Source organism: Leptonychotes weddellii, chromosome 13, assembly GCF_054177405.1.
Source record: "Leptonychotes weddellii isolate Sample4059 chromosome 13, ASM5417740v2, whole genome shotgun sequence".
Lineage (NCBI taxonomy): Eukaryota > Metazoa > Chordata > Mammalia > Carnivora > Phocidae > Leptonychotes > Leptonychotes weddellii.
The window spans coordinates 16,288,830-16,399,010 of NC_138381.1; the positions used below are offsets into that span (position 1 = coordinate 16,288,830).

Genomic DNA, 110,181 nt, shown 5'->3' on the forward strand with positions numbered 1-110,181 from the left:
CTGGGCTTCCAGAATAGCCCAGAGGATGTTGCGGCCCACTTAATAATATTTGCTGCTCAGTTATCACTTGGAAAGTGGTTTCAGTGGGTTGTAGTTCTCTATTTCTGAGAAGGAAACAATTTGTGGAAGCCCTGAGTGAAAGAATAGGGTTAAAGAAGCAGTGGTTTAGTCCGTTCTCCTGTGCCCACATAAGAGTGGCCAGAACCAGAAAAAGTGTGAGCAGATATGGTGCCGTCCAGGCACCCGGGCAGGGCCTGTGCGCGGCAGGCCGTTGGAAAGCAGGAGCGTGATTCGAACTTACAGATGAAGAAATTGAAGCTCAGGGCGGGCGGGGGTGGCCTGCCTGAGACCTTCCAACTGTAGGACCAGGCTTCTTCCTTTCTCGACTTCTTTCTGGTAACTCTCAATTCCATCTGACGTTGCTTTTGGGTTCCAGTGTTGGGGACACATTTTTATCCGACACAGTTGTGCCACTGTTAGATAGGGTCAACAATATATTCCCTCCTCCCAGCGAAATCACAATCCTACGCGAAGTTGAAAGAGGAGGAGCCTGGAGGAGACGGAGCAGAGAGAACTTCTTCCAGATGGAAGATCAGTGACGGGAGTCTGGATGCTCCCACACACTGCTTCAGCTTCACTGTAGAAGGGGACACACGTTTCATTTGCAAACCAAGTCTTCGTTTAAAAGGGTAAGGCACACCGTCTCTCCCCGTGGTCTAGTCTCTGAACACAGCTTCCGCTCATACTGACTCATTTGGCAAAGTTCTAAAGTCCTGTTTCCCAGTATCAGCATCCTCCCTGCCAAACTATATATACACACACACGTAGGTATTTATTTTTTGGAGAAGTAAAACTTTCATAGTCATGAAAAACAGGAGGCCGACCTGCTCAACAACCTAACTGTATGAGTAGAATTTCTCGCCAATTCCAAAATGAGTCTGACCTTTGTCCAGGGGCATGTGTGCCGGGGATTAAGGGCTGTTGAAGGACACTCCATGTAGTATGGGAGGTGACATCTGTTCTACAGAATGGGACAAGTCCTCATCTTTCTTATCGACTGCCTGCTTTACTGACTTTCAGCCTGTTTCTGAGGATGGTTCTGGTGGCCAAGGAGAAAGCACTTGGCCTTTGATGGGTCTCACTTATTTGTCCAGCTTAGCTCTGGGCAAACCTTCAGAAAAGAAAATGCTTGATTTTCAAATAGTGGCATGGTGTTGACCAGTGTGTGTGTGTGGTGTGTGTGTGTGGAGGCGGGGAGTGGGGGAAAAAGACAATCTATAAATCACATCTTGCAAATCCTTCCATTTTGAACCGGTTGTAAACTCATTTCTTTGCTTTTCTCAAGCTTTGATTTATGTATTGGGATCATGGGGCTTGTGTCCCTTCTTCTGACGATAAGTTTGAATTTATCAGGATGGTCCATAAAAATGTTGGGTGATTTGCATGCTCTGGGCTGATTGAGTTGCATTCTTTATATGACCATTTTTAGATGGATTGTCTCTGTGGGCCTCTGCCCTTTTGTTTTCTGGGGTTCAGAGGTTACATCAAAAACCTCCCTGCCTGCTGCCTGATGTGACCTTTGAACTCCAAAGGGCACAAGATCATGAGGCCATAAAATCCAGCACAAACAATAAAGGTGTCATTCTGATTGTCCTCTGAGGACAGGAGTTTAGGGCTCGGTCACATGATTTGGGGTAGCGGAAATACTGAGAGAGCAAATAGCGGGCAATGCCGACCATCCGAATGTCAACCCATAGCCGGGAAGGATGTAAAAAAGCCTCCGGGCAGAGCCACGGTGCAAATTGCTAAATATGTCAGCTGTGTGTTTCTCCAGGCATTTCTGGTAGGACAGCCCCGAGAATGTCAAGCATGCCAAATCTGCGGGCTGTTGGGGTAAGATGTCATTTTCCAACGGTGTCCCCACAATCTGGGGCGCTTCTCTGTAGGCTGCATGTCCTGGGCAGTGTGAAGACAGCAGGGAGTCACGGGGAGGAGGTCTGTGTGCTGTTCCAACTCTCAGGAAGGACGGGCTGAAATCTAAGAGCCGTGGCCTGCGTGGCCTGGAAGGAAGAGCTCTAGATTAGCTCTTGGTTTTTTAAAAGGGAAAGAGGCACTGGCTCAGTGTCAAACCTCCGAAGAGTATGTCATTAGAAAGGGGAAAAATCTATTTGGAATAATGATAAAGGTCTCCTTGTGGCTGGCTAGCATTTCAGGGCAAACCAAAACAAACATGCAAGGGAAATGCAGTGGAGCCCTGCAGGGCTTAGGCTCCTTGACACCAAATAAATTATCCAGAATATTCTAAAACCATAAATGAACTTCTACTGATTTATGCAGAGGTTTCCGAGGTCTTTCAAAATGCATGGGAGGAGCATTTCCGCTCCCCAGTGGCATGGGAAATGTTCCTCAGCAGCAGAAAGGAGCAGAGCTCAGCGTGGCTGAAAGCCTCCAGCGGCAAAGGAGCAGCCATCGTGGAGAAAAGCCCATAAACAGCATCAGGAGCAGGGGGAGGGGCCGTCCTTGGAGAGAGGTCAGGGTCCCCTCTGGATTGCACATGGGGGAAACCGAGCCCCATGACAAAGGTGGCCCAGAGACATCTGTCCCCAGATGTTATTCTCATGCCCAAACTGAGTGGAGGGAAGGTTTTTTTTTTTTTAAAGGGTGTGTAGAAATCTGAGCTCCCCCCGCCAAGGACAAGGAAAGGGGACACCCCTGATCTGAAACTCAGATGGAGGCTGTGGGTTTGAAGGCCTTAGAAATCCAGGCACAGATTTGAGAGTTTGGGGCTAAATTCTTGAGAATGGACTGCCACTAAGGAGTGAGGGGTCCAGGTAGGGGTGGGGAGAGGGAGGACGGAGGGCAGCCGGAGGGAACGAGAAGAGGCCGGAGGGAAGATGGTGCTCACTAGGATGGCTGGTTCTCAAGCTGGAGAGCAATTTGCAAACGTGCACATAGAATGGAGTACGGATGCTTTTTCCTCTGGAATGACTGGTTTTGTACTTACTCCAGGTCCCCCCACCCCTCGACCCCCGGCACTTAGGGATTCGTTCCTGGGAAGAGCTGAGCCACGGGAACAAAATTCTTGTCTGTTTCTGCCTCTCAGAGTAGCTATTTTGAAGGTGAGGACTCTGAGTTTCAAATGTTTGATGCACCTGTGCCTTTGAAAGGCGGCATGTGCCCAGGGGTGAGCCCCGGGTCTCCTGTCTTCTGGGACCACCTGCGTTGTCTCTTGACGCCTGCTCTCCCAGAGGTCAGAGGGCCCCGCCTGGGTCCATGTGCTTTCTTGGATTTGGACTAGTGGCAGTTTAAATCCCTGCGTTTTTCTGGTTTGCTCGATGGGAAAGGGGGGCAAACTGTGAGGCTGCAAGAGAGTGATAAACCTCGGACAGTTGGTTGACCAGAGCTCTGGGAGCCAGCTGGGGAGAGGCCAGAGAACACACCTTCTGGCGGGGCCGGCTTTTCACAGAGAGGTGGGGAAGATGCTCCCTCAAGCACCCACACGGCTGGCTACCCTGGCCCGTGGACTGGTTACCCTGGCCTGTGGGCTGCCCGCCTTTTCCACTCGTCTGAAACCTACCTTTCCTCAAAAGACCAGGTTAAATCCCCCACCTCCGGGCAGTCTTCCTGGACCAGCCAGGGCAGAGTGACCTTTCTTTTCTGATTGTGTGGAGTGCCATTTGTTAGTGTGTATTATGCTGGGTCTCCTACTCTCAACCAAACAGACTGCATACGTACGTGTGTATTTCCATGTGTGTGTATCTATCTGGCATCTAAACCTCTCCTGCAGCTCAGCAGTAGACCTCTCCAGAGCAGGAGCCTCCTCTTTCCTCTCCTTCATCCCCCTCTCTAAAAATATTTCTTGGTTAATTGACATATTGACTTCTTGGGTGCACCACACATCTTCCTTTGATGGACGTTCATTTTATTAGAAGCCTTAGTGGGAGAACGGTGATGGAGCATCCTCCATCCTTCCCCGAGGCAGTGTTCCGTGAGTCCCTGGATGTGGGGGATATCCACGCAAATGATAGCCCAGTCCCGTGTCACTCACACACAGTGGTGCTTTTGGGGGGCCAAGGGTGTCAGGGAGTTCAGTTTCGATGCGGCTGTGAAGTGAGTCAGCCTGGGAGCAGGGGCTCCGACCCTTGGGCCCCAGCCTCAGGGATTCTGATGTAAGTGGTTCGAGTTGAGACCCAGGTGTATGTATTTCTTCCAAACTCCCCAGATGGCTCTGGTGTACCTGCAGGGCTGGGGATCACTGGTCTGTATGGTGAAGTAAGACTATCTCCAGGTTCTTGGGTTTAGCTGTTACAATTCCCACCCACGCAAGCTCTGTAGTCTCTGTCAATTCCAAATTAGTGGGAGAGGACATCGGATTGGCTGGCTAGTTTGATCCAATTAACTATGGCTGGGGGGTGTGGGGAGGGTAAAGTCATGAATTACAAACCTGACGATTGCTACTTCTTTAAATTTGAGGTGTATTTCCTAAGAGTGGGAAGTTGTGAGCTGGGCACACATCCCCAAACCTGACTGGTACATCTCCTCGTGCCATTATGACAGCAAACTTTACTGCAATTGTTTGTTTTGAGGTCTGTGACCTCTTTAAGGGCAAAGGCTGTCATTTTTGGAGACCCCATGTATTAATCATATTTTTAATTTTCTATATTTTATGATGCTTTGATATCTTGGGGCCTTGCAGACCCAGGGAGGGACTACCCCTCCCAGGGTTGGCCTATTCCTAGATAGCAAACAACTGATCTGCAATCCCCAGTCCCAAATCCATATGCTCCAACCACTTCCCTTCATCAGAGTATTATTCTCCTGCCCTAAATCACCCACCCCAGAGCCAGCGATGGGACAACTGGGAACCCTAGAGCCGAGAGCCTGCTGAAAGTCTTGAAACTATCCATCCTCAAGCTTGCTCAGCTGCTTACCCTGCCTCACCCATTCCTTCCCACCAAAACCACAAGAAAGGCTTTTGCCCATGACTTTCTCCTTGCTCCTTCTGTCTCCTGACTGCTTCTCTGTGTGGCCCCACGTGATATGGCATGGTGTGCTCCCTCCTCTTAGCGACTGTAAACAAGGAACTATCTTTTCCTTTTTTTTTCTACGCTAGTATTCACTCATGTAACAACCACGTAGAGCACCTATTTAGAACCTATTTAGCACGCCCAGATGGTTCCCTTCTAAGTCAATACCCACCCACCCAGAGGTAACCACCATTCTGAATTCTGTAAGTTTTAGATGTTCTTTTTTCTTTTGTTTTTAAAGATTTTATGTATTATTTATTTGAGAGAGAGAGCAAGAGAGAGCGAGAGCAAGAGAGAGCACGACCAGGGGGGAGGAGTAGAGGGAGAAGCAGACTCCCCGCAGAGCAGGGAGCCCGATGTGGGACTCGATCCCAGGACCCCGGGATCATGAGCTGAGCCAAAGGCAGACGCTTAACCGACTGAGCCACCCAGGTGCCCCTAGATGTTCTTGAACTTCATATAAAGGGAACTCTTTTGCATCTGTCTTCTGACACTCATCATTGTTCTCAGATTCATCCCAGCTTCTGCATGTGTTTATAGCTTGTTCTTTTTTGTTGCTGTGTGGCGTTCCACCGCATCAGGCTGGGACCCATAAGGCTTGGGGGTGAGATATAGCGAGCTCTCTTTTTGGTGCTGGCCATTGCCTGGGCTCACCAAACCTGAATAAAACCAAGATCCCTGGTACGTTTTAGAATACCTCAGCACCTGGCACAGGGCCTGTCACATACAAGGCAAATGGTAACTATTTGCTGAATTGAAGAAATGGGTGGGTGGATGAGCAGAGCCTTGAGAATTCAAGTGGGGGCCTGGGTGTGACATTCTATGCCTGATCCGGCCCTAGGGACGGTTGCCTGGCTTACTTCTCTCATGCTCCTCCCTCTGTCAGAAGAAGAACCATGGGCAATTACCGTGGGATAACCAATTGCAGGGACCAGGTGACTCTCTGAAAAGGAGCCATCAGACTGAAGGCCCAGGGCAGAAGAAGAAGTGTGAGTCGAGCATCCCTGACCGTGTGGGAGCCCTTCACAGTGTTTGTAAATGGCAACGAGGAATTTGCATTTATGTCACTGTGCCAGGCCTTTCTCCCCACTTCCCCTCACATTCTCTCTCCAGGGTAACAGATGCTTGGCACCGAAGAACCTTTGTCCGTTCTACTCCGAACCGGAGGAAACTGACAATCTCCATTCTAGTTCATTAGACCCCTCGATAAATTATGGGAAATGGAGGGAATTCATGACTGGAGCACGGTTAATGAACCCAGGAACTCCAGTGATGGATGGATAGATGGAAATGAACATTAATCTACTCTCAGTCACTCTGATGATGTCATTTTTAACCACCGTGAACATCACCCAGAAGCCAACCTGGAGACAGAGCAGGGATGGGGGCAGGTGTAGCCGAGGGAGCACCGTTAACCAGATTTCAGAATCTTGACAGTGGGCCTGGCTATGAGTTCATTTAAATGCTACGCTTAGCTCTTGAATTAAAACAAGACAGGGCTAAAACTTTAATCAATCCGGTTCAGCCGCCACACTCAGGCATGAGCAGAGAATAAAATGAAGGTCACAGGAGAAGTCCGGGAGAGAGAATTTGACAGTCTGCGCAGATGAATGGGGCGATGCCAAATGGCCTTTGAGTTGAAAAGGAGGCCCAGGCCGGCAGTTCATTTAGAGCAGGAGTAGCAATCTGTCGATAGCCAGTGCCAGGTTTCCGAGCCCTGTTGTTCTAGGGGATGCAGGTGTGCGTGTGCATGTGCGTGCATGCGCGCACCTGCCCTAGTGGAAAAATAGGTAAGAAACCGCTAAAACAAACAAACAAAAACCCAAACCCCAAAACCCTCTCCTTCCATGTTCACTTAATCAGAGACTTATTTACGTTAGTTAGCAACTAATTTCCGTGGAGGTTATTCCATTTTGATGTACGTGGTATTTCTTCACATAATTAGATTGCTTTAGTCTGAATTCCTCAGGAATTCAGGGAAGGGGGTGGGGATGTTGAAACCCGGTGCAGAGATCTGGCAGGCCAGGCCTGCGGCAGTGTGGGCAGGAGCAGCTAACGAGGGTGCAGAGCAGGAGAGGAGGGCCGCAGGGTCCAAGGACCCGTTTCTCCTGCAGATCTGGCTTAGCCCCCTGCAAGCACCCATCCGCAAGGTACCAGGGAGGCCAGCTGTCTTCCACGTGCCGGCGAGAAACTGTGCATGGTGGGGGGGTGGGGGGGTGGGGGTGGGACAGGGCGCAGAGGCCTGGCAGTGAGGAGAAGGAGGATACCGTGCCCACCTTGGGGCCGTCGGTCACATCTGATGTGACTGCAGCCCAGACATTCCCTCTTGTGACACCCCACCCTCATTGCCTTGGCCCTTCATAGCTAGAAACGTAGATACTACTCTAGGAAAGGAGGAGAGAGGCCCCGTATTAAGTAAGGCTACCTCTGTCCTTTCTATCCAGAGAGGCTGATTGCACTCTGTTTCCCTGCTAGTTCTCTGACTCATCTTTCTCTCTCTCTCCCCCCGACCGTGGCCTCCTTGCAGATCTGTCTATGCCAAGACACACTCCTGCCTCAGGGCCTTTGCATTCGCTGTTCTCACTTTCTAGAATGCTCTATGCCCAAATATGCTCATGATTCCCTTCCCACTCCACTCGTTAAATGTCACATTTTCAGAGAGGCCTTCTGTGACACTTTATTTAAAATAACACCATCAACCATCGCTCTCTGTCCTGTTTTGTCTTCAGAGCACTTGTCACCACTGACATTATTTATATGGAAATGTGTATGTATATAAACCCTATATATGTGTGTGTGTGTATGTATATAAGCCATATATTTTTGTTTATTGTCTATTTCCCTCATTAGGATGTCAGTTCCATGAGAGCAAGGACTCAGTCTCTTAGTACCCGCAGTGCTCAGAACAGTGCGTGTGCACGGACACTTTGTGAATGGACGCCCCTTCCTCCCTCCCCCCCTCCGCCGCCCCCGACTGCGCGGGCACATGCAGAGCACTGGGGACTTGGCTGCAATCTGCCCCTCAGGGCTACTGTCACACATCTCTGCCTTTGGGACCCGCCATTTAAGCCCTCTCTTCCTCTCTACTTCGCCACTGCCTCAGCCCTGAGAAACTTTATCTAGCCTGGGGCAGAGCTGTCTGGCTCTGACTGATCACGTATTCTTCCAAATCTATTATTTATGCCTCAGCCGTATGCCCAGAGTCCTTCAGGCCTGAAGCTTCTTATACTCAAAAGCCACACTTTGAAACACGTAAAACTCCCCCCTCCCTTAAAACTATAGTCTCTGATGTGAGTTTCCAAAAGCCTATTTTGCAATGTAGAAGGAGAAAGCTGGATTCCTTTTATTGCATTTTGCTGTGTCATCACTTTCCTAATGCAGGACCTGTGAAGGTCCCCGCGAAGGCCTGTATCAGAGGGCAGGCCAAAGGGTAAGGAATAGGGTGGGGTTGGTAGAGCAAAATACTATCTGCCTCATACGGTGTAGAGAGGAACTCCCATAGGTATCGCAAGTGTAAATGACCTCAGTAAAATCTCTTGAAAAGCACTTTCTAATTGGTGCTAAGGAATTAACAAACATAAGTGAAAATAATAAAACCCACTGCAACCGCAGATGGGGAGAAGCACAATGCATTGCTGACATCACACTCATTTGCTCCTGGATTTCTAGAGAGCAGCCTGGCATAACAAGAGCTGTGAGATAGTTAATCGTGGTAATGCATTGGCATTGCCCCCTGGTAATCCCCTCTAGGGATTATGCTCGAGGAGTATGAGCCAGAAGGAGCAAATGAGAAACCAGAATTTGTTCAAAGATAATCATGGCGTTATTTAGCAACCATGGAAATGCCCAAGACAGAACAGTGGTTAAGCAGACTGATCTGTTATGAAAATAGCCAAGTAGCTAAGGATAGTAGCTAAGTCCGGGGTCAGGGTAGGGTAACTGTTTTAACGAACTACATCAAACCTGGGCAGCTTATCACAGCAAACGTTGATTTCTTGCCCACATCACAGCCCAGCATTCGTTAGTGGAGTCTACTCCACATGGTCACTCAGGGACCCGGGCTCCTGATATTTATGGGCCCCATCGCTTCCTCTCTCTATCTGGTAGGTGCATGAGGGAATGAAGGGATAACAGAGGACCACAAGGGAGATTTCACGAACCAGATTTGGAGTTCTGGGGGCAGCATTATGACAGCCTGCACTCTAGTGGGCAGAGTGCAGTCATCTGGTCACACATAACTGCAAGCGAGGCTGGGAAATATGCGCCCAGAGAGTAGGGGGGATGGGGTTTGGTGAACACATAGCGATGATTACCACATAATTAAAGTGATATGCATGGGGGCACCTGGTGGCTCAGTCCGTTGGGCATCTGCCTTTGTTCAGCTCCGGTCATGATCCTGGAGTCCCAGGATCGAGCCCAATGTTGGGCTCCCTGCTCATCCAGGAGTCTGCTTCTCCCTGTGCCCCTCTCCCTGCTTGTGCTCTCTCTCTCTCTCTCAAACAAATAAAAATCTTAAAAATAAAATAGTATGCATGTTGACTCTGCTGATACATGGGAACTTAAATATTAAGTGATATTAAACAGAAAGGGCAGAACACAGAAGCACTAATTAGGAATAATTAGGGCTAGTTACTAATTACTATGTAATTGCAACTATGTATATTCACCAACTTGGAAGTGATTTTAGAGTATGGTGGGCTTTGTGGTTATGCAGGGTCTTTTTTCTTCCGTGAAATGAGAAAGTGTGTTGAGCAGAGAGGACAGTGGATGTGGAATCATGTGACCAGGGTTGGATTCCATTATGCTGTTCACCTTTTCTAGACTTTTTAATGAAAAACACTGAGGCTTATCTCAATTATTTTTTTCTGGCTATGCAAGAAATGTCTTCTTTGCCACTGAAATTTTTCCAAAATGTTAATGTCTTTACAATATTCCATTCTGTGGATATGCCATCATTTCAACCACGCTCCTCTTGGGGGACATTGTTTCCATATTTTACCGTTACAAATTACTCTCTAGAGAATGTCTTTTACAGACATTTCAGCCCATATTTCTGATCACTTTTTAGGATTGAATCCTTAAAGAGGAGTTACCAGGGCAGAGAGTATGATTATTTTCAAGGTTCTGGAAACATGTTGCCAAACCACCTTCCAGAAAGGTCATATAATTTATATTTCTCTCACTTCACCTTTGTAGCATCGGGCGCTATCAATCTTCCTATTGTTTTTGCTAATTTGATAAGCAAGAAGCTGTATCTGGTGACTGTTTTTAATTTCTTTGATTACTTTTTTATGGCTGAATAGCTTTTCTTACGTGGATTTGGCAGACATTTGTATTTTCTCTTTTGTAGATTGTTTATTCATAACCTTTACCCATTTTTAAATTTTGTTTTCTTATTGATTTGTATGGATGTTTTATAAAGTAAGAATATTAACCTTTTGCCTGTTATGTGTAGGGCTCATATTTTTTCAGTTTATTGTTTGCTTTTATTTTATTTTTTATATCTGGATGTTTAAAATCTTTGTGTGATAGAATCTGTTAGTCTTTTTTTTTTTTTTTTAAAGATTTATTTATTTATTTGAGAGAGCGAGAATGAGAGAGAGTACATGAGAGGGGGGAGGGTCAGAGGGAGAAGCAGGCTCCTCGCTGAGCAGGGAGCCCGATGCGGGACTCGATCCCGGGACTCCAGGATCCTGACCCGAGCTGAAGGCAGTTGCTTAACCAACTGAGCCACCCAGGCGCCCCTGTTAGTCTTTTCCCTTATGACTCCCTGTGTCGTTTTGTGCTTGGAAAATGCTTTATCCGATCTCAATGCAGAGATCAGATAAATAAATATTTACCTACATTTTCTTAGAGTTTTAAAAGTAATTTCTGGGTATTGTAATTTTGACGTGCCTGGAATTTATTTTATTTCGTCATGTGAAATGAGGATTTAGATGTTTCCTGTCCCTGGAGAACCAGTTTTCTTAAAAATCACATTTGAACAATTTATTCCTTTTTTTCACTGACTTGTGACACCTCCATTATTAGCTATGAGGCTCTTATTAAAGTGCAGATTTAAGAAACTGTAAGATGGAAATAATAATCTGTTACTAAGCACCTAGATAGATCTATGTGAAGGGGGTTCGCAAATTCTGAAACATTCTACAAATGCTTTGATGGCTCACAAAAGTGAAGAAAGGGGAAGCAAAAGTAGATACCAAAGTGCTCACCATTTTTGTACAGAAAACACACATGATGATGTCCAGGCAACTATTGATTACCTAGGGTTGGAACAACCGTGAGGATTATAAGACCTTTTGTATTTTCCCGTTTCATAATTGTGTCTCTTTGCTCATATTCACGTTTTGCCAAAGCCAGGAGAAGAAAAGGCGGGCTGTTTTTTTCCTCAAGTCTTATAAAAATGGGGAGAGAATGGTCTGTGGGGGGGAAAGGGTGGGAGGTTACAGTACAAGAAAAAATGAACAGCAGAAATTAAATTCAGGTATGGTCTAGAGATTTCGTTGTCCTTGTGCCCCAGGCAACAATGGACTGAGGGTCGCCGTGAGCACTGCGCTAGGGCTTGGTGAGAGACACATGATGTAGGACAGATTGTCATGTGTTCAAGGAAGGCAGATTAGCCCATGAAAAAGTCAAGGGCACTAACGCGATACCTGGCCAAGGTCCAAATGGGGTCCCAGAAGAGCCAGTGGGAATTTTAAGTGTTTCTGGTGATGGGAAATAGGAAGAAAAAACAACAAATGAAGAGAAAGGGTATGAAGAAATGGCAGCAGTAGGTGGGTTCTGAGTGCAAACAAAGATGACCTGAGATCAGGTTTAGGTGCACCCCCCTGCCCCCCGAATGAGAACAGGTGGGCCTGTGGGGGAGAGGCAGATACGCTGGTGTGGACACTGAGCAATGGGCAGCTTTGTCAATTTCTAAAAAAGCTGTTCCCCAGGAGCAGAAACTTAGGGAAGTGGGTTTGTGGGGAGAAGTTTGGGCAGAAAAGAAGGTGTAATGGACAAATGGTTGGACATTTTCATGGCATTTTAGTTCATCATGCAGACTCTTAGTTGAAAGTGGTCTTCAAAAGATTACGCGCTCCAAGTGTTTAATCAGCTCAGGGCGGGCGCCTGGGTGGCTCAGTCGGTTAAGCGACTGCCTTCGGCTCAGGTCATGATCCTGGAGTCCCGGGATTGAGTCCCGCATCGGGCTCCCTGCTCAGTGGGGGGTCTGCTTCTCCCTCTGACCCTCCTCCCTCTCGTGCTCTCTGTCTCTCGTTCTCTCTCGCAAATAAATAAATAAAATCTTAAAAAAAAAAATCAGCTCAGGGCTGGAATACTGATGAACTTCATCTGTGATTTTTCTGGAATATGTATCTCACTTGCATTTGACAGTGCCCCAGGAATGGAAAATGACTGACACTCTTACTTCCTTATGGATTTGATCACATCCATCCCCACAGTGCATCCCCTTTTCTTCTTCCATTTTAATCCAAAACAGTCATAGTGCTCAATATTCAGAAAGTTGTGAGTCTAGATGGGGAATTATTAATTTTTTTTTTTTTTCACAGAGGACAACGGTGAAAGAGGTAATATCCACTCTGCATGGCCCTGGGTAATTTTTTTTTCTGTCATCTTTAAGGATGATGCACAATGTGTGAATATGGCCCACAACTGAGGCCTAATTATGATTCTCCAGTGAGAGTGTGCTGCATTTTGGAGGAAGTCTTAACCGAGCACTTAAGCAGTAATGTCTCTGAGCATGCCACTGTGGATTTGGAGGAGAGCTTTGATTCCTGCACCAGGAGCAGACGACTCCCACGCTGCTCCCACAAGCACTTTTATCACCAAGTTATTAGACCATTATGGTCTACGATTGTCTTTTACCGCCTTTGATTTTTTTCTGTTGTCAGACGTGAGGAAAGTGATGTGTAATACGATCCAAAATGCTCTTGTTTGTTTTAATCTACTGTTTTAATATATTATGGCTTCCTGCCATTACCCTTCTCCGGCAGGGCCCTAGGGCCCCTTGGAGATGCTGCAAGCCTGAAATATGCCAGGCACTTTGGGGCTTTGGCCCAAAGTGTGGACGTGAGCGCTCCCGCCAGTCGGGGACTCAGCCGAATGGATGCTGGAGGTCCCCAGGAAGGAGAATGGCCTGGGCACTGGACAAGTGGAACTGCCCCCCCCCCCAAAGAAATCTCTTATAAGCTCTGAGTCCCAGCAGGTGCTTGCATGAATTTGGGGTTCAAAGCCTTCTTGGGCTTGAGGTTTAGGTCAGTTTCCCAAAACCCAGCTTGGCATCATTGAAGAGAGTTGCTTGTCTCCAGGAAATGTTTCAAAATAGGATTTTCAGGGTTTAAGGCATAGTTTCAGGTGATATGTGACAATTGTATGAGAAACTCTAGTCTTGGCTCTGTCACTAACTGGGCAAGTCTCATTTCCATTCAGGGCCACTGGGTCCCTCATCTCTAAAGGGAGAGTGTGAGCCTTAATGGCCCAAGGCCCTTTCATAATGCCCAGCCCTTTCCCGTAGACCGCCCGTCACCTTGCCTGCCTTCCTGGTGGTGATGAATCCTTTATACATGGGAAGCTGTTGGCTTGTGAAGGCTGTGACCAGAGTCACCTGTGCCTCCTTTGCTTTTGTGGGGATCATCAGAGTCGTTCTGGAAAGTTCTCTGGGAGAGATGGCAGAGCCTGGTCCACTCTGCATGCCAGCCTGGATGCTGGCAGGGAGGTTGATCACCCCTGTTGGCTGTTAGCAGTCAGGCCCTTAAAATAAGACACCTGCCTTGAACCCTTCACTTAATCACCCAACAGAATTTCTTGAGGGCAGAATGTGTGTCAGTACTTCAGCTCTTTCCCTCCTTGTATCGGCCCCATGAGACATGCAGGAATGGTGTTTACACCCTCCTTCAGATGAGGCAGCTGAAGCTCACAAGTGTTAGGGATCCAGTGCAGAACCGAGAGGGACCCTGCCGAGACTAGAACCTATGTCTCTTCATCATGAGGCCAGTGTTCTTACACTATATTGTGGATGACAATACACAGACGAACCCTTGGTCCTCAGTTCCCCTAAAGCACCCCCAAAGCACTTGTTAGAGAAGGAGAGGGGGAAGGGTTGGCAGTGTCTCTACACACCCCATAAAAATGTTTCAACTTAAGAACTTTGGAGAGGAAATTGGAAGGCATGTGCCTGGGCTCTCTTTAGATTGCCATTGGGTCAGATGATCATTTGTCAGTGTAAATACCTATGCTTTGGCTAATAGGAGTTCCACCATGAAAATCAAATTCAAAAGTCAAACCTTTGCTCATTATCTTTTGGGCAACAACGGCTTTAGAAGAAGAGGGATATTTCCCTTAAAGATAATTGGTCTTTTGATTCAGGAAGGCAGATGTACACAACATCCCAGTGTAATGACAGTGAAGACCTCCACAAATGAATAAATCCCGTATCAGCAGCAAGAATGGAAGTGGGGAAGGCACCTGCAGCCCAGAGATTCTAATTTTTATAAGAGATTCAGTTAATAAAGAAAAAAAAGTTATATCCAAAACTGATCTGAGAGATGTCTGGAGAAGGCTAGGGCTCCTCACACGTATGCTGGTGCCTTATAATAAGACCCTTTAAAAACTTTGGCAGTGTGGGGTGCCTGGATGGCTCAGTGGGTTGAGTGTCAGGCTCTTGGTTTTGGCTCAGGTCATGATCTCGTGGGTTGTGGGATCGAGCCCTGTGTCGGGCTCCTTGCCCAGTGGGGTGTCTGCTTGAAGGATTCTCTCGCTCTGCCCCTCCCCCCCGTGCACTCTCTGTCTCTCTCTCAAAATAAATAAATAAATAAATAAACAAATCTTTAAAAAAACCCCAAAACTTCGGCAGTGAGTGGGGAAGGGGCATAGGGAGGTGCCAGCTCACAAGAATTGAATTCACCATCAACCACCACCATTGCCCTGATGCAGTTGAGAGGCCAGGTCATGTGTGGAAACACACACCTTCTTAGAGGGAACCCATCATGGCTTCCTGGGTTAGTCAGTTGAGTGTTTCATGCGTAAATATGAACGGGCAAGCCAAGACAGTGAAGGAAACAAGCAGCAGAGAAAACTGAAGTGAAAAATGAAACCCAATGGTAAAAAAAAAAACCTCAGGAATGAAAAGAATTTTTTTAACTGAAGTAAAATTGATGAAAGAAGTTTTAACAATCTGATGAGAGTCCTCAGAGTGATTCCAAGATCTTGTACCCATAAAGAAAGAACAGGCTGCTATGAAAAAAGCCTATAGAAAACAAAAAGAATTATTAAAAATGAAAAATATGACTGCCAGCATAAAAATTGAATAAAATGGCTGAAGATGAATTTCATGAACTCTCTCAGAGCAGAGCAAAGTGGTGAAAAGATGAAAAATATGGAAGGAAGGGGCACCCGGCTGCGTGGCTTAGTCAGTGCCTGACTCTTGGTATCGGCTCAGGTCATGATCTCAGGGTCACAGGATCAAGCCCCACACTGGGCTCCACACTCAATGCAGAGTCTGCTTGTCCCTCTCCCTCACCCTTCCTCACCCCCTCCTCTCTCTCTCAAATAAATAAATAAATAAATAAAATCTTTTTTTTTTTTTAAGATTTTATTTATTTATTTGAGAGAGAGAATGAGATAGAGTGAGCATGAGAGTGGGGAGGGTCAGAGGGAGAAGCAGACTCCCTGCTGAGCAGGGAGCCCGATGCGGGACTCGATCCCGGGACTCCAGGATTATGACCTGAGCTGAAGGCAGTCGCTTAACCAACTGAGCCACCCAGGCGCCCTAAATAAAATCTTTTAAAAAAAAAAGAAAAATACGAGAGGAAAATTAAGAGATAAAATAAGAGTTCCAGCATTCAAGTAATGAGAGGTCCAGAAAGAAAGAGGAGAGAAAATGATGACATAAATTATAGTATGAGCATCTAACAATGACAGAAAAACACAAGTTTTAAAATTTATAAGTCATACTAATTTCTAGGCAAGAAAGTGGAAAAAACACCCATATCTTTAGGTGAAGCAATACAGCATAAAGACAAAGAGAAAGTTCTAGACCTGCATTGTCCAATGGAGTAGCCAGATGCCACGTGTGGCTATTGAGTAGTTGAAATGTAGCTAGTCTAGATTGAGATGTGCCGTAACTATAAAATATACACTAGATTTCAGAGGCTTAGTATGAGAAAAATAATGTGAAATATCTAATAAATAACTTTTAACTTTTTTAATGTGGCTGCTAAAAAATTTTAAATTACATATGTATGAAGGTAAAATAAACACTTTTCCAGCCATTCTGGGTTCAGAACAAATCAGAATCTTTATCTACCAAGATATCTTTCTTTTTTTTTTTTTAAAAGATTTTATTTATTTATTTGAGAGAGAGAGAGTAAGAAACAGCATGAGAGGGGAGAGGGCCAGACGGAGAAGCAGGCTCCCTGATGAGCCGGGAGCCCAATGCGGGACTCGATCCCAGGACTCCGGGATCATGACCTGAGCTGAAGGCAGTCGCTTAACCAACTGAGCCACCCAGGCATCCCATACCAAGATATCTTTCTTTAATACACTTATTTGAGGGTGTCCTCTACCAGGAGTACAGGAGAGAGAGAGAAGCAGCTATGGGCCCAGGAAACAGTGGTACTATTCTAGATTTGAAATGGAAAGTTATCCTGGGTGATACCTCTACAGCATACCTAAAAACCTAGCTCAAATTTAAACATAAAGTAAGAGAACCCTAAAAATTGCTCTAAGACTAGAATGGGAATCATTTAATAGGTAGGGCGATTAAGAAGCTGGGAGCTCTTAACCCAATAAGGAAGAAGAATTAGGGTTTTTTTTTTCCCTCTCAGCAAGAAAAAAGAAACACAATTAGAAATGCCAAAAAAAAAAAAAAAACATTGAAAAACTAGAGAAGAAACTTTTTTAAAAAAGATTTTATTTATTTATTTTAGAGTGAGCATGAGCCTGGTGGGGGTGGGCAGTGCAGAGGGAGAGGGAGAAGCTGACTCCCCACTGAAGAGGGAGCCTGATGTGGGGCTTGATGGGATCATAACCTGAACTGAAGGCAAACACTTAACCTACTGAGCTACCCAGGCACCCCTAGATAAGAAACTTGTGGTTCAAACACAAACTAGCAAAATTGTGGCCTGATCTTGGCTCTAGATGGAATAGAAGGAAATCCATTTGACCTTAAACCTTGGGACATTCTCCTTTGAGAGAATCAGTGACAGATTTCTTTTTCCATGGATCTAATCACACAATTTCTTTCTTTCATCTTCCTTTCTTTCTTTCTTTGTTTCTTCCTTCCTTCCTTCTTTTCTTTTCTTTTCTTTCTTTCTTTCCTCCCTTCCTTCCTTCCTTCCTTCCTTCCTTCCTTCCTTCTTCCGAGAGAGAGTGTGCCAGGGTGGGGGAGGGGGGAGGAGGGACAGAGGGAGAAAGAGAATCCCAAGCAGGCTCCACGCCCAGGGCAGAGCCCAACATGGGGCTTGATCTCATGACACTGAGATCCTGACCCTAGCCGAAATCAAGAGTTGGATGCCCCACTGACTGAGCCCCCCAGGTGCCCCTAATCACACAATTTCTGCCGTGACTCATAGTCATATAATCACATTCACATAGTCATAATTAAATGGTTACTAGTTTCAATTTTTATAATCAGAACAGAAGGCTTAATTAATGTTATAGAAAAGCATGTCCATGCAGTAACTGACATGGTGAAGGTGATGCTTCAGGGGCAGAGTTCTAGTTGGCAGCAGGGGGCGGGAAGGCGAGGGTAGGGGTGCAGCTTTCCTCATTTGACTTCGGGATGAAGCAAGAGATACTGTGTAGGGCAGGTGGAACATGGAGGATGACGTATAAAAGAGTATGTTTAAAAGTGTGAAGGCAACTGATAGAGGAAGTAAATGTACCGGCGTAACTGACAAAACTCAGAAGAGGGAGAGACGAGTGGAATTGTAAGCTAAAGTCTTCCTTTCTCAAAGAGAACAGAAATGACTTGATGTTTCTATCACTGGCAAGTCCAGGAATTGAGATCTGGCCATATTGTTCAGAATTATGGTAGTAACTTGGAAGAATGAAAAACCAAAGGTTAACAGGGGTTTCCTCCAATCTGTGGGACTTGGGGAGGGGGTAGGGAGGGTGAGGCAGACAGCTGTACTTTCCATTTAATGCCATATTTTAAAAATATATGTATTTATAAAAAAATTGGTGTTAACAATCGGTGTAAAGAAAGCCCTAATTAAAGAATTGCTTTTCTCTGCTGGTGGCATTTGCTAGCTTGAGTCTTCAGCTAACGATGTATCTACTTGTCCTTTGGGGCGTCCCTACTCTGTGGCTGAATTCCTTTTCTTTCCGTGGACACTGTCCATCATTCTAAATCAATGCATGCACTTAACAGCGCTATTTAAGCCTTAATAAATATTGTATCAACCTTCACAGGGGATGGTATGGAGAGATGGGAGTTCATGAGAGAGAGACTCTCGTCATGGCCATTGTGTGTGTATTTGTCAAAGAGATGGGCACAGAGAGGAAACAAATTTTCACTGAGATTCTGGAAAATCTGCTGGAGAAACTCACAGGGTCCTTAAACATTTCCTCGGGAAGGGGAGTAAAGCCAAGGGCTCTCTAGGCTGCTCAGGGCTCATTCTCCTGGCCCCAGGTACATCTGCCGTAATGTCTCTTGCATTGGGCTCGTAGGCTCCGAATGTTCTCAGCAGCGTGGTCATCAGAGGCCACGGTACCTGGGTGCTTCTCAGAGCCTTCCCGTGGGAAGCTGAGCCCCCGCCCTTCTGCCCTACCAGTGCTGGCACTTGCCCGAGCCACAGGGCGATGTGTTCCCCCAGAAGCTAGCTCTTCGTGGCTCAAACCTGAGGCCCAGGCCCTGCTTCTCCACAGAGCCCTGCTCACACCTGCTCTCTACTTCAGTCAGTCCTCTGCCAACACTTGCTTAGTTCTTGACCTCACTTCTCTTGCTTGGTTGGTTGGCTCTTGGCTCCTTTCCCCCCGGCCCCCACCTCCCACCAGGGGCCTGACCCTTCCTATCCTTATCATTTCCCACTTGTCTCTAGATCTCATGTCCCGCCATGTACAAGATAAGATGCTGGTGATACAAAAAATGAATATGATTCAGCCCTTACTGCCAAGCACCTAAGGATAGGGGAGAGTTGCCAGAACCAATCTTGAATAGAGGGTTGGAACGTTCATTTCTACCCCCAGACCTCCTGGGAGGTAAGAACGGCTGGAGATTAAGTTCAACCACCAGTGGACAGTGATTTAGTCAATCGTGCTTGTGTAATGAAGGCTCCATAAAAACCCAAAAGGAGAGAGTTCAGAGAGTTTCCATGTTGCTGGACATGGGGAGAGTTGGGTAGCGTGTTATGCTTGGAGAAAACAGGGAAGCTCCACGCCCTTCCCCCAAACCTTGCCCTATGCACCTCTTCCACCAGGCTGTTCCTGAGTCCAGTGAGTAAAAAGTTTCTCTGAGTTCTGTGAGCCACTCTAGCAAATGAATGGAACCCAAGGAGGGGCTTGGAGGAACGTCCAATCTGTGGCTGGTGGGTCAGAAGCACAGTGGTAATTGGCATCTGAAGGGAGCGTAGTCGTATAGGACTGAGCCGTTCACCTGTGGGGTCTGATGCTGTCTCCGGGAAGACAGTGTCAGAATTGAGTTAAATTGTAGGATGCCCAGCTGGTGTCCAAGAATTGCTTGCTTTTGCTTCCTTCTGCATTGGAATTTGGGCATAGAACTCCATTAGTATGTCTTAGAGTATTTGTTAAAAACACATCGTCTTACTTTATAATGTTATTTAACCATATTATGCACATACCTTGACTCTCAATTGGATTATGAACTTCTGAAGGAAAGTGGACCATGTTACACTTCGCACGTGCTGTGGTTTCTAACATAGATGCTGGGCCCAAATGAAGAGTGCTCATAATTACCCGTGAAAGGAATAAGGAGACAATGTACTTGTTAGGAGAATAAATAGACAGTAAATGCTGTGTTGTCTGCACTTTTACCAATGGGAAATCTCCAGGAGTGGGCATTTTTTATATTCTCTCTTGCAAATCACTGAGCACAGTCATTGAAATTCAACTACAGGGCCAGCACATTTGAAAGCGGTCTGATCAAAATGCAAAGTCTATGTATGCTGTCTCCAGTGACTTCAGCTAAGTAAAAATAAGCCTAGAGGGGAAAATAAACCTTTTCCCGAAACGTCACACAGGGAGAAAGTAGAAAGTTTCCCAAGTTTCTGAGAAATGGCTAGTAGCTCCAAAGTGGAGTTTGATTAGGAATGCGAGAAGCCAAAGGTGGTTGTGAGCAATCATGGGCAATTGGGAAGCCCAGGTACCTGAAGCAGGCTTGGAGAGCGAGTGATAGAAATGCAAATCTGCAAATCTAATGCTGCTCCCGGATCCCCTGTGACATAGAAACACCTGGAGGCAGAATCAATTTCTCACCGCTAAATGATGCCTGCATTTTCTACAGGTTGAAAGCACAGAGGTAGGTAACTTTCAAAGTTCTCAAAAAATGACAGGTAAATGGCTTAAAAATCATTGCTTTTGCCAAACCATTCTTCCTGGCCGCTTTCCTCCCCTGGAGACAGTTTACTGTTTCCACCCACCCTTCCTGTCCAGGCTACAGTTTTGCAAGCCCAGCTACTAACTGGTTTGTGATGGAGTCCTGGCTCAGGAGGGAGGGGGCTGCCAAGAGATCTAGGGCCAGTGGGGGGCAGACCTGGGTGTGGCTCACAGCATGAGGACCCAGGGACCTCTGGGAGGAGCGTGAAAAAGCAGAGAAAGGGCATCAAGGATAAATTGCATCTGCTTCAGAATTTTGCTGAAGGCCTGCTCTGCATACACACTGTGTGTGTGAGGGTATGCATGCGTGCGTGCGTGTATTATTGATCCAATGGCTGTTTTCTGTTTACTTGTTTGTTTTTTTCCCTGCATTGGGGACTAAAGCATATTAAGGGAATGCTGTGCAAAACTGCTAAGACTGGAACTTTGCTGGGAACTCTGGGACGGCTGCCTCCAGGAGATGAATAGAGACAGGTAAACGATTCACAAAGACAGGGCTGCGCCTCTCAGGTCCAAGCTTGGAAAGCCTGGGGGTAGAAGGGCTCTCCAGCTCTCTGTCTCACTGCAGACGGCTGCCTCAGCCTAGATTTGCACTGAGCTGACAATTCTGTAAATCTGGGAAACTGGGAGTAGGGAGTGGATACAAAGAAAAAGGTACCCCACTCTTTCAGTGTGGCTGCATGTAGTGACTGCCTTCCAAAAAGGATGGCATGGGGTTGGGGGGAAGAAAGCAGCTTCCCAGTGGGGAAAACTGATAACACTGCCTATGGGAGGGGGGTAGTCGCGGTGACCAGCCAGGAGGACTCGCAGTGACCGTATAAACCCTCGATTTGATGTGAGGAGGATGGAGGATGGCACTTTACTTCTGTGATCTTCCTCCCCCAAACCATTAATCCTAGTCTAATCATAAAGGAAACATCAGACAAATCCCAGTAGAGGAACAGCATACGAAATGCGTATCCAGTATTCCTCAAAACTGTCAACAGCGTCAAAAATAAGGAAAGTCTGAGAAACTATCTCAGCTTAGAGGGACTTAAGGAGACATGATGCCTAAATGTAATGATATCCTGAAGCAAAGAAAAGTATATTAGGCAAAAACTAGGAAAATCTGAATAAAATATGGGCTTTAATTAAGAAAAATGTGCCATTATTGATCCATTAACTGTAGCAAACGTACCATACTAATATAAGCGGTTAATAATAGTGGAAACTGGGGCGCCTGGGTGGCTCAGTTGGTTAAGCGACTGCCTTCGGCTCAGGTCATGATCCTGGAGTCCCGGGATCGAGTCCCGCATCGGGCTCCCTGCTCGGCGGGGAGTCTGCTTCTCCCTCTGACCTTCCTCCCTCTCCTGCTCTCTGTCTCTCATTCTCTCTCTCAAATAAATAAATAAAATCTTAAAAAAAAAATAATAGTGGAAACTGGTTACAATGTATAGGGAAACTCTCAGGACAACCTTGGCAATTTTTCTGTGAATCTAAAACTGTTCTAAAAACATTAAGTTTATTTAAAAAATTAATGTCCACATGAGAAGATGCTCAACATTCTAGTCATTAAGGAAATGCAAATCAAAACCAGAATGAGATGTGACTTCATATCCAGTAGGATGGCTATGATCAAAGAGACAGACAATAACAAATGTTGTGAAGAGTATTGAGAAATTGGAAGCTACACATGTTGATGGTGAGAATATGAGCTAATGCAGCTACCGAGACAGTTTATGGGGAAAGAATATTCTTCTCAACAAATGGTGCTGGAAGAATATGTAAAAGAATAAATCTAGACCCTTAACCTCACTCCACATACAAAAATTAACTCAAAGTGGATCAAAGACCTGCACATAAGAGCTGAAATTATAAAACTTAGAAGACGAAAACATAGGTGTAAATCTCCATGACCTTGGTTTAGGGAATGGTTTCTTAGATATGACATCAAAACCACGATCAAAGAAGAGGATGTGTGAAGTGGGGGGAGCAAGAATGAACTGGAACCCATGGGGTGAGCTGGAATCCACATCTGTCCCTCACTGTCTCCAGACCAACTTCCATGATGAAGATGTGGGAAAAACGGATGCCCTTCACATGGAGCTTAGTCGCCTGCTGATTTAGAGCAGCCGAAGGAAGATGTGGAGCAGGAGTGACAGGATGGGCAGCTGCCCCTACAAGCAAGGAGAGTCAGCAGATCGGTGACCCCATGTTTGATCTGCAGCAGTGCTCTAGCCCTGTACCAACCTTCCTAGTGCTAGAAAAAAAGGTGCGGGGAGCACTGCTTTACTTCTGGCTTCCAGATCTTCTGCACAATATCTGTTATGGCTCAGGCTAACCCAGAATTAGGCAGGTAAGGAAATTCTGGGGAATAAGAATCTAAGTAGACACAGTTCTAATCTACCATAGGACTTTAGCATCCTCCCAAAGAGCTCTTCTCCACCACCGAACCCCAGTTTCAGGAGCCCGCAATATCTTATCTGTGCATCCTCTCTTTTGAAGCTCTGTTTCTGCCACTGCACTTACAGTTCTGCCTTGCAGTTATTACTCTACATGCTCATTGGCTTAGTGATTTATTAAATATCTCCCCACCACCTGTCCATCAGCTCTCTAGAAGCAAAGACTTTGTCTTACTTCTGGATCTTCAGGATCTAATATTTCATGGTGATGAAGATGTTGATGAACAGTCATAATGGTAATCATTTATATAGCTTATATCATGTGCTAGGACCACTGTAGTGGTTTATGGGTATGAGTTTTTGCTTATTGAACATGGAGCTCAGTACCTGGCAGAGAGCAGGTGCTCTGCCTCTGACCTGGACTCCAATGGGATGCCCATCGGGATCTCTCGGGCTCAGTTCGGTTGCCTAAAGGCACGTGGGAGTGGATGAAAAGGGATAGCCTAGTGGTTATCCCTTATTTTGAGGGGGAAAAACTCACTAGAAAGTGACTTGGAGTTTTTGCAAAACCCGTTTGCTGACCCAAAGGGGCTATTATTCTAAAGAAGATTTTGTCATTACCCACCTCTGAGAACATTTGGCCCTCAAAAGCACTGCTGTTGGGAGCATAATCCCCTCTTGGGGGCTCTCTGCTGTCTGGCGAGCCCCTCTGACCCCCCACCCCAGACGGCTTCTGGGCTGCTTAGTCTCATCTGCCTGGTGACCAGAGCCCATTGTCTACCACTCACTAACTCTGCAGGAATGCACTTCAGCTCCAGGACATTGGGGATGGCCATCTTCAGTGTGGAATGTTTTTGAATCTTTAAAAGTTGCCTACTTAGAGACTCGTTGCTCATATATCACTGATAGGCATCTATTATTTGTGGTTATATCACTTTATTGATCCCCACGTCCCATGGGCAAGCTGAGTGACTTAAGCAGGAGTACTGTCATAGAGGAACACCAACATCTTTCAGAAGAGTCTGGGGACTGATGTGCTTCTGTTTCTCTAGATTGTTCCTCTTGATTTATACTTGAAGCTGTTTTTGGAAAAAGGAAACACACTGCAAGTTGAAATTATCTTAAAAGTTAAGAAAACAGGGGCACTGCCTGGGTGGCTCAGTCGGTTAAGTGTCTGCCTTCGGCTCGGGTCATGATCTCGGGGTCCTGGGATCGAGCCCCGCATCAGGCTCTCCACTCAGCAGGGAGTCTGCTTCTCCCTCTCATTCTCCCTATGTAAGCGCTTTCTCTCTCTCTCTCAAATAAAGAAATAAAATCTTAAAAAAAAAAAGTTAAGAAAACAAGTTTAATAAAAGGAGACACCCCACAGCCCGCCAAAATGGATGGTAGCACGTTCATGAGTGAAGGAACTTCTCCTGGGGTGGAAGTCTAAGAAGACTCACATGCTGCTGGTGTGAGTGTAGACTGGGGTGGGCTTTCTGGAGAGCAGTCTATCCATACTTCTTCAAATGAACTCTACACCTACCTTACACCCAGCAGTTCTACTCCTGGTATTGACCCCACAGTCATTCTCCTATGGACAGTATGGGGCCATGCACAAGGATGTTCACTGCAGCAGTGTTTAAGGTGGCTGGGAGCGGAAGGCAATTTGAGGGCCAGCGAATGGGTAAAATGAGGTGATACCCTCTGTGGGTAACCATGTAGCACTTAGAGCAATGGATCAGAGTATACACAGCAACATAAATGGACCTTAAAAATCGGGTGATGAATGAAAATTATAAGAATCAGAATGAGAGCTCTAATACAATATCATTTCCATAAATTAAAAATGCATGCACCCAGCAATACACATTTTATATGAACAACAACAAAAAAGATAGTGTTGCCGTGGGAACAGAGCAAAGTGTCTCTCTCTTGACACCGCTGATGTTTGGGGCTGGAGGATTCTTCACTTTGCAAGGCTGCCTTGTACCTTGTAGGATGTGTAGCAGCTTCCCCAGCCTCCCCACTGGATGCCAGTAGCACCTTCTCCCCAGTTGTTTCTAGACATTTCCAAATGCCTCCTGGTGGGGGAAAGCGTCCTGGCTGAGAACCACTGGTACAGGAAGCAAGGATAAAAGGGAATGAATAAAAGTATATATGCTGGAGGTGGGCCTTGTGGGAAAAGTCAATAAACAAAAATGAAGAGGCAAAGAAGGCAATGTTTAACCCAAAAGGTGACGCTGTGCATGGCGGGTGTCAGAGTGGTTAGCCCCTGCCCTGTCACACACCATAGAGGCCGCTGTCCATCCCACTGTGCATGTAAGAGGGACAAACTTGATCTTTGCTTCTTAGACTCTAAGCATGGCTTCCTCCTGAGTGCTACAGGGCTAGGTTTGTTCTGGAAGATACAGCTACTTCTCTGAGGGGAGAGCAGCTGTGCCTTTGGAACAGTGGCCCATGAGCTGTACTTCCTCGGCTCACTGAGGGCAAGGCCTCTTGTCTTCTGCTCTGCTCTGCCCTGTGGGTGGAGTCGAAGCGCCCCAAGACCTACACTCTTGATCTCCTTTCCTCTCTGCTGGACTTGCTGTAGGATACTTCAAGCTGAGGTGCAGCCAGGAGAGAGGCAGCTGAGGGGTGGTGGCCAGTCATGAGTACTTTGGGCAGAAAATGGTTTTGGAAGCTGCCCATGGCTCTGGAATTGACCTCACAGCAGAACTTAGAGAACATTGGTATTTCACCTTGGGCAATTTTTCTAGGAAAGAAATGTCTCTAACTGTAGATAGGCCAGTGTGTGTGTGGGGGGGAGGGTGTGGGCGGGGGGGTGGGGAGGACTTTGATGCTCCTGTCCAGCCTTCCTTTGCCATAAAATCCACTGGAAGAGTACTTTAGTTCTTGTGAAATTTAAGGCTTACAAACATACGTCATAAAATTTAATCCATATGGGTGATCTTGATCTTGGGTTTTGTGGTTGGAGTAATGTTGAAGACACATTTGGGGACACAGCCACCCTTGATACACCTCTGGCAAAAGAGGCTACAGAACCCAAGCCCTTACTTGCCAATTCCAGGCCCTACAGCATTATAATAAGTGACATACCGTCCTTCTCCTTCACTCTCTTCTCTTTTTCCCTTCCTCCTTCTCCTTCCCCACCTCCTGTTTCTCCTCTTATCTTTCTCTTTATCCTCTTTCCACAAAATGTTAAGAGCAAATTATAAGAGTATCTAAAACGAAGCAGAAAAAGTATAAATGACTAATTAATTAACCATAGAACCAAGAGGTCTTGATCAAGGTTCAAGTGTTAAATGACCAGGAACACTTTCTCATACTGACTGTTACGGGTTGAGTTGTATCCTCCAAAAATTCATATGTTGAAGTTCTAAGTGCTGGTACCTCCGAATGTGACCTTATAGGGAAATAGGGTCATTGCAGATGCAATTAGTTAAGATCAGTTCATACAGGAATAAGGGAGGCCCCTAAGGCAATATGCCTGGTGTCCTTATAAAAAGGGGAATTTTGGACCCATACACACAGAGAGAACATCCTGTGAACATGTGAAGGTAGAGATTGGAGCCATGTGTGTCTACAAACCAAGGAAGGCAAAAGATTGCCAGCAAACCACCAGAAGCTAAGAGAGGAGCCTGGGACAGGTCCTTTCCTAGCACCTTCCAAGGGAGCATGGCCCTGCCAATACCTCTGGACTGCTGGCCTCGGGAACAGTGAGATAATAAATGATTGTTATTTTAAGCTGCTAAGTTTGCCCTAATTTGTTATGCAGCCATAGAATACTAATTCACATCCCAAATCTCCCCTCCCAGATGACCAGCCATATTCCAGCAGCAGGGTGGGGAGGGAGCTAGGCTAAGCAGGATGGGGTGGTCTGAGCCATTATAATTGGGGGCGTGAGCATATAAAACAGGGGGCTACTTTCTTTGATGGTGTTGTCTCTTGTTCCATCATTTGCTTTCACACTACTTTTAACATCTGTTCATTGTCATCATAACCATCATGTTAATGAAAAAATCCTTGGAAAAGATACTAGTTTTATAAGATATGCTTAAGAATAGCAATGATATCCCAACTTTCTCTCTATCTTCAGTCGGTTCATACACTGTTTCTATCCCCAACACAAGCTGAGGATGGCTGTGTTCTTCTCCTGGGGGATGTCCTGGCCTCCAGCACTGCCTCCCACACTCCTGGGTGGCCTCGAACACCCAGGGCCTTCAGCCTTTGTCCAGTTTGAATCCCCCTTCTTATGTCGCTGGGTCACAGTTTTAGTTCAGCTTACATCTTAGATATTTAAAGAGGATAGAGCCTCTTAATTTTCTATTTCTGATCTTCAAGAGCCCTATTCAGTTGTTTTGGGGAACAGGTCAGGAACTTAGTTTTATCATTTCATAATATCTCCTTCTCTTACTGTTCAAACAATCTGATTTGGGAAATAGTTGAGTCTTTTAGATTTCCTCCTCTTTCCTTCCTCCTCCCCATGTTAGTGTCTGGTTTTGTTAGGGGAGGGGAGAGTGGAGTGGAGGAAGGCATATAAGTAGGTGTGTTGGGTTAGGTTCTCTGGGAGGGAGACCCTGAGACCCCAAGGCCCACATGCAGGAGGTTTACTGGGAAGTACTCTTGGGAGCAGCCCCTGGGAGGAGCAAGGAAAGCAGGATGGAGAAGAGGGAAAAGTTGGCTGGCAGTTTGGGGGTAAAGTTCAACTCAGGAGGATTATATTAGGAAACCCTTTTGGTCACAAATCCGATGCATGTTCTCCAAGTCAGCTCTACCAATAAAACAGATTTAAAAAAAAAAAAAAGCTTTCATGTCTCATTTCTTAATTAGTTTTGAATTCAGGAGAAGACAGGAGGGTTTTTTTTTTTTTTTTAAAAAGATTTTATTTATTTATTTGAGAGAGAGAGAATGAGAGAGAGCACATGAGAGGGGGGAGGGTCAGAGGGAGAAGCAGACCCCCTGCCGAGCAGGGAGCCCGATGCGGGACTCGATCCCGGGACTCCAGGATCATGACCTGAGCCGAAGGCAGTCGCTTAACCAACTGAGCCACCCAGGCGCCCAGGAGGGTTTTTTATTCATCTGAAAATCCAGCCAGAGTGGTGAAGGTGAAGGTAATGATGACAGTAACAATGATGGCGATGGTGAGGGCCATTTAGAGCTCAGATGAGATTATTCAAAAATAGTTCTGTTAGGAGGTGTATTTGTAGCCACTGCTTCATACCAATACTGGCTGCTTTCTTTGTGGTTTCAGTTTTGCAGCTCTGTTAGTATCCTTTAAAGATTCACTCTTGGGGCGCCTGGGTGGCTCGGTTGAACATCTGACTCTTGATTTCAGCTCGGGTCATGATCTCAGGGCCATGAGATTGAGCCCCACATCAATCTTTGCGCTCAACGGGGAGTCTGCTTGAGATTCTCCCTCTCTCTCTGCCCCTCTCCCCACTCACATGCATGCGCTCTTTCTTTCTCTCTCTTGAATAAATCAATAAATCTTTAAAAAATAAAATTAAATTAAAAATCACTTTTGTGGGCACTTTGAGTACACACAACCAACAGTGAACTCTTACTCCCACTCTGTATGCTTCTCTGTGGTTGGGAGGTCCCAAATCGTAGGAGTCAGCTCCCTGGAGTTCCAAGCACATGTGCTGGATGGAGTTCCCCAAGAGAGAAATGAAGACTCAGAAAAGGGAGCAAGTTCCAAGCAGCCATAAACTATGGCATCAAGCTTGAACAGATTTTGTGGAGATGTTGGAAGGGCATTTGAACTGTTTACCTTCACTTCTACCCATGTCTGCTCCTTAGCAATCAGGATTTCCTATTGAAAGAACACAGGAGTAGGAGTCCCCAGCTGTGAGAACTAGTCTAAGTTCTGCTAGTAACTGAAGGAAACTACAGAAATAAGAGATGAGCCCTGGAGTCAGGCTGCCTGGTGGTGACCTGCAGTAAGTTACTTCATCTCTAAGCACCAGTTCCTTCATCTGTAATGTGGAGATAATTTATAGTACTTGCCTCATGGTAGTTGGGAGAACAAGATGAGATAGACTGTGTAAAGTGTTTAGCACGATGTCCAGCACCTAGTAAATATTCACCCACCTAAGCTGTTATTAGATGAGTATGAAGAAGATGATTTAAACTCTTAGTACTTAATTATTCAATGGGAATAATAAGACCTGCACTATAGGTTGTAGAGAAAAATGAGATGGATAAAAGAACAAATGCAATGTAAAATATTGTTATTTATATTGAAATTAACATATGCTATTCAATCTTTTCTAACATAGGATGTGGATAAAACATGAACTTTTACTCTAATGACTGTGACTTATTTTTTTTTTTAAGATTGCATTTATTTATTTATTTGGGAGAGAGAGAGAGATGGGGGGGTGGGGAGAAGCAGAGGGAGAGGGACAAGCAGACTCTGTGCTGAGCACAGAGTCCGACATGGGGCTCATCTCATGACCCTGAGATCATAACCTGGGCTGAAATCAAGAGTCAGACGCCCAGCTGACGGAGCCACCCAGGCGTCCCGTGAATGTGACTTATTTTAACAGACATTAGCACAGATAGTTTGGTGTAATTTGTGTCAGTTTGTTTGTGCTTCCATCTGGGGGCAGTAAATTGTCTTAACCAAGGGTGTGCAGCCTTGGGTGGTCAGTGAACATTGTTTCTGAAGGGTCTCACTCTGGGGCAGCCACTGCTCACACGAGTACTTCAGCCACCTGCCTCTCAGGCAACACCCAGCTCTGCTAATTAGCATACCGAATGCAAAAGTGAGTTGTAATGGTGAAAATAGTAGACTATCAATTATCATGAGAAATGTGACAAATGGACTTTGGTGTTAGGTAAGCTGAAAGGTATTTAAGATAGTGGGTTGGAGAGCCCCTCACACCCTCCCTTGCATGCATAGGGTGTAAGAATCCAGAGAAACCTTTAGCCTGCACAGCTACGGAATATTCAGTAGGTCTGATCCCTAAGAGATCCCGTGTTCCAACCTTGGTTTTGGAAGTTGCTTCTTGTCTGATGCTGCCCAAGGGCTAACAGAAGCCTGCCTCTGGAGTATTGCTGGGTCTCTCTAGGGTATGTAGGTCCCTATAGGACAGAGAACTTGGACTTCGTTGAGGTTATACAGCAGACAGTGTCTCATTTGCTCAATAGAATTTGTTAAATTTTAATACTGTATGTGGCAGGTTTGGTCTTAGACCCACTTTCTGTAAAATCTGACAGGGAGTTTTGGGGAAGTAGGTAAATTTTGCCCATGTCAAAGCCTTTCGGTTGCTATGGTAAGCCACCAGAAAGAACCTAAATGTTGTGCATGACCAAATTGGATTAGTCAATTCATGACAATTTTTACGAATAATTCTTGCAGGGTAGAACAAGTGAGTTTATTCTTCTGCTAGTTACACTTCTGATGGCAGGGCTAATTGTTAATTAATGCCTTGTGACATGGTATGCATTGCTACAAGACCATGGCGTGGCTCTCCTTTCACTTGGGGAATCCATGGTTCAGTAGGGACTTTCATGTGGGCTTTGAAACTGACGATCCTGGGCTCAAATCCTGGCTCCACTAGTGTTACCTAGGACAAATTACCTAACCTCTGTGAGCCTCAGACTTCTATTTTTTTGTGAAATGATAGCTATCTTTAATAGCTCACATCCATATATATTTCATTGCCTGATATTCCCAATAACCTTGTGAACTAGGCAGGGCAGTAACACACTGTTATATTCTTATTCCCCTTATATGGGAAAACTGAAGATCAGAGAATTTAAGTGACTTGCACATATTGGTAAGAGGTGGACCTAGGGCATGAGTTCAAGTCTTCTGACTCAAAACCCTGGTTTCCCTCCCAAATCAGAGCTAGAGGTAAAAATGGAAGCATGATTCAGAGATCTAAATATTAGTCCTCTGAAGAGCATACTATATATTTGAGGTTAGTTATGTGGGGGGAGGCATGTCATCTCTTCCCCCAAATCTAGATTACTTGGCCATACTTGAGCTGTGCTCAGTTGAGCTTGTTAATAAAATGTAGTACTTAGAAATCTACAGGAGGTGAGCGAAGCCTTTTTTTTTGACCAACCCAGTTTGGAGTGGTCCACATTTCTTCTGAATTCTTGGCATTTTTTTAAAGTGTCTGTGCCACTTATTTGGAATCTAGCAGAGATGACTCTATAGTAGTAGTGATTTCATGGTATATGATTTATCACCCCAACCAGAGAAAGCATCCCCATGCTAATCTCTTGGTCCTCGTGGTGCAACACTGAATGACTAGGTACAAGGAGATTAACTCTGACATCTGGGTCTGAATGCTGGTTTTACCGCTTACTCCTTACATTGTTACACGTCCCATTTTACTATTTGCAAGAGGCCACGACGAACCCTGCCCCAGCCTACTGCACAGGGCTGCTGTGCCGTGCAAGGGAGGATGGTTGTGGAGGTGAGGGCAGAGTGAGTGCTTCCAGTGTTGGCTACCACCATTAGTAGTACTTCCAGAAATAATTATTCTCCATGAACAGCTGTGGACTGGCCACTGTTTCCTTGTGCGTGATGGGTTTACAGGGATTTATTCCTGCTTTTTATTTTCCTTTTATAAGAACTTCCACGCTCTTAAAAATAGCCCCATTTAAGGAGGGAAGGGTCCAGGAGCAGATAAAAGTAAGAGAGGGGATTTGTAAGGACTGTGGCTAATAATTTTGGGTATTTTGACTTAAGGATACCTCATCCCATCAAATGGCTTTAACCAAAGGCTAGACAGATGCCCTCATGTCAACAAGCTTCCCAAATGAGACAGTATTTTCCTTGATGAGGCCAATTCAAAGGGTCATTCGAAGGGTTCACCTAGACTACGAATTTCTTTTACTTCTGCTATCCTGATAGGGCTAAAGTGAGACCAGAGGTCTCTTAGCCTTGAAATTTTCCAACTTCAGCTATTGTTTAACATTCTGAGTAACAGTGACGGATTATTCAAGGCAGCAGATATCAGAGGTGGAAGAGGTTTTGGTGATCATCTACTTTAGACTTGGCCTAGCATGTTTATTCTCTAAGATGATCGTCTCTGTACAGAAGCCTGAATAAAGGGTAAGTCATTTGGGGAAGAAAGATACCAATGGCAGATAAGAGGGATTCTATCTTAGAGCCAAAGGCCGTGCTATTTCAAGATCTCCGTGACTGGCCCAAAGGTCATGCTAGGCCCATGTTGCCTGCATGTGGCTGGTGTAGCCAAGAATCCCTCCGGAGTATGCTAGCAGGAAGAACTCCATGCCTTCCCAGTGCTTCCCACCAGCTGTGCACATGGAATGAATGGCCTGGTGAGCAGGCACCAGTAGCTGAGGCTGAGAGTTCATCAGCCAACAAAATGAGTGTCTAAATCATTCGGTCTGTGGCAGATTTTTTTCAATTATATAAAGTCAGCCTATAGGTGATACCTACACTGCAAGTTTGGAAGTTGTCAATAGCTTCTTCATAAAATGAGTTCAAGCTATACAGTGAAGGTATTTGAAAGAGCTGGCACAGGTTAGGGTTGGGGTTGTGGGAAAAAATGGAGAAATAGTAGGTTTTACAGTAGCGTTTTACAAATTTGCCTGGACATTAGAATCTTTAGGAGAACTTGAAAACATATAGATTATAGTAGATTGCAAAAAAAGGACTGCATTATTTCACTCCTCCTTTGGCAATGTGATTGTGCACCTCTTCCCATCAAGGGCTAGAGTCTCCTTCCATTCTTCTCCCTGGGAATCGGGGCTGGACCTATTATGGTTTTCTTCAGTCAGTGGGATACAGCATTGGAAGTATACCAATTCCATTCCCAGGCCACAAGGTGTTCAAACAAAGGCCATCCTAGACCAGTCCCTCTGACAGGTGGATGCATGAGCCAGCCAAGACCAGAAGAACCACCCAGTTGAGACCAGTCCAAATTGACAACCAACAGAATTGTGACCCATAACATGGTTGTTTCTTTGTGTGTGTGTGTATGTGTGTGTTTGAACATGGCTGTTTCTTTTAAGTCACTATGTTTTAGAGTGGTTTGTTATATAACAAAAGCTAACTGATACATAAATGTTTGGGGTCCACCCCTGTCAAATCCCAATGATCTATGATGAACCTAAGTATCAGCATATTTTAAAAGCTTTCTAGGTGATTCTAATGTATATCCAGAATTGAAAACCACTAGCCTAGTTAAAGGCACTTAGTGCTTCATGGGCTGGGTTTTAGGTGGGTCTTTCACTTAGACCAAAGGTTTACCTAATGGAACTCCTTTGCAGCTTGGGGGATATTTAAATTTAAAATGAATAAAAGAACTCTTTAACTCATTAACTTTAAAAAGATAATAAGCCAAGATATGACCTATAGCAAAATATAAATATCTTCAAAAATTTTTAACAGGAGATGTAAAGGACTTCAGATATAACCTATCCTAACCTTAACCTTGTTGGAGAAATTGAAGCCCAGAGAGTTTAAGGGACTTGCTGAATGCTGCATAACTTATGGCAGGGCCTAAATTCCATATGAGATCCCTGGCTCCAAATGTGTTTGTTTGTTTTCATTCTTCCATATGGTGACACTAAAGTGATCCCCTTTTTGACTCACCACATGTAACCTCATATGGAATCTGTACAAGGACAAGGTTGCGATAGGTCATCTCTAGTGTTTTAATGGATTAAGAATAAGGCAGTCTTTACAGGGCATCCCTAATCTTTTGTGGTTGATAACATGGTTGACAGATTGTTGATTATAAGATGTGCCTTGCATCCTGTGAGAGGTAATGAAGTTTCAATCTTACTAAGCCAAGCAACTTTACTGTTCTTTATGAAACTACAATGGGATGCAATAGGAGAAGGATGCTTAATCCTTTCCATGAAAAGAGAAAGAAGCCAACTGAGCCATGGTCAATGAATGAGAGCAGTTTATTTGACATTAATTGCAGAATTTACAGCACTACCATTTAATGATAGGAATAAAAATAGAAATAATCCAGTGTAAGCAATGTTGTGGACAAAACATCAGGGTGGGAAATGAGCAAAATTGAAAATGCAGTTAACATTCAAAGAAATCTTCCAAAGGACTGGGAGCTTATCAAGGGTGAGCAGCCCCTTGATAATGGTGTGTGATCCTCATCCCCACCAGGATTTCAGGGCGGTCACTGAACATATACCCTGTTGACCATCCCTGGAACATCTTTCAGCACAGTCTGACTTAACATATCTGAGATGGGGTGAAATCTGTGTTATAATATGCTTTGGAAATACAGCTCGGGGTATAAAGAAAATAAGAATGTGGATTAACTAGTGTGTGGGTTTTCTTTTTCAAAACAGAAGGGAGTGGCAAATTTTAGGGGTGTGTTTTCCTGATTTTAAATATACTTGGTGATGTCAAAGGGATTGACTAAAAATAAAGTTTAAAGCTTTCCTCTGTGATCTTCTTGGAGATAATATCTGAAAAACCAAGGAAATAGAACAAGAGGTGTGCATGTGACTCTTTGATCTCTTGTCATTTTGGAATCTGGATAGAGACCTATGAAAGGTAGTTGGGTTTCTACTACAGGGCTGGGTTTCTGGAATAGCTGACCTAGAAGCCACATGCCAGAGCATGGGCTCTGAACGAGTATGGGGGAGTATAATTAACCACTCTAGAGCCATTTTCCCATGGCTTCATAAGTCTCTTCTTTACATTTTAAAACTTTAAATAGAGCTGGGGCAAATTCTTCTCTCTTTTCCTCTTCCTCCCTTCCCTCATCTTAGTCACCTTTAAAACCATAAGGCAACCAACAGGTTGCAAGAACGGATTCAAGCCCCACAGGCCAGCATGTGAAATTAAAATGTGTTTTAATACCCCAAATTGACACATTTGAGGTCAGGGCCTAAAGTGAGAAAATAGCCAGGACTCACTCAACCCTGAGAACAAAAACCCATGAAAGAAAAGCTATTAGAACTTGTTCTCACTCACTTTGGTGGAAGGATAGTTTCTCTACTAAGAATTCATTGACCAAGAAAGAATCTACTGTACCTGTACTAATAAAATGTTAATTTGGATAGAACTGTTAGAATAGGAAAGATGGAAAAAAGCGGCCAGGCTTTTTCTCTGCAGTCCAGGAAAATCAACGGACGGAGAAGAGAACATAATTGAAATGTTGGTCAATCTCTAGTGATCTTTGTCCATGAAATTGTTTGGCATCCTAGACTGGGGGAGATAAGCCTGAACTGCCCTAGGATTGAGGGGGGAAAAATAAGATCTGGTGGTTGGAGATATGGATTAAAAGAAAAACCAGCACCAAGATTATGCCCACATCATCTCAGTCCCTGCCTGCCAAACTTAGATGTTCTTTATCATTTTTTTAGTGTGAAAGTTGTCTTCCTGTTTCAGGAATTCCAATTTGGCAGACGTCTTACAACCTTGCATGGTAAAAAGTTTGCTGGCGCCATTTAGACATAAAATGACATAGCAAAGGAAGGAAATAATATTCTGCCTTCAAGGAGGTATCTGTTAATGGTAAGACTACCGACCCAATAGCTAGTCTTTGAATACTTCACCTCTCTTCCTAGGTAGCATAATCTGAAAAAACTTTCTTCCTAGCTAGTCATAATCCGAAAAAACCTTCACTTTCTTCCTAGGTAGTCATAATCTGAAAGTCACTTCACCTCCTTCCTAGGTAGTCATAATCTGAAAAAACTTTCCTAGAGAACAAACTGACTCTTAGGCTAAATGCCAAATTGAGTCAAAGCAAGGAAAGTGGGGGAAACCCCAAGTTCTTTTTTTCAGTAGGACTTTCAAGAAGAGACAAAACAGGCATCACTAGGCCCTGTTCTTGGTTAACTAACAGCTGTGGTTCAGCCTGTCCAACATGAAAGATCAATAGCATGAGCGATGTGCATGGCCCCCTCCCTCAGAGAAGAGCAAGGCTCAGAGAGGCAGTGGGGCTCCTTTTCCCTCTGGTATCCTTCCCGATCAAAGAACTGGGAATAGCTAAAATACAGATTAGAAACAAGACGACAGAAAAACCTACTCATACTTTTCTTTCTTTTCTAAATAATCGTCTATAAAAGTTATAGATGAAATAGCTAAACCAGGATGAAGGGGCAGAGTGGTAAGGGGGATTCTGGTTTGAAAGAGCCCCACTGGATTGTGGGGACCTGGATGCTTTGCCAGAGTCAAGATGGTAAAGCCAACCAGATGGTCCACCCATGGTCTTGGCTGGAAGAGCCCAGCCTGGGGAGAGATGAGTGCCTGGTGGGCCACCGAAGATTTGGAATTACTATTTTTTCTTCCTTGCCTTTCCTGTACAAATTGGGGTCTGCTTTCTGCTGGCATGTGCTCAAGGCCAAGGGATCTCAGAGAAGTGCTGGGGTCGAGAGAGACAGTGAGAGAGTGAGAGAGAGAAAGAGAGGTTAGCAAGCTTGGGCCCAGCTCTCTTTAAAGTGACGCTCAGGGAGATCTCTTCCTAGTGCCCAAATCTACCTTCTGGCCCATGACCTTAATTTCCCAGGCTAGGCCCGTGTTCCCCCATGACAGCAGAAGCGAAATCCAGGCCAAGCTGAGGGAATTCCATAGTTCTTGGTGTCTCCAAGGAAAGGACATCCACTGGCACAAAGCATTGAGTAAAAACCCTTTAATAACAAAATAACATTCACGATGTAGCTACTTCAGTTGTCTGGAAAACTCAGCTTACACTTGATTCAACATAGCACTTTCCACAAAAGTTTTTTTTTTTTTTTAAAAAAAAGGACATAAAATGGCATAACAAAATATACCTTGAGTTTCATAAGACAAGTCTTCTTGGCAAATCCTAGTGAGCCAGACCCATGCGTTGCTTGTAATAAAAAGAGCTGGGCATGCTCATGTCTCAGACACTCCTCTGTTTACTTTGGATCGAAAATGCATTTGAACTTTGTAGGTATTACAGTATCTGCATCAGGAGGAATAGTTTGTGGGTTTGCGAATATGAGGAGAACTTCACCGAAACAAATTATCTGTTTGGTTTATTGCGGAAGAACATATAAAGCTTTCTGGAAGATCGAACACTATTACAATCATTAACTGTCTTACAAAAGCCAACTTAAAATTCTGGTATCCATTCCCATCTTTGGCAAATTAATCAGGGGAAAAAATTAAAAATACTATATATTACATAGCTTTCATGATCACAACCTACTTTATAAGGCCAAATTAAAAAAAACTTGTTTCTATTATTAATGAAAGCGCATTCCCCAAAATTCTCATTGACCGTACTATGAATACTATACTGTCAGAGGTTTCTGATATTTTGCAGAGCAGACTGCTGCTTTCCCACCACTGTTTTCCAAACTGCACTCTCCTGTGCAGAAGAAGGGGTGCTGGGCAGTTGGTTTGGCTTTAAGTCAAGCACATTGATGTGGGAAATCGGTATGAAACTTAAGAATGAGTTTCAGACCCCAAATGTAAGAAAGAACAAATTTGCCCAATCCGCTGCAACTGTAAAATACTTTTTGAGATAGAGAGGCCTCAGATAATTGGGAAGTTTAAACCAAGTTGGTTTTCCAAACCTGGAGTTCAAAACTTCTTATGCTCCCTTTAGGATAGGCGAAATCTTGTTGGGCGGGAAACGGGGTCACCTCTGATTTTCAAGAGCATGAGGGGACTGCACAGGGGATGTTTTGGGGAATGGCCATCGATTTTTGCCTAAATCACTGGAACAGTTGGTGGGGTTATCCAGGAGAAGGGACAAAAAAGCCCAGAATAATTACTGATATTGGCGCCATTTGAGTTGCTATTTGAGAATTGACCTGTCCACCAAATACCAGAAGAAACTAAGCACAAGGTGGCCAGTCCCAAGCAGAGGTCTCGGAGAAGCTAGGGCCGGATGGTTTCACATCTTCATATACATGGCCAGTTAGGTCTGAGATCATGAACATAAAGCCGAAGTGACTCCTTTTCGAGGAAATTAAAAATGCAGAGTTGAGTGGTTTTCTTCCATGCTTGTTTCCAAACCCCTCTCGAATACAGCGATACTGCTGGGCTCTGAGGATCCCAATTTGTGGAATGCACGTTGGTAACTCAAACTTAGAATGACCTTTCTCTTCAAATTTGAACTCGATTCAATTGGACTCATTTTGAAATCCCAACAGACGTAAAGGTATTTTTTGAGGTGAGACATCTCCCAATAAAACCAATATTACCAATGTCTGAGGCTGAACTGTGTACATTTTCACAGTTTATACACGACTGTACCACAACGGCTAACAAACGCTCGGCACCCATGCATAAATAAAGTCCATTGAACCAAAGGGGAAGATCTAGTTCAAAATGAAAAATGTTGCTATTAAGACCACAATGCATCACACTGCTAAAGTTTTAGCCTCATGCATAAAATTATAGCACTGATTGGCAGTTGCTAATTATAATACTACACTGTTAACACAGAACAATTAATTGTTCAGACCAAGTAGCACAAATGTAGAAAATAAATTTTTTTTTCAACAGAGCAAATGAACACAGATTGTTTCTTCAGCAAAATATGAAACTGTAAACTTTGGGCTCATTCTGCAACTTTCCCCAATCCAGAATAAATAAAATCCAAAGGGCAGGGGGGAAGAAAAGAACATACATTTTTTTTTAAGCGCACCTTTTTGTCTATTACAAAAGCACAACCTAAAACGTATAAAGCTTTTTTTTCTTTTTTCTTTTTTTAAATCACAGTTACCAAAAGAAACAGTGAATAATTTATTACATACGCTATAATAACATTACTCTAAACACTATTATCTATGAGGTATATCTGAGAAAATTCGGTAAGGATTTGCGCGGTCTGCATTGCCAACATGCCCAGGTTCGTATTAAAGCTTTGGAACCGTGAAAAACTAGAAAAGGGACAAGAACAGGGGAAGCAGAAGGAGGAGACAGAGAGAAAGAACCTTTGGTATTAGTACAAATCTTGTTCTTTGCAGGGCTGCATTGCAAAGCACCACAGTACAGTAAGCCCACCAATTTACGGTATGGAGGCCCAGTTGAAGCTGAGGTATTCACAGGAAGGATTAAAAAAAGCACAGAGGTCCAGACTGGCTAAATCGTTGCTTTGGTTCAAGCAAGGCACTCGTCCCGTGGTTATGTCACACTTTGCAAGTGAAGCATGAGGCTGAGGGGGGTTGCTGAGGAGGGGTCTGCCAATCGGGGATGTTTTCTGTGTTCAGGCTGTAATCGCTCCCTCTAGGTTCCCTCTTGTGGAGGCTTGGTGTGGGGGGGAAAGGTGGGGTTTGTTTTGCTCCTAGGGGTGCATTCTGTTACCCACCTAGCAGATCTTCTTTCTTATGTCTCCCAGGTATTCTGAAGATTCTATTCTTAATAGGAATTTGGGAAGAAAACCAAAGTCATTCGCTGTTTGGAAGGAAGGCCTTACAAGTTTGCCTTGTCTGGGGGGCGGGGGGAATGGAGCTTGGAGCTTGTCTGGACAAGACAGAACTTCCACCTATGTCTGTATTGGAAACTGCAGAAAGGTGTACGTGTCTCCTAGGCTGTCGATCTGGCTTCTAAATTCCTCTACTAGCTCGTCTTTTGATGCATGGGATGGTGCGTTGATTGGTCTTTTCCCTTCTTAGCTTCTTTTTCTAATGGTCTCTTAAAAAGCTCAAAGATGACTATAGTATGTGAAGTGAAAAATACTAGTGCTCAGTAAATACAGACTGGAGGTGGGTCTTTGCATTCGTCTAAAACCCATCTGGTCAAAAGCTGAGAATGATTCACTGGCTAACATACAAATCACTCTGATGAATGGATCTTAATAGTGATTTAATCATTTAATGGAATCAAAAGAAACTTACAGAAGACCAATTAATTTTATGAGTAAGAAGGGAAGAGAGAAGCAACTTTAAGTAATCATTTCTTAAAGTGGCCCATCCATTTCTCTGCAATTCTAGGGTCATCTTTCATTTACAATGAATAATCCTTAAGGACCCAAGGATGTAAGGCTTAAACTTCTCATAAATATAGAGCTGGCGTAGAAACAAAGTATCAACACCCACAAGTCAAGAGGAACAGGACAAAAGCTGAACAGCATCACTGTCCCATGTGCAGAGATCAAACTCCCTTTCTCTGATTAATATGACCTAAAAATATTCGTAATAATGAAACTCAACAGACCAAGAAGGAACTTTCTCTTCTCACTGAATTAAATGTTTATATATGCAACACTGTAATGCAGAGATTCAACGGTGATCACACGGATCGATGCATACTTCCAGGGTAAAAACCCCTCTATATGGGCTTGAATATTTCACGACTGGCCACCTTTCCAAGCAACTGATCCTATGTGACTATACGTTGAGCTTCTAACCAGACAGACTTGGAAATGCCCGTGGCTACTTCTACGGAGTGAAAATGTTAAGTGATAAGCCCCAGGCCCCACTCACTGCTAAAGGATGGCCAACTTCCCCTCTGCCAGCATGTGGCCCATCTCATGCAGAGGTAGCTCCGAGCAACGGGTACAGCACTGGGGCTTGTCTGGGCTTTGCCTCTAAACAGTTGTTTGACTTGGATAACTGTTTCACTCCTCCGGGCCTCTGGGGGTTGAACTAAATGATTTCTAAGGTCCCTTCCAGCTTCCACTCCTTGATTAGAATCTCTATGGTTCAGTACATTAGAAATCTTTACTGTGATAGCTCCAAGGGACAGAGATCATGGCTAAGACTGAAGGCCACTTCCAACCAGTCTTCTTCACCAATTTGGAATTGGAATTTAAGGAGTCCCATTACAGCAGCATCTGAACTTGCATCCTGAACGTGTGCAGGGGACAGCGAACAAATGAGAGAAACACAGAAAATATCCCTTTCCACATTAGCAGCCCCCGTCACGTAGATAATTACTTCTGTGGGGTATCTGAGCTGTGGTTGTAAATACCATATGTCAGAGAGAACAGTTAAAATTATAAAAGAGCACAAGCAAGATGCAGACCGCACAGAGAAAGAAATCTTTGGTATCTTTGGTGTCATCAACACGATTAAAATTACAAATGGAAAGTCAGTGAGGTAGCCTTCTTTGGTTCTCACTAGAAATAGAAAGTTTTTCCTTTTTTTCTGCTTTTTTTTTTTTTCCCTTTTTTGTTTTGTTGTTTTACACACACACACAGAGTTCATTCTTGGAAGCAGCTAGTGTAAGGGTTCCTCTCTTTTTGCTGTTATGATCTTTGAAATTTTATTTTTTTTCCAGTTTCTGCAAAGAAGCCCCGACATCTGGGCTGATGAAGCAGGGTCTCGACATGTGTTTTCTGAACACACAGGTTCGGGCTGAATAGTCTTTGCTCGTCCACAGACTTTGCTCTGTTGTTCTCACAGCAAACCAACTGCAGTGCTCTCTACTGTTTTAAATAAAAACTATAAACTATACAGTGCACCTTTCGTAGATGCTGAATAAGTTAAATAAATAAGTTACGATAGGAAGGCTCTGAGGGCCCCAATAATTAAAAGGTGACGTTTGCCTGGTACCAGGCGGGGCTGCAAACTTAAATTAAATAATTTAATAATCATTATTTAAACTATTTTCAAAGTTAATTCAAGAAGGAAAAATACCTTGACTTTCTTTTTTTTTTTTTGGTAACCTGTACTTCTTCCCTGTCTGTAACAGAATTTCACTGCTTTATAAAGCAAACCATCTTTCAAGAGAATTCTAAAAGAAATTTTGCATCTCTGATGCACCATTGGTCTATGTTTCGATAAATAAGCATGAGGAGTAAAATCAACCTAAGATGACAAACTACCAAAATCCTATACATTTGTGTGCTAGAAACTAATTTAAATAAATTAATTACATTAATGGTACATAGCCTGTTGGGTCATAACCCAAAGAGACAAGGGGAAAAAAATGTTTCTTTTTGATGGTCTTCATTTTTTTTTTTTTTTGATGGGCAAAATGTATAGCCACTTTCGATAGTCTAAATGAAAATAAAGCAGGAAATCATAACCTCTAAAACCTCCTCACATTCATAAAGACCATTTCGATGTGACAAGCACAAAGAAAAAAAATCCCCGTTTCCCCCTCTAGCTGGTGCAGCCCCCACAACACCACATCCCATTGTCTCAACCCTGGAAACCAGAGCCCACTTTTCTCCTATGAGTTTGCACTTCGCTATTTTTTTCTTTTTGTTTTTTGTTTTTTTTTCTTTTTTCTTTCTTGTCCTTTTCCAGGTCTTTGGATTTAGCTGTAGTTATGAGAGATCCAGAATAAAGCTATTCAACCGAAGTCATCAAGCATATGTGTCATTCTTACACAGATGATTAAACAAGAGCCAAGGTTTCTTGAAAGTTGAGTTTATCTTGGATGTGCCCAAATGAAAGTAATTCCACGTGTACACCATGAAGATGCTGGGATACTTTTCTTTCCTGCACTTAATTTTCAGTGTTACAATAAAGAAAGCAATGTACATTGTAGAAGTCTCACATACATGTTAAGTGATCACTTGAACTCATTTATTGTAACAGATGACAGTATATAGGTATGGAAATGTCTGTGCACAATGTCTGTGCACAGTCTGGACGCCCGTAAGTAATGTGTGTTGCTGTAAGGACAACTATGATGATACATGTCGAGAGATGCCTCTAAATCCATATACATCCACACTGACGGACTGTATAAGCTTTCGGCAAACTTATCTACCAAGGTGTATGCTCTGTGAAATGTCTGCTGCTGGAGATGGAGCAGAGTGGAAGGCTTCCATGGAATGAACAGACCTGTAGCGATGTGTTCTTTTCCTATACACATTTTCTCCACTAAAAAGGTCTTAGCTGGTTGACTCTAGTCAACCAGACTCAAAAACCTGTAAGGACAGCTTGGGCTCTAGCTTTAACCTGTCTCAGACTGTCAGAGTCCTTTTTGTATCGGAGAACAATGTGGGAGTCATGCAAAATAGCCCATTGGCCTCAATTATAGGCTTTGTGTCTACCTATATACGTAAGGCCTTATATTATTTTAATAATTATTTTGGTATTTTATAACACATTCTGAGACTTTCTAAAACAAACCCTCCCCCCCCCCCCCGTCCCCTCGGGAAGAAACAAATCATGGACAGAAATGGCCATTGGGGACAGCCATAAAGCCAATGTCATTAATTTATGAGACTTATACAACGAACCAACCCTTCTTCCTTTAGTAAGGATTTTGGGGCCTTATTTGAAAACTAGAATCTCCTGTTGTTTTAGAGGTGACTTGGTCTTAGCTAAATGTACAAAATTATTAAGCTATCCAGTCTTGCATGTGAATATTCGAAAGTTATAGACGCACCAGCTCTATCCCTTCCTTCTCTCTCATTTCCTACTCACTCCTCCTGGTTAGGCTAACAAGTCCGAATCACCCAGCATCAGCAGCAACAACAACAAAAAAATCACCTCTGATCTGTTAAGAATAATGACAGTTATTTCCATAGGACTTGTGTTTGGGCTTTGGGGTCAACCTTAACTACATGTATCGCCTCTTTTTCTCAGCTTTTTAATATAGTTCATTCTTCGTCAACAACACTGGGACTCAGGCTGTTCTTTTTATATTTTTAAAAATTCCTACTATACGACCTGCAGAAAATCTGAGTTCACCATAAAGGTATATTGTCAGGACACTTTGGTAATGGTAATCAGACACTTCAGTAATTCTACAAGCATTTTCAAAAGCGGGAAAGTGTCCCTGCCTGTACCAGGTGGTGGTGATTTTTTTTTTTTAATTTGTTCAACTTTAATTTACTGGCATTAAAAGATGTGTTCCCGGGCGCCTGGGTGGCTCAGTTGGTTAAGCGACTGCCTTCGGCTCAGGTCATGATCCTGGAGTCCCGGGATCGAGTCCTGCATCAGGCTCCCTGCTCGGCGGGGAGTCTGCTTCTCCCTCTGACCCTCCCCCCTCTCATGTGCTCTCTCATTCTCTCTCTCTCTCAAATAAATAAATAAAATCTTTAAAAAAAAAAAAAAAGATGTGTTCCCAGCACAGGTAAGATGAAATGACTGATCATCTAAAAGGTATTTATATTTAGCTTTCAAATACATTGTTTGAATTACAAAAATGCACATATATATGTATATATATGTATGTGTGTGTCAGATTTACCTTCCGAATTCTGATTTCATTTTAGCTAGAAATGAAAATTAGCTTAAATTTCCTAAGCCCACAATTGCCAAGAGCCTGTGGGAAAAGATGCAGAGGTGATGCTCTGATCTCTCCAGAGAAAGCGTCATGCTGAGTCCTTCATTCCTTTTTCTCTCCAGTACCTTTAAGTGGTATAACCTACCATTTTACATTTTGGAAAAGCCTTTGCATATCAGGGTTGAGTTCTTTGTTGTTGCTGTTTTCCTTTAAAAATGAAATAGACCGGCTCTTTTAAAAATCTTCCCGGAATGAAAGAATTATATCCCCAGTACCAAAATCACATTGAAAACAAAAGTAAAGCAAGCCTATTTCCCTACAGGAATAGAGAAAAGTTATTTTTCCACTCAATAGCCTTTAGATTTCTGTTGCCTCAAGAATGTGAATTTTGGTTCAGAACTGTCCCTTCACGCTATCCCCTTTGTTGCTAATGGCTGAGACGTGTCTGGAATTTTTCTTGGATTGAAGAAACAGATCCTCAAGTATAACCAAGTCCAAATGGTTATTTTCTCTGAAATTATTAACTTAAGTAAATTTTAAAAATGCTTGAGGAAACCCACTGGGTCAAATTTCATTACCTTTCAATTTCATTCAGGGTTGTTTTTTTTTTTTTTCTTTCAGATTTTTCACAAATTGAAATTCTGTAGGGCTTACAATTTTGATAATAACATGAATACACACATGTATGTATTCATATGTGTTCATATATGTATGTAAATAATTTTCTAAAAGCAAGCACCTCTCTCTGGTATGACATTATCCAGTAAGAGACATTTAACAAAAGTCCTTGGAGGGAAGTTCTTGCCTTTTTTACATTAGGACGTCCTCCTCGGGTCACCGGGACCACCGAGGGGGTGGATGTGGCTAAAACAGGTTTTATCGGTATTGAAATCTCAGGCCACAAAGGCAGCCTCTTTTGGTTTTGACATCTTCAGAGGGTGCCCGAACCCAAATGGTGAGATTAGCGTGCCGAAGGATCACTAACCAAACCAAGCAGGCTTGCTCCCTCAATCCAATCTCCAGAACGCTGGCCGCAAGTCACAAGGATCTCATGTAGAAATAGCCGGGCTGAAGTTCCTTTGCATCAACCCATAGGGAGCATTCCCCGGCTGAAGTATGCTCTTTTCTCAGTCGTTTGACAAAGGAGACAAGGGGTATGAGCAAGACACAAAAGGATACAGGGCAAAGTCCTGGGACATCCCGAGGTAGGATGAAATGCCAAAGCCACGGAGAGTCCATTCCTTCACAGCTCTGTGGGTGCTGGCCCTGCAAAGGGAGACCCCCATGGTGGGAGCCAGGAGGTGGCACCATGGACGACGGGGCTCTCGGGGGCAGGACGCTGGGATTCTCCCCAAATGCTGCTTTGTGTTTTCCCTCCAGGAGGGAGACAAGCCCCCAGTCGGTACCGCTGCCTCGTTCCAGCTCCAGTGTGGCTGCACACAGGCTTATATACCTCGGGAATTAGCCTTCCGGGGGATACCTGATCAGCCCATTGCGACAGGAGCTGGACTTCCCCTGTGAGAAGTCCCTTTGGTGGATCTGCTCCCTGAGGGGATCGGCAACACCCTGATGGGACAGGGTAGCTCCTGGAGGGCAGATTTCTGGGCTGGCCTCATTGCCACAGCTAGAGGGACTGGACCGCTGAGCCTTCCCAACAGTTACAGAAGACAAGCTCCCCACTGGTGGGCCAGGTCTCATGCACAGACCTCACTTGCCACCTTGACGGTGGTTGAGGCATTAGACTAGAGATGACCCCAAATACATATAAAACTCATTTGCACCACGAATCCATTTATCAACAGGTTAAATGTTGAAATGCTTGAATTTGACTTTCAACCTTTCCCGGGAATTTTCACAGAAATCTGAGTACTCTAAATCATCCACAGTGGAAAACGGACTCTGGGATGGCATGAGAAATGAGCGAGATTCGGAACTGAAGGCCTAATAGATGAAGCACTTGACCAAAACAAGACATGGATTTGGACAGCAAGAATTTGGGGTTATCACCAATGTCAAGTTGAATCTATATATGTATTCATATATTATATATATATCTCTTTCTTTAGAAATGCAACTTTACAGCTGATTTTTAAAAAGCTAATAGAAAAGTAGAAACTGGCAATTATTTTCACATGTTTCCCCCCACCCCCAAATGAAGCCGTTAGGATGTAGCAATCACATGAAAATGAGGCTGTTGATTCCTCTATAAACTCTTTGGTTCTGTGGTTCAGGAGACGCTGTGTCACCAAGACCGCTAACCCTGACCCTCACTCCCCTTCCCTCCCCTGATGCTGAGACTCTGAACATAGAAGGAACCAAGTCTACGGGATAAGCAAAGAACATTCAAGTGACATTATTCCCCGTACTCTGAGGAGTAGAGAGAATAATACTTCAGTATCCCAACATCTTAAACTTGGAGTCCATGGAACCTTTTGAGAGAGTCCATGTTGGGGCAGAAAGCCGTAAAACAAAATTAGAGGGAAACAATAAAATCAAATCAATGACCCTTGCCTTTTGTTGCTCAGAAACAAAATTGATTACCTTTACACAGATCAATGACGCTATTAGTATTTTAGCCAGACAAGAGGAGATAATGAACTGAACAAAAGATGTGAGAAATCCTCATCTTTGGTATTGTAGCTGTTGAGGTTTCTGTTGCTCTGTTCCGTGTTCTTTTGAAAAACTGCATAGGCACAAATTAAAGACAATCTTCAACTTTAAGATTACCGCGTGAGTTGTCAAATGAGGCAGGAGCCGCCGAGGCTTTTCCTTCTATCTATTCCTGCCTCAACCCTTTCTTTAAAATCTGCTTCCAAAAAATGTCCCAAGAGGTCTGTTTAAACACAGTGTGTCTCGCTTTTTTGTTTTGTTTTTGTTTTTTTTCTGGCGTGCTTCCTTCTTGTTGGTGGTGATTTTCACTGATTTACGTATTTATTTATTTATTCATTTTAATGGAACAGTTTTGTTTGTTGCAGAAGTAGGTGCAGAAAAAGTTTCTTTGGTTTCGATTAAGTAATTCATAAAAAATTCAGTCTCAAGTGTCTGTAAAGAATCATTGCAGCGTTTGGCTTGCTTCGAACACCCCCATGGGGCTCACCTGGGGCCATTCACTGGTAAATATGCACATCGTGACCTTCGCAACCTCCCAGAGTTCTGTGGGCGCTCTTCTGCGTGCTGTGGGAAGGTGACAGCCAGGACCCAGAGCTGGTGTGGCAAAGCCACTCCCTGGGTGGCTTGGCTAGCCGGTCCGCTCAGCCCGATGGTGAGCCAGATGCAAGAGCTGAATGCCATTCGGAGTTGCAGAGGTTTTCTGATTTCTAAAAGTAATCACAGTATTTTTAGGCTAGAAAATGGCAAGTAATAAATGTCTTTGGTTTGCAGTATTCTGCTTCTTTGGTGTGCTGTGTTTTCTCCAGATTTACTCAGCTGTTTTGCAAGGATGATTCGACAATGGAAGAGATTGGGACTAGATGACCCTCATGAGTAACATGTATGGTGGTTTGAATTACTTCTTTTTTTTTTTCATGCTAGAAAACACTGAAAAACGTCCCTACCAATGGGATGGATGAAGAAACAACTGAAATCCGAAAGAATGAGAATGAATCATGTGGTAGTTACAATGCACAATAGGAGGAACCAGGTGACTAATAACCGAGAAGGATACATCAATGATCTAAAAAAAATCTAGATCTTTTAAAATGCTGCATTTGCTCCATGTACCGTAACAGTTAAATTGGCCTCCTGAGTGTGCGTCTGCATTATGTACAAACAGAATTTGTAGCAAACTGCAAAATGTGCTTGAAGCCATATTCCCAACGATTCCCTAATGACTTCACAATCAGCGTCTTGAAAATCCAGATGTGGTGAATCCAGAACCTTCCTTACTTCTCTGTTTATCTACGTTGTGCTTGATACATTGAGCTCAAGAGAACTGATTTTTTTTTTTTTTTGATGGATCCAAGACCACGTGAGATTTCCAGGAGGTAAGGAAAAGAAAATTGTAAACTGGATCAACTTAAAGCTTTCTAAACCATTCAATGAAACGATGCCTGAGTTGGAAAAACAGGTTCTTGGATTTTTTTTTTTAACTTCTGTGTTTAAAAGTTGTGCTCAGTAATTACCATTCTGATGTTTTTATGTTATGGCTGTGAGCTTTGGTGTACTGTGGTATGATGAGGCTAAGCACTTGGATGAGGTCATTCTTGTTGCTAGAAGAATCTCTCATGGTAGCATCTTGGGAGCCCAAACTCAGAATCCTTACACAGGCAAATTCCCACCATGACACGTGGGAACTCTGACTGCGACAGGGCCCAAAGTGGGACTGTTGACATCTGAAGGGATCCCAAGCTTGGCTGACACCACACTGAAATCAACTCGCTCCAGGAAGGCCCCTCATTTGGATTTCTGGGATGCTTAGCATGCTCAGAGGACGAGGTCCGGTTCAAAAAGATTAATTTTCAGCTTGCACTTGGACTCCATAGCCATTAAAAACAAAACAAAACAAGAACACCTGGCCTATGATTACAGCTAGAATAGAAGTTTCTTTTCAAGAGAATTGTGCTTTCAAATCACCAGTGAAGGGCCCCAGCTAAGAATCCGGTGTCTTTTTCCTTTGTGTTTTCTTTTGTGTCGGTTGTCCTCATCTGGAGGTGACCCGTGCCCAACCGAGAGTCCTTCCATCACGCTTTGGTACAAGTGCTGGAGGTGGACGAGGAGCCCGCTGTGCTCAGATCATCCTGCCACTTCTCTAGGCTGCGGCGCCGGGCATTCATGAAGAAGTTGCTGACAGTCGTAAGCTCCAGGCCCAGCTGCTGGGAAATGGTGATCTGCATCTCTTTGGACGGCCGTTTGTTCTCCTTGAAGATGGCAAAGAGGGTTCGGCGTTGGAGGTCGGTGAACACCAGGCGGGATTTCTTCTGGGAATTGTTCCTGTCTTTGTTTGGTTCTTGCTCTTTGCGTTTGCATGCTTGAAGGGAAAGAGAAGAAGGAGCGAGTCAGTACGAGTGTGAGAAGCAGCCCCCCCGAGAAGGTGAGCCATGGAAAACATTGACAGAGTCATACAAGGGGATGTAAACCGTTAAACTTTATTGTGCGAATTGCTCAGCTGTCAATAACCAGCCTTCCCAGTTCGGCTCCAGGTGATGGAAGGCGCCAGTGAGTGGAGAAGGGAGGAAGGGTGAGAAAGGCCGGGCGACTCTGCACCGTTTGGTTTTAAACCAGTCGCAGCCCCCCGCCTCCCAGCACCCCCTGAAAATTCTTCATCTCTGAAATCAGGCACCAGGAAGGGAGAGATGACTCTGGGTTCCCAGCGGGAGCCTGGGCAGGCAGTTCCTCTTTCATACTCAGCTTCTAGAAGTGTTTACAGCCGAGCTGAAATGACATTGTGGAGTCAAAACTTAAAAGTGCATCATTTTTTTCCAAAATCAAAGCTTCTACCCATGTGATTCAAAAAATTGTTAACAGAATGAAATTAGAAGTGACAGAATGATGGTATCATCCCAACCCAAGTCCCCTTCTTCCAGACTTTTGAAGAATTAAGGAAAAAACAGAACAAAACCAAAACAAGGAGGGAAAGGCCGGAAGAAGCTGGTTGAGCCCACTCCAGCTTGGGTAGTCTGAAGCCAGTACAAGAGGACGAGGGCTGGGGGTGGCAGGAGCAGCCCGAACTAGGGGGAACTTTAATTTATGCACCACTACCTCTGCCTTACCCTGCAAGTTCCCAGAAGGCAGGGAGCAGGTCTGTGTCATATTCCCAACTGGCCCGTTTGGGAGCCGTGGACATAATGGAATACTTGGGATGCCGAGGTCGCGTGATGCCTGGACTATTTCTGGGGGTCTGTACACTTCACAGACCGATTTGGGTCTCAGAAAAGAGACTCGTAAGGGTGAAATAACATGGGGCATACAAATCAGGAATGGAAACATGAGAACCCCTGTTCAAGTCACTGGAAAGGAAGCCCAGCTCCCCCAGGGGCGTCGTGCAGCATCGACAGAGCTAACACGGGAAAGGCAAGGAGGGAGCAGAGACGCTCCTTCCCGAATCAAACCCTACTGGACGTTCTGGGCCCAGGTTGGACATTCCTTTGTACTGGACTGACACTCCCCCTGAGTGAGCAGTTTGGGTGCTGCCTGGATGTCTTCCCACACTTCTCAAAGCCCCGGTTTGCCAGTTTCCCGTCTGAGCCGTGGGTCAGGGCGTGACCTTCTGCAGGGAGCATCTTGTGCAGGGGAGCTGTTACCGTTGGAGTATTGGGGCGGGGGGAGATAGCCTTCCAACTGATGGGTCTTACAGTTTAACCTGAGGACCAGCATGCAGAGAGAAGATCTTGTGGACGCCGAACTGCCCCCCACCTAACTGGCTGTCCTCCCTGGTGGGTGCTCTCTGCCATAAAGGAGTCACTCCTGAAATACAGAAAAAGTGAGGACACTTTGCTTTGCTAAACGTTTTCTCCCTGATCTTTTCCTTCTTCCTTTTTAAAAGTAAAAGGAATCACAGTACCTTTGAAAATGAAACACACACCCCCATCCCCATACATATACGCCGATGAAAGCAATTTGTTTCCACCTGAAAACCCATTCTCTTGGAGGGTCGGACTTTCCCAGAGAAGGCGTGCTTCCAGGGCGACGGAAGCTCAGGCAGAAAGGCCGAGATGCTCCACACCTGTTCACTCCTCACGGCGCGTCCCACTAAGGGCGGTCTCCTTGCTCATCCCTGCGAGGATCTTCCATTTCTGTTGGATTCTGTACGCTTACCACACCCTTATCTTCAGACTCACTCTCTTGTCTGATCGCCTGTCTTCCTCAACAGTGCTTCTCAACTCAGGCACAGGGATCCCTGGAGACTCTGGGGCAGGCAGCCTGGGCAGGGCCTGAGAACCTGCATTTCTAATGAGCTCCCAGGTGATACCAGTGCTGCTGGTCCATATGCCTCAACTGACTCCCAAGCATACACCTGACTTCCAAATTCTCCGAGGAGCACTTTGATGGAAAGGAGAGCTCTGGAACCAGGCAAGCCTGGATTCACAGCCGGGCTCCTTTTCCTACAGGGCCTTGGGACCTCGGCAGATCGCTTCACCCCTCGGAGCCCGTGTTCCCCATCCAATGGAAGTAACGGTGCTGACCTGCAGAGGTACAAGAGAGCATGGACAAGCGCTTCCTTCCCTCTCTCTGCATTTCCCCAGGACCCTGAGGTAGATAAGCCGGCAGAATTGTTTTCATTTTAAAATGAAATAAATTGAGACCTAGATTGGGTAAGTCATCGACCTTGGAATGAGGTCCCATTCCAAGTCCGCTGCAGACCCAGGGTAAGAAGAATCCAGTCCTTCCCTCTCTCCATCTTCCCTCCTTCCTTCTTTCCTTTCTTAAGATTACTTATTTATTTGAGAGAGAGAGAGAGAGTGAGAGAGAGCACAAGTTGGGGGCAGGGAGAGGGAGAAGCAGGCTTTACGCTGAGCAGGGAGCCCGATGCGAGGCTTGATCCCAGAACCCAGGGATCATGACCTGAGCCGAAGGCATACGCTTAACCGACTGAGCCGCCCAGGCACCCCTCTCTCCATCTTTCTCATCTATATAAACGGCATCCACGCTGTTGTCACATCTGAGGGGATCTGTTCGCAGGGCAGCCTCTAGGGCTTCACCCCCAGAGATTCTGGTTTTTTACAAACCTCCTTGGGCCCTCCTGAGACATGGGAACCAGCATGCTTGCCTATATTGTCACTTCAGGTCCCAGACTATTGTCCCCACCGCAGCCTCCTGGGACACCTGGTGCCAAGCCTTCATCAGGAGGATTCTGTGTAAACAGTGGTGCATGGTAATCTCCTGATAACAAAATCTGGGCCAATATCCTCTACAAACATTGGCTTGCCTCCTGCCTTGTTTTCTCTTTTGGTCTTCCCTGGTGTCCCAGGTGCGTGACCTCAACCGTGAGTATGGGAGAGTGTAGAGAGGAAGGGGAACAGAAATGAGTAAGTTCTGTGAGGCAGATACAGGCCGCGGTCATCCTGGAACCGTACTTCCCCTTGACACCTGGTCCCTGCAAGGCACCTGCCCATCTCGCACCACAACTGCATCCCCGTCACTGAGTCATAGAACGCAAGGGCTCTGGGCTGGCCCGGGGCTGTCACTGTTCACGTGGGGAGCCGGAGGCCCAGCGAGGTGAGCCGGAGCAGAAGCCGAAGGCTGAACCCCGTCAGAACTTTCTTCCCAAGACGTCTGGGAGCGGAATGTGGGGTAGAGCTGTAGATTCTCATCTTACAGTCGGTGAAGGCTCGGGGACTATTTATATAGGGTGATACAACCACCTCTGAAGTGAGGACAGGCCTAGAGACCCCTTCCCAGCCTCCCTAGTGCCCGGGGAGCCCGCGAAGTAAAAGGAAGCCAACGGGTCAGACTCCTCGGCGCCCCCTGCTCTGGCCCCGAAGCTTCTCACGCTGGGGGGTTTTGTCCCGTGAGTTCAGGTCCCTGTTAGACAACCTCTTCTGTCTGGGCTGGACCACTGCCACTTGTTTCTGGAGAATTCAGGCCAACCGTTTGCTACAGAATTAGTGCTGGACGGTCCTTTGGGCTCCTGCCTAATGGCCTCAATTGACAGGAAAGGAAAATGTCTCATAGAAATGAGCTCTACTAAGACTTGAAACGAAAGACTCTATAATTTTGCTTTTCTTGAGCAACTGACAGAAGGAGAAGGCTGAAGTGGATGAGGGTCTGGCAGTTCCCACCGACCCAAGTGCAAAGCCCAGCTGTGTGACCTGGGTGTGGTCACTGGGCCTCCCCGTGCCTTCCTTTCCCTAGTGGTCACTGCACGGGGCTCAGCTGCCCAGGGCCTTCCCACCTTGGGGATGGATTTGCCTTCATGGGCCTCTCCCTCTGTTCAGTACCATTTCACTTATTGTCCCAAACCAAAGGCAGATGCTATCTTTCTCAGTGACACCTGTTCATCTCTCCTCAGGCAGGGAAGAAGAATGGAAATTTTGGCTGTTACCTGCAAGCTTAATATACACAACTGTGTTAATATACACAATACATTCTACCTGGAAAGTCCCACACTGGGCAGGTGCCTCTTTTGGGGATACTTCTCCCACCTACCTAGTGGAGAGTGGAATCAGGAGTTTCTTTTCCCTCCCAGACAAGACACTTCAGGGTTTGAGCTCTGGGACCACCACCTTGCAAGGATCCTAGGGGGCGCGCATGAGTTATGTGCTGGCGGAAGGTGGCCCGGGCACGCGCTGAGTGTGAGTTAGCAGGGCAAGCATGGCCAGAGTTGGTCTCCAGCGGGGTGCAAACATCGGCCTCCCCTGGCTTGTCCTCTTATTTCTGATCTTTCAGACTGGATTTGTAAACCCCTGTCTCTCCAGTTTCTTCTCAGCGTGTTCTTTTTTCATGAGCTTTCAGATCTGTCCCTGTCCTCCAGGAATCCAGCAGCTCTTCCCACCTCTGCCCAGCCCTCGCTTTCCCTCTCCACTCCACCCCACTCAGCACCTCCCCGCTCCTCCCTCCAGCTTCCTGTGTAGGCCAGCTTGGCCCTGGAGTCCTGCAGAAATGGACTTGTCCTTGCCACCCTGCTCCTTGGAAACCACAAGCACATGGGCCAGAGAGGTCCTTGCAGAGGCCCCTGGGAAGGTGAGCTGCCGAGCTCCTGGAGGGGAGGCGATGCTTGGGGCTGGGCAAGGGGGAGCCCATTCCAAAGGGGAATCCGCAAGAAGCACCAATCTCAGGTGTAGGCAGAGAAGGATCTATCTGTGTGTTTTCCAAGACCCCTGGCAGGCCCGCTGCCCCCACCCCACCCCAGGCTCCCCTCGCGCCTGCTTTAGCTTCATCAGATGGGTGGAAGACCTAACCCCTGCCAGAAGGACTGCCCTCCTTCTCCTGGGGAACAGAGTCCTTTTAAATTCTCCGCAGCAGCGGTCCCGCCCCTTCGTGTGAATGAGGACAGGCTCCTAGAGCAGGCTTTGAGGGGGGAGCAGAGACTTACAGAAAGCAGGTGCCCCCAAGGGGGCAGACCAGCCCCACAGAGGGAACTGAGGCCGACTAATTGCAAAATTGGCCCCAATTCTTCCCTTCCCAACATCTATACCCCCTGCCATGTGACTCTGTAGCTCCTCCCAGCACGAGATGGCATTTGCTTGCCTTTGCGGGGGTGCTGGGCTGGCCAGATGATTTGCTTTAGCCGAACAAATGTGGCAGAAGAGATGGCATGGCAGTTCTGAGCCCAGGCCTCAAGGAGCCATGTGCTTTGTTCATGCTCTTGGAACTCTGCCTGGCGGCCACGTGACACGCCCACACCACCCTGGGTCAGCCGGGCCTGGTGGCCCTGCAGCCGAGGGCAGGTGCATGAGTGAGTCCAGCGGAGACCACCCACGCGGGGCCCTGGAGAGGCAGAGCCGCCCAGATGACCCACAGACTCTGGAGCAAAAGTAAATGTTTCTGGCTTCATGCTATGGGTTTTGTGGTTCTGTGTTATGTAGCATCGCTGTGGTGATAGATACAGAAGCCAAGAAAAACCTTTGCCTTCCTGCCCGGGGAAAGTCAAATGTCAGACAGGAAGTCTCCGCTTGAAACTGAGACCTGGTTATCAACTGCATGACCTTGAGCCTCAGTTCCCTCATCTACCTCATCTGTAAAATGGGGATACTAATGCCCACCACTCCGGACATCAAGAGGCCAACTGTGGGGCGCCTGGGTGGCTCAGTTGGTTAAACATCTGCCTTCGGCTCAGGTCATGATCCCGGGGTCCTGGGATTGAGCCCCACTTTGGGCTCCCTGCTCGGCGGGGGAGGCTGCTTCTCCCTCTGCTCCTCCCCCCCAGCTTGTGCTTGCTCTCTCTCACTCTGCTCTCTCTCTCTCTCAAATAAAATTTTTAAAAAAGAGGCCAGCTGTAGCACTTGGCACGCAATAGGTGCTTAGTAAATGTAAATATTCTTTTCCCCTTCATGGAAAAAGAAGAAAAAAGGTTTATAAGAAGGTAAGGTTAGGGGTGCCTGGGTGGCGCAGTCAGTTAAGCATTCAACTCTTGATTTTGGTTCAGCTCATGATCTCAGGGTCGTGAGATCGAGCCCTGTGTCGGGCTCTGCCCTCAGTGCAGAATCTGCTTAAGACTCTTTCTCCCTCTGCCCCTCCCCACCCCATGCTCTCTCTCTCTAAAAAATAAATAAATCTCTAAAAAATAAGAAGGTGAGGTTAGGAATTCATAATTTGAAATGGTTTTCCAAGACTCACTCAATGGTAGATGAACTGCCCAGGGGGCTCATGGCAAATAAAAGGTTAAGGAGATTTGTTTTCATTGTGAAGTTGTCTCATAGTCAATTCCCAGCCTCGCAGAAAAGGTAAGACCGTGATGCGTTTTCATGTATGTGTCAGAGATCCTAATAGGCTTGGGACCACTGGTGTTTCCTAACATCACTAATTTATGTCCAAATACATTCTACATATGATGGGTATTGTTAGCTCCTAATAAATAATGCAGAAGGGCCATATTCTCCTTGCATTCAGTAAATACTTTCCCTGAATAGTTCAATGTGATCTTGCCAGGGCACAGGGTGGGGGTGTGGGAGGAAGTCATGGGGGTGTGTCCTTGTCAGTGGTCACTTGACCTCCAAGGATATGGGTTTGGAAAATGTGCTAAGGAGAATCAATGCTGTCTTTCAGTTGGAGAGCCTGAAGCTGCCTGCTCACAAGGGCTTTTGCAAGGTGGGAGAGTGACTCTCTCTAGCAAGGAAGGCACACACACACCAGGGCTGGTGCTGTACTGGAAAGATCAACTGGGTTGTACTGGAAAAACCAACTACAAACGTAAATTCATATGTGTAGCTCCAACCCTGTTCCAAGATAACCTATGGGTTTTTCTTTTTAAGTGTTTATCTGAATTCCAGTTAGTTAATATACAGCATAATATTAGTTTCAGGTGTACAGCATAGTGATCCAACACTTCCATGCATCACCCTGTGCTCATCATGACCAGAGCACTCCTTCATCCCCATCACCTCTTTAACCCATCCCCCACCCCCCTCCCCTCTGGTAACCATCTCTGTAGTTAAGAGTCTGTTTCTTGGTGTGCCCCTCTCTCTTTTTGTCCCTTTGCTCCTTTGTTTTGTTTCTTAAATTGCACATATGAGTGAAATCAGATGCATGAAAAGATGCTCAGCATCACTCGGCATCAGGGAAATGCAAATCAAAACCACAGTGAGAGATCACCTCACACCTGTCAGGATGGCTAAAATCGACAACACAAGGAACAAGTGTTGGCGGGGATGTGGAGAAAGGGGAGCCCTCCTGCACTGTAGGTGGGAATGCAAGCTGGTGCAGCCACTCTGGAAAACGGTATGGAGGGTCCTCAAAAAGTTGAAAATAAAACTACCCTACGATCCAGCCATTGCACTACTGGGTATTTACCCAAAGGATACAACAGTACTCATTCAGAAGGACACACAGCCCAATGTTTATAGCAGAATTACCTACAACAGCTATACGGAAGCAGCCCAAGTGTCCACTAACTGATGAATGGATCAAGAAGATGTGTATATATACAATGGAACACTACTCAGCCATAAAAAAGGAATGAAATGTTGCCATTTGCAATGACATGGATGGTGCTAGAGGGTATTATGCTAAGTGAGATAAGTCAGTCAGAGAAACGTGTGGGGTGCAGGTAAGAAGAAGGAAATAAACTCCCTTTACTTCCCTGCTCTGCAGAGGTGACCCTTTGGTACTGACGGGAGAGCGAGCCCATGGAAGAGGTGCCGGTGTCCAGGAGGGTCCCCTGCCTTTGGAGCTAATCTGCATATCTAAGAGCTTTGAGAACAGTAACAGGATCCCCTGCACTCAAATAGGGAAGCAAGGATAGAGGCGTTAACATACTCTGATAGTACATATTTAATGTTCCGAAAGCCATCGGTGCTGCTAAGTCTTAGCAGTGCAGGCTTCTCAGGCCGCGAAGGACTAGGTGCTGGCACATGATTACAGGGACAGGGAGGGGAGGGGTGTGACGCACCAGACTGAGGGCTCCAGCTCTACGCGTTGGCCGCTGGGGGCCAGGGGTGGCAGGGGCACTGACTGATCACCTACCTGTGAGGGGGGAGGCCTTGATGGAAGGGGAGGGGCTGCAAGGGACACGAACTTTTCAAATCATTGAATTATCCAGTGCTGTCTAAAATTTGGAAACTATAAATCATTTGCAGTTAAATGCTTTGCAGTTTTCCCTGCCTCCCTCTGATTCCTGACCTCGGTCCAGATTACTGTGGAGCCAGCAGTCCGGTGAACTTGGCCCCTGAGAGCTAAACTCTAACTTCACTCTGGTTTCTGCAAACGTCCCTGGCCTGAATCAGATGGGAAACTTAATGGCTTTGTCTCCAGGTTGGGAGGTGGCTTTCTTCACAGATCAGAAGCCAAGCCACTCAGGCAGCGGAACCAGTGACATCCAGACCCATATCCATTTGAGAGGCCAAGAGCAGAGACAGGGAGGACGCACCATGCAAATGGACTTGGAGTCATTCTCGGTTGTTGGGTTTTATCCTTCCTTCATTCCCTTTGAACTGTGAGTGCAGACAAAACCCTGGCGAGAAAATCCTCTAAACCATTTGGCAAATTTTCCTGGACAGCCCGGGCACTCCAGGTTGAAGGACTATGTGGCAGGGTGAGAGCTTCTGTCTGGCTTCTTAGAGCAAATATGAGGTGGGGATGGGGAGGTAGGGGGAAAGAAGAGACAGAGAAAGGAGAGAGGAGGGAGAAGAATCGAGAGAGCATGGGGGCCGTGCACACATGAGCACACGCAGATGCCCCTCATTCAGGAGACTCTCTGGAAGGGGTCATGTCCAGGGTGCAGAGATGTCAGCAGCCCCAGGAAGTTTGGGGTTGCCCCTGCATGCCTGAGCCACACCTTAGGCTTCACTTCTGACGTGGGGCAAATTTCTGCTCATCTGGGTATCCCTGCAGTACCCTCTTCTCATCTGGAAATGTGGATGATAAATGATAAATGTCTGCTCCTCCTCTATATCCTGCCCCTCCCTTGGCTCGGGGGTTGGGAGGGTTATAGTGACAAATGTTAGAGCAACTCCCCGATGTCCATTTATTGTCAAATGAAAGGCAGCCCGCCAGCCACCATTCTCAGTTCCCGCGCCTCAAAGACATTCCCTGAAGAAAACAGGTTTTATTTCCTGTCTTTATTTTTACCTTCCAATACAAAGGCACTGAAGGGGACTTAGGAAATGGGGGTCCTTGGATGCCTGACCACTTTTGTAGGTAAAGCTAGACCCAGAAAAAGGCCCAGGTGGCCCCAGAAGGTGAATCTTCCAAAGGAGGGCACCAGCCCTGGGCACCTCCTGCACCTCTAGCTGCCCCTCCCCAGCAGGTTCTGCTGCCCATAGCTCAAGCGTGCACACCCAGTGCGGATGTGCCTTCAGCCCCTGCTTCCCTTTCAGCAGAAGCTCTGAGTGCAGAAGGGACAAGTTTCTAATAGCAGATGTTCCAGGGCAGCTGGTAAAACCCCCAGGTCCCAGAACGGCAGGACTTTAGAGACCATGGGGTCCCATCCTTTATCCTGGATAGAGGAGTCTGAGGCTCTTAGAGGTGCCGTGTGTAGCCCAAGACTGACCACAGCTACTCCATGCAGAGCCCCGAGAACCCAGATTCTCTCACTTCTACTCCAGTAGGACTTTTATTCCCATCTGGTTATTAGAATAAGTCTTTTGGGGGCACTCGGCCTTTGAAATGACAATTCCTGGTTATTCATTCTGCTGATGATGAAGTCTGGCAAAGAAAGATCTTTCGTCCTGTGGCATGGCTGCTTTCCTACAAGCTATCTAGGAAGTCGTGAGTTGCTAAGACAAATATTTCATTCTGGATAGAAACGTCTGGCTTAAAATGGCTAAGGGAGCCAGTGTAGCCGCCCCTAACTTCCCACTAAAATCATCTCAAAAACCTAGAGTAGGAGATAAAGCTCCCCAAACTGAAAGCCAGGACTGCAGTCAACCTGTGTGAGGCCATCTATGAGGAATTTTCACCTCAACACAAGGCCAATGGAACTCGGTTAAAAAATAAGATCTGAATTGAAAAAAAATAAAATAATACCTGCTTCCTCCAGCTGTTTGGAAATTCAAATTAAGCAGCCAGCATATGTCTTGGTAGGTATCTTCTGAAACGGCCAGAGTGCTTTCCACTCCCTACCACCTGAGAACTGCAACCCTCAGAAAACAAAAAGAAAAAAAAAATTGGGGGTGGGGGTTGGAAGAGAACACCAGCAGTGGTAGATCACAGCGTGGAAGGCTGAGTTTCTGAAAAGTGCTCTAGGTGAACATAGGACAAGAGGAGGTGTGCAGGATATGGGGATATGGGGACTGGGGTGCAGGGTATGGGGACTGATGCACATACGCCATTTGACTGGCTTATCAGCAACCAGAGCTGAATCCATGTCAGTCCAGCAGGGCCAAATGAAAAGAAACCTGGTCAGATGTTAGGAGCTGGGTTAGGTGTATCAGTTAGCAATTTAGTGCAGGTCTCAGAGGGTGAGTGCACGGACCCCCCAGAAAGGAAGTCATTGGGAAAACACACACCGTTTCTGTTAACCACATCAGGGCTGACTGGATTTTTCTCATTTGAGAATGAATCAGAGGAAATTCTTCGGAAAATATCTTACAGAAACTTAAAGAATAGTTTAGAGAATCATGTGGTATTTCAGTATGATGCAAAAGGAGATGATTTCTATAAAACAGAAACAGAAAATGATAAAACAGAACTCTGTAAGTAACAGTATGTAATAAAAAACAGTAAGACGAGATGAGAAAGATAAAAACTTGTCAGAGAATGAGAAATACACAGCATTGGAGGAAACCCAGAGCAACACTGACCGTGCAGTTGTAATGCTACAATTTCTGTTGTTCGGGTGGTCTTGCCTGTAGGGAGTTATTCTCGGGCACATACTGACTCAGAAATGTGTGTCTACAGACTCTTTATGAAAAGAAAAATAACAGAAGACATACTCTAGCTTACTGGGTATACAATCAGAATTAAAAGCTCAAGAATGTTATATCATCCTAAAAAAAGAACTGGCTATCAGCCCCATGTGGCTAGGAATACCCCTGAACTCAACCCAAACATCCAAAGGAGTATCATTACATTAACAAACATTGCCTCTTTGAAAAGGCTAAAGCAATGAATCTGCACGCAGGCAGAATGGTTGATGCCTCCTTTTGCAACAGGATCTCAGTAATGTTTACAAACAAATAATTTCATTAATGTTTTTCATCATTATGTGAAGTACATAGTTTGAAAAAAAAATGCTTCTGGAGAAGGATCTCCCTCTTTCAGAGTGAAACACCAGATTCGTAAGTCCAGTTAAAAATGATTTCATATATGTCAAACAGATGAAAAAGAAAACAACTATGCCTACAACAAGAAAAAAAACCAGAAGGAAATGCTTCAAAGTGTTCAGTTAAGGCCTGAGAGCACCACTACTGTCCAATATTGTGCTGAGAAAGTGGTCAATGCAGTGAAAATAAGAAAAGACAAATAAGTGAAAATTTAGACAGGAATGAAACTAGTTGGTAAAATGACAAAAGTCTACATAATTTGAGTGCTCATTATTTGATAGGCATTATTTGATAGGTATTAACTCATTTAATTTTTACAGTCAACCTCTGAGGTAGTTTGCAACTAATGCTACTGAGTCACAGAAGATTAAGCAAATTACTTAAGGTCACAGAGTAAGTGATGGAGCTGGGATGCAAAGTCAGGTGGTCTGATTCCACACTCCTTGCACCTAACAGCTACCCTATACTGCTTCTCCAGGCAGAAACAGAACACTAATTACAAGTTAGTATGATTTTTTTTTTTAAAACCTAGAAAACACAAGAGCCTCAATACTGAAATTACTGGAACCAATAAGATAATTCAGGAAGGTGGTCAGTTACAAGATGAACATACAAAAACCAATATTGACTGTATATACATAGAAAATCCAAGATAATAAATAGATAAACTATTAAAACTAATATGAGAATTTAGCAAGGTTCCTAGACTCAGTATCAGTAGACAAAAATCCTCCATAACACACCAAACAGAAGATGACAAAATACCACTTATAATAGGATCAAAATATCAAGTATATAGAAATAAAGCTAACAATATGTATGCAATATTTTGACAGAGAAAACTATAAACTTTGTTGGAGAAATTAAAGAATATCTAAGTAAAGGTATTGGAATACTCGATATTATAAAGAGTTTAATTCTCTCCATGTTGATCTATAGATCCAATCAAATCTCTAATGAAAGTCCCAGCAGATTTCTCTCCATTCCTCCTTTTCTTCTTTCTTGCCTTTCAGTTTTTGGGATTTGACAAGCTGATTCTAAAATCTTTATGAGAATGCAAAAAAATCAAAGAATAGTCAAGGTATTCTTGATAAGAAGAAAAAGATAGGAAGACTTGTTGTATCAACCATCAAGACCTTTAATAAGACGATCATGGTGTAGTACTGGGATAAGGACAAATAACTAGACCAGAGGAAAGAAGACAAAGCCCACAAACAGACCCACACACACATACGGACACTTGATTTAATAACACAATCTAATGACACTCGATTTAATGACAAGTGCCATTTAATGACAATGGCATTGCAGAACATGAAGAAAGTGTGTTCTTTCTAATAATGGAGCTGGGGTAACTGGATAGGCATTGGCAGGGCTTAATTCTTAACCCCTACCTTCACGCTGTACACAAAAAAATAAGTTCTGCATGGATCACAGACCTTCATATTAATGGCAAAACAATAAAGCTTATAGAAGGTAATACAGGGTCCTATTTTCATAATCATGGGAAAGATTCCTTAAGACTCAAGAAGTACTAACCCAATGGAAAAAGATTTACAAATTAGAGCATATGAAAATTAAGAACTCTGCGTATCAAAAGACATGAATAAGAGAGTAAAAGGGAAAAAAGAGAGAGAGAGGGAGAGTAAACAGAGAGCCATGGATATTTGCAACACATACATAAGACAGACAAAGGGCCCGAATCTAGAATACATAAAATCTCTTGGAAAGCAGTAAGAAATGCCAGACATCTCAATATGAAAACAGGCAAAGACTTGAACAGGCCCTCACAGAAGAAATCCAAATTTCCAGTAATTACAGAAAAAGACACAGTTATTAGTCATCCAGAAATTACAAATTAAAAACAACATTACACATCCATCAAAATGGCTTAAATGTAAAAGTCTCTAAATACTAAGTGCTGGCAAAGCTATGAGAACTCTCCTATGCTGCTGGTGGGAGTGTAAACTGGTACAACGGTTTCGGAAACTATTTGGCAGTATCTGATAAGGTTGACTATATGCACGCTCCATGACCCAGAAATTCTGCCTCCTACATAGACTTTCTTGTTGAAGATGCTGTCATATACTGGCACACTCCCTTGGCTGTCACCATCGTAGTGCATGCCAGCCCAACTCCCAACCTCCAGCGCCTTTATCTCTCTGCCTGATGGCTTTCTCTGGTTGCTAGACCCTGCTCTGTCCATAGGCAGGTCATGCCAGAAGGGCTGGGGAATCAATGCCCCCGTCCCAGGAGCTTCTCCCAATCCGTGAAAGATGAGTGCTGCCAGATAAATACCCCAACACCCTTGTTTTCCAGGTGTAAGAACTCTGAGGCATGTTTTCTATGAGCACACAGAGAGTTACTCAGTAGGATTAAGCTCCAGTTGCCGGCTGTGGGAATGTGCTTGATAAAACAACGCTTACCGATTTTCTTTCCTTCTTGGTCTTACTTCTCCTCTCCCCTACCAGTGCTTTCTGGGATCACGTTTCAAATAAAGGACCTGTACTAGAATCCTTGGTTCAGAGTCTGCTTCTGGGGGAACCCAAATGAAGAAAACCCTACAGAAATATACGTCATGTACATTAGGATAGATGTCCGAGAATGTTCAGAGCAGCTGTTTGTAATAAAACTAGAAACAATCCAAGCGCCCACCAACAGAAGCATGGATAAATTATGGCATATTAATTTAATGGAATACTATATAGCTTTGAAAAAGAAAGAACTACTACTACCACTATTACTACATGCAACAACATGTAACAACATGAGGAGAGTGCTGAAGAAAAGAAGCCAGACCAAAAGAAATACACACCAAGTGAATTTATTTTTGTGAAGTTTAAAAACCTGGCAAAACTAGTCATCAGGGATACATATTTGAGTGTTAAGAACTATAAGACAAAGCCAAGAGATGATTATCATAAAAGGCAGGTCATTACTTAAACTTTATGATTGGGGGATGGGTTTTTGACAAGGAAAGGAAATATGGAGGACTTCTGGAGAGCTGATAATATTCAATTTGCTTTACAATAATTCATTAAGCAATCCATTTATGTTTCATGCACTCCTGGTATACATGTTTTCTTTTATAATAATACATTTTAAAAAGCTATAGCTTTTCTGTACACCAGAAATAACCTATTAGAAAATGCAACAGAAAAAGATATTCACAATAATACAAGTACCTACGAATAACTATTAGCAAAAAAATGGAAAGACCAAAGCTAAAACTTTTCTTAATGAAAATATAAACAAAAATTTGGATAAGTGAACTCTATGCCTTATCTATAATCGAAAAGGTCAAAATAATATATAAATTCAAGCTGATTCTATAATTCCCGGAAGAATGAAAGTGCAAGAAAGGCTAAGAAAATGCAGAAACAAAAGATGAAGAGGTAAAACATGCTTTACCAGACCTCGAGACATTACAAAGCAAAAATAATTTAAATAGTGTGATGTTGACATGGTAATTAATAGATCAATAGAACAGAATAGAGTTCAGAAACAGACCCAAGTATATAAATGAATTTAATACATGATAAAGAGAATACTGTATTTCAAAGCCTAAGAAAGGGATGAATTGTTCAGAAACTAGTGATGGATTAAGTGGTTATCCATTCAAGGAAAAAAACAGATACAAACCTCACATCATTTACAAAAAGAAATTCCTGACAAATGAAAGAGTAGATTAAAGCTAACAGCATACTTAATGGTAAGAAACTTGAAGCTTTTCCACTAAGATCAGGTACAAGGGAGGAGACTAGGCAAGTAGGAGACAAGGAGACAAGGGAGGAGACATGGAGACAAAAGCACCACTCCTTTTCAACATGATACTGGAAGTCCTTGCTAATGCAATAAGGCAAGAAAAGGAACTAAATGGTGCACAGATTGTGAAGGAGGACATAGAACTTTGTTTACAGATAACATGTTCATCTATGCAGAAAATCCAAAGGAATCAAAACAAAAAAACAAAAAACAAACCCAAAAAACCCCCAAAACTCCTGGAACTAATAGCAATTAGAACAAGGCTGCAGGATGCAGGTTAATACACACAAGTCAACTGCTTTCCCATATACCAATAATGAGTAAGTGGAAGTTGAAATTAAGAACATAATACCATTTATATTAGCATCCAAAAGAGATGAAATACTTGGGTATAAATTTATCTATCTATCTATCTATCTATCTATCTATCTATCTATCTACCTACCTACCTACCTACCTACATACAAGATCTATGAGAAAAAGCACAAACTCTGATGAACAAAATCTAAATCTAAATAAATGGACAGGTATTTCATGTTCATGGGTGGGAGGACTCAATACTGTTTAGAGGTCAGTTCTTCCCGACTTGATCTATAGATTCAGTGCAATCCCAATAAATCCCAGCAATTTTATTTTATGGATATTGACAAAATGATTCTAGAGTTTATACAGAGAAGCAAAAGACCCAGAAGAGCCAACACCATTTTTAAGGAGAACAAAGTTGGAGGGCATTGCACAGAGGATTTTTAGGGCAGCGAAAATACTCTGTATGACCAAGACTTCCTATAAAGCTACAGTAATCCAGACAGTGTGGTGTTGGTGAAAGAATGATCAGTGGGACAGAATAGACAGCCCCCAAATGGACCCCTATAATTATAGTCAACTGATAGAATGGAGCAAAGATGGTCTCTTCAACAAATGGGCTGGAACATCTGGATATCCACATGCAAAAAAAGAAAAAAAAAGAATGCAGACACAGACATAACACCCTGCCCCAAAACTGACTCAAAATGGATCAGAGACCTAGATGTAAAACACAAAGCTATAAAACTAGAAAGTAATGAAGGAGAAAACCTAGATGACCTTGAGTGTGGTGATACCTTTTAAGAGATGACACCAAGGACAAAATCCATGAAAGAAATAATTGATAAGCTGGACTTCATGAAAATTAAAAATTTCTGCTCTGCAAAAGATAACATTAAGAGAATTAGAAGAAAAGCCACAAATTGGGAGAAAATATTTGCTAAAGACACATAAAGAATTGTTATCCAAAGTATACGAAGAACTCTTAAAACTCCACAAAAACAAAAACAAAAAAACCCTCAATAATAAGAAAAGAAACACCCCAATTAAAAAAAAGTGGGCCAAAGACCTTAACAGATACCTCACCAAAGAAGATACACAGATGGCAAATGGCAAATAAGCATATGAAAAGATGCCCCATATGTCAGCAGGGAAATATGCAAATTAAAACAATCTGATACCACTACACACCCATTAGAGTAACCAAAATTCTAACGTCAGTCCAGAGCACCGACATCAAATGCTCGCAAGGATGTGGAATAACAGCAACTCTCATACATTGCTGGTAGGAATGCAAAATAGTAGTTATTTTGGAAGACACTAAACATACTCTTACCATATGATTCAATAATTGTGCTCCTTGGTATTTACCCAAAAGAGTTGACAACCACATCCACACAAACATTTGCACACAGATGTTTAGGGCAGTTTTATTCATAACTGCCAAAACCAAGGAACAGCCAAGATGTCCTTCAGCAGGTGAATGGATAAATAAACTGTGGTACACCCAGACAGTGGAATATTTATTATTCAGCACTAAAAAGAAATGAACTATCAAGCCATGAAAAGACATGGAGGACTCTTACATGCTTATTACTCAGTGAAAGAAGCCAATCTGAAAGGCTACATACTGTATGATTCCAACTATCTGACATTCTGGAAAAGGAAAAACTATGGAGACAATACAAAGATCAGTGATTGGGGCACCTGGGTGGCTCAGTTGTTAAGCGTCTGCCTTCGGCTCAGGTCATGATCCCAGGGTCCTGGGATCGAGCCCCGCAGCGGGCTCCCTGCTCCACGGGAAGCCTGCTTCTCCCTCTCCCACTTCCCCTGCTTGTGTTCCCTCTCTCACTGTGTCTCTCTCTGCCAAATAAATAGATAAAGTCTTAAAAAAAAAAAAAAAGATCAGTGATTGCCTGGGGGTTGGGGGAGAGGAAGAGATAAACAGGCATTGCACAGAGGATTTTTAGGGCAGCGAAAATACTCTGTATGATAATAATGGATATGTGCCTCAGTAAATAAATGCATTGGAAGCACCTGGATTGGCAGACAGCATTGCGGCTATGAGTGTCACTACTGGGAAGTGATAAAGAGAGGCAGAAGGGCACCTGGGTGGCAAAGTCAGTTGAGCCTCTGACTCTTGGTTTCGGCTCAAGTCATGAACTTAAGGTTATGAGATTAAGCCCTATGCTGGGCTCCCCACTCAGCCTGGGGTCTGCTTGAGGTTCTCTCTCTCCTTCTCCATCTGCCACTGCCCCTGCTTGTGTGCTCTCTCTCTCTCTCTCTAAAATAGATAAATTAATTTTAAAAAGAAAAGAGCACGGAGTCTGCTTGAGGTTCCCTCTCTCCCTCTGCTACGCCCCCGGCTCGCGCATGCACACGTTCTCTCTCTCTAAAATAAATTAATTAATTAAAAAAAGAGAGTCTGGGATTACAGGAGATGGGCAAAGGAGACTTCATCCTGATCATTATGGTTTTGAGTTTTTACATGGAGAATGTTTTAATGCATTACCTAAGAAACTAAAAAATACATTTAATAAAAGCAAAGTATTAATATGGTTGCCTTTGAGTGGCGAAACATTTTTGTTTTTCTATTTTTTCTATTTTCTAATTTTTAAGATTAAGCAAGTATTACAATATAAATGACCATCTATTTTTAAAAATTGTGCTAAAATACACATAACAAAATTTACCACCTTAACCACTTTTAAGTGTACAGTTCATTAGTGTCCAATATATTCACATTATTGTGCACGCAACTGCCAAAACTTTTTCATCTTATAAGATGGGAAACTCTGTATCTATTAAACAACAACCTCCCATTCCTCTTCTCCCCAGCCCCTGGCAACTACCGTTTCTCTTACTGTTTTTTTGAGTTTGACGACTCTAGATACCTCATATAAATGAAGTCACACAGTATCTGTCTTTTTGTGACTGGCTTATTTCACTTAGTATAATGTCCTCAAGGTTCATCCATGTTGGAGCATGTGTTAGAATTTCCCTCCTTTTTAAGGCTGAATAATATCCCATTTTATGTATATACCACATCTTGTTTATCTATTCATCTGTTTTTTTTTCTTAAAGATTTTATTTATTTATTTGAAAGAGAGAGAGATCACAGGTAGGTGGCAGGGGCAGAGGGAGAAGCAGACCTCCCTCAGCAGGGAGCCTGATGTGGGGCTTGATCCCAGGACCCTGAGATCATGACCTGAGCCGAAGGCAGACGCTTAATGGACTGAGCCACCCAGGCGCCCTATCTATTCATCTGTTGATGGACATTTGGTTGTATCCACCTTTTGACTACTGTGAATAATGCTGTTATGAACATGGGTGTACAAATATCTCTTAGAGACCCTGCCTCAACTCTTTCAGGTATGGAGCCAGAATTGGTATTGCTGGGTCATATGGTAATTTTATTTTTAGTTTCTTTAAGGACCTACCATATTTTTTTCCGTAGAGGCTGTATCATTTTACATTCCCACCAACAGTGCACAAGGTTTCCAATTTCTCCACTCTAATGCTTGTTATTTTCTGATAGCTGCCATCCTAATGGGTATGAGGTCAAATAAACTTTTAATGAAAAGAACTGGCATCAGAACTCTGAGTGGGAAGCAACCTTCCAGAGTGTAGGTGGTGCCTGGCCACACATCTCCAAGAACTGAAGAGAATTTGCTTGCCTTTGAGAAAGGCGGTTTTCTCTGGGCACTATCCTGTCCTTACCTCAGGTTCCAGAAGAGGTTCAAGTGATGCTCACCTCCCACCAAGAAGCTCTGACCCCACTGCATCCTCCTTAAGCCCTTCCCTTCCCCTCTAGAAGACCAGTCCTCACTGCAGGCTTTTTCCCTCCCTCGCTGCATCCAAGGGCAGGCACGGGGTGCAGTTGTAACTAGACCCCATCAGAGCCGCTCAAGATGTGCCTGTGGATCAGAACTAATGGCATTAGGCGATCACTCAGGGAATAGAGCTGCAATTACCCCTTGGATGCATTCTCCAAGATGACCACATGCAGAACACCAAGAGGGAGAGAAAATGAATCACCAAGTGAATTAACTGGAAGCTGCTCTAATTAGTGTTATAATTTTTCGTGAAAACACTAATGAATATGAAATAATGTGGCCATGAAACCACCAGGACAATTAATGCTTGGGAGTAATTTGGGGTCAGGAAAGGATTCTAGAGACTGTTTAAATAGACTCGTGCGTTGAGAATTCAGAGGCCCATGGCTTCGAAATCTTATATTAGGGAAAAAAGCTACTTCAGAAAAACCAACAGCGGGGTATCTGTGAGATTTCTTTCTTTTCTTGTTAAGGCTCCTGGCTTTGGGAGTAAAGATGATGGTGTGAACCAAAACAGGAGCTCGTCAGGGAGTTAGATGAGAGCCCAAGTGAATGCACAAAGAATGATTTGGGGAACATAACAAGGATGCAGGGTCCAGACATACTGAAAGCAGAAAAGATGTTAAAGAAGAAACCATTCTCAGCACGCTTAGCCCCATAACCACCTGGGTGTCTGAGAAAATAACTTTGTGATATGACCCCCGGCCTGTGATCATGATGAGGAACTAAGACGGTTGAGCCTTGTTGGCTGGGCTGCAATTTTCACATGTAAAATCGTAAAATTCTATCAAATGCAGAATTTGTGTTCAGAATGTAACCCACCGAAATGGACTTTATCCCAACATAAGTTAGTAAGGCTTCAGTGAGAACCTACTACATGCATAGTTGACTTCTGTGTGCTAAGCACAAGCTTGCAAAATGTCCATAATTGTTGACTCTTTTTTTTTTTATTTGAGAGAGAATGAGATAGAGAGAGAGAGAGAGCATGAGAGGGGGGAGGGTCAGAGGGAGAAGCAGACTCCCCGCCGAGCAGGAAGCCCGATGCGGGACTCGATCCCAGGACTCCAGGATCGTGACCTGAGCCGAAGGCAGTCGCTTAACCAACTGAGCCGCCCAGGCGCCCCCATAATTGTTGAGTCTTAAAAGGACACGGGGGTGAGGGAGGAGGGGTGGCGCGAGAGTCAACAGTACTGCTACACGTCTGATCAGTTTGAACAGAGCGTATCCTGAGACCAGTGTGGTGTCTGGCAATCCCTCTGATCACAGATTCCACCAGTGAAGATGATGCAGACGTTATGCTGAAGAACAGATGTGTCCCTGTGAAACGGGGTGTCATCTGTTGTGTGGAGCAGGTAAGGGTTCAGTACACTGGGTGCAGTGCTAAGCATTTGTGGTTAGCCTGCGTACCAACCAGCTGATGTCTGACAGCAACCTTACCCCCCCATAATACAGAGAGAGTAACTGAGTCTCCCTAAGGTGAATTACTCCCCCGAGGTCACATAGCTAACTAGCAACTGGTGCAGCTGGCACACACATTAGATCTGTCTAGCCCCAAAGTTCATGCTCTCAATGACCACACCAAGCAACACTCTTAACGTACACAAATGACAGGAGAGTTGTTGACTCAGGTCAAATATCCTACTGATATACAGAGAACTTACAAAAGGTGATATTAATCAAGAGTAATAATGATATAGCTGAATTAGCAAGCATTCATGATGTACTAGTTGTTCCAAGTATCTATATGCATTAGCTCTTTGAAGGCTCACAGTAACTTAATGATGTACTTATAATCTGAGGCATAGAGATTGCTGTGGGCTGAATATTTGTGGCCCCCAAATTCATGTGTTGAAATCCTAACCCCCAGAGGTGATGGTATTAGTAGGTGGGGTCTTTGAGAGGTGCTTAAGTCATAAAGATGGAGCCCTCCCCAACGGGGTTAGTGCCTTTATGAAAGAGGCTCCAGAGAGATTCCCAGTCCTTTCCTCCACATGAGGACACAATGAGAGGTCTGTGACCCAGAGGAGGGTCCTCATCCTACCATGCTGGCACTCCCCCCCCACCCTGATCTCAGAAGTCCAGCCTCCAGAACTGTGAGCAACAAATTTCTGTTGTTTATAAACTACCCTGTTGGTGGTATTTTGTTGTAACAGCCCGAATGGACTAAGACGAGATAAGGATAAACCTGAAGACCCTGAGAGAGTCTAATGAAGCCTGAAATGTTTAAAGGCTAATTAACAGTGCAACAAAAAGCAGTTCTTTGGGGCTACTTTTTTCAAAGATTTTATTTATTTGAGAGAGAGACAGAACGAGCAGTGTCTCCACTGAGCAGGAAGCCCGACGTGGGGCTCGATGCCAGGACCCTGGGATCATGACCTGAGCGGAAGGCGGATGCCCAACCGACTGAGCCACCCAGGCACCTCTCTTTGGGACTATGTTTAAAAATATTAAAGCAGTGCCCATGGAGTGCCAGCTCTCCAATTTCAGCTTTCTCACTACAGGCTCCCTTGCCATAGAATTTAATGGAATGGCTGTCTCAAGAAGAGCTAGGATAAAAGACGAGGAGGGTCTGCTTTTCTTGTCTTCAGTAGTAGAGTGGGTGGAGCTGAGAGATAAGGCCTTTCTCCTGTTTCTTGCTTCTAAAGATACAAAACATTGAAAATCACACCTTTTCCACTGGGGATGAACCCTCAGACAACTCACCCTATTTGCTTTCAAACCCAGTCTGGAATTCTACCCTCTTGGCTGTGCAAATAAGATTGCATGGGAAGCTAGTTGCCTTGAGCTGGAGTGTGAGCTTATACATAGGAGTCCCCGGACTCCAGCTAATCCATGAAAGAAGTTATGAATTTTGTTCACAATGCTCAGGATTCTGAATAAATCAGCCTGCCAAACCACAGGCACAAAAATGCAAGGACATTTTGGAATTACAAAGTTCAGTAACCGGGGACAGCTTATTATAATAACAGGAGACTACATCTGCCTAATAAGGGTGTCATTTTTTTCACATCTATGGGAAGTCTACGCACTGGGTATTGATTCATAGGATGCCGTTTCATATGTACACAGAACGAATCTGGCCAAACAAAGTTATCTGCCCAATGGAACTCAAAAATATTTCTCAATTTAATTTTAAACAGACCTTGATGTGAAGGAAATTTAATTAGGTAAGTAATATAGAACACAATGAAATGTCCGTCAAAATCGCTTCCAAAGGTTTAAAATGTTTTCCTTTTCGGACAATGTAGTTAGAGCAGCTGAGATATCTATGTAAGTACGATGTCTTGAAAAGTGGGGCTCAGAAATCAATGGGATCACCTCTCTGAATTAAGTATGCCCAAATGAGAGCAACTGAGATCCATATAAATCAGCCGAAGTAGCCCTCTGTGTACCAGACCATTAGGGGACAGGCAGAGAAGAAGGAAGATGCAAATAAACACATTATCTGGGGCATACTCACTAATGGAAGGCATCTCTTAACACCCACATTAAGAATCAAGACAAAACTGTCCAGTATTTTTAACATTGTTTATGTCTTAAAAAATAATGCCCCCCAAAACAAAGAAAAACAAACCTTAGACATTGTCAGAATCACAAATGAGCAAATCTTTTGATCTTTTGTATATCATCTCCAAATTGCTTCCATATTCATTGGCAAACTCTAAGCAAATTGTTTGCATTGTTTGGATTTTGTTGGCACAGAATAACAGAGATCTGAATTGAATGCCTTAACTTCTGTAGGCATCAGATATTTGGTGATTATTTCAGTGGGGAAAAAAAAAGGAAAAATAGAAAATAAAGCCTTATTTAAAAATACATGTAGAGCTGCATGTGGTCAGCTGGAGGGAACCTCCTATTAGGATACTAGAGCTGTGTGACCCTGGGGATCATCTGGCACTCTGTATTTACTGGGTGCCAACTACATGTTAGGCCCTGCACTAGCGCTAAAGGGAAGACGAAGGAAAGCAAAGCTCAGGAGGCCTGCCTGCTATGATCTAGAAAAGCAGGTCAGGTATGTCCACAAACAGACATAGTACAAAGAAATATGGCTCCCATCAAGTTGGCCATAGGTTTGTTACTTGTATAAAATACAAAATTACAAAGTATATTGAAATATGTCCATATTTATTTTCTATTTATTGCCAAATTTCTTATCCTATCCTATCCCTACCGTAGGAATGGCTTCTTGAAAAATTAAAAGTGAGCTAAAATATATGGTATTAAGTAGACTGCAGAATAAAACATTCCAAATCACCCTTCCCTATACCCATGCTCCTTGCCATGTAACCTTGTAGCACCTCCCACTCTGTCTCTGGGCTCAACCATGTGACATGCTCTCACCAATGGTATGCTGCAGAGTATGTTATTGCTTGTACTTTCCCCGTTGCCATTGCATGCAACGGACATGCTCAGGCCACTACGGTGGCCCCAGAAAAGTGTGGGAAACATGTGGAGCACAGCCACCCGTAGACACATGATAAAGCCAGCTGAACAAAAGATGCATGAGCAAATCTAGCAGGGACCAGCCTAGATCAACCGAATCCCACAAATTTGTGAGGAAAAAAAACGTTTATTGTTGAATGTTGAGTCTTGGGGATGGTTTGTTACTTGGCATTGTTACAGCAATAGGTAACTGATACATAGCATATAATGGAATTTCAGTAAAATCTGATTTATTTCCTTTCTCTCCCCCTCTCTAACATCCAAAGTCACCTCTCCCTTGGGTCACCACTCTAAGTAAGTGATTCTGTGGGGAAGTCCTGAAGACAGCCCAGCAGCCTGTTACCTGACAACTACTTTATACAGATCATCTCTAATACTTACATCTGTTCTCCAAGGTGGACGTATTATTCCCATTTTATAAAGGAGGAAACTGAGACTCAGAGCAGTTAGTTTAGAGCTAGCAAATGGGAGAATTAGAAGCAAAGACCATTCATTCTACCACACTAACCTGCTGCTACTTCTGTAAGATCGGCTGAGCGAAGGGGTGGTGAGAAAGGAATTTTTGGTGCCTCCAACCCCTTCCCAACAGCCCAGGAGAGAAGGATCTGGGTTGTGTAGATACTGTTCCCAGGACCTGCTGTTGACTCTCACTCTTCTTAGCTTGGGGCTCCTCCCTAACCTCAGATAGGGATATGCCTATCCCAGGGAATTTCAGAGCTCTAAGGAGGCAGAACACTTGGGCTTCTGAGTTGGTATGGCTTTTAGCAGAAAAGTCCACCTATTTCTCCTGTTGATTTTCCTCCCTTCCCCCCTCCAATCCAATCACCTACCTACTCCCCACTTGGCCCTTATTAATTGAATTTCCAGCATCTGCCTATGGAAGCCCAAGTCCAAAGCACTAGGTGGAAAACTGGTTGTGGGGGGCTGAGCTCAGCAGTTCTGCTTCTGCTGGGTCCAACGTGATTCCTTTAGATGAATGGCAGAGGAGAAGGCTGAGGTCCCAGGCATAAGAGAAAAAAGCAGTGTTGGTGCCAGCCCATGGTGTCCAAGCCAGAGAGAGGGTGGCCCCTACTGGGGGGTCTGCGGCTCTTCAGACAGGCCTCAGAGCTGCCTCCTGCTCTGTTCAACCTGCCTATCTCTGGAAAACTGGTTGGTCTATGCAAGGCACATGAATGACAGTCACTTAAGTCAATTGCCTACTGAGAATACCTAATTATCATGGAGCCCAAAAATGCATGTAATTAAAGGCATAAGGAAAGAAAAAGTCGGGATGTTTTAATGTTAACACTAAATTCTGTTTATCTATGCTTGGTCTTCTTAGTTTGTTACTCATGTAATCTGGATATCAAAACATAACTGTAAAAAAGAGAAAACATCTCAAGGCAATAAATAAGTTCCACATAAGATGGATGGCAAATTCTCTTAGTTTCAATTTCTCACTAAAGTTGAGATAACCATAAAATCTCTTTTCGTTCAATCCTATGTGGATATTATAAAGGTAAATGAGGATTTACCCACTTATATCTTAAAAATCCAGGAAAATGAAAGGTTAAAAAAATTAGTTAATTTTTTCCCATTCTAAACTACTTAGTTCAGTACTCTATAGGCAGAACTGGTATATCCAAAAGTTTCTGAACTACTGGGTTGCAAAGATCTCAGGTAATTTTGTTTATGTACACATTTGCCAGAAGATAAGGAAATGAGAAAGGAAAAGAATAAACTTGAGAATATAAAAATGTTGACCTCTGGCTTTTTTTCTTTATAGGTAAATTTAAGCCAATAATCTAAGAATTTGCAGTATATGGAGTAATGGCCATTTAAATGCAAATTTAGTTTACTGGTAACTAAAATGACTTAAAAGAGGACACCAGTCCCTCTGATTCGCTGATGTGTTTGCAGGCATCAGTGGTCTAAAATGTTCATCTTTGTGTGGAAGTAGAACAGCCTTTGTTATTATCTGACCATCAAGAGCACTGTTTTCTCCATATTAAGCTTCTCTCTCATTTCAGGTTGACATAGGAATCTATTTTTGGGTATGTAAGCAAGAATTTCTGTCAATGACCAAAACATGTATAGAAAAGAATATTCCTTTTTGAAGAGCAGAGCCTAGAAAAGAATGCCAGATATAAGTCAACATGCACCTATTCCTTCCAAGAGTGAAATTAGGGGAATCCATAAAGACAGGCAGGAGTCCATCAAAGGTCTCACTTGAAAAAATTGCCTACTATGGGGTCAGCTGTGGACCAGTAGCTGTGGGATATAATATATAATATTACAATATCTCCTCTCCAGAGTTGTAGGGAGACATAGGAGAGGTATAGAGAGTGGCGTAAGACCACAGCTAAGAAGCTGCTCTGTAGTTTGGAATGGAGGATTGCAGCCAGAGTTCAAGAAAGAAAGAGAAAAGAATGGGCTAGAGTAGGATGGGAACATCCAAAGAAGGAAGAACTCAGGTGGCCAAGAAGGGGTCTAGAGAGAGACAGGAAATAAGGCATTCCGGGTAGGGGGAAAGAGTGTACAAAAAGACATGGTCATGGCAAAGAAGACAATGTATGAGCAGAATAGCAAGGAAGACTACCTGATTGGAGCAGGTTACCTTGGGGGACTAGTGTCAACTGGTAAAGTGGGTTCCTATTCTAGTGTCTAGTCATTGTCATTTTACCTCCTTCACCTCATTGATGATAATCTGAAGCTTTGGATAAGATTTAACCCCACTTCAAGATTCCCTTTAAAACTCACACATATCTACAGTATCTTAGCTTAGGAGGAAAATGACATTGATGAGAACTTGATATTGTGAAATATGAAATACTGCCCCAAAATGATGCACCAACACTGATGATTCTTTTTCAAATGCCATCTACTTGGGATGCCTGGGTGGCTCAGTCACTAAGCGTCTGCCTTTAGCTTAGGTCATGAGGATTGAGTCCCACATCGGGCTCCTTGCTCAGCGAGGAGCCTGCTTCTCCCTCTGCCTGCCACTCCCCCTGCTCGTGCACTCTCTCTCTAACAAATAAATAAATAAAATCTAAAAAAATTGTTTTAAAAATGCCATCTACTAACTTGGGGAAGTAAAATAGGAAGAAACAGTGTCATACAAAAGAAAAGTATTTATTAATTTATTCACAGATACTTACTGGCTGCCAATTGTATAATATATCCAAACTTCGCTCTTGTGGAACTTAGAATCTTTGGCAGGAAGATACTGACAAATTAGCAGGTGATACCTGTTTATGTTCTGTATGCAATGGGAGGGGTTGTCCAAGGGCATCCCAATTTAGGAGACTAGAGAAGACTTCCTAGAGGCAAGGACATCTACGCCAAGATCTGAAATTGAGTTCAAGTTAGTTGAATGAGGAAAAAAGCGTTCTGGGCTAAATGAACAGCCGGATGTATTTGGTGAGCTGGCAGTGGTATAGCATGGCTGGAGCAAAGGGAAGAAGGGGTAGTGATGTGAGATGAAGCGACCGTGAGCAGGGGTCAATCCATATAGACTGGCACACACTGCTTAGGGGTCTGGACCTTCATCCACTGGTCACAGGAAGCTAACAGAGTTTTAAATAATGGTGTAATGTGATCATATTTGGGTTCCGGAAAAATCACTCTGGCTTAATTGGAAAATGGATAGGAGAAGTCAAGACTGGAGGTAGGGAGACCAGTCAGGAGGCTGTTGAAGTTGGGATGGCTCCAACTAGGGCAGCAGTACAAGGAATGGAGAGACATAGACAGATATTTAGGAGGTAAAATCCATATGGCTAGTATGGTTGACTCAGGGAGAAAGAGGAAAAGGAAAGAGTCTGAATTGATTTCCCAGCTTACGGTGTGTATGAAGGGGTATTACTGAAAGAGAGAGGGAATAAAAGAAGAGCCTCACATATGGTGGTAGTGGTGAGGGGGTCAGAGTGAAGCAAGAACATGAGTTCACTTTGAGGTAAACCAAATTTGAGGGCATTCAGGCAAACATGTTCAGATGAGGAAGGAAATAAGAACCTGGAATGAGGAGAGACATCAGGGCTGGGGAGAGACTAAGAAGTCCTCAGCATAGAGAGATGGTAACCAAATGGATGAGATCTTCCAGGGTGAGTATGCTGAGCATAAAAATTAAATAGCCTCGGCCAGAATGCTGAGCTAGATGGACAAAGCAAGAGGAGCCTAGAAAGGAGACTGACGAGGAGTGGCCAGAATACTAACAAAAGAAGAAGAGAGTATACTATTACTTCAGAAGTCAAGAGAAGAAGGGGTTTCAGGGTGCGGGTGGTCAGCGGTGTGTCAAACGCTGAGGAGATGAGAAATAAGAACCGATAAGCGTCCACTGGATTTGCCTACAAAAACCTCAACAGTGACACTGGTAAGAGCTGGTTTAGTAAACAGGAGTGGCTAGAAGCAGCCTGCAGAGGGCTGGGTCTGAAGGGGTAAGTAAGAAACAGGCACGGAGTTAAGGCAACTCCAGAAGTGAAGAGAGGGAAGAGATGAAGTTAGAACAGGTGTTGGGGGGGTGCATTTTTTTAAAAAAAGAGAAACTGGAGCATAAAAATGTGGATGGGAAAAAGGTAATGGAGATGGAGAGGTTAAAAGCACAGGGAAGGCTGGGGTCCTGAGAAGGCAGGAGAGGCAAGGGCTCAGAATCAGGCTGAGAAACTGGCCTTCATCAGAAAAGCAGATTCTTCCTTTTCAGAAGAATGAAAGAGAAAGGAAGAAAGGTTGTACATTGAGATGAATAAAGAGTCCACTCTTGTGCCTTGTACATGAACTGAAGTGAACTCTGGTGTACATCAGGAGACAACTGAATCCGAGATTTAAAAAAAAAAATCTCTTAGATTTGGGAATCTGTCATACTGTTTCAGAAAAGCAAGAAGTTCTTTACTCCACCCATTTTTTAGTATTTGGAATCAAAGAAGACTAAGAGAAGTCCTGTTCATATTGCAGTCTTGTTGAAATATCTTTTGAAAAGCACACAGAATTCACTAGAAAAGAGATGCATTTAAGTACAAGCCTTTGCAGAGTGTACTGCCTTATTTTTTTTTGTACTGCCTTATTTTAATAAGATGCACTGATAAATATAAAATAGACTGAAGAAAGGCTTTGCTTACCATCAAATACGTGTTTTACTGGGAAAAGTTTTGATGGTGTAACCCAACAACTACTAAGAAATGCATGTCTGCAAATTCAAAGATTATATAGCTTGAAGAAACTGCTTTACTCAGTGTTTATCAAATAGATTTAAAACCAGTTCTTAGATCTGATTTAAATATGTTCCTGCTCATTTCTAGGGCAAAATTTTAGGCATTTAGACAAAGAAAATTATTTCTTTTTAATATTCGCAGTGAATGCCCTCTCACATTTGTTTTGTTTGGGGCTGTATTTTCCTTCTTTTCATCCAAGAGCCACTTGGAATTTAAAGATGAATTGTCACAGGGAAGACCATCTCATCTATCATATTCTTGACTTTCTTTTTAAAGTGGGCATACTTGTCTGTTCCTGTGCCCTATCTCCCTGAGAACCACTTTAGCAATAAATTAGGCTTGAACTAAAATTCCTTGAAATTAAGCAAAAGTTTTACATACTAATTAGCTTTGAGAGGGGCTCCTGGGTGGCTCAGTTGGTTGAATGTCTGGCTCTTCTTTTTGGCTCAGGTCATGATCTCAGGGTTGTGGGATCGAGCCCTGCAACAGGCTCCATGCTCAGCCTTGGAGTCCACTTGAGAATCTCTCCCTCTCCCTCCTCCTCTGCCCCTCCCCCTTTCTAAAATAAAATAAATAAAGTCCCTTATTAGCTTTGGGAAGTCAAGGGCCATTTTACTAGAAACCCAAAGAGATATGAGTTGTGCACACCAAAAGAACCCACCTGTCTCTTTTCTCTGGAATAAAAACACAAATGAAGCAGAGCAACTGACTAAAAATGGCCAGAGTCAGGGGTCTGTGCCTAATGTTAGCTCTCACCCTGGCTAGGCCTGTCTGACTCCACTGTGTGGCCTGAAGGAAGTGACTCAACCCTTGACCTGCAGAAGTGGTGCAGAGGTTCTAAAAGAGAGCCCATCAAAGATGACTCTCAAGAAATCAAACCTAGCTTCAAGATTTATTGGAGGTAGTGATGTCCCTTAGTTGGCTCTCCCTGCAACATTACTGCTGATACAGTGTGAGAATATTGTTTAATATAATGAAAACTATGTTTTCAAAAATCAGCACGTAGGTGGAGCGAGGTTGGGGGAAGCAGGCTGTAAACCTTGAAAGGAAATCCAAATCTAAAATATCGTGTTGAGAGTGGCAATCAGCATCTGCACGAGACAGTAAAGTGGAGTAAAACAGTTTAATCCCTCAGCCCCCCAACAGAGGTAATGCTCTTCCTTTTCCGAAGAAAAGGGTCATTTAGCATCTTTTGTCCTCTCACTCGGCATCGCCTCCTCTCCCTCTATTATCGTTGACCTCACACAGAGAACCGAAGCCATGGGGCGCCAGAGAAAATCTGAGGCCCTGTTATGTCTGGGGCTCTGAGATCTAGAGAGCTGGAGCTACTGATCAGGGTCCTGCCCAGATTTAACCCGAGGAGAGGGCCCATCTTCTCTGGGTTGAGATGGAAACTCGCTCAGACCGCAGTCCAAGCGCATAGGCTCTGGGGCGCTCCGTGGCGCTGTTCGTGGTGCTGAAGCCCGCGCCAGAGCGCGGAGGCAGCAACCCACCCACGGGCGCTAGGCAGCCAGGGGCTCGGGCCGAGCTCGATGTGAGGCGAGTCTGGAAACAGCTGCCGCCCACAGAGCTACAGCCAGCTCCACAGTTTGGCTCCAAATCTAGCTCACTGGCTCACTTCTTTGCAATTGCAAACCGGCTGGTTCACTTTTTCTCGTCCCAGGGGATTTCGCAGGGCCCACCGCTGGCTCGCTGATTCGGCATATCTCTTTCCTGATGTCCTCCCTTGCCAATACTAATTCTCTCCCACCCCCTCTCCTTTGTACAATATGTTACCTTTGCAGAACACCTTACAGCCCTGACAGCTCTCACTGGCACCATCAACTGAGCCGTTTCTCCTACACACACAGCCATTCCTCTTCTCTCCCACAGATATTTTTTGCTTTCTCCACCCCTCCTCTCCCAAGCAGGAGACTATTGCCTCAACGTGCAGGGTGGGCAAATCACCTCACCCATCACAGCAGACCCACTGGTTTCTCTTTGCCGATGAATTCGGAGAGACAGAGGCTAGAGTCCCAAAGGACAAGGAAAAAGTCCCTCAAGAAAATGTGGGTAGTGGCCTGAAGACTGAGGGCTGGGGACACATACTAGGAGCAAAGTAAAGGAAGGGGTTTGGGCCTCGTGGGAGGTGCAAGGCTTACTGCAGTTAGAAGACTCCCGGCAGGTGGCACTCTAGCTCAAGGTGCTCTCCACAGAAGCCCTGACTATGCTGGGGCTCCACCTCAAACCTAAACAACTCCCCACCGCACCCCAGCCATGTTTGCAGGTCTGTTTTCCTCTTGATCCAAGCACTTATCCAGACTATATTCCTGCTAATAAGCACCATTTGCACAATTCTACTTACTGTAATGCACAATGAACAAAACATAAATAGAAAAGAGAGGGCTAGTGGGAGGATTTTTTTTTCCTGGGGTGATTGATGGTGCTCAGATCAGAACTGTTTAATCATCAATAACATGATTCAGCAATTGGGAAATGTAAACAAATTGTGCAACTGCTTGCTGCTTGCAGGTCAAAGCCCTGAAGGGGCCTACAGCACTGGGCCAAGCTTGGGGAGGGCAATGCCAGCAGAATGCCCCCTGCCTCCCACCAGGGCAGAGCTGGCTATGCCTACAGCCTGACTGGCGTGACCTTTGGCTTTTGTAGCACACACACGATTGGGCTGAGGTTAATGGCACTTTGCAGGGAGCTCCAATTGAGTAAACAAAAAATGCCTTGCCCTGTTCTAATGGAGCACATTATTATGAGACCTAAGCCTTCATCCAGGCCCCCGCAGCTGCTCTGCAGGTCAGTGCTACCAATAAAGCAATTAGCCAATGAGAAAACTCTTCTTCCCCGAGGGGGACTGTGAGGGTTTTGTTGCAGTTGCTGTGCTTTGCTTTGGGTTTTTAAACAGGCAATCCAAGTTGATCTGAGCCTCTTACATCAGACTCCAGGATGAGGACAGTGAAATTGTGTGTTTGCTGAGTGTGATATTTTAAGGGACTGGACCCTTGCTCAACATAGCCTGGAGAGCTCACTGCTTCCTGTTCAATTAACCTGAACCATAGCTGAACTCTGCCCTTTGAACTCACTCAGCAGATAAATACATTAGCTCACCTAAGGAATCATTAATATTTTTCAATCACAGAAAACAAACATGAATGTCCGAACATAACCCAAGAGATAGCCAATTAGGAATAATGCATGTACCATGTTGAAAAAAATCACAAATGGATGTTATTTACAGAACAAAAAGGGTCAAGGAAGGAATGAAATAGATAATGCCAACAATTCTGGAAACAAAGAGGACTTTCATTTTCATATCTGCAAACATGAGGGATACTGAGGAATATTTAGCAATTCCTATTCCATCTATACTGCTCTTTAAATAAATAATTAAAAAAAGTTGTCCTTTCTGTTGGCCTGGTTTCTACCTACTTCCATCAGAACACAAAACTCCAGGCCCCCTCTCTTCTGGAATGACTTCCGTGTCCATGCTCAAATATATATACAAAATGTTGCATTTCTGGGGACAGTTCTAGTCTATTCCTGATTTGCTACAAATGAACCGAAATAATTTTTATGGAAGTATTAACTGCTTTTAAGTACCAGCTTGAATGAACCAAGCTAGTGGCTTGATTGAAATAATTTTATAGTAGAAAATGATGTTCCTGAGACTTTGCTACTCTCACATATAAACAGATTTTCTTTTGTAGAAAAAAAGGAGAGAGAGAGAGATGCTAAATACATCTATTTTGTTCTTAACCCTGTGTCATCTTAGAATGAGAAAAACATCTCCAACCGAGTCATTACACATTTCAGTTTGATTCAATTTCACTTCCCACAATTCTGCCTCCTGACCCCTCCCCTCCTACCCCCCTTTTCATTTTTGTTTGGTTTGGAGTGTGGGCTTAATGCCCAGCTATCCTAGATGAGAACACTTAAAGGAATATCACAAGCACGAAGGGTAAATCTATTGAACGAGGGTCTTTAACTATGTGGTTTCCTTAAAGGGAAAGGCTGGATCAATAGGATCAATATGAAAGGTTTCCCTGGCCCTGCATAAAAGGGTAAGGGCTTCTCTTTTCACTGGTTTAACTTTACACTCTGACAAATGCAAATCAATGGATCTGTGTTTACAACAGATTCCCTAACAGACTCAACTTGGGTAAAGCCCAGAGCCTCGCCCTGGGGGTGGGGAGTCGGGGCTTGCTCCAGGAGGATGCTCTAAGGCAAAGCTTCACGCTCAAGGCCCTGCGGGTAGAGTAGGGAGTGAGCTGCCAATAGCTACCAATCACTGTTAAAGAACGGGCTTGTTGGCCCACTGAGGTCCTGATGCTGCTCTGTGGAACACCAAATAGGTTCCTCCAAGGATGTCTCAACCCAAAGCAAAGCCAGTCTGGTGAGCCAGTCAACGTTGTTTCCTACCTATATAGATTTGCGAGGTTAACTATACAGAGGAGGCAGGAGTGAAATATCTAAAATTGGAGCAGGCCTTTCTTAGGTGGTAACTGGCTCTCTTAGCAATAGCAAGGCAAACCACTAAACCTGTGGGTTCTTTTCCTCTTAATTTTACCTTTCCCTTTAAAAATGTGATGCTTTCCAGAGATTACATGACTTCAAGTCAATACCAGTTACAGAGAAATTATTTTTCTTCCTGCAGGAGAAAGTATATGTATATTTGATTACACGAACCAAAGTCTGATGATTAAATTACGTTGGAGGTGTGCTTCCAACCCAAACAAAGTCTGCATTCTACAGAAGAGTAATGGATCTTCGAATGGCGACAGAGGCACTAAGGTGGAATGCAGAGCCTCCCTTCCCTCTGGGGCAATTTGTGTGGGGACACTTTTCATAAAAAATGTGAACAACTTCTAGGAATCCTGCTCCCCAAGTAAGACTAACTCTATATGCATGTCGACAGCCTGCCTTAGTGCTTTGCCAATTCTGCACCTTGTCAGGCACCAGATGGGCTGAATTACCCAATAAGTTTCCCTTCCTCCCCTCTCCCTGCACCTACAAGAACCTATGCACATTTTCCAGAGTTGTTGCCTTGAGTGAGACTTGGAAAATGAAAAGCCTTTCCCAAAGGCAATGAAGTGGGGTAGGGGGACAGAGTGGGTGAAGAGGGTTGCTGATGGGCCTCCAGCCCATCTCGAGCAGGCTCTGTACATGATAGCCTAAATGATCCCGTTAGACTTCTTCATAATGTTCTCTCCCCACCAAGAAAAGTATCCCCTGGTGAAAGTGATTTCCCCCAGGTCAGGGAAGAAAAAAAAAAAAAGTGTTTCTGAGGTGGTCAGGGGTGAGGGTAATCCAGAGAGTCTGTAGATAAAGTTTAAGGCCCAGGGTGCCTGTATACTCACCCTTTTCCCCAGAGCCCTTTATCCGGCAATTATTTCTATTTATTCCTTTCTCATTTCCCTTCCTTTGGCAAGAACCCAGAAATTAAATCTCTCTCCTTCTCCTTTGAGGTTTTCATTCCTCCAGGGATGCCCCTACATGATACCACTCTTCCTGAAAACAGTTTCTGCCAACATCAGCCACCAGCTGTAGTGTGGTGGGGCTCAGTACTTTCTTCCTTCAACCTCTTTCCTCTGATATTCCTTTAGAAACAGATACTAAAGGCCAGAAAACCAAGAGCTGAAGACAGAAGGAGAGGCAGGCTCTCCTTCCTTCAGGGTTCAGGTTTGGAGCTTGGGAAGGTAAACCTGCCCAGAGCCCTGTTACCTCTAGACCTGGCTCTAGAAGGAAGTAAAACATTTATCCTCTTGGATACAAAATCTGGGGAGTCAGTTTCTCCTCTGCCCTACCCTCACCGTTCACCAGAATCCCTGCCCTATTTTGGGATTCTAAGATGGGTATGGAGGAGAGTCTCAGCTCACTCACCCCTCCCAGAACCTAGGAGCTCTTGGGGGAGGGGGTGGGAGAGGGGGGCAGTTGTCTTCCTAACCTGAAGGACACCACCCACTCTCCTTGGTTTCTCTTATCTGATCACCTGACCCAGGTAACTGTAGTTTTCAGGAGGGGGGTTGGGCATATTCTGAATAGAAATCAAGCTGTACCAAAGATCTCTTCTTTAAGAAGTCCACTGGTGGGGGGGGGGGGGCGTCTGGGTGGCTCAGATGGTTGGGCGTCTGCCTTTGGCTCAGGTCATGATCCCAGGGTCCTGGGATCAAGCCCCGCATCAGGCTCCCTGCTCAGCGGGGAGCCTGCTTCTCCCCCTCCCTCTGCTTCTCCCCCTGCTCATGTTCTCTCTCTCTCTGTGTCTCAAATGAATAAATAAAAAAATCTTAAAGAAAAAAAAGTCCACTGGTGGGAAGATGAACCCCGTCTCTGGGAATGACAGAAAGAAATACCAGTTCACTCTTTGGCACACCTCGAAGCAGAACCATGAAAGATTTTTCTTCTTTCTCTTCTTCCTTTTTCTCATTTTATTCTTGGAGAAGGAAGGAAAACACTTCTTTCCTTCCAGATTGAGACCTCCTCTTGAAGGAAATGCTTAGTTTTCACCAGTTGGAAGATTTAGAATTTCAAAAAGCCAGAACAATTTAATTCCCATCCCACCCCCACTACCACCCCAGCTCTTTCATGCTTTTCAGTAAAATTCACCTTATTGTTCCTTCTGGAAGAATAAGCCACCATTTGGCAAGGGGAGCCACTGGGGGCATGGTGTGGACTTCTCCCCCAGGGGAAGGAAGGAAGAGCTGAAGAGTCCTTTCTTTTCCAGTCAATGCAGATGCTTCAGAGAAAACCTCCCATCCAGGGTCTCAGAGCATAAGTTCTCTCCAGCAGGTGGGAAGGGGTGGGGTGGGGTTCCCCAGTCTGATTTTCTTACCTTCCCGCCCCAGCCCCTATAGGAAACAAGATTCTTCCCTGGTTGACCCAATTAGCCCAGAGCAGACCGTTCTGAGGGATGAAGCCCAGGCCTTTGTCACTGGGGCGGCATTTAATTGCCCACCTAATGCCTCAGTGTAGAAAACCGGTGAATGCGAACACTTTCGTGTGAATGATTCCTTTTAATGAAAACAAGGAAAGATTCGAGGGGATCCGAGGGTCCGGAAGCTGCGCGGTTATCATGGCAACTTCAGAGACGTTTCCAAGTCGGGTTTGGTCGTTCCCGCATATCGAAAGGTGGGTCAAATTTCCTGGACGGTTTAGAAGGAGGAAAGAAGTTGCCCCGGGCCCTGTTTGACCAGACGAGGACCATGGGGACCCGGGAGCGACGGTCCTCCGAGAACGAGAGAGTTGGGAGGACTCCGGCGCCGCCCGGTGCAGCCCTTCGCGGTTTCGCGGACTCAGCCCGCCGCAGAGCCCTCCGCACCACGGACATGGCTAGCAGTTCTGCGACCCGAGAAAGCCTTAGGAAGGGGCCGGCTGGGGCCGCGCGGGGAGAATCCGCGGTTTGACCGGTGGGCCCGCCGGGAGCAGGCAAAGCGGCGCGGCGGGAACGCCGGGGAGACGGGGGCTGGGGAGCGGGGGCGCTGGCGAGCGCTCTGCTGGGAAGGGCGCGCCGTCGGGCTTACTGGAAACGCGCCGGATCAGGTTCCAGATCAATGAGATCTGGGTCCACACGTTTACGTTATTGTTGCCAGCATTAATGCTCTTTTAATCTTCTAAACATTATCAGCATCGATCTCCCTCCATATACACATTTGTTTGAAAAAGTGACATAACCACACGGTGGAAAGCCTGGAATAAAAATAAATGCACAGCCGCTCGCGTCGAGGGCGCCTGGCGGCCTGGGCTACTTCTCGCGCTCGGCTTCACCACCTTTCCTTGCGTTCGGTCTTCTCTGCCCGCTCCCGCTCACCCTGATGCGTGTTAGAAAGGTGTTTTCCAGGCACCCGGGACTTGACCAAACAAGGACAGTAGCGAGCTTTTCAATTATTAATCCGACCAGCCAGCAGGCGAAAGTATCTCGTGTTCGGTACCGACGTGGGTTGCGTTCGGTCTCTGGGGCTCGGATCCCGCCCTCAACTGTGGGGAGTCAGGGGCTGAGCTGGGCCTGGAGCCGGACCCGCGGGAGGGGCGGTGGGTGTGAGGTTCCGACAATGAGGTCCCCGCCTCTCCGCTTAGAAAGATGCCAGTCGGCCAGCGTAGCCCACGACTTTCCTGGTGCCGAAGGAGAAACGCAGGCCTGTGGTGCCCCTGGCAGAAGCCGCTGCGCACGGTCCCGGGCAGGCTCTGCCGCCGCGGGCGTCAGGTGGCCCAGGCAACCTCTCGGCAGGTTGGTGAAAGGCCATGGCTGTCTGAACAGTTGCCTCCAGACTGGCCGCTGGGAGTTGCTGTCTGAAGAGGGCCGTATGTCTGTCCACCGCCGGGACACGTGGCAGGTTCCCAGCAGGCCGCCCCGGGAGCCCGGGTCACGGGAGGCGCAAACCGTGGCAGGCTATACCGTCAGAGGCTCCGCTCTGGCTGCTGGGCGCTGGAGGAAACCACTCCCGCCACGGAGGCCCTGATTTTCCTCCGTGAGCCGCCCGTCCAGGTTTTGCCTGGGTTTTTTGTTTTGTTTTGTTTTTTCCAGTCCCTCCTTTTTCGCGTCCGTGCTTGGTTCAGAGGCTTCTTGGGCTCAAAGTTGGGGAGTGTTAGTGTTTAAACCCGCGGGAGTTTGTTCTCGCCCGCCTGGTGCCGGGAAATACAAACTGCCCTGCGGGAGCGCGCGCTGAGAGCCGCCGAATGCGCGGTTGCAACTCCTTGCTGCCTTGGCCACCCTTTCCCAACGAAATCGTGCTCTTGGGGTCCGTTTCTCTGAAATCTAGTGCTGGGGCGATCTGGGTTTCCCCGACGTCTTGTCCCTGACCCTTTGAAATGCCACCCTGAGCTGTGGATACACCCAAGCAGTGGGCGCAGAGGAGAGAGACCTGGGGGAGGCAAGTGGGGGAGGAGAGGAAGGACCTGCTTCTGGGGCGCCTAAGGGTGAGGTCTGCAGGAGCGGGTCCAAATCAGACATCTTGATTCCGAGGTCCTTCAGATCCCTGTCTGCTTGGGCCTCTGGCAAGACCCAGAGGGGTCCAAATTGAGAAAGAGAAAGGGAAACTAAAAGGAGACGAAGGGAGAGAAAAGAGGCCTGGTTGGGGCGAGCTGGAGGTGCCCAGGCGGCTCTTGGAGGCTCTGGCCTGGCAGTCAGGCCCAGCTGCCCTGTGGAGCCATGGGCTTGTTTAACCCCCAGAGCCCTACCGTGTGGGCCCTCAACAGCGTCCCTGCAGGGATTCCAATCAATACTCCTGGTGGGGAAGGCCTCTGCTTTTCTTCTCCATTTGCTCCTGTCCCCTAGCGCTCCTGAGCACATAATACCTACTTACCAGTCCTAGCTTGTGTGTCAGTGTCTGAAGAGACTGATCTACTGACCCCAAACTGAAAAGCCTCCTATGTAATAATAACCACTCAACACACTTGTAGTTGCTGATAAAATGGCCAGATAAAAAGGCTAAAGCTCTTGTCCCTTTTCAACTCGGGGTAATAAAACAGACACACATTTGAATGCTTGAGCAAAACGGGGTCCTCAGCAGGAATTTCCCACTCGCTGAAGGGGGCTTTCAGTCTCCTGTGGAGGTGGCTTCAGCACTCCTCCTCTGGAAAGCCTCCATGCTTCCCGGGGCCAGCCCCTAAGGATTGCCCCCCTACCCTGACTTTCCTGGGGTGGGGTGATGGGTCTGGGGACCCCCATGTATGCCACACTCTCCCTTATCCCAGCAATGCTTGGGGCTGAGTTGGGCTAACACGTAAAGCATTACGTGCCATATCACTTTCTGACACACATTGGCACAAGGTTCCTTCCTTCCTTCCTTCCTTCCTTCTTTCCTTCCTTCCTTCCCTCCAGCTCTGTCCTTTGCAGGACAGGCATGAGGGGGCGGCAGTGCTCTGAGATGGTCTGGAATAGACTAGCTGTCATCCTGCCTTTAATGTACCCTCTACTCCAGCTGCCAAGCTCCTTCTGGCCACCTGTGCCCAGGAAGCCAGCCGATGCTAGAGCTTACCTGAGAGGGACTGGGGGCGTTTTGGGGGGCCAAGACAAAGGGGTACCACACTGTTCAGAAGTGTCAGTAAGCCTCCAGTTTCTCACCGCTGCCCTCTATGCACTGCTTAATCTTTCCTAGGAACCAGGAGCAAATAAGAGAAAATTGTAGTGGAGAATGAAGTGTAAGCTAAAGGAGAAAGATTACTAAACGCACACCAAAGTATTGGGAGGCCATCGATTTGGGGAAGCTTTTGGGGGAATAGTTTTCTTTACCTTTTCAGATCAATACTGAGAGGCGATAACTGCCTGGAAATCGGAGGCGGAGGCGGTCAGAGTGGCAACGCCCCCTCCCCAAGCCTGGGTGAACACGCCCCCAGCCCGGTCCGGCGTCGGTAGAGTGCACCCCATAAGCCAGGCTCAGCGGTGCGAGGAAAGCCCCAGGGAGCGGGAGAGGAAGCCTGAGCTTGCCGCTCCGGAAGCGCGTTGTGTATTAGCTCCGAACCGTGCCGGCCGCACACAACGCACATCCCACTTTCCGCACCAATGTAAATCACTGCCACTACGGATTGTCCCCTCGGTGGCCCGCGGATCCAGAGAGATGGCCCCAGTCCAAGAGAAACTGCCCATCCAGACTTGCAGTAGGGTACTGTGTGTCCTACCCAGTGGGGCGCCTGGACACTTTGGCCCCCTGGACCCACGGTTAGGTCCTGGGGGCTGCGCAATTGCCACGCGCACCGCGCTGGGTCTGCGCGCACAAAAGCGCGCAACTGTGTGCCAGTCGCAGCCGCTGCTGCGTCTTTCTCTCTCGCTCCCGCCGCCCACACAGGAGGTATCTGTGCTCCTAGAACAATAGAGGGCTGTACCTCGCGGCTCGGCCGCTAGAGGAGGCACAAAGAACCAAGCCCGCTCCAGAACAATGTAACCAGCGCGTCGACCCGTCCCCTCCCGCGGGCCGCCTGCCCTCCCCGCCGCCGCGCTACGCGCACAATCAGCGTCCGCTTAAAGCAAAGGCGGAGCCTGTAGCCCGTGGCCAAGATGCATCAACTAACCTGCATCTTAATTTTTCAACACCTCTCCTCACGAGCGCCCAGCCTCTCTCCGAGCCCAGCCAAACCTCGGGAAATCCCAGCAAAAGCTGGGAGCCGGGCAAGGGTGGCCGGCGAGTTAGTCAGGGAGCTCTCCATTCTTAGTTTTTCTTCCCCCATCCTCCTAGAGGTGAACGTGTTAGTCCTAACCTTCGTCTTTGCACCCTCCCCTCTCTGTAGGCAGTGCCAAGCCGGCTCTTTCAGTCAGAAACTCCCCGCGCCAACGCCAAGGCCGGAGATGAGCCTGGAAAGCGCTGTTGTATCCTAGCCACCCGTTCCCCGAGCGGTCAAGATTGTGACTCCTGCTAATAACTAACAAGTTTGCCTGATATGATGGGTAGGAAAAGAACGGAGAATTTTTTTTTTTTTTTCCTTTCTCAAGAGCAAAGCCCCTCAACTGCCTCCATATAGGGAAACCAGGCAGCCTGGAAAACTGAAATGTATTGTCTAAGCAAGAGTTCAAGTGCACAGGGCTTTGAAAAGGGCCAATCCCGGGTCTCTGTGAGTCCTGTAAAGAGAAAGCTCCTAGTGGACATCGCGCACCCCGTCCCTTGTCCCACAGCTAGGGAAGGTCAGAAAGAGGGGTAAAATTGGCACATTCAGGGGAAGGTGAATGAAATGTGGTGGAGGGGGGTCGGTCAATGAAAGCTCGGAGTCAAGGAGGGAGGAAGAGAGGTAAGATGCAAAAGAAAAAGAGAACAGAAAAGGAAGAAGGAAGAAGAAGGAAATGACAGAAGAAGAAATAAAGTCGAGAGAAAATAGAAAGTGCGGAGAGGAGGAAAGAACCGAGGCTAGGCGCGCTGACCTGGGGCCACAAGCCCCCCCGGAGCCCTCTCCACAGCAGCCGGGCTCCAGGAGACCCTCTGTGCTTACCTGCCAGGCGTAAGGCGGACATGCGCTGGAACTCGGGCTCCTGCAACCACTTCCACATCCTGCGAAAGGTCTCCCTGCCAGATTTGAGTTTACTCCACGGTTTTGGGTTCCGGAGCAGGTCGGAGAGAGTCCCCTGAGACCGGCACAGCACCCTCTGCGCGAAGATAGCCTGTGGGATGCTGTAGCGCTTCAGCTCGGCGGTGATGCGCTGGGCCACCTCTTTGGTGTTGATCTCCTCCAGCTGGCCCGATGTAGCCACCTGCGAGCCAGACGAGGACGAGGGTGGCCGCTCACGGCTGGGCGCCAGCACCGGCCCGTGGGACTGAGCATGGCCCGGGTGGTGCAGGCCGTTGAGGTGCGACATCATGGCCGCGGGCGGGGTGCCCAGGCCGCGGGACAGGTGCTGCTCACCGCGGGTCAGCATGGCAGTGTGGTGCGCGTCGAAGTTAGGGCTGAGCATTTTGTCGTGGCCCGGCGGCCCGTAGTTGGGCAGGCTCTGCTGCGCGTTGTGGAGGCCGCCCAGCCCGTTGCCCAGCGGCGTGGCGGCCAGCGGGGACAGGCTCTGGCTCATGCCGGGCATCTCCTTGTAGGGGCTGTAAAGGTTGTTCATGGTCGGGAGCCCGCGCTCGTCGCGCATGAGGGTGAAGCTGCCGCTGACGTTGCCCGACAGGCGCTGGGGGTGGTGGTGGTGGTGGTGGTGTGGGTGGTGGTGCGGGTGCGGATGGTGGAACTTGTCCGACACGGTGGAGATGGGCGGCAGCGGCTGGAGCGGCGTCAGCGTGGTGTAGGTGTTGCTCATGCCCATGCCGGGCGGGGACGAGTCGCAAGACATGCTCATGGCGTGATGGAGCGGGATGGAGAGCTCGGGCCGGTAGTCACCGCCGTCCAGGATCGAGGCCATGCTAGTGACCATGGCCGAGCGCGACGCCGCCGCCGCTGCCGCTGCCGCCGTCCCCAGCTCCTGGTGCGCCGTTGGCGGCGGCGGAGGGCCCCGCAGCGAGCCAGCAGCGCCGCGGCCCGCGTGGTGGGGGCTGGGGCTGGCCAGCAGCTCCTGCTCATGGCTTGGGCCCCCGCCGCCGCCCCCGCCGCCCCCGCCCCCGCCCCCGCCGCTGCCGCCGCCGGCCGGCCCGTGCAAAGTGCCCAGACTTTCCATTGTCAGCTCCGGGTTCATGGCGCAGCCTTCTAGGTCTTTGGTGAGGCATCGATAGGCGGTGTAGGCAGCCTTCATTCAGTCCATCGGGGCCCGGGGGCGGCGGGGGCGGCGGGGGCAGCCGGCGGGCTGGCAAGGCGCGCGTGGCGGAGCTCGGTCGCGGGAGCGGGGGAAGGCGCGGGAGTGCGTGAGTGTGTGGAGGGGGAGCGTGCGTGCGGGTGTGCGCCCCAGGCTGCGGGCGGGCAGGCGGGCGCGCCCGGGGTGGGGGCGGGGTGGGGGCGGACCGGGCGTGCGAGCGGGAGAGGGGAGGGGGCGGGGAGGGAGGGAGGGATCACCGGGCCCCACCGCTCGGGCCGGCGCGCTGCCTCGCCATGTCCGAGCCCGCTCCGGCGCCGACGTCTTCTGTTTGGGTGAGCGGGAGCTGTCCAGAAGGGCTCTGCCGCTCGCCGGGGCAGCCAACCTAGCCTCCCGGACCCGGGGCGGGGCAGCGCCCGATGGGCGCCGCAAACAGCCACTCCGAGAGCGCCGCTGCCCTGGGGGGCGGGCCTCCTGAGTGCGACTGCCAATGGCTGATGAGGGGGCGGGGCCATGCGTTTCAGGTTTGGCTGACGGCTCTGTGTCTTTTTTTCCTCCTTTGCCACTAGACTCAAACGTCAAGGAGAGGGAGGGAGGGGAAGAGGGGGTAGTGGGGAGAGAGAGGCGAGAGTGCGAGCGAGGGAGAGAAATTATGTTAAAGATGCCGCTCTGTGTCCCTCTTGAGCAGCTGCGATCTGTAGAAAAGGGCATTGCTTTAGTTCCCTTTGCCTCACCTCACAGCTTTTCTGGAGGCTAGCAAGCCAGTCTGTACTGTGAAAAAACAAACCCAAGTCTCCTAGCAAGCCACTTCCCAAGCGTCTCTATATGAGAGCCAGTAGTTTACCCTTTTAAAATGCAGGCGCTTATGTATTCTAATGCAGGGTAAATTCCCGAGACCGAGGCATGCATAATCTACCAGGCGAAAGGAATCCTAGGACCCTCGCTGCCTTGGAGCTGCGGCCGGCGACGCAACCCCACAGGCGGCGCGGGCCACCGTAATCCAAGCAAAGTTAACACAATAACATCATTTAATTACCCGGCGAGCCCATAAATCTCCCAGTTATGAGGCTTCAGAAGGGCCCTGTTAGACTGCAAAACAAAACTAGAACTCTAGGAGCTGCGGTTTCAAGGTGACCAAATGCTCCCCCCGCTAGCGACTTGTAAGGAAGGGTGGTGGGTAGGGGGCGGCAAGATTGTTGCCAAAGCCTATAGTGAGCAAACTTCTCTTGGGAGCAGCGAGTACGTAAACCGTCCGGGACGACACCCGCGGATTTCTCTTCTACCGCGCGCGCGCGTGCGTACACACACACACACACACACACACACACACACACACACACACTCGAGTCCCGAGAAAGGAACGCCCCAGGTTGCGGCTGTGGGTAGATGACACGGACCCTCGGCCGACATCTGTATATCCAAAACTTGTTTCTGAAAAGACCAGAACCCTGGCGAGTTTCAGAACGCTCGCAAGCCGCAGCTTTGAAAAGTGCACCTTCGTTTACCCAGAATTTCCGTTGTTTGGTAACCCTAGGTCGGGGACTGGAGGTGGAGCGGCGGAGAAAGGAGGTGGAGATTTCAGAGGCCTGGGTGGGGGTGGAGGGGTGGCTGAAGACAGGGAGCTACCCGGCATTGAAACCCTTAAAAGTAACAGATTCTTCCAAAGCAGGTTGCGCTCTGTTTGCCTCCGAAGATTCAAGCTAGCTGAGGTTGCGCAGATGTTGCCTTTGTTTAAAGAGACAGTAATTAAGGACAGGGTGGACATAAGTTTGAGAAGCGTGACCTATTTTCTTTTGATCAGCTGTCAAAAGAAGAGCAGGGGGTCTCCTTAAGACAGCCCCCTCCAACCACTTCCAGCTGTTAAGGAAAACTTGATCAGAAAACAAGGACACGCAGCCTGGAATACTGTATCTGCCTTCCTGGTGCTAGAGAAAGGTTTGATTCATTTGGAAAATAGTTCTTAGTCTTGGTGACCTTTTGCGGCTGCCCTCCTTTCCCTTCTAGCTACAGAGCAAAAAAAAAAAAAAAAAAAAAAAAAAAAAAAAAAAATCCACCCCCTCCCACACCATCCTGTCACATGAATGTACAGTGACGTTATTCATAGATCAACTTCATTGAGCTCTGGCCAATACCTTGCCAATTATTCTTTCAAGTAGATTCTTCTTTGTGATATCAGAGCCTGGGTAAGAAAGTGGACATTCCTCTACTTTGCTAGGCATACTTTTCTAGCTGCTCACATTTTTAATGTCACAAAATTAGGTAAAATAACTGAATTTTCTCTGTCTTTCCTCTCCCCCTCAACTCTCTCCTACTGTCTCTCTTTTCACTCCCCACCTTATATATGGCAGCTGGATACTTGGGATAATTTGAAACAGTTAATGTTTGAAAAACTTACGAGTTGAACAAAAGTTCACAAGAGCACAAGCCTCCTGTTGGTCTAGGAGTGCTCAGAGGCTGAAAGAGGGCGAGAGAGCAGCAAGGCTGGGGAAAGAGTCTGATATGCCCCAATGCTGAACACAGCCTTCCCTGCCTCGGCTTCAGACTTAAAGAGTGGCCAGGGACCCCAGGCTGGGACACTGAGTAGGCTCTGCCTCCATACAGAAGCCCGAGTATATAGATGGCCATTAAAATAATTTTTCAAAATGATAAACTCGTTTACCAGGCTACCAAGATAAATCTGCTCCTGGGAATTGCATTTTGGTGTGCCTTGGAGCAGTCACGTGCTGGAGAGTTGAAAGGTGAGTTGCATATTCTTGCTGCCTTGCTCCCTCCCTCTCTCCCCCCTCCCTCTCTCCCACCATCCCTCCCCCTTCCCTCGATCAATATTGGCGATCTCAGGGAAATCATGAAATCATATTGGCTTCTTTGTGTATAATTTCATTGGGCTAGATTAAAGCAGATTTTTCATGTTGTTTTTCTTAATGATGGTTTGAGGTTTTGTATGTCAACCTAAAACCCATTTAAAAAAGAACTTAATGTGCATTTTTAGTCAGCATCCTAATTTTTACTAAATTAGTCTTGCATGCCCTTTCCCTTTCTTTCTAAAAAGGAAAAAATATTTTCTGCTTGAAGAAGATAATTTTAAGAATATCAGTATTAATAAGATTTTCAAATATGTTTCAAAATATCTTTGATGTTTCTTGCTTTAAGAAAATAAAAGGAAGAGCTGCTTTCTAACTGCCCCTTGTTTACACACGTACTCTAACCTTCAGAAGTTGTGTAACTCAGCATTTGATTCACAAATAGACTGTACAGAAATATGGTAGCAGGCGTGCTAGTTCACGACTGTTAGAATCTGGACAAACAGTTGCACCAGCCATTATATCAGGATCAGGATATCAATTTCTTAACGTACCACATCCGCAGGTCTGATTTTCTTCAAAATCAGACACTTAAATGGGTCAAAAGAAGTCTGTAAATAAAATGCAGCTTTGACAACAAATGTAAGCTACTGCATTATAAAAGAAAAAAAAACTTGAGTTAGGAATTGTAGAAATAGACTGGAGATTTTTACTGCCAGAGCTTTTCATATGTGTTTTCACATTCAAAAAAAATTTTTTTTAGGCTCTGAGAGGGAGAGAAAGGTGAGCATTCAATTAAAACAGAGACCCTATAAATTATTCACGAAAAAAAATACATAGACCACAAGTAAACCCAGTCGGATAAGGGGCCCAACAGCTTTGTTTCCACTAAACAACAGTAACCACAGCCCAAATCCCAAGAAGAGGGGGGCTGCTTATTTCTACCCAAATGTTCAAAATCCTGAGGAAGGTTTTGTGTTGAGAGAACACATTTGTGCTACAACTAGGTTTATCAGAGCAATACAAAAAGACATAATGGTGGGTTGATTTGGACTATTTTATTTTTGTCCTTCCCCAAACCATCTGGCGCGGGAGTGTAGGGGTATTGATCAGGATCTGTGAGCTGCAGACCCCATGCCAATCCATAGCGTTTCTGGCAATCAGTGTCGCCCATGAATTGCAGCTGTCTGTGTGGCTCCCGAAAAGAAATCTTCAGAAAAGTCCCCCCCTTATCAAACACTTCATCCGTTCAGGGGTAAGTCAATATCATTTCTTTGTCATTCCGTGGGCGAGGATTATGCAGGAGAAAGTTTTTGTTGTCGGTCGTAGCTGCTGCTTAGCCTTTTTTTTTTTTTTTTTTTTAAGGAAGGAGAGCAATTTTCTAGCCATTGAATGGTAATGGTTTTCCAGAAAGGCCTCAAGCGTTTGTGTGAATCGTACAACAAATGCTGTTTCAATATTGTGGGGGAATTTTAAGGGGGGGGGGAATTCTTATGTGCTATACACAAATAATAATAGTGATAATAGAGGGTTCCTTTTAACGACGGAGAAATTTCTCCCCCCCTTTTTTTTTCGGAGCCTCTAGTGATGAAGACACCGCAAGTCTCTGCGATTACCCTTGCAGATGGACGGTGGGTGCTTGCGGCGGAAAAAGAGCCTTCGGAATCCTGGCTCTGTTTGATATCTCCATTAGCTTCAATTTTATTCTGCTTGAAAGCTCAGGGTGGTTGAGCACAAGGAGAAGAAAACTAGAACCGAAGCCCAGCACCACTAACCGTCTTCTGCCTCTCAGATCAGAAATTCTCTGACACTTCGCAGATTCCAGTCGAATCTAGGAAAGTTGTTGTTAAGTGTTTTAGATGGTGAGGCCAAATGGGTCCTTTTTCGTGAACTCTCTTCTCCTCCGCGTCAATCTGGTTAAAATCCGAAACGCCAGTTTAGTTATGAGCTGTCAGGGACTGCCCTTAACTTTTTGGTTGACACTCTCCGCCGGGGCGGAGGAACATTTGGAGTGTGTTAGTGTTCTTCTCACCCTCAGCTGGCCTCTTAGGAAAAGAAAAATGGAGCTGCGAGAGCCCTGCCGACTGGGGGAGCGTCCACTCACAGCCCCAAGCCCGGTGCCTGAATTCGCAGGTGCGGAGCAGGGCTGCGGGGCGAACGCAGCCAGGTGGCTGGGCTGGAGCGAAACCCACCCCAGCCTCAGTAGTCCGGGCGCGGGCAGTGGGCGGGCTTGGGGGCGGGGAGAAGGAGGAGGAGACCCCGAGTCGGAAGAGCGTTAGCACCTGCTCCTGGGGCGACAAGTCCGGAGAGGCAGCGGCAGAATCCCCAGCTCCGCAGAGCTAAGTTGCAAGCGCGTCCTCCCGCTTAGTTTTAAAGAAAGCCAGGGATTAGGTCGGCGGACCTTGATCATTCCCCCTCCGTTCCCATAGATTGGAAATTGTTGGAGTTTTTGTGCCCTCAGGGATGGACACACACACATACACACACTTCTGCCCCTCTCCTTTCCTGTTCTGGCTTGGTTCCCCGAACCCCTCGCGGGAAGAGTTTGGGCGGAAATAAGAGCCTGGGCCTCTGATACGGACTGGAGGGGACTGTCGCCGTGGTTGAGTGCCGGGATTGCAGACCTTGCCCAGGACATTTCCTTCCCCACCACAGAAACTTCTCTGGGGCCACCCTCTGGTTCTGTTTTCGCGGCTGCTACCACTGAAGAAGCTGGTGGGAGAAATAATTTGACTGCTGGGGAAAATGAAATTCAAAAACGTGAAGGGGAATTTGAGGATTTGAAACTGCAGAGATCAGAGGGCTTCTTTTTTGATTGGGGGGGACGGTGGGGAGGCAGTGGGGAGGCGGGCTGGAGCACGACTCTCACAGGAATACAGCCTTTTCTGTAATAGAACGTTGCACTTTTAGAAGGCAACTTGTTAGCCTGAGAAAGAAATTGGGTTTTGTCCCCGCCGGCCTTTAGTACCTGTCCCATTATTTCTCTCCACCAAAGCCCTGGAGCGTCGGTTTTGAGCCACGTGAATCTGCAGTCGCATTTTCTTTTAACAGTGGGTTTCCAAAAGTACAATTCATGTATGCTTAAAATAAAGTTTTCCTCTCCTACAGTTGTCACCCCACAAAAGAAAAACTGGCGTGAGGTCCTTTTGTTCAGGTCAAGTTGTGCGTGAAATCTTTTTGTTGTCCTTTCAAAGGGAAGGCAAAAGTTGCAGTTGATTGTAAAAAGGACAAATTTAACTCTCTGAAAGTGGAGCTGTTTTCAAGTTGCCCTGAGACACTAAGCACGGGCATCGCTTTTTATTTATTACCTTCTTAAAATGATCACTTATTTGCTCTGGACGTAACCACTTTTGATTGAGGATTCAATATTGTTTAGGCATTAATACAAATACCTAGCATTTTTACTCTCTGAAAAATGGTAGAGTTTAAAAATCTTTTTCTGTAATTTCAATTGTTTCGCTACGATGTAATTAAAAAGAGTACAGAGTACCGAAAAAAAGAGTTGGCCAGCTTTTAAACTTAAGAAATATTATTTCCGGTTTCTAAAGATAGTATTTCTATTTGAAAACTAACAAAAGCAATCGAGGGGTTTAAAATACTTAAGCGAGTCAGGCGATTTCTTTTAAAAAAATCACATGGTATATATTTTTTTGATTCGTGTATATTAGCTCCCAAAGTAATTAAATCACTGAGTCTGCGCTGATCTTTGACGATAACACTATCAAAAGTAATACAGCACATTCAGATTATTTCAGGAGCATTTTATCTTGGAAAATCGCTTCGGTGCCACTCTTTGGGAATTTTGAATTGTTTCGCTTCCAAGTGTGTAAGAAAAAGCAACTCCGGCCGACCACAGGGTTCACAGGCGGCGATTTAGTAATTGTGGGGGCCGTGGTCGTTCGAGGAGCCGGACGCGGTCCCCGCGGGCCACTCGGACCAGCGCTGGGGCCGGGCCTGGCCAGACACAGGTGGTTTGGCTGCTTCTGGAGAACCCAGGGTCCGAGGGCGTCCGGCCGCCCGGGCCGGGAGAGAGGATGCGGCGGCGCTCCCGACTCGGGAGAGACTCGGGAGACCTGTTGGCCGCGGAGAAGTGGTGCTCCGGCGGCGCAGAGACGGGCGTCGAGGCCGCGGGCGCGGGGTGGCTGCGAGCGGCTCCCCGGGCCGGCCGTGCCCTGGTGCGGCTCTCGGCCCACCCTCGCCAGCCCCGCGGAGCCGGGCGGCCTCCGGCTCCGAGGCGAGCCGCTTCTCGGGGAGGGGGTTGCGCGGCCCCGCGGCTCGGGAGGCGGAGGGAGTGGGCCAGGATTGATGTCTAAATCAATGCCGTTTCTAGGCGCTTCTCTCTGCTCCTCTCCATCTTCCTCAAAGGCAAATCGCCTCCCGAGGGTGATTTCCTCTCCCTTCTCGAAGTCAGCGTGAGGAGAGTGGAAAGCGCAGCCCCACGCGAGGCACTGCGGGGCAGGAGGATCTGGAATAAGCCCCCCAATGGAGCTCCTCAGCGGAGCGCCCTGCTGGTCCCCAGGCTACCCGCGCTTACTCCCTACACCGAGTTCCTGCTTCCTCACGCCGAGCCGCTCTCCCAGCGGCGGCACAGGGCGAGGCCTGTCCCCTGGCTGCCCTCCCGGCTCCCAACTGGGCCCCCAATTTGATGGGATCTGGTAGGGGAGACCCCTAGTCTCCGACGCCAAGCCGGGCCCTGCTCAGGCAGGCCTGGCTGCTTCTGATTTAATTATTCACTGATGAATTAGACAGCTGCAATTGTCGTGAAAAATCAGCGGTCACTATTGATTCCGGGAGCGAGTGGGGGTGGGGAGACCGCGGGGTGCGGGGAAGGGAGGGGAGTCGGCCCCGACCCTCGGGTGCCTTCGACCGGGCGCCCTGGCCTGGCTCCCCGCCTGGGCCCGGGTCGCGCTCGCGGCAGGGTCGGGCCACCGGGACTCGGGCTCCTCTCCTCGAGCTAGGCCCGGCGGGGCCGGGATCGGGGGCCAGGCTTGGATCCCTCCTCCGGCCTGCTCTCGCCCCCTCGGGAGGAGACCGAGGGAGGCGAAGACACCGGGCCGGGGCTGGAGAGATGCTCCCCCGAGGCCTGCCTGCCAGGCCACCCCCAGCAGGCTTCCCAGGCCTGGCGCGGCTCCCCGGCCCGGCGCCCGCGTTCTGGCGGCGGAAGGGCCGACCACGGGCGCTTCCGGTCCCCGCGCTCCGGGCGCTGGTTTTGTACGACCGCCGCCGGGCTGCAGGCCCGGCCCCGCGAGGCGCAGAGGCTCGCAGGGCCGCGCCTTCCCCCGCGCGCCGGCCGACCGGCCCGGGACGGCGTGTCCGAGCACATGCCGTCCTCCTCGTGGGCAGGGCGAGCGGCGTTCGGTCGATAATGGTGAGTTCCCGCCGCCGGAGCAACAAGTCTCGGTGTCCTCGAGGCGAGAGCCAGGAGCCCCGAGGGCAGTGCAGGCGGCTTCCGTCTCCTTTGCTCAGGAACTGGGTCAGGAGTGTTGTCCTGAGGAAGATTAGCTGTGTTCTCCGAGCCGCGAGCCGACACAACTGTGTGCAGAGCACATGCTAAAGAAGCCATTATGGTTCTATAGACACAAAAATGTAGAAGGATTTGATGGATTCAGATAGTGTAGGAAAAGCTCCCCTCCCCCATCTATATCAGAAAAGCACTGGGAGCCGGGGGTGGGGGTGGGGGGGTAGTCTTTTGGTCTATACAGTTTATGTTCTCCTCTTGGGTCGTCTTAAAGCCGTGTGGTTTACATTACAATTTGAAATTGCTTTTTACACTACATTTTAGAGGAATCACAAATTATACAGGAAATAATAGGCTCTGTAAAGCAAGAATAATACGACGTTTAACACGCCTCATCCCCAACGTTTCATTTTTCTCTTTCTCTCTTCTTAAAACTACTTTTAAGTGTTTACTATCTACTTTTGTTGGTGAAATGTGTTCTTCAGACTTTATCCGGGAAAGAGTTGAGTTCTGGCTCCCTGGAGATCAGATATAGACTCAAAAAGGCACTACATTGCCTGCTTCATAATCCATGGGGCTGAGTATAGGTCACTGAACACAAAATGGCCTTTCCTCTCTTGCTTACTGAGATGGTTTAATGGATTTTGTAATGGTTTCCAACTATCAGCCGGGGGAGACCTGGTTTTGGGGCTTTGTGTTCACATAAACCAAATACAATGCACTATGTTAATATGCACTTTGCCTCATCAACGGAAATTGGTAACAAGGGAGTGGAATTTCTTAGGGCAATTCTGAAACATCATGTTTCAATACACCATGTTTCAAACATGGCTTGTAAGTATAAATGTGAAAAGTCTTCAGAATTTTCCATTTTGTTGATTCTAGGCTTGAAAGATTTCTGAAAATCCTTTGAATAATATTCTATAGACATTGGCTACTAAACTATGATTGAATTTGAAAGCAGTTTTCAGTATTAATCCTCCCCCCTCCTTTTTTTTAAATCAGGGGATTTTGTGGGGGAAGGGATGAGTTATGGTTGATTTCAGCTTTCAGTGGAGTACAGGTGGGGCGAATGGAAACATTCTTAAGAATTCACAAACCAAGAAAGGTTAAATACAGTCATCTGATTAAAACAAAGATTTTTGTGTTATGAAGGGACACAGTTTTTGCCTTTGCAGATGCTGTTCCTTCTAAGTCCCTGAACCCTTTCCACCCACATTGCCCCCCCCCCCCCCCGCTAATGTCAGCTCCTATCTGAAGTTTCAGTTGCCTATTTAAAGACTTTTTTGAAGCTATTTCTAAATCTAATTTCTTTTGAATAAAATTATTTCACTTTTTTCATTTTTCATACTCATACTTAGTTTTTCTCCCTAGCTCTTATTTTAAACTCCTCTTTTGAGAGCTTTTACTTAATCAAATTGCTTATTACTTAAGTGGTATTACTCATAGTGGTAACTGACACCATGAGATATTATGGCAGACTTTGAGAAATGAAGTCTAACCCTAGTTTAGTTAAAAAATTTTTTTTTTTTGTATTTGATTTTTGCATTAAAAAGAACTTGCTTTGGTTAAATATCATAACTTAAATATTGGAAATAAATGGGGTAGCAACCGGATGCAGAATAAGGGGGAGTTTTTGAAAATTCTAAGTGTTATACAGAAAATTACGATAGTGATTAATTGCTTCATTAATTTATTTGTTCATTTAAGAAATATTTACCAAATGCCTACTATGAGCCTATTAGAGTTTTTTGGTTATAAGCAAAAGAAGCCACCTTAAACCAACTTAAGTAGAAAAGAACTTCCATGGCAAAACCCAGGTAGCTCACAGAAACAATAGGAATGCAGGAGATTCAAGCTTGAAAAAGAAGGAATGACCAGGGGAGACTAGGAGCTGGAGGAATCCACGCAATAGGAAACCTCTGCGGATACTGCTGTCTCGGTCACTGCCTCCAGGAGTAACTTCTCTGCTATCCCTGTGTTTTTATGTTGCCTCCACAAGAGCCAGTTGGGGGCTGACCTAACTACCAGAAGGTGAGAAGCGGGTCACTGCATTCTACCTATACTGCATACTGTAGGGAGTTACTTAAATAAGAAGGGTGTTTGGATCACGGGCAGCAAAAACCAGAAAACAAGCAAAAAGCACCCAGAAATATGTTACCACATAGGTGCTGGAGATAAAACAATGAACAAGTTAGATGTGGACCCTGCTCTCATGAATCCTCTATTTTAGTGGAATATTTTATTTTATATTTCAAAATATTTATATTTATAATATTTAATATGAAATAATAGAATATTTAAAATATTTATACTTTAGGGCGCCTGGGTGGCTCAGATGGTTAAGCATCTGCCTTCGGCTCAGGTCATGATCCCAGCGTCCTGGGATTGAGTCCCGCATTGGGCTCCCTGCTCCTTGGGAGTCTGCTTCTCCCTCTGCCTCTCTCTCTCTCTCTGTCTCTCATGAATAAATAAATAAAATCTAAAAAAAAAAAAATGTATACTTTAAAATGTTTTGTAGTTGTACAAATCTTTATATTCCTTGTATAGAGGAGAAAAAAACCCCAGTTATTCAGATCCCATCTCAAAGTAATGGACTCAATTTCCTTCTATTTTTTTTTTTTTCCTTCTTGTCTTTTGGATATGGTTGGATGTTGGTCAGGGCAAGTCAGAAAATACTGATGTAGGAAGTGCTGTGTCTAGTCCACTACCCTCAGTCTCAAGGTCAAGGATGTGGTAGAAACAAACTCTGGATCTGGAGGAGGAGCCCTGAATTCCAGTCACGTTTCTTTTATTGTCTCCTTGTGACTTTGAGCTCCTTTCTGTAGATGCTCTCTGAGGTTCTTTCCATGCTTCAAGTCTGATTTGATATGGATCCCCTTTTATCAAAATGAGGTCTTTATGATGATTGGGTTAATTATCTGAGGGCTTTCTTTTAGATATCCTAAATCTGAATCCAAGTAGTTATGGGGCTTATAGCCTTAAAAAGCTATTTTTTAAAAGATTTTATTTATTTATCTGAGAGTGAGAAGAGAGAGCATGAGCATGAGGCGGAGGTGGGGGGGAGGCGCAAAGGGAGAGGGAGAAGCAGACTCCCCGCTGAGCAGGGAGCCCAACATGGGGCTCAATCCCAGGACCCTTGGAAATCTGACCTGAGCCAGAGGCAGACTCTTAACCAACTGAGCCACCCAGGCGCCCCTTAAAAAGCTATTTCTGATGGGTTAAATTTGTAATGATTAACTTCATATTCCAAAAAGCTTTTAAGATTCTCATTTTCAAAAATGAATTTTCTTTTATTTCTAATTCCAAGTGATCTAGTTCAGTGAATGGGCTTGTTGCTTTTCAGTTTCAGATTACATTCTGAGTCTTTGGTTTGTATTTGTAACTAATTTTCAGACCAAGAAAGGCAGAAGGAATAGAAGACAGGATGAGAGAACTGAAACTGTCATGATTTAAAGTAATTAGGGAGTCTAGAATTGCTTCAGAGTTATTCATTTTTTGGATATTTACTACAAATTTTTGACAGGTATTGCTTTTGAAGAGAATTTTAAGTTTTATGTGAAAAAAATTACTTGATGGGGCAAAATCCTTATTTATTTATTTTAAAGATTTTATTTATTTATTTGACAGAGAGAGAGAGAGAACAAGTAGGCAGAGAGGCAGAGGGAGAGGGAGAAGCAGGATCCCCGCTGAGCAGGGAGCCGGATGTAGGGCTTGATCCCAGGACCCTGGGATCATGACCTGAGCCGAAGGCAGCCGCTTAACCGACTGAGCCACCCAGGCGCCCCCAAAATCCTTATTTAAACCCTATTTCTTCAAGGTGGAACCATGGTGATATTTACTATATCAGCAAAGTGTCCTGACTGGAAAGATGTGGGAACAGTTTCAAGGGTCATGTTTAACATTAGGTTTGTTACACAATATAAGCAAACAGTGGCAACCCTGGGTATTTTGTGTTCTTGGTATTCTGAAAAAAGCTGCGTGTCAATCAAATGAACCCATATTAAACCAGGGTCACTTGCCTTGTACATGAGCCCTATGTATGACCCATTGTATTTTATTTTATATTTTAATTTAAAAAATTTTAGAAGATTTATTTATTTTAGAGAGAGATCAAGTGAGCAAGTGGGAAGAGGGACAGAGGGAGAGAATCTTCAAGCCGACTCCCCACTGAGTGCGGAGCCCCACCTAGGCTCAATCTCCTGACCCTGAAATCATGACCTGAGCCTAAATCAAGAGTCAGCTGTTTAGCAGATTGAGCCATCCAGGTGCCCCTTTAATTTTTGTTTTCTTAGAGTAATCTCTATACCCAACATGGGACTCGATCTCATAATCCCAAAATCAAGAGTTGCATGCATGCTCCACTAACTAAGCCAGGCAGGCCTCCCCTGTATGACCCATTTTAAAAGTGAGTAATTCCTTGGGAAACCAGTCATTTAAAAACATATATACTTAAGATACTGATTTCTGCATATTGGGGTTGGGTGGGTGGAGTCAAGTTGGCCGTGGGAAGAGTTACATATAGGAGTTTGTTGATCCATAATGGGGTAAGATTTTTTCCTTTGCTAATTCCCTCCTTCCTTATGACATTTCAAAATCCTACTCGTCCTTTAATATTCTGTTTGTAAACTTTCTGGGTGAGATCATTAGTAGGAAATGGCTTTTATGTTGTAACCCTAGTACATATATATGCACATTTCAGGAATGAGATACTTTAAAAAAAAAGATTTTATTTATTTGAGAGAGAGAGAGAGAAAGAGAGTGTGGGCATGCACAAGAGGGGGACGGGTGGAGGGAGAGGGAGAAGCAGACTCCCTGCTGAGCAGGGAGCCTCCAGGCTGCACCCCAGGACCCTGAGATCATGACCTGTGCCAAAGGCAGATGCCCAACCCACTGAGCCACCCAGGCACCCCTGAGATACATCTTTTTTTTTTTTTTAAATGCCTTATTGTAGCCAAACCTATATTTGAAATTAATTACTAAAATGTAGAGCCGGTCTGATGGTTCAGAGATGTGTTGTTTTCTTCTCTGTATAACATTTGTTTTTCTTACTGTTCATTCAGTACCTGTCAACTAAAGCTTGGCATTATTATTTGTGTATGGAGTTCATTGACTGTTTTAGATGGTAAGCACTTGAGGATGCCATCGGGGAGGGAAATCTGCAGTGGTATGCCATAGGGCTCTTGATCCTATCTTGTTAAATGTTTTTATTAAAGTCTTTACTGAAGGTCAAATTTGTAGGTGACACAGAGCTCGCAGCCATAGCTAATATATTGAAAGGTGAAATCAAGATTCAAAGTGAAATGTGAATGTTGGAATGAAAACCAACATGACGTAATTTAACAAAGACAGTAGAAAACCCCTTTACTGAAACTGAAAAATATAAATCAAAGGAGATGTAGAGATTAACATACTATAAATGCAAAACAATCCAAAAGTGTTATGCTGCATACAAAAAAAACTAATGTAATTTTAGGCTCCATTAATAGGAACATGATATATAGCTTACAAGGAAGCGAACAGGTTCCCTGCATTCTGGGCTGGAGATTTATCTAGCTCTGGCTACCTCATTTTATTATACACATTGATAAGTGAGAGATTAGCATGGGCTGTCAGGATGTAAGGGAAGAAGAAACTATATGTGGAAGAGTTAGAGCAAATGTTTAGCCTAGAGAAGAGGCAAATGATGTGGTATGTGATTGCCACTTCAAATATTTGCCTAGCTGTCATGTGACAGAGGGGCTATGTAGAGCAGTGTTTCCTGCTCCCCAGGGCAGAGTTAGAACTAAAGGGTAAAAGTGACAGAAGATCTGACTTTGATCCTCATACTTAAGGTATTCCAAGAGTGCAGTGAGTTGCCCCATGAAGGAGTGAATTCTTCACCCATAGGAGTATTTTGCAAAGGCTGAGTGACTGTCTGAATAGGATGCTATTAGTAGGGATCAGCTGAATTAGGTGACAGTTTGAAATAAATGATCTCTCTGGTTGAATTCCAGAATTTGCTGAATTGAATATAAAAAAATATTTTGAAAGTGATTTTATATAGATGATTTAAAGAGATAGAGTAATATTAATATTCAAATTTGTAAGAACTTTGCATGTACATGGTAAGCATTTTCTATCTCAAGGCACTATAAACCCATTCCCCTTTTTATCAAAAATACAACTTTATTTTTATCTGCATTTTTAAAATCCAAAATCAGCTCTGAAACCCAGAAGTTTTTTGAATCTCATGTTGAAATAACCTTAACTGAACTGATGTGAGACCATTCAGTGTTTATTCCCCTTAGACTGAACATTCATACATACTCTGCAGAAATAATTATTGTGTTTGATTACAGGGTGCTGTCCCAGACTCTGCTGGGGGTTATATAATATACGATTTTTACCATGAACACCTTTCAAATATCTGAAACATTTTCAATTTTAAATCTATCTCCAAAGGATTTGGATTGTTATTATTAGCTATCCTACAATCAGATAGGTCTTGTTTTCTCAGGGTAACGAATCCATTGGCCAGAAATCTACATAAGCTACATTACTTCCCCACACTAGAATGATTCTCAATAACTATTATCTGGTCCCTAAAACGTCACAGGAGGAATTTGCTGTATGAGCCAAATTTATATAATGAAACAAATTAAGTTGCTCTGCCATTTCCATATTTATTTTTTGAAGAGGTCAGTGGCAGAAATTTTCAGTGTCAAGGGTCTCCTCTCAAAGCATATTTGATATTACTTTGGGCTGGCTCTGGGTGACAATATCACACTTTTCTGGTCTAGGTGGAGGATATAGTAGGATCAGTTAATTAATGGCCTTCATTTTGCATCTTTTCTGTAACTATTACTCATCCGTAGACATTTATGGAACACCTACTCCAGTCTAACCCTAAGCTAGTCAACAGTGTTACAAAGATGAATGAGGTGAAGATAGTAGCCCTAATGTGCTCACACACTCATTTGATCCTCAAAACCAATCTGTAGGATAAGCAGGGCAGATATTACTATTCTCATTTTAAAGATGAAAAAAATGGGAGGATCAGGGAAGTTGAGTGACTTGTTTAGGATCACACATTTAGTAAGTGGTAGAACAGGACTTGAATCTAAGGCTTTAATCCAGTCTACTTATTTATTTATTTTTGGCCATATAGATCTTTTATTTATTTATTTATTTTTATTTTTTTCAATAGATTTTATTTATTTATTTGACAGAGAGAGAGACAGTGAGAGAGGGAACACAAGCAGGGGGAGTGGGAGAGGGAGAAGCAGGCCTCCCGCCGAGCAGGGAGCCCGATGCGGGGCCCGATCCCAGGACTCCGGGATCATGACCTGAGCTGAAGGCAGACGCTTAACCGACTGAGCCACCTAGGCGCCCCTATTTTTTTCAATTTTTAATTAACATATAATGTATTATTTGTTTCAGGGGTACAGGTCTGTGATTCCATCAGTCTTACACAATTCCCAGCACTCACCATAGCACATACCCTCCCCAATGTCCATCACCCAGCCACCCCATCCCTTCCATCCCCCTCCACTCCAGCAACCCTCAGTTTGTTTTCTGAGATTAAGAGTGTCTTATGGTTTGTCTCCCTCTCTGGTTTCATCTTGTTTCATTTTTCCCTCCCTTCCTCTATGACCCTCTGTCTTGTTTCTCAAATTCCGCCTATCAGTGAGATCATATGATAATTATCTTTCTCTGATTGACTTATTTCACTTAGTATAATACCCTCTAGTTCCATCCACATCATTGCAAATGGCACAATTTCATCTTTTTGATGGCTGCATAATATTCCATTGTATATATATACCATATCTTCTTTATCCATTCATCTGTTGATGGACATCTAGGCTCTTTCTATAGTTTGGCTATTGTGGACATTGCTGCTTATAAACTTTGGGGTGCACGTGCCCATTCAGATCACTACTTTTGTATCTTTGGGGTAAATACCCAGTACTGCAATTGCTGGGTTGTAGGATAGCTCTATTTTCAACTTTTTGAAGAACCTCCAGTCTACTTGTTTTTCCATGTATATGGAGAACCTATTGTTTGTGATACAAAATGTATCTTCTCACTCAACCCTTATCATAGACATTTACTTTTACTTGGCTGCTCAGAATTTATAGCCACCTTTTGTTTGGAAAATGCTTTGTGAAATGAGTTATTATGGAAGATGGGTCTCCACTTCTTCCTATGAAAGCCAGAATGCCAACTCTCCCTTCATCATCATCCTGTGGTAGTTGGGACTCAGGAATATCAACTAAGCTCAGCCAATTTAATACACTTCTCTGGCGGGAAGACACCAAAGAACAAAAGAATGGATACAGCCTAGAATTCATGCTGTTGAAGCTGGTGTAGCAGTGGCAGCTTATCAACCAGGTTGGTGCTTTGGCTCTGACTCCTTGTACTTAAACTTCATTGATTTCAGACCATTTTCTGGATTTGGTTCTCATCCCCTTTGTTCTAGGCTATGAGCTGTCTGATTTCCTTTCACTAAATTTGTCTGCAAATTTAGCCCGAGTCAGTTTCTGTTGTTTCCAACCAGGAATTTTGACTAGATGAGATCCATCTTATAGAAGAGGTGATGAAAATTGGTCCTATTTTGGACGTATTTTGAAAAGGAACTTGACAATTTGTTGAGGGATTGGATGTGGAATGTGAGAGAAAGCAAATAAGGATGACTTCATCATTTCTGGTCTGAGTAATTGAAGGAATCAGTTTGCCATCGGTTCCAGTTTTTTATTAACTACAAACCACCCCTACAATAGTGGACTAAAACAACAACCATTTCTGTTGTCTTTTAAAAATGTTATTGGCTTGGGCTTTTTACAGGATAATTGTTGGGGGTTTTGAAAGGGAGAGCTTCCTGAGGGTGAACATTTCAGGAGAACCAGGAAGAAAGTCCATGGCTTTTTATGACTGAGCCTCAGAATCACTTAGTGTCACTTCCCCCATGTTCTATGGCTAGAATTATGCACAGACTTGTCCAGATTCAAAGAGGTGGGGACACTGAGGTATCAAAGAACTTAGAGGCTTGATTTAAAACTATCATGCCATTTATTAGAGAGTTCTAAGAGAGCTTTCTTTTTCTTAGAAGCCCCTAGAGGAAGACAAGGAGAGGAACAAGTTGAGATGGGAGATCACGTGCTTGAATATGTTAAGTGTTGATGTCTATTAGGTGTTCAAGAGGAGATATTCGGTAGGCATTTGGATGTGAGTCAGGAGTGCAGGTAAGAAATTGAGGCTAAAGTTATACATTTAAGAGTTGTATGTGTATGAATGGTTTGTAAAGCCATGGGACTGGTTGAGATAGATCATCTAGAGATGTAGCTTTGTAATGTTTTGAAATCAGGGAATGTGATGCCTCCAGCTTTGTTGTTCTTGCTCAGAATTGCTTTGGCCACTCAGGGTCTTTTGTGGTTCTGAATGAATTTTAGGATTCTTTTTTCTATTTCAGTAAAAAATGCCATTGGGATTTTGATGGAAACCGTTGAATCTATAGATCACTTTGGGAAGTATGGATATTTTAACAATATCAGTTCTTCCGTTGCCTGAACAGGGGATGTCCTTCTGTTTATCTGTGACTTTAAAAATTTCTTTTGTCGGGCGCCTGGGTGGCTCAGTCGGTTAAGTGACTGCCTTCGGCTCAGGTCATGATCCTGGAGTCCCGGGATCGAGTCCCGCATCGGGCTCCCTGCTCGGCAGCGAGTCTGCTTCTCCCTCTGACCCTCCTCCCTCTCATGCTCTCTGTCTCTCATTGTCTCTCTCGCAAATAAATAAAGTCTTAAAAAAAAAAATTTCTTTTGTCATTGTTTTGTAGTTTTTAGTGTACAAGTCTTTCACCTCTCCTGTTAAGTTTATTCCTAACTCTTTTATTTTTTTCAGTGCTATTGTAAGTGGAATTGTTTTCTTAATTTCCTTTTCAGATAGGTTGTTAATTTTTGTATGTTGATTTTGTATTTTGTTACTTTACTGAATTTGCTTAATCTAACAGTTTTTGTAGAGTCTTTAGGGTTTTCTATGTACAAGATCATGTTATCTGCAAGCAGATAGTTTTACTTCTTCCTTTCTGATTTGGATGGCTTTTATTTCTTTTTCTTGCCTAATCAAGACTAAGACATCTGGTACTATGTTGAATAGGAGAAGTGAGAGTGGGCATTCTTGCCTTGTTCTGGATCTTAGAGGAAAGCTTTCAACTTTTCATTGTTGAGTATGATGTTAGCTATGAGCTTTTCATAAATGGACTTTATTGTATTGAGGTAAGCTACTTCTATACCTAATTTGTTGAGAGTTTTTACCACGAAAGGGTGTTGAATATTGTCAAATGCTTTTTCTGCATGCATTGCAATGACTGTGCGATTTTTAGCCTTTGTTCTATTAGTGTGGTATATTACATTGATTGATTTGCATGTGTTGAACTATCCTTGAATCCCAGGGATAAACTCTACTTGGTCATGATGTATGATTCTTTTCATATGCTTTTGCATTCAGTTTACCAGTATTTTGTTGAGAATTTTTACATCAATGTTTATCAGGATATTGACCTATAGTTTTCTTTTCTTGTGTAATCTTTTTTTGGCTTTGGTGTAAGTTTGAAGCTGTCCTCATAGAATGAATTTGAAAGTGTTTCTTCTAATTTTGGAAGACTTTAGGAAGGATTCGTGTTAATTCTTTAAATGTTTTGTAGAATTCACCCATGAAACCATCTGGTCCTGGGCTTTTCTGTGTTGGAGGTTTTTTGATTACTTTTTTTTTTTTTTTAAGATTTTATTTATTTATTTGACAGAGAGAGACAGCGAGAGAGGGAACACAAGCAGGGGGAGTGGGAGAGGGAGAAGCAGGCTCCTGGCTGAGCAGGGAGCCCGATGTGGGACTCGATCCCAGGACCCTGGGATCATGACCTGAGCCGAAGGCAGACGCTTAACCGACTGAGCCACCCAGGCGCCC

The 110,181-nt window shown here is 45.3% G+C and overlaps 1 protein-coding gene across 1 annotated transcript; it reads right to left on the reverse strand.

The window, feature by feature from the left end:
• Positions 1 to 33,538: 33,538 nt before the first annotated feature.
• Positions 33,539 to 90,993, reverse strand: ONECUT2 (one cut homeobox 2). Its single transcript, XM_006736931.3, has 2 exons — positions 89,754 to 90,993; positions 33,539 to 48,990 (listed from the first exon to the last, which is right to left on the reverse strand). Exons 1-2 carry the CDS (start codon positions 90,979 to 90,981, stop codon positions 48,704 to 48,706), a joined length of 1,515 nt encoding a protein of 504 aa, XP_006736994.3. The 5' UTR covers positions 90,982 to 90,993; the 3' UTR covers positions 33,539 to 48,703.
• Positions 90,994 to 110,181: the final 19,188 nt, after the last annotated feature.

What these genes read in the sequence shown, in the direction of transcription:
- ONECUT2 (XM_006736931.3), bottom strand. Translation starts at nt 90,981, where the DNA reads ATGAAGGCTGCCTACACCGCCTATCGATGCCTCACCAAAGACCTAGAA. An exon ending in GTCCGCCTTACGCCTGGCAG is followed by an intron (nt 48,991 to 89,753) that starts GTAAGCACAGAG and finishes TTTCCCTTCAAG; the next exon opens with CATGCAAACGCAAAGAGCAA.